The sequence below is a fragment of the Hylobates moloch genome, unplaced genomic scaffold, assembly GCF_009828535.3.
Source record: "Hylobates moloch isolate HMO894 unplaced genomic scaffold, HMol_V3 SCAFFOLD_16, whole genome shotgun sequence".
In the NCBI taxonomy this organism is placed as follows: Eukaryota; Metazoa; Chordata; class Mammalia; order Primates; family Hylobatidae; genus Hylobates; species Hylobates moloch.
The window spans coordinates 60282592-60421514 of record NW_026652291.1 but is presented as its reverse complement, the minus strand read 5'-3'; the positions used below and the strand labels follow the sequence as shown (position 1 = coordinate 60421514).

Sequence of the window (138923 nt, the reverse complement as noted above, 5' to 3'; positions counted from 1 at the left end):
TCCACGGATAAGTCCCCAGTGACGTCTCGGGCCAGACTTTTCTGTAGGGCTGGGGTGGGGTTTGGCGGGCTGGGGGCTAGTGGATCCCAAGGAGACGTGTCTGGGCTCCACTGTCCTCTCTGGCTGGCTGGGCCTAGGAGCCAGGTAGCCCCAGAGTCACTGCTGGTCCCCTGTGAGGATGGAGCCAGGTAGGGACCCACATCAGGATGGGTAGCTAGGGTGCGGAGGGCCCTCCTCTCCACAGAGCACAAGCACTCACCCTGGCTGGCCCCGGGTGCCATCTCAGTCCGGTAGATCTTGAAGGCATCATAGGCAAAGACGGAAACCAGGATGATGCCAAAAACCTGTGGGAGTGGGAGTGGGGATGGCAAAACAGAGGCTATCGGGCCATTGGGTTAAGGTATAGGGCGAGGTGCAAGCCAGAACCCCAAGCCCTGGCTGTGGCTTCTGACACAGAAAGTGTGCAAGCACCAGCCTGAGCTCCGGAGGGGCTGAGGAGTCCTGCAGGGCTGAACTCACAAAAGCAGCAATGGCAGCTCCATCCCGGGAGGTCACAGCTGCAAAGGAGACCACCAGGAAGATGATGATGGCACTGACACAGCGCAGGAAGTCCTGGGGGCCAGGGGTGCAGGGTTAACAGGACCTCAGAAGGCAGGGGGAGTTGCCCTGAGGTTTTCCAGGCTAGCCAGCAGCCCGACCCTGAGGGATTCTGAACCCCTCCATGGGATACCCCTCACACAATATAAAGCACGTTCAGGAGACAGAGCGCTCACACTGCTACCCAGGGAGTGGAAGCAGATGAACCAGAGCAACCAGGACCAGAAGCCAGGCGCTGGGGCTGGAGCCCAGGGGACAGCGGCTGGAGTGCTCCAGCCTGGGGGAATCAGGCCAGGCCAGGGCTGGGGCTGGACCTTTGCTGAGTGGGAGAGTAGATCTAGCGGATGTGGTCCTCCTGATTCCCTGTGGCCCTGCAGCTGTGAAATCAGTGTGAATCAAAGCACACCTTTGAATGCAGGGCATAGCATGGGACAAAGCCCAGCTGAGGCGTGGAAATGGAAAGAAGCTCGGGCAGGAAAGGAAAATGCAGCATTTAGAGGAGAAGGAAGGGCCCCAAACTGGGCTAGGGGTCAGGGTTCCTCACCAGACAGGGCCAGTTAAGCCGGTTGAGGCGCTGGTAGTACTGGGTGGCATAGAGGAAGAGGAAGGCAAGTGTGATGAAGAACTCCAGTAGCGCCGCGGCCATGTAGGCAGACACGGAGGCCGTGAAGCAGATGAAGATGATGAGGGTCAGGGCCTGCAGGACCGAGCATGTGGAACATGCCAGGAAGGGGGCACAGGCAGGGGCCAGGGCTTTGCCTTCCCCTCCTTGGAATCTCCCCTAGGCTGGCACCTACTACCTATCCTTGGAGGGAAGGAAGGACTCTGGCACGTCTGCCTATCCCCTGGTGTCAGGAGCCACCGTTGCAGGGCATTTGCCCATCGAGGGCAGTCTCCAGCCTCCCACTCTGCTCACCCAGCAACCTCAGCAGTCTGGCCAAGCCATATGGCTCCCAGGAGCACTATCCCACAGTAATTCACGGGTACAGTGTGAACGCCAGCCCCCGGAGTTGTGCCCACAGAGACCCAACTCCACAAGGACCAAGAGGCGCCCCCTGCCCCATAATACTTTCCCCACCCCCAGATGCCTAAAAGCCCTCTGACAAGGACCAGAGCCTTTGATTCCATGCCAAGAGAGAAGGCAGATGCTGCCCAGTGGATTCTGGGAACTGCTTTAGCTCTGATGACCTAGGGTGGCATACATGCAGAGGCCTTAAGTCTACACTGTGGTCTTGCTAAGTAACCAGGGGAAGATCCTTTCCTGAGAAGAGATGTTTCTGGGCAACCGACCACAGATAAAGTGCAGTTGCAGGAAGTCTGCCCTTTTTGATAGTTAGAGTTCTTGGACATGCTGAGAAGTGGCCATGTTAGAGGCTGTCATTGCCCCTGTCCCATCCCCATGTCTCACGCTCCCTCAATGTCCCAAAAAGTCATCCTGTCTAACTGCAGTCCTTCCTGCTGCAACTGAAACCTGCTGTAAATGCCTCCGGGTGGAGAGGCAGCAAGAAGGCAGAGTAGGAGATGAAGAAGGGGCAGCTGGGGGCAGGAGAGGTGTCCAGAGGGCCTGGAGAGGGAGGCTACTGAAGGGCGAGCTGGGGGCTGGCATAAGGCTGGCCAGGAGCCAGGGGTCAGGGAGATGGAGGCACCAGGTTGGGAGGCAGCTGTTACCAGCTCGGTTTCCAGCAGGATGCCCTTGTGGGAGGTGAGGAAGGCCTTGTCCACCGCGAAGCCCTGGAGTTCTGCAACTACCCCCTCCTCAGGGGTCCGGTCCCGGCGATCTCGAGCACTGAGCATCTTCGTGGGGCCCACCAACACAGCTCCCTACTGCCAAAAGCCCAGCAAGAGAAACAGAAATCTGGCAGGATGGGGAAACAGACAGGAGAAAGAAGGCACTTGGAGAAACCTGAAAGTGAAGCAGGAGGCTTGCCCACAGGGCCCCAGGAGAGAAGGCAGCCGCTGGGGGCCTTGCCCAGATGGGCCCTCATCCAGCAGCCCAGAGTGCCTCTGCTGCTGCCTGCACCAGCCCCCTAGAGACCCATGGGGCGGGGCAGAGAGGAAGGAGGCGCTAATCCCTCCCCTTGCTTAGAGCCCAACCCAGCCTGGAATAGAGAAGGAAGGGGAGAGGAGGAGGTCCGAAAAGAAACTGGGAGGAGCTGGGACGTGAGTAGAGGAACAGGAGCAGGACTGGGAGCCCCCAGGGACCTAAGCCTGAAGACATTTGTGTCCCCCTTCTCTAACCTTAACCCTCTTGTTTGGCCAGTCCTTTCTCCCATCTCCTTTTAGGGAGGCTGTGAGCTGGAGCCCAGCCCAGGCAGCACCCCCAGGACCAAGCTGCAGCAGCCAGGACTGGAGGACAAAGGCGGATTGTTGGGGGACAAGGGGGCGCTGTGTGCCTGCTGCAATGCCTCAATGGGCCTCTGTCTCTCCAGCATGCCGGGAGCCCGGCCTAGCCCCCACCCTGGTGTTCGGGATGGGCCAGGGAGACAGAGATGGGAGAGGACGGGAGGGTGCAGCGGAAACTCTGGAGGGCAGAGAGAGCTGGCAGGGTGGACAGAGGTGAGGGCTGATGGTGGAAAGGAGAAGGGACAGGCTGGGAGACCGCGAGATGTTCAGGCACCATGGATGCCAAAAACAGATTAGGCCATTTTTAAATAAAGATATTTATTTGGATAAATCTCTATACATTCGATAACAGCTTCCTCTTCAGAATCATCCATGTCAAAAGACTAGTAACTACACTAGAATGCACCCAAAGTAGATGCTCACTGAGTGATGAGTAAACAAACAAACAAAACGAGGGGCTCTTTCTTCTCCGGCAAGGGGGAAATATCTAGAAAGTGCCTGTGCTGGGCCAGGGTAGCAGGGGATGGGAAGAGAGGAAGAGACAGGAGTGATGGCCTCCAGAAATGGGCAGAACTTTGAAAACCTTTCCTGAGGGAAAATGACAGGGCACCAGCTTCCAGCGGCAGTAAGCAGCAGCTGCTCTTTTCAAAATGTGCAGAAGTGCAGGTTTTCCCCAAAGCTCCCCATCCTGTCCCGGGATCCTGCTGCTCCAGACGGCACTTCACAGGGGCCAAGCATCTGGGCATCCTGGCCCTTCATGGCAAGTGGTTGTACACCTGGCTCCAGGTTTCCCAAAAAGGGACCAGCCTCCGGCAGGTCCGGCTAGCCCATCACACGGGGCCGCACACACACACAAGCCAAGGAAACACGGTACAGCCTGCGCTCCAGGCAGTAGCCCTTGTGGGTGCCCTTCTTGCCATGGCATGGCCGCCGGTAGAAGACAGTCTGGTTGTGGTAGAGCAGCTCCGAGTTGCCTCGGGGGTCCATGTGGGAGCCTGTCTGTAGGCTGACGCAGTGTGGGCACAGGCAACGGGCGTGGTACAGGTCCTGGGGGAGCCGGTTCAAGTCTCTGTCCAACCTGTGGGGGCGGCACTTGTCAGGCCCTGGAAAGATGGGCCAGAAACAGAGAGGGTGGGGTGGCATGGGAGTGCCAGAGGAAGGAAATGGTCCGTCTGGGGCCTTGGCCTCTTGTCTCAGTTCTGCACCCACTTGCTGTGTAATTTTGAACAAGTCACCTCCCTCCTTTATTAATTTTTCCCCACTGTAAATGAGGGTAGCAGGTGACAGAGTGCTTTCCAACTGGTCCTGGGACCCTTAGGGAGGCAGGGGAGGGTGAGCAGGCTCCCGCCTTAGCCTCCATTGATTAGCACTGCTTCTATCTGGCTCAGCATGAGGTTTCTTATTGTAATGATTATACTTTAGGTGTTTTTTATTTATTTGTTTGTTTGTTTTGTTTTTGTTTTTTTGAGACAGAGTACCCAGGCTGGAGCGCAGTGGCACGATCTTGGCTCAACTGCAACCTCCACCTCCTAAGTTCAAGCAATTCCCTTGATGCCTGACACCATACCCAGCTAATTTTCATATTTTTAGTAGAGATGGGGTTTCACGATGTTGGCCATGGTTGGCCAGGCTGGTCTTGAACTCCTGACCTTAGGTAATCCACCCACCTCGACCTCCCAAAGTGCTGGGATTACAGGCATGAGCTACCGGGCCGGATGTTAGGCGGTGTTTCTATTATTATTATAGCATTATTGCAAAAGTAAAAACCACTCTGACATCCAAGTATTAAACAGTATAAACAGTGAAAGCTAATAGTCTCTCCCTACCAGCCCCACTCCCCAGAAGAAGCTATCCTCAACTATTTCCTGCACATTCTTCCAGATGCTGTGCAAGTTTATATTACAAGCATACTTGAGAATGCATGGGAAGACTTATTTACTTATTCTGAAAGGATTTCATGGCAAGCAAGCAAGAAAGAAAGAAAGAGAGAGAGAGAAAGAAAGATGAAAAACACTGAAAAGTAGATGCCCCACAGGTCTGCGACTCCATTAGTCTGGCAGGCGACAGTCCCCAGCTTGTAGGACCATTCCCCACACAGACAAGCCCTGGCAAATGGGTTTAGCTAGCACATCGCTTCCCAAAGTGGGTTCCCTAATAAATCACCTGCACCGGTTGGGTGCTTAAATGAATTTGGGAAACACTAGTTTAATGGTTTACTTTCTGTAGACTTCTTGCAGACTTTAATGTACAATGACAGTATGAATCTCCAAGGGGTAGGAGATACAGCAGTCTTTCCCAAGTTTACCTGGCATCACTTTTTTCCGAGAAGCAGCTCATGGGATGAGCATTGCACAGAACACACTTTGGGGAAAGTCACCTGAGTGGTCCTCGGGTTCACAGACTCCCAGCAAGGGGTCTGGAAGACAGCTGAGTTAACCTCTGGCACCCAGCCTCCCCTAAGAAGCTCCCATGCCATCTGATTTGGCCCAGGACCCAGCCAGCTTCTGAGACCACTCCAAAGCATCATGACCTGTAGTGTCCACACTAGATCCAATCTCAGTTAAATCTGACCCCCTCCCCACCACTGAACTTCTCCATCCACCCCCAAAGCCAATGCTAAGATAGAACTAGAAGGAAGAAGTGAAATCATATGTCTGGAATCCCTAGGACCCTAGTTTTTAATATTTTGCTTCATCGTTCATATTTCAGCACTTCCTAATGTTTTTCATTTCATGGCACAAATAGAGAGCTATAATATTTATGTGGCACACTGAGTGAAAGAATACAGTATCCATGATCATGATCAAAGATACCCAGTCCACAGCTCCAGCCATCCAGGTTCCCCCAAAAGTTAAGGGTTTCACTCCCTTAGTATGCTTATAACTAACCCATTCATGGCCAGGGCAGTATCATTTGGTATTGGGATGCTTCATGCCTGTATCATGCCATTATTCCCTGATATTTTACCCAGAAAAAGCATGGGCCATTATAGGGATTTTTTAAAAGAAAAGGACAGAACCAACATAAATACAGACTTTTACATACATTATATTTCATTTGATCTGCACATTAGCCTATGGGGCATTATACCATTTTGCAGGTGAAAAAAAAACACCCTGAGTTTTGAAAACTTGAATTGACTCAAGATCATCCAATGAGAGTCAGAGCTAGGACTCAAATACAGACCTTGTCTAACTCCCAAACCTTTACAGCCCCTCTGAGATCAAAATGGGAAAGTAAGCTGGAACTGCCCTGGTCCCTCATGCATACCCTGACCAGCACACACAGGGGAGCATGTGCAGGCATTCGGGAGGGGCAGCAGACTCACTCATATCTCCAGGGGGAGATGGACCTGCTGTTGAGGGGTCCATCTTCACTGGCCCTACAGGATTCTTGGTGGTGGTCGAGGCTAGCAGGCTCTAGGGGAGGCACAGGCACAGTGTTCCACCTCAGCAACTCCTCAGAGGGGTCCTGGCCTTTGCTGGGGCAGCAGCTGGGCCAGTGGCTGTAGGTGTGGGTTCCCATGACCATTGCCAAGAATGCAACCACCTGTAGGAAAAGGCTAATGAGAGAACTGTTCTCACCTAATCTGGGTCACCCCCTCATCTGCACCCTCCCCCTGGGATCCTAGTTTCTCACTCCACTTGGCCCCCAGCCCCAAACCTGGCAGCTTGGCCTCCCTCCCCCCTCAGCAGCATCTCTGCTCCTCTCCCTCTCAGCACAGCCCTCAGGCAGCCCTCTGCACTGACCTGGTACATGCTGGGCACCGCGCACTCAGTCACAAGTGGAGCACTGACTGACAGGCCTCGTGGAAGCAAGCAAGCTGACTGGAGCAGGTTAGGAGTCCTGATTTTATTTTCAGCAAGCCTGTTTTGTTTATTCAAATTTATTTCCACTATCTTTTTAGGGAGTGACTTGAGATTAAAAAACAAAACAAAACAAACTCTGAAAGTATTTCCAAAGGCTGCTTAAAATGCGATACTCATGGAAGTTGTGATGACCATCATTATATGCCTGGTAGCTGATTGGGTAAACGTTGCTCTTTGAACTTTTCTGGCCATGGGGTCAAAGCAATAGCAGTCTGCTGTTCTGTGTTCTTGTGAACTGGCGTTAGCGGGATTTCCCTGATTGGTTTGGTAGCCAAAATTAGGAAATGTCTTGTGGCCTCCCTTCAAGAGGCCTCGTTTCCATGATCCCTGCTGCCCCCATCCAGGGTCTGGTTTCATCATTCCCCTCTTCCCAGGTGTCCCCCTGATCATCCATCTTCGTGATTATTTCCTTTCCCTTAGATAGCCTTTGACTCCCATCCCCTTTGTTCTCTGACCTCTTCCACATTTTCGATGACCCCAAAATTCTTTGACCCCCATCATCTATGACTTCTCCCCCATTGTCCATGACCCACTCCCTAACTCCCCCTTGCCCTCGCCAGTCACTGCCCCCCACCGGGGATACAAGCCTACCTTCACAGGGCTGCCGGAAGGCCCTGACTTCCTGTTTGTTGGCTGGATGGGCAAGGTCTGATGGAAGAAGCTGTGGGTGAGTGTTCCCATTGCACAAATGAGAAGGTGAAGCAAGGAAGAGGAGGGAAACTGAAACAGCCTCACCTAAGACCCAACAGGAAGGAGGTCTCAGTTCCAGGGACCAACCTGCTCTCATTCACAGAGCCTTGGGGACCAAGCCCATGACAGGGTCAGCTACTGCTTTCAGGCCATGAAGTGAGCCCACTCAGCCTCAGCAGGCCCAGAAACATGGGCCACTGTCAGCCAGGAGGGAGTATGTGTGCCCTAGAAAGGCTTAGAGTTGGGCTTGACCCCAAAGACACAGGTCAACCGGGTCCAGCCTGCTTGGGAGACACTGTGCTGAGAGTGGGCCAGTGTGTCCTTCCCCCCAGGTCCTTCTCTTCATGCTTGCCTATTGGCCTGCCTCATCCCCCACACCCACCCAACATACCCATACACAGACATTGCCCCTAGAATGATGCGGCCTGATTTGCATGTGCTTTCCCTTAGAAAATATTCCTTTAGTAACCAAGGACTCAGGAAATAAACAAAGGGAACCAGGAATAACTTAAACTGCAAAGTGAGAGGAATCTTTCCAGTGCATTAGGGCAAAGCAGCCCCAAAAGAGAGAAGTGATGAGGTCAGAGGGCGACCTGGAAAATTGGGAGAACATGCTCTGCTCTGGTGAATCTTGGGGCACCTGGAACTGTGGGATGGGGGGCACTTAGAAGAAGCAGGTGGTGGCTGGGAGAGCAGGGGCACTCGGGAACAGTGATGAGGCCAGTATCACGGCCCCACTCTCACTGCCTCACCGTCTGCCCCCAGTACTCGCAGACGTCCTCTCCCTTCCATATCCTGCTGGCCTCAGCTCCTGTCCACTTACATGTGCCAGGCATGCTGCTAAGCCGTGGGCATGCATCATCTCATTTTATCCTGACAATGAAACCATGACATGGAAACTATTATCCCCATATTACAGATGAGGAAACTGAGGCCCAAGGAAATTTAGTAACTTACCCAAGATCACAAAGAAAGAGGCTGAGCTGGTTTCCCATTTCAGCTGTGACCAATTCCACATCTAACCTCCTGGCATGGAAGTGCTACACTGTGCCTACCCCTAGTTGGCTGTGAACAGAAGGGGAGCCCCACAGTGAATGCTTTCCTACTCACCTGGGCTTGGGTTGGGACAAGTGTCAACTGCACCTGCTGAGGGCCACAGGGTGTGTCTGCCCGCTTAGGCATCCAGCCCTGCTGTTCAGATTCACTGCACTAGCTCCCTTTCCTAGCCTTTTGTCTGGCAGACATGGCCTCAAGGTGGCTTCTGGTGCTCCTGGGAAAACCTCAATCCCAGAACAGGCTCTTAGGGGGCAGTGCCATTTCAGAAGAGCTGGATACCTATGGGTCTCACTCTCACCAATCAGAACGTCAGGGCTAAGAAGGTAGTAGAACTGGAGTTGGCTCAGATCTCCTATCTTGACCCTTGCCCAGGAGGGGGTATTCAAAGGAGCCAGAAGTGATCCCAGCTACCTGTTTCACTTGCTGACACTGCAGGGAGGACCCAGCCTAGGTCACCAGGAACGTTGCCCTTCAGAAGAGTCCTTTGGGGTGTCCCTCTAAGACAGAGAGAGAACCCCTCCAGGAAGGGTTGGCTTTTCCCAACCCTTCCCATCAGTTCCCTGGCCCATGATGGCCAGGACTGACCTGACAACCTGTGCTCGGAGCCACATGCCCCCACCCCACCCCACTTGCTCACCCTCTGTCCTTATCTCAGTAGCAGCTTTGTGGGACTCCTTAGGGTGACTCCCTGTCATGAGAAACATTTTCCAGTGGGGTTTCCTCCTGAGGTGACTAGTTTTGGAATCCCTGAGTCACTTCAGCTTCCAGGGAACCCTTGGAGGTGTGAGGATAGGGGGGTGGCAATGGGGAGAAGGCTGGAGGCGGGAACAAAGGCAAGTCTGCATGGCACATGACATCAAGGTCCCCTCCCAGCATGTCTTCACCTGCCTAGGCCTGACCTGGCAGCTGAAGAGAGCTTCCTGGGATTCTTGTCCCTGTGGCCCTGAGGAAAGAGAGAAGCATCTGCCAGGAAAGGGCAGGGAAGATGTGGTGGGATACACTTCCCAGTCTTGGCTTGGAAAGGCTCTTGGGGCTTGCAGAAAGTGAGAATATGTCTTCCCTGCACCTTCTCAGGAAGATATGCAAGTCTCCACCTGTTGCCTTGAATTCTTGGCCCTGCCAATGACCAGTTCTGGATCTTGAGCCCTCTCTCTGATCCTCCCTCTTCAATTGTGGAAGTGGGTGGGTTTGGGTGGGCGGGGATTGGGGGCAACATTAACCTGGATGGTCACAAAGGTGCCAACCAGCTTAGCTGCTCCAGACCTCAGCTCCTGAAATAGTGCTGAATCCACAGGACTCAGCAGAGTCTATTGAAGCTCATCGGCACTCACTGCACGTGAAGCTAAGGCACCGAACATCAAAATGTTGAAATACTTCTGCTCCTGCTGGTAGGTAGATGCTCCCCTCAGCCTTGGGACACCACCTTGCCATACCTCCCTATGATCCAGCAACTAAAGGTTGAACACCTGGCACAGATGGAGGCCCCCAGGACAGTGCTCCCACTTTCTGATTGGTAGGTGATAATGGTTTAGCTACAAAAATGCCTAGGCTCAGGAACAGCCTTCAAGGAGAACCCAGTCTAGACGCTGGGAGACACATGGAGAATCAGAGTTAGCAGAACAAAGAACCCAACAAACCCATGTCTTTAGCCCAGGGCTGTAGCCTTCCCCAGGAGGCCCCTCGGCTTACTCGGCTTTGTCCTATAGTCATGGCTGCCTTCGTTCACTTATCCACTCACCAAATATTTATTGTGCACCTACTGTGTTCCAAGCACCATTCTAACTGCTAGAAATGCAGAGGAGGACAAGCCAGACAAGGTCCCTGCCTCATGAAGCTTACGTTTTAGGAGGAGACAGATGATAAACAAGGAAACAAGATAATTTCTGATAATAATAAGTGCTATGAAGAAAATGAAACAGCATTATGAGATAGGGAGTTACTGGGGGTGGGGGAGAGGAAGGCGGGGCAACTTTAAGTTGGAAAGCCGGGAAAGGCCTTTCTGAGGATGCAGGATTTGACCTGATGACGGAAAGCGTCTGGGGGAAGTAGTTTAGGCAGAGGGGGCAGGACATGCAGAGTCCTAGAGGTGGAAAAGAGCATGGCATATTTGAGAAACAGAAAGGACAGTGTAGATGTTGAACAAGAGATAAGGAAGAGAGGGAGACGAGATGAGGTGAAAGAGGTGGGCAGGGAGCAGATCACATAGGGTCCTCCAGGCTACCATGGAGCATTTGGATTTTATTCCAGAGTCAGCGGGAAGGTATTAACTGGATTCAAGCATGGGCTACATGATATGTTTCTTAAGGGCAGGTACCATGTCCTTGACATTCTAGTGCCACCACAGGGCCATCACCAAGTAACAATAATAGTAGTTGCCTTTGTCCAAAATTTGCACCTCATGGGCCAGATACTGTTCTTGGGATTCCCTTAATCCTCATAAGAAGTAAATGCTAAAAGTTCAATTAACATTCCCGCTCTACAGACAAGGAACCAGAGGCTCCAGGAAGTCACAGGACTTGGCCAAGGTAACTAGCCAGTGTTGGAACCAGGATTAGAACCCAGGCAATCTGGGTGCTATGGGTCCAAAGAGAGGAGAACTGAAGAATTGGTGAGCACTCGAGAAGTTTTGGGTAGCAGGAGAAACAAGGAGAGGTCCAGGAAGTCTTGGGGTCAGGTGAGGAAAAAACCAGCTCATTGGACCTGCAGGGAAGGGGAAAGAATGGGAGAAAAGACTGGGACCCAGGAAGCCAGATGGAGGGGTTCCTTCCCTTCTTCTCCCTGAATATGGCAAGGGCAAACCTTGAAGACCCGCTGCTTGAGGCTGCCACCCACCCAGGGTCTCAGCTACCTGCCAAGCCTGGGTTTTCTCCAACCTCACCTGCCCTCAACGATGAACACATTCAGATTTCTGGAAAGCACAAGTCAGAGGGGAAGCCAAGGTAAAGAGGAAAAGCCATGGAAGAAGAGCACTGTGCCTGGCAATCTACATAAGCTTACTCCTCACCAAAGTCACTGCCACAGAGGAGGACCTGAGACTCGGATGCCCTATAACTGGACCAAGGTCACACAGCTAGTTAAGCAGGATTCACTTATGACTCTGACTGGCTCCATTCCACACCTGGATATTCCAGAAGCAGCCTTATTTCCCACTGGTCTGCCCTCTGCTGTCCCTCTTCTACCCTTCCCTGGGCAGGGAAACTGCCTGCCCATCTCCCAAGCCACCACCTTGCCTGGTCCTAGCAGCTTCCTTCCTGCTTAGCCTTTTCTGGCCTCCATCTATTTCCCCTCGTGCCAGTCAAAGCATTCATCTTTGAAGACAGGGTTTCCTGCCCACCTCCACCTTGGACTCCAATTTGCCTTGGCAGTCTCCTGGGCAGAGATCACACCAAGTCACTCGCCAGCAGCCGGATATCTGTGTGCCTGGCAGCCAGGTCCCCTGGGGCTGGGGTCTGGAAGAGGTTGGAAAATCTTCCCTAGTGGCCACCTCCAACCTAACTGGAGCTGGGAAGCAGGAGCTCTCCCTGGAAATTTAAAAGTTCCTCTACCATCCTAGTGGAGCTGAAATCTATTCAGGAGTCTTCCATCAGGGAGAGCCAGCCTAGAGCCAACACAGTTCATCCCCATCCCCATGTTTATCCCAGAATCTCTCCCTATTCCACTCCATAGGCTCCATCACACCCTTCCAGCAGAGGTTTCTTCACAGGTGCCCAGGTAATACAGTGGGGAAGGAGCTGGGGCAGGTGTCCTGACCACACTGTCCTAGGAAATGCCTAGATGTGTGGGCCTGTGGAATATTGAGGCCGGGTTATCTGTCCAGGGCCTCAAGTTCACCAAGGGCCTTATATTACATTTCTGATCTTATCTCCAAATAAGGTTATGCACAGAGTCATTCTCTATTGTATGTGTTTGAAGCGTTAATTTGTTCAATGTAAACATGTAAAATATACCACAGCTTTCCATCCTGTTTGTCATCTTGCTTTTTAAATACCAGGAACCTCAAAAATGGAAGAAGGCAGGCTTCACTCAAGCCTGAGAGGCCCTGATGTGTGTGTCCCAGAGGGAAGGTCCAGGGAAGCAGCACACACTAAAGAGTTATCCCAGGGCAGAGGAGCTGTAGGGGGCTAGGAGCACCGTCCTTTCGGTGGAAACTCCTGGCGGGGCTAGATCCCAGCTCCTCTGGAAGAGTTCTAGCAACTTTTGTGCCAGCGGTCCCCAGTGCTCTCCTCATAGCAGTAAGAGTGAGCCAGGCTGAGGAGGCGACAGGCCCAGACTGGCAGAGGAGTGTAAGAGGCCGCACAACCTGCCCGCCTGCAGCTCTGGGGCCAGGCGCCCTGCTTCATGTTCTGTCACCAGAGCCAGAATCCACGTCCAGCGCCAGACTCCCCACCTGTGCCCCGCAAGAACGGCCCAGCGAACCCTGTGTAGGAGAGGCGCCGAGGATTGCAGAGGCTCTGCTAAGGGCCCCGCTGGGCGGAATGCGCGCGCTCCCTCCCATGGGAAAGACAGATGTGGGGCTAATGAAAGGGAGGCCGAGAGGCGCGGGGACGGCCGGGGAGACGGGGGCGTGGCGGGGAGAGGAAAGCTCCCGGAGAAAGCCGACCGGACCACCGCGGGCGAGGCCTGCAGCGGAGTCCGGAGGAGGAAGGCGCTAGGGACTGGGGCAGGGCCAGGGCGGGACGGGGGTGGGGGGTGTGGGGGATACCACAGGCCGTTGGACCCGAGGGTCCTGAGCTGAAACTCAACACCCGCCTTCGGAAGGATCGTCCCTCTTTCTCCTCCGCCCCTTGCCTTCCCCTCCCCTTTCCCCTCCCTCCTTTCTCTTAATCCCCAGGACTGAGCCCCGCGCGGGAGAGGAGAGGGCCTGAGGGGAGGAGAAAGGAACAGCACTGAGAGGGGCCAGGAGCCCAGGAAGGGGAGGGAAGGGCAGCCGCCGGCCAGGGGTGAGCCTGCGGGCCACGCGCGACCCCCGGAGCCCTCGCAGCCCTCTCAGTGTCCCCACCCCCAGCCCAGGCGAGTCCACAGGACCCGGGCCCCTGCTCCTCCTTCGCCTTCTCTTTGCTCCTTCTTTTGCTTTGTGGCCTTTCTTTCCCTTCCCAGAGACACCTGGGAGCTGCCCCCAAGCTCTGGGGCGCCCCGCGGGGCCCTGCCAAGGGTGCGTGTGAGAAGGGGCGGCGAAGCCGGCGCCGGGTGCCAGGGGCCGAGGGTGGGAGCGGGAGCTCGTGGCCCTGCGCCGTGGAGCCGAGGACTGGAAGGGGGCTGGGCCCCTCCGCCGCCTGGGCGCAGGCCGCGCGTCGGGAAGGCCGTCCTGCCTGTTCCAGGGGTGCCTGCGTGCTGGTTGCTGCTGCCCGGGGCGAGGCGCCGTGGCGGCGACCTCAGATCCCCGGGCGCGCTGAGTGAATGCGCGCGTGAAAACCGCCGCGCCGCCGGGGGTGCGAGTGTCTGGGCAGAGGCGGCCACTCCAGCGACCCAGCCCCACGGCCACGCTCTCGGGGGCCTTTGGCTCCAGGCAACTTGGGACAAGCGTCTCAGTTCTCGCTCTCCCTCCCTCCCAGCGGGGTCGCCGCAGACCCCAGCCCTGGGAGCACCGCTCTGCAGCGCGGCCGGCGGGTGGAGAGGGTTGGCCCCTAAACTCGCTCGTCCAGCCCAACCGCCCCGGCGGCTTCTCCCAGCCCTCGAGGCTCTCCTGAGCGGCCTGGAGAAGCGTCGAGCGCAGCCCAGCGCCCGCCTGCTCACCCGCCCCGCTCCCGGAAGGGAATTTTCGGCTCCTGCGAGCCCGGGGCGCCCCCGCGGCCTAGGGCGCGCAGCTCCCGGGGCCTGGCCGAGCCGGTGGCGCCCGGGAGGCCGCGGGGACAGCACGCAGCGCGCGCCCTTGGATGCCGTCCCGCAGCGACGCCCCGGCCCACCCCGCTCCTCCTCCTGCCTGGCTAGCCTGCCTCTCATTTGGGAAGTTTTGTGGGTTTTCTTTCTCCTCCTCCAACCTTGGCGGAGGCCACGACTCAGGCGCCACAGCTGGGGGCTAGAGGCCGCGGACCATGGTGCGGGGCAGCCACCGCTGAAGTCAGCAAAACCGAGCCTGGCCTGAGGCAGGCTGCGCGTGAGGCCAAAGCCATGGCCATTGCCACGTCGGTGAGTCCACCAGGGAATGGAGGCTGCCGGGGAGAGACCTCCACGGCCTGCCCTGCGCTCCTATCACTTTATTTCTGCCCTCTCTTTGTCTCTCTCCTTCGTCCCTTTCTTCTCCAGGAGGCTGTGTCCCCCTCCTCTCACTTTTGTTTCCCTTCTCCCTCTCACTCCTCATCCCCTGCTCCTCTTGGCTCTGGGCTTGCCCCTCTTCCCCGCCCCCTCCCCATTCTCCTTTTTCTTCCTAGAGGCTGGGCCTGAATGGAGGGGAGGGGGCAAGCGTAGCCCGAGTCCTATCTGCTCCTTTTGGGCGGGAACAGATGGCCACTGGTGGTTGGCAGGGGCTTATGATTGGGAGGCAAGTAAAAGGTTTGGAGGGGACTGAAAGGACCTAGTGGCTCACGGAAAACGAGAGGCTGAAGGACCCAAGAAGGCCCATCTCGAGACAAGGGATAGAGAAAAGAGGGAGATAGAGCAAAGAAGGGAGATCAGGCAAGGAGAAAGAGAAGACAGAGAGAGGGAGGAGGGGAGGTGATGTCAGCCAGCCTCAGGCCACTTTCCAGGGATCGGGACAAAGGGAGGAGACAGCTGGCATGATGGGACAGTGGGAGGAGGCCTCCCAGAGAGCACAGAGGCTCTCTGCCACCCACATTAGGCTGGCCATTCCCTCACCAGTCAGCTAGGCCGCTGGGGGATAAAGCAGGAGTGGTCACACCCATCATCAATCAGTCCATCAACAACTCTGTCCCATAACGGCAGGGCCCAGAGGCTTAGCTCCATTGGACGGAACTCAGTCCTAACACCGGGAGGAGCGCTCTACAGCCCCACCTCTGCTTTCTGTTCTACAGTCTATGCAGTCTGAATCCAGGCAGCTTTGTTCCCCTTCCACCCTCTTCTAGGTCCTACCTAAGATTCCCAGGGAAGCGAGGCCATCACCTGCTTTCTGTTCCCTTCTCAGTGGGGACTCTTGGAGAGAGACTGGAAAGAGAAGCACAGAGCCACCCAATGTCCTCCCATGCCCTTTGAGGACAGGTTCAAGTTTGGTTCTTTCTCAGACCAAACTCCATTTTTTTTTTTTTTTTTTTTTTTTTTTGAGACAAGGTCTCACCCTGTCACCCAGGCTGGAGTGCAGTGGCACAATCACGGCTCACTGCAGCCTCGACCTCCTGGGCTCAGGTGATCCACCTACCTCAGCCTCTTGAGTAGCTGGGACTACAAGCACGCACCACCACATCGGCCTTTTGTATTTTTTGTAGAGGCGGGGTTTTGCCATGTTGCCCAGGCTGGTCTCAAACTCCTGGGCTCAAACAATCCATCTGCCTCAGCCTTCTAAAGTGCTGAGATTACAGGCATGAGCCACCGCACCTGGCCCCAAATTCCTTTTAGTTCCTCAATCTGTAACGATGGCCAGGAAACCCCAGCTCAGAGTGCGGAAGGAGGCCCTCTGGAGATAGAGTACCTCTGGGAGTACTCTGGCATAGAGATACTAGTTCAGAAGCCAGCTGGTCAGCTTTGTAGTCCCAAGAAGGTAGATTTTTCTTTTTGGGGTCAGGGGCATTTATGCTAATCAAACTCACAGGATTCTAATAACAGCTATTATTTATTGAGCATTTACTGCACCTGGCCCTGTGCTACGCTTTATCATAGTTTATGCATTATCTCATGCAACTCTCACAACTACCTTGTGAAGGTAGTATCATTATTATCTGAAAATGGATATGCGCATATGGAATTCTACAAAGGAGGAAATTGAGACTCAGAAAAGTTAAACAATCTGCCCAAAGGAACCTGGCTAGAAAGGGACAGACCGCCAAGCAGTGGGTCGCAACGGTAATCCCAGCTATTTAGGAGGCTGAACGCAGGCATTCGAGGTTACAGTGAGTTATGATTGTGCCACTGCACTCCAGTCTGGACCACAGATCAAGAGCTGGTCTCTAAAGAAATACTTTAAATAAAATTTTAAAAGAAAGAGACACAGCCAAGACTCAACCCCAGGTCTGCCTCTAGAACTGTGCTTTTAATGCCCTGGCTAGATCCAAAAGACTGATTTATAGTTTACAACTAAAAAGAAAAGTGCAGCACTAACCGGGAATTTGTGTCATCTGGTTAGCACGTTTCTTTGTGTGGGACAATATCCTTTAGAAACCAAAATATAATCAGAAACTCGTTTGATGAGTTGGGAATCAGGCAAGAAGAGGGGTCAATTTGTTGTTAAAATCACCCAGCCATGAGGGGCCAGACAACCTCACCACCAGAGGGAAACATCAGCCAAGAGGAACATGCACTCCTGCTGACTCTAGCAAGGCATCCTTCTCCCTAGAATCTGGTGGCAGCCTGCCTGAGATCTTTAACTTGAGATTGTTTTTGCTGAATTGGTCAGTCCATCTGGCTACCTGGCTAGTAATGCCTAACTAGCTGCTCTCCAACACTACATGTAAGTCACCACTGCCTGGGATCCTACCAGCAAGCATCATCATTTAGCAGTCAAAACTGAAGCTGAATGTAATTGTATGTTTTGAGTGGTTTTAGCTTGATTCTACCAAAAGACATCATGGAGCAAGAGCACTGCGAAGGGTTATAGCAAAGGGAAATTGGGTATAAGAAGGCTTTCCTGTGCGCTCGACTTGCTTTTGAGTTAGGGACCCTCTCAGCCACTGTTACTACTCTTTCTTTTAAGTAGATTCCTACATTTGTAATTGTGGAGAAGCAGTAGCGCCAGTGATTGAGAGCACAGGCTCTGGGATCAAGCAGCTTAGGTTTCAGATTATGCTCCACCAGCTGAGCCAGCGATATGGCATCAGACAAAGTACTAACCTCCCTCTTCCAGTTTTCTTTCCAAAATGGGGTAATGAAGGTTCCTCCCTCGTGAGGTTGTTGTGAGAATTAAATGAGATGAGTTGATTAATGCAAAGATTTGCACAGTGTCCGGAAATGTTGTTTGCACTTGGTACCTGTGACTTATTACCTGAGCCTGTGGCCCTTGATGGAAAAAGCTTCTAAGCCCCCACCAGACAGGACTGGAAACAGGATGATACATGTTTCCTTTTGGTTGGCCTGCCAACCCCCTTCACACACACACAAAGACACACTCTGTCCTGCAATGGAAGGGCCCATTGCTAAATGGTGATGCCTGCTGGTAGGATCCCAGGCCGTGGTGACACACACACAAGAATACACACTTTTCTCCATGGTAACCTCAGCCTCTTCTGGTAGATCCTTATTTGCTAAGACTGAGAGCAAAACAATTGCTTTGTTTCTGTTTTCCTTCTTATTATGCCTGGGCACACTGTCTGGACTAGGCCTCTCCCAGTCTCTCAGAATGAGAGGTCTCTGCGGCTGCTTAATCTAACCTTTTGCTAGTGAGGGATAATGACTTGGGAACAGAGAGAAGGTAAAGGAGATTCTATGAGAGACTGTAGCAGGGCTTCATATGTTTTGGAAGAAATTCATTCAACATGTGTAATGACCAATTCCAGGTCAGGCCTTATTGCAAGGACTAGAAATATAGCAGTTCCTATGTTCATAGGGTTCACAGTATAAGGGAAGAAATTGATACAAAAAAAGCAAATAGACAAATAGTATAAAGTATGAGGACGGAAACAATAGGTGGAGACAAACAGAGAATGGGGCGGGGAGAAGAGTAAAGAATCGGCCTCTCTGAGGAGAGTTGGTCTAGTTGAAGGAAATGAAAGGAAGAAGGAGAATGCAAGTGGTGAAGCTGGAGAGAAGCTAGGGCCCAGGCAGAAAGCTGCATCCAGAGTTCAGGTTTTTAGCTTGAGGGAAATGCGGAGCTCCGAAGGGTTTTCAGCAGGGGTGACATGACCTGAAAGGGGTCTGAAGACCCTTCTCCCCACTCCCACCTCCCCCACCAGGCCCAGCTGGCCCGGGCACTGTATGACAACACCGCTGAGTCCCCCCAGGAGCTGTCCTTCCGCCGAGGGGATGTCCTACGGGTCCTGCAGAGAGAGGGCGCTGGTGGACTGGACGGCTGGTGCCTCTGCTCCCTACACGGCCAGCAGGGCATTGTGCCCGCCAACAGGGTGAAGCTCTTGCCTGCTGGCCCAGCACCCAAACCCAGCCTCTCTCCTGCGTCCCCAGCCCAGCCTGACTCACCATATCCAGCCCCAGATCACAGCAATGAGGACCAGGAGGTGAGAGTGGGAGCCTCCCCAACCCCAAGCCAGAAGAGCCCCATTCCTCCCTGACTAGCCCCACCCAGGGCCTGCAGCAGGTGGGCAGGAAGAGCCCTGAGGCCACAGCTCTTCACTGCTCTGCGCTGGACGAAACCTGTCTACCAACCTTTCTGAGCTGTGGGCCTCTCGGTACAGGGAGAGTTAGAAGGTCTCTAAGCTCCTCGCACTCAGACATTGTCTGATCACTGCCCCCTCCGTTCCTCCTGACCCCCCATCTATTTGATCCCTCAGGTGTATGTGGTGCCGCCCCCAGCTCGGCCCTGTCCAACCTCAGGACCTCCAGCTGGACCTTGCCCACCCTCTCCTGACCCCATCTACAAGATCCCCAGAGCTAGTGGGACCCAGCTGGCTGCTCCCAGAGATGTCTTGGAGGTGAGGGCTAGAGGTCCCTGTGTATGTTGGGTGGGAGACAAATGGTCCCAAGGGAGGGTTCATTGCTGAGCTGACAGATGACTGACCACTCCTCTCTGCAGGTCTACGATGTGCCCCCCACCGCCCTCCGGGTGCCCTCCAGTAGCCCCTATGACTGCCCTGCCTCCTTTTCCCACCCTCTGACCCGGGTTGCCCCGCAGACCCCTGGAGAGGATAATGCTCCCTATGATGTGCCCCTGACCCCAAAGCCACCTGCAGAGCTGGAACCAGATCTGGAGTGGGAAGGAGGCCGGGAGCCGGGGCCCCCCATCTATGCTGCCCCCTCCAACCTGAAACGAGCATCAGCCTTACTCAATTTGTATGAAGCACCGGAGGAACTGCTGGCAGATGGGGAGGGCGGGGGCACTGATGAGGGGATCTACGATGTGCCTCTGCTGGGGCCAGAGGCTCCCCCTTCTCCAGAGCCCCCTGGAGCCTTGGCCTCCCAAGACCAGGACACCCTGGCCCAGCTTCTGGCCAGAAGCCCCCCACCCCCACACAGGCCCCGGCTCCCCTCAGCTGAGAGCCTGTCCCGCCGCCCTCTGCCTGCCCTGCCTGTCCCTGAGGCCCCCAGCCCCTCCCCAGTGCCCTCTCCTGCCCCAGGCCGGAAGGGCAGCATCCAGGACCGGCCTCTGCCCCCACCCCCACCCCGCCTGCCTGGCTATGGAGGCCCCAAGGTCGAGGGGGATCCAGAGGGCAGGGAGAGGGAGGATGACCCAGCAGGACACCACAATGAGTACGAGGGCATTCCGATGGCTGAGGAGTATGACTATGTCCACCTGAAGGTGAGCGCCCCTTGGCAGCCCCACCAGGAGGGACCCCAGGGGGACCAAGGGGAGGAGTGTGGAGACCTAGGGCACAGAGGCAGAGCCTCCCTGCCTCCCTTCTGTCCCCCCTCCCTCTCCCCTGGCCCTCTACCCTGCAGCCTGGGACCCCAGTACTTGGCCACAACACTTGTACCAGTGCCACACTGTTCCTCCTAGACCCAGCCTGGGGCCACCAGAGCTCTCTGGAGTCAAGGGACTACACCTCTGATAACAGGAGTGTCCTTGGGAAGGAAGGGGGTCCGGGAAGGGAGAGAAAGTCCACAGAGGCCACCCTGTCCTGCTCCCCCACCCCAGCACTGAGACCTGATCCCCTCCTGCAGGGCATGGACAAAGCTCAGGGATCTAGGCCCCCGGATCAGGCCTGCACAGGGGATCCTGAACTGCCCGAGAGGGGGATGCCGGCGCCGCAGGTGACCTTGGCGGGAATGGTGCTAGAGAAGGGGGCCGGGGAGGGAGGAACGGGGACTTGGGAGAAGAACTGAGCCATCAACCGTGGAAGGAAATAGGTTAGGATGGAGTGAGAGTTCACAGGAACCAGGGACAGAGCGGAGGCAAGTTAGAAATCTACAGGAAGGAACTGGACCTTGGAAGAGGATGTTAGGAATTCAGAAAGAGGGGAAAGAATGTGTTGGAGAGGAGTCAGAAAATCAAGCAGCCAAGAGAGCAGAAAGTTTCTGAGTTGTGGGGTCAGAGCTGGGCCTGGGGACTTCGGAGCCTCCTTCCAACTGTGAATTCCTGGGCTCCTAAGAGACCTGGCTTCTAATCCCAGCTCCACTACTGAGAGGCCAGGAGCTTTGAAGCCGTCAGTTAATCTCTCCAGGCCTCAGAAAGTGAGGTGGTTTCCTCAACCCTGCGTAGAATGGTCGCAACACAATAGCTACCATTTATCAGGTATTTACCAAGTGCCAGACCCTGTGCTAGGCACACTGCATGTGTTAGTATTAATCATAGCCACAGTTAATACGCATCTGGTGCTCACAGTGTGAAATGCACTGTGCTAAGCCCTTTCTCTGTATTATCTCAATTGATCTTCACTGCAGCCTCATGAGGTACATACCAGAACTGCACTATCTAGTACAGTAGCCACGAGCTACATATGGCTATTGAGCACTCAAGATATGGCTAGTTCAAATTGAAATATGCTGCAAATATAAAATGGACCCTGGATTTTGCAGACTCAGTATGGGAAAAGTCTCAATAATTTTCATGTTGATTATATGTTGAAATTATAACATTTTTATATTTGGAGTTAGATAAAATATATTAGGGTTTTTTTTTTTTTACCACTTTTAATGTGGCTACTAACACATCTAAAATTTCACATGTGGTTCACATTATGTTTGTATTGGACAGTGCAGTCCTAGACTCCCTGTTTTAGAGTTAAGGAAACCAAGTTCAAAGCCTTGTCTGAAATCAAGTTTGAGGTTGTTTGAATCCAGATCTATCCGATATCAAGTGTGGGCACTTCACTGCTGCTCTCTGTAGAATCTAAACTTTCCAATGGGTAGAGGTAAGAGCTAAAAGGATTGCCCTTGGGAAGAAAGGGAGGAAGGAGAAAAGAAGTGAGGGAGGAAATGGCACTGATGAGAATGTTCTCTCTGACCACTCCTCTTGCCCTTCAGGAGGCCCTGTCCCCAGGGGAGCCACTGGTTCTGTCCACCGGAGATCTACAGCTCCTGCACTTCTACGCTGGGCAATGCCAGAGCCACTACTCAGCCCTGCAGGCAGCTGTGGCAGCCCTGATGTCCAGTACCCAGGCTAATCAGCCCCCGCGCCTTTTCGTGCCCCACAGCAAGAGGGTGGTGGTGGCTGCTCATCGCCTGGTGTTTGTTGGGGACACCCTGGGCCGGCTGGCAGCCTCTGCCCCTCTGAGAGCACAGGTCAGGGCTGCAGGTACAGCACTGGGCCAGGCATTGCGAGCCACTGTGCTGGCTGTCAAGGGAGCTGCCCTGGGCTACCCATCCAGCCCTGCCATCCAAGAGATGGTGCAGTGTGTAACAGAACTGGCAGGGCAGGCCCTGCGATTCACTACCCTGCTCACTAGCCTGGCTCCCTGAAGGTCCTTTGGCACAGCTCTGCTCCTCCCCTGCCTGCCAAAGCCCCCCTTTAGGCCTTGGGTGGCTGGAGGGCTTTGTTAAGGGACTAGGAGAAGTGGGGGTATCTTTCCCCTTTCCTGCCCTTTCTGCTCATCTCAACCTCTCACAGAGGTGTCTTCTCCCCCAACCTACTTTTTGTACAAGCCATTTTGTATAAATTATTTATATTTAATATTATTCCCTGCTTTGTCAGGAGCAGGTACTAGGCTCTGGGGCAGTGAGGAACTGGACCCTTCTCTCCTCGGCCTAGGGTGGAGGTCACTGCACTGCCACCGACCTCGGAAGGCTGGCCGTGAAAAGTCAGGTGGCAGAAACCTGGGGCCACATAGAGCTTCTCTCTTTTCCTGTTTCTTGGCTCTAGAAGATCAGTGCTGCACTGTTAGCTGAGAGTGCGGGCAAGACATAAACTGTCCAGAGTTTGAAGGTTCTCAGAAAGACCAGTGGGCTTCTCCCCACAGAAGGCGGAGAGAGCTGGGGCTCAGACATGGGTGTGCACCTCAATAAACTCTGCTGTCTGCCTCCCTGACTCTGCTTCTTGGGAGCATGGTGAGCAGCCCTGGTGCTCAGCAGCCATACCTATGGGACACACACTATGAAAAGGATGCCTTTAGGGGTTTGGGGGAGATTTTACTCCTTTCTTCAGCAACTATTCACTGGACAAGTTCTCTGCTCCCATGATGCGCCAGGCACAGTTCTGCAAGTGTATTGTGAATGTATTGTTCTAGTGGGATACACAAATAAGTCAGTTAAAATACATAAATAAAAACATAAACCTGCCATAGATTTGACATTTGCTGGTGATGGAAGTCGGCAGGATGATGTGAAGAAACTAAGTAGATGAGGGGAGAGGCCAGTGAAGGAGACTTTAGACAGGGTGGTTGGGAGGTGAGATCTGAAACGAAACCCAGAGGAGGAGAGTCTGAGGACTAGTGTTCCCAGAGGGCAGATGCCGATGACTAACCTGAGGGCCTTCCTCCAAGACTTCATTGTCATATGATGTCATTAGAGAGGTGTCAATGTGGAGAGAAGCTGACCACATAAGGGCCTTGAAATGTGCCATCCTGGAGAGGCCACCCCAACTAAAGGCCCAGCCTCAGCTTTGCACCACAGGATAGCTCTGGCCAACTGGAGACTGCTGCTGGCCAGTCTAGGCACCCTCTTCCTTAGCTGACACCAAGAGGGTATAGGCCCTTTCACTCAGCTTCCAGGTAGATCATCTCAGTATGACCTGCTCATCATCCTTCTGGACAAACCATGTTCTGGAGGATCCGCGGTGGCAGATGAATGCAATGTGTTGAAAGGTCAGTCTTCAGGACTTTGGTGAAATTGATGAGACTATGGCTTAGATAGATCACGCTAGCCATTTACCACAAGGGAAAACATCCAAGCTACAAATCAATTGCTTCAGTTCTGCTTTCCCAAGATACTACCATGGCATGATGACTGGATTGGGGGCATAATCATAGTCTGTTGACACCCCTGCACATTTGCCTCCTCCCCTTTAGGTTCCTTTCTCATCTCACTCTCAAAGAAAAATGCACTGTCAGATTCTGGGGCTAACAAAATTCACCCCTATGTGTTGAAGTCCATCGTCCATCATCTTCCAAACAGAATTTCAAGAGATTAGCCTGGAGTTAGAGGTTTCAATTCAAGTCTCTGATCTGCCATGTACTTGTGTATCCATGGGTAAATCATGCCAGTCCCTCTGAAGTCCTGGTTTTATCTTCAATATTAGCATGATCATAATGGTCTTACTGGGTTATTATGAGGACCTAACAAGAAAATGCATGTGAACAGCCCCACAAGGTATAAATTAAGTGATTGTTATTCCAGGAGAGACACAAGGATGCAGACAATAAATCCCCAAGGAATATTGGCTATTCAGCACCATAGTAAAACCTGAAGAGATGCTGAAATGAGTTGAGAGAGGGGAAGTGGTAGGAGGCTGCTTGATGCATTAGCAAAGAAAGGTTTCGGAGGGATGCAGTGACTCGCACCTGTAATCCCAGCACTTTGGGAAGCTGAGGCCAGAGTACGGCTTGAACTCAGGAGTATGAGGCCAGCCTGGGCCACACAGTGAGACCCTGTCTCAACAAAACATCAAAAAATTAGCCAAGTGTGGTGGCACATGCATGTAGTCCCAGCTATTCAGGAGGCTGAGGTAGGAGGATTGCTTGAGCTGGGGAGGTGGAGACCACAGTGAGCTATGATCAAGCCACTGCACTCCAGCCTGGGTAAGACAGTGAGTGAGACCCTGTCTGAAGAAAAGAGTTTCCCATATGTGGAAAATTTCTGAACAGAGACAAGTTAAAGGTGTGGTTCAGTGGAGAGAAGGGGAACAATTTCCCAGCTTACAATGATAGAACACTGCTTTCTAGCCCTTACCTAGGATTACAGGATAAAGTACCTATCAGGTAACAAACCTCTTAGACATGTGTGTCTCTACCTTTAATGTATAATACCTATGCCTGGAGATCTGGTTAAAATACAGATTATGATTTAAGGGTCTGGGTGAGGCTTGGATTCTGCATTTCTAACAAGCTCCCAGGTATGCTGCTGGTCCATGAACCACACTTTGAGTAGCAATAATAGAGGTTAGGGAAGACTCCTGTGTAGCAAAGATGTTTGAGCTGAGAGCTGAAGGATGAGAAAAATGTGACTAAGAAGCTTTTTAGGTGCAGGAACCAGCTTGTTCAAAGGCCTCGTGGCACTGGGAAAACAAGAAGAAGGTCTGTGGCTGGAATGCAGAGAGTTTGGGGAAAGAAGTGAGACGGAACTACAGACAGCATGTGACCAGGCATATAGAACCATGTATGAGGTATCTAGATTTTTAATATTCACCTTGACAGTGAGGAGACACCACTGAAGGCTGGTTAGCAGGAAAGATACATGATCAGATCTGTATTTTGAAAAGATCATTCTATCTGACTATAAATGACATATGGGTGGCAAGGAGGTGTAAACGAAGCGGATGCAGAACACCAGTTAGGAATTAGGGGACTAAAGTGGTCTTTGCAACAGGTAGCTTGACTAATAGGGGTAGAGATGGAGAGATGTGGGATATCTGAGAATATATAGGAAGTAAAATGGGCAGAATTTTGTAAAGGATTCAAAATGGATAAGGAAGAGAAAGCTCTAAGGGCTGTTGCCTGAGCATTTGGCCTCAATGCGATGTTGAGGGTGCCATTCGCTGCAGAAAAAAAGCAGTGGAAGACAACCAAGTTATGGGGGAAAAGCAAAAATTTGGTCTTGAACATATTGAGTTTGAGGTCCCTGTGAGTCATCCAAGGTGAAGGTCAAATAAGAGGTGGCTTCATGGGTCTGGAGCTCAGAACAGAGGTGGAAGCTGGAGATGTCAGTCTGGGCATCAGGTTTGTATTGTTTGTATGGGTGGTGATTGAAGCTGTGGGCAGAGGTAAGATCCCAAGATGGAGACAGTGTGAGGTGAGAGGAGGGCCTAGGACTAAGTCTGTGAGGATTCCAGACACTGAACGATGGTGTCTAAATGATACAGACAGGAATGGCCCTAGAAGCCAGCACCACCAGCCTCATCACTACCAATACAGACCCCTCCTGCAGTTGCGTCACCCCGCTGGACTTCAATCATTGCCTCAAGAACCGGGACGATAATGGCCTGCCCATGCTCAGCACCAATGCCATGAGCTGGAAGACGATTTCTGCAATGGAGAAAAGGGGAGCAGGAGAGACTCGGCAGCAAAGGAAGAGAGTGTTTAGAGGAAGAGAGGGTCAACAGTGCCAAATGCTGTTGAGAAATGGAGATTTAAACAGGATGGGAGTGATGAAACCCAAGAAAGTGGTCTCCTTGTAGAGGACTGAAGCTAGGGCTGATACAGAGCTAAGCCAGGCTTCCATATGCATAAATTGTACTGCAATAGCCAGTTTACATGTCTGTCTCCCTGGAGTAAAGGTCTCCAAAGTGGAACTTGTCCACCCTATTATCCTTAAAGTCTAGTGCAAGTCCTGGAACGTAGTGGACACTTAAATTTTACTGATTAGTGAATGGGTGAATGAATGAATGAGTGATGGCAAATGATTGGAAGCAGAGGAAGAATCTCTGGCATCTACCTGGACTAGCTACTATCCTTCAGCTTTTTTTCCTTTTTACCGCAATGGCCCGCAGATCCAGGAAAGAGACGGCAGAGCCCCCTTCCTCTCCCTCCCCTGGGCCCTGGCCCCCCTTCCTCTCTCTGACGAAGAGTCTGGACCGAAGGTTCTGCTGACGTGGGAAGGGGAGGAGAGTCTAGAGGAAGGGGAGGGGAAAGCAGCGCAGAGATCGCAGAGACCAAGGAGGCGCCCGCGGCTGCAGAGCTGCAGAGCGGGATCTCTTCGGGCTCTCTGTGTCCGGGCAGCCGGCGCGCAACTGGGCCAGAGGACAGCGCATCCTTTCGGCGCGGGCCGGCAGGGCCCCTGCGGTCGGCAAGCTGGCTCCCCGGGTGGCCACCGGGACCCCCGAGCCCAATGGCGGGGGCGGCGGCAAAATCGACAACACTGTAGAGATCACCCCCACCTCCAACGGAGTAAGTGCCCGAGCCCCAGGTGGCGACGCCATCCTCTCCCCGCACCCCCGCCCCCGCGGAGCGCCTGGCATTTTCCTCCTGCGCATCCCCCGCCCCTGACTGCCTTCCTAGCCCTCGCTCCCACCCGCCCCCTGCCCTTGCTCTGCGGTTTCCTCCGCTTCACCCTTCTCCTGCCACCCCCTGCCCCCCAACAGCAGGTCGGGACCCTCGGAGATGCGGTGCCCACGGAGCAGCTGCAGGGTGAGCGGGAGCGCGAGCGGGAGGGGGAGGGAGACGCGGGCGGCGACGGACTGGGCAGCAGCCTGTCGCTGGCCGTGCCCCCAGGCCCCCTCAGCTTTGAGGCGCTGCTCGCCCAGGTGGGGGCGCTGGGCGGCGGCCAGCAGCTGCAGCTCGGCCTCTGCTGCCTGCCGGTGCTCTTCGTGGCTCTGGGCATGGCCTCGGACCCCATCTTCACGCTGGCGCCCCCGCTGCATTGCCACTACGGGGCCTTCCCCCCTAATGCCTCTGGCTGGGAACAGCCTCCCAATGCCAGCGGCGTCAGCGTCGCCAGCGCTGCCCTAGCAGCCAGCGCCGCCAGCCGTGTCGCCACCAGTACCGACCCCTCGTGCAGCGGCTTCGCCCCGCCGGACTTCAACCATTGCCTCAAGGATTGGGACTATAATGGCCTTCCTGTGCTCACCACCAACGCCATCGGCCAGGTGAGGCGGCCAGGCGGGCCGCGGGTCTGGGGGCGGGCAGAGAGGGGCGAGGGCGGGGCCTCACGCCCGCTGCACCCTTCTCACATCCCCAGTGGGATCTGGTGTGTGACCTGGGCTGGCAGGTGATCCTGGAGCAGATCCTCTTCATCTTGGGCTTTGCCTCCGGCTACCTGTTCCTGGGTTACCCCGCAGACAGGTGAGGGCTGTCGTGGGGGCAGGGCTGGTAGAAAGGAGGGGGTGCTAGGGAAGCTAGCCCAAGCAGCGGGCGTTTACAAGAGGTCGAAGACGATTCGCTGGACTCTGCAGTCTTCTCTGGACTTCTATTCAATGGTCTATCCATGTCTCAACTTCACTCCCCATCAAGAAATACACCTTCCCTACCTCTTCCGTGCAAGAGAATGACTCGACCTCTATGGACTATTAGTCCCATTCCCACTAATTAGTGGCCCCCTATCCTTGAATCAATGGCCTCATCTCCAAAGAGAATAGTCTCATCCCCACTAACAGACCACATGGACTGTTAGCTCCATCTCAGTGACCTCATTCCTGAAGATCAATATGTTAATTCCTAAACACCAACAGCTCCATTCCCACTGATCAGTTGTTCAACTTCACAAATTACTCCATTTCTGACCAGTGGCCCCTCCCCTACAAGTCAATAACTATCTCCAAAGAAAATATCCTCAGACCCAATAACCCACAGTCCCATGCCTGCCACCAAATGACCCAACCCTCTGTAGGTGAATAGCCCATAGATTAAAAGTCACATCCTCATGGATCCTCAGGGCTTTGAGATCCTCTCACCAAAATCCCCGTTTCCATGAGTCAGTAGCTTCACCTCCAGAGATCAACAGCCCAATCCCAGCAACCAATAACTCTTCCCACAGATCAAAAATCTCATCTCTGATTCTGGTCACCATCACCACTGACCAGATACTCTCACTGCACTAAACTTCCGATTAGACTCAGCCTCGTTGATCCACAGTTCCATCTAAGTGGATTAATAACTCAACTTCTATGGATCAAAGCCATCCCAACATTCAATATTCCAGTTCCTTAAAATCAATACCCATCCTCACTGCCCAATAGTCACACACCTCTGTGGGCCAATGATCCGAAACCCACAGGTCAATAGCCCATCCCTATGCATCAGTGGCCTCATTACCACAGACCAGTAGCCTCGTTCCTATGGAACAATGGTTTCATCCCCAAAGATCAATAATTTGGTCTCCTAAAATCTGCAGCCTTCAGCACATTAACCAATAAGCCCATCCTCATGGAAAAATGCCCCACCCCATTAGATCAATAGCCTAACTCCCAGGGATTGGTGCCCCCTTTCCAATGACCAGAGGCTCCCTATCTTCATCTCCATAGATCAATGGTCTTATCTGAAAAGATCAATAGCCCAGCCTCCAAGAATCAGTAACCATGTCTTCACTAACTCATAGTTAGTGACCATCATCACTTACCAATAGTCTCATCTCCCCTGGTCTGTGACCTTATCCTTACTGATTATTCCCATGGATTAATAGATTTATCCCACTGATCAATAGTCCTACCCTATGGATTAATAGACCCATGTCCATGTCCCCACTGACCTTTCTTTTTTCTTTCTTTTTTCTTCTTTTTTCTTTCTTTTTGAGATGGAATCTCGCTCTGTTGCCCAGGCTGGAGTGTAGTGGCACAATCTCAGCTCACTGCAACCTCTGCCTCCCAGGTTCAAGCGATTCTCCTGCCTCAGCCTCCCGAGTAGCTGAGACTACAGGCATGCACCATCACACCCGGCTAATTTTTGTATTTTTAGTAGGGATGGAGTTTCACCATATTTGTCAGGCTGGTCTTGAACTCCTGACCTTTTGATCTGCCCACCTTGGCCTCCCAAAGTGCGGGGATTATAGGCGTGAGCCACCGCGCCTAGCCTGACCATTCTTAATGTGTTAATAGACCAATGTTCCACCTCCATGGAACAATGGTCTCATCTCCAAAAATCAATTACTCAGTCCCCTAATATTATTAGCTTTACCTTCACTGACCAGTAGTATCCCCATGAACAAGTGGCCAATGGCCTCCCCTCCACAGGTTAATAGTTCCAACTCTGTATATCAATGAACCCCCCTCTCACATCTCCTCTGAACAGTCTGAGCAAGACAAGATCCAGGCCCACTGACCATTAGCTCTATTCCTAAGGATGAATGGTTCCAAATCCCCTAAGCAATATCCCATCCCCTCTGTTGAGTGATCTCACATCCATTGACAAGTGCCCTAATCTCTGACCAACAGCCCAAGAGTCAATGTTCCCACCTCTTACAGAACCACAACCACACCCCAGTGCCCAGTAGCCAGGCATCACCCATCCATGGTCCCCATCTCTTCCCATCTTCTCAAGCCTCTGTCCAACTCTTGCTCCCAGAACTTCATTCTCATACCTCTAGCTCTGAAGTGTGCAGCTGGGTCTTACCCAGCAACTTCCCCACCACCAGAGAGTCTGGGTGACCAGAGGCCCTTCCCACTTTCTAGGTTTGGCCGTCGTGGGATTGTGTTGCTGACCTTGGGGCTGGTGGGCCCCTGTGGAGTGGGAGGGGCTGCTGCAGGCTCCTCCACAGGCGTCATGGCCCTCCGATTCCTCCTGGGCTTTCTGCTTGCCGGTGTTGACCTGGGTGTCTACCTGATGCGTAAGTGGCACCCTCCCAGAATTCCCTCCCTTGGGTCTCATGCCTACCTGCCTGCATCCCCAGGCCATCCTCACTGCCCCCTAGGCCACATTTCAGCTGCCTAGAATCTCAGCTATCTTCCTGCCCAGGCCCTTGAAGAATCCAGGGCTCTTGCTTCTCTCTACACCTATCTCCCCCTCCCGACAATCTTTAAAGTCTTTGCCCTGGACTTACTGCTGCCAGGGAATAAGGTGCTATTCCCCTGACAGCAGTAAGTCCAGGGACAAGGATTGTCCCTAGCTGTGCGACCTTGGACAAGGGTTGATGTGAAGGTCAAATAAGAGGCCTGATGGGAAAGGGCCTATAAATTGGAAATATTGAACACTCACCCGGGACTCTGGCCCTAGAGCCCTCCTAGGTTTGAGCAGGAGAGGAGAGAGGGCTGAACAATCTCCCCAATCCTTGCCACCCAGAGGTTAGCAAGGGAGGCAATGGTTGCAGCCTCCACTCTGCATCTGACCTCGCTCTCTGTCCTCCTCCCTCCCTCTCTCCTCTTCTCTCTTATGCCTTCTTCCTCCCTGGCCTCCCTCTCCTCTCTCCACCCCTGCTGTATCTCCAGGCCTGGAGCTGTGCGACCCAACCCAGAGGCTTCGGGTGGCCCTGGCAGGGGAGTTGGTGGGGGTGGGAGGGCACTTCCTGTTCCTGGGCCTGGCCCTTGTCTCTAAGGATTGGCGATTCCTGCAGCGAATGATCACCGCTCCCTGCATCCTCTTCCTGTTTTATGGGTCAGTATTACCCTTCACCTGTCATCTGGCAATTCCCGTCTCTGCCTCCAAATTAGCCCTAGCCCGGAGACCCCTCCTCTTTTCCAACTACCCCTGGTCCAGGCCTACCCCAGCCCCAGTCCCTCAGTGGTGAGCATTTCCCACCCCTAGATCAGGAGAAGGGAGGCCTCACAGTATACCCCTTCCACCCTGCCCCCAGCTGGCCTGGTTTGTTCCTGGAGTCCGCACGGTGGCTGATAGTGAAGCGGCAGATCGAGGAGGCTCAGTCTGTGCTGAGGATCCTGGCTGAGCGAAACCGGCCCCATGGGCAGATGCTGGGGGAGGAGGCCCAGGAGGCCCTGCAGGGTAAGAGATAGGGGTCCCTGTGAGTGTTGCCTCACTTGCACACATGATGGTGCCCTCTGCATGGTTGTAGCTGTGCCACCTTCTCCCAGGGTCCCCACCACCCATGTGGGAGGATCCTGGGTCTCAGAGTTTTCTTCTGACAGCTCCTCTCTCTCTCCCAAAGACCTGGAGAATACCTGCCCTCTCCCTGCAACGTCCTCCTTTTCCTTCGCTTCCCTCCTCAACTACCGCAACATCTGGAAAAATCTGCTTATCCTGGGCTTCACCAAGTGAGCCTGGGTGTCTGGGCTGAGGGCCAGGCCAGTAGCTGGAATGGGGGCTGGCTGGGTGGGAAGGCCCGAGGACCCCTGCAGAGGACCATCAGCACTGTGGAAGGCTGCGGGCGGGGATTCAGACTCTGTTCTTTGCTTCCCCACCCCTTCTCACAGCTTCATTGCCCACGCCATTCGCCACTGCTACCAGCCTGTGGGAGGAGGAGGGAGCCCATCGGACTTCTACCTGTGCTCTCTGCTGGCCAGCGGCACTGCAGCCCTGGCCTGTGTCTTCCTGGGGGTCACCGTGGACCGATTTGGCCGCCGGGGCATCCTTCTTCTCTCCATGACCCTTACCGGCATTGCTTCCCTGGTCCTGCTGGGCCTATGGGATTGTGAGCATCCTACCTTCCCCACAGTGTGGGCTCAACAAGGGAACCCCAACAGAGGTGCTTCAGACAGGCTCAGCCATTTCTTCTGGCACAGGCCTCCCAAGACAAGCCCCAGACCCTGCCCAGCTCTTCCACCAGCCTCCACCTGGCCCCACAGCCCCATCTGCTCTCCCAGTCAATTACTGAATGCCCAGAGCCTGCCCAGCTAGAGCCATGGGAACAGAGAGCCAAGGGGATGACACCCGGGACTAGGCCAGCCTTGGCCTCCCCACCTCCATTCATATCATCCCTCTTGCTTCTGCAGATCTGAACGAGGCTGCCATCACCACTTTCTCTGTCCTTGGGCTCTTCTCCTCCCAAGCTGCTGCCATCCTCAGCACCCTCCTTGCTGCTGAGGTCATCCCCACCACTGTCCGGTGAGAGCAGGGGTGCCCCCAGGGGCAGAGCCAGGCTCCTCCGCCTCCCACTCCCCCACTCCACCCCTGAGGACAGGGCCTGCGGGCTGGAGGAGGGGGGCTGCGGGAGAAGGGCCGGGCAAGGCCACGGCTGTGGGCTGAGCTCCTCCTCCGTCTCCCCCAGGGGCCGTGGCCTGGGCCTGATCATGGCTCTAGGGGCGCTTGGAGGGCTGAGCGGCCCGGCCCAGCGCCTCCACATGGGCCATGGAGCCTTCCTGCAGCACGTGGTGCTGGCGGCCTGCGCCCTCCTCTGCATTCTCAGCATTATGCTGCTGCCAGAGACCAAGCGCAAGCTCCTGCCCGAGGTGCTCCGGGACGGGGAGCTGTGTCGCCGGCCTTCCCTGCTGCGGCAGCCACCCCCTACCCGCTGTGACCACGTCCCGCTGCTTGCCACCCCCAACCCTGCCCTCTGAGCGGCCTCTGAGTACCCTGGCGGGAGGCTGGCCCACACAGAAAGGTGGCAAGAAGATCGAGAAGACTGAGTAGGGAAGGCAGGGCTGCCCAGAAGGCTCAGAGGCACCTCACGCCAGCCATCGCGGAGAGCTCAGAGGGCCGTCCCCACCCTGCCTCCTCCCTGCTGCTTTGCATTCACCTCTTTGGCCAGAGTCAGGGGACAGGGAGAGAGCTCCACACTGTAACCACTGGGTCTGGGCTCCATCCTGCGCCCAAAGACATCTACCCAGACCTCATTATTTCTTGCTCTATCATTCTGTTTCAATAAAGACATTTGGAATAAACGAACATATCATAGCCTGGACTTCCCTCCCTTCTGTTTGTCCTTCTATCTCTTGGGGGAAGGTTTTTCTCAGTGGAATGCACACCAATAACAATCTCCCCTCTCTCTGCCTGTGCCCTGCCCCGAGTGGTGACTTACAGACAACTGTCACCACTTACTGACTGCTTGCACTGCTGCCAGAACTGGGCTAAGCACTTGACACACTTCGTATCATTTAATTTTTACAGCATTGCAAGGTAGGTGTTTGGATCAATTAGGGGTTTTTATTGTTGTTGTTGTTGTAAGCAATAAAAACTGGCTCTAATGAACTTAAACAAAAAGAGAATTATTAGATTTGGTGGGGCAGGTTGTGGTGGGAGCTCACAGAATGAAGGGGAAGCAGAACTAGTTATAAAATAACTAGTCAGGAGCAGAGAAGACTCCTTGTCTGAGGAGGAAAAACCAGCACCATTTTTGTCAGGGCTTCTTCTAGATGAATGAGCTCCAGTGGAATTTAATCTTTGGGTTATCCCACTGAAGATTAATTTCCAGAGAGCATGTCACTGGCTAGCTAGAGTAACATGCCTCCCACACCCCTATTTCTCCCAACTGGGAATAGGGAAAGCAAAATTTGGGCACTGTTAGCAGAAGTGGGACTGGGTGTCTCTCAGAAAAAAACAATGGAAGCTCAATACAGCGTTATTATTCTCTTAAACCAGATGAGAATACTTATGGTCAGACAGACTCAGTAACTGGCCCAAGGTTACAAAGCTAATGAGTGACAAAGCTGAGACATGATTAGATCCCAGAGAGCTCTTCATGGATGCATACTGTAGTCACCTTCCCAACTCTTCTAACTTTTGGGCACATTCCTTGGAAGGCAAGAGTGGGTTCTCTTGGTCTCTGGAAGGTGGCAGCTGAAAACTGAGACTTCTACCTCAGTGCCAGGGCCTCCCTCTTAAACCACACCTGGTTTGGCCTTACCACTTTGGACAAATCTCTTAGCTTCCAACTTCCTTTAAGAGTTGCTATGAGGATTAAACAAGATAATATATCCTAAGTGTCTCTTAAGCTACCCCCACTAGGTGTAAGCTATGTAAACCAAAAATTATCTGAGACAAGTCTCAATCAATTTAGAAAGTTTATTTTGCCAAGGTTAAGGATCCACCCATGATACAGCCTCAGGAGGTCCTGAGGACATGTGCCCAAGGTGGTCGAAGTCCAGCTTGCTTTATACATTTTAGGGAGATGTAATACTTCAATCAGTACATGCAGGATTTGCAATGGTTGGGTCTGGAAGAGCGAGACAACTCAAAGGCAGGGCCAGGGGCTTCCAGGCCGTAGTTAGATTTAAACATACTCTGATTGGCAATTGGTTGAAAGAGTAATTATCAGTAGAAAGGAATGTTTGGGTTAAGATAATGGGTTTTGGAGACCTAGGTTTTATCATGAAGATGAAGGCTTCAGAGAAAAGATTGTAAATGTTTCTTATCAGACTTAGGTTTGTGTTGATGTTAACACTGGAGAGATACAATGAGGCATGTTGGACCCCCACTTCCCGTCATGACCCGCACCAGCCTTTCAGGTTAAATTTGAGAGTGCTCTGGCTGAGGGGGGAGTCCATTCAGATGGTTGCAGGGTGGGTGGCGATGCGTTTGAGTTTTATTTTTAGTTTACATTCTCTCCCTTCTGGCCAAGATTTGCCAGAGACAACATCAATGGCCACCAATTGTAATTTTGTTCCATAGCATTGCCTGGGTGACATGGCTGCCTGCCCCAGGTCCATCTTGTCCCTCAGTGGGACTCGCTATGGCCGAGGGACTTACAGTCAACAAGACTTACAGCCAATTAATTGCTCTAGGCTAGATAGGAATGGACATGGACAGGCATTCACCCCTTAAAATTGTTTTTTCTTTTAAGTAGAAAGTGAACAAACAAAAGCCAAAGGAGAGGTTACAAAATTGACTTATTTTTAAACTTCTATGCATTAAGCTACTGTAATCTTGGTTCTAGTTACAGACTTATAGCAATTAGCTATATAAAACATAAGCGTTGTTCAAAAAAAGATTTAATATATATCTATCGGCACAACTTATAACTGGGAGTATTATATCCAGGAGGCTGGGTGAGTCGCAAGGTATCTTTATCCTATCAGTAATTATTTTATTTTAATTCTACAGGAAGTAGGAAATTTTTTTTTTTTTTTTTTTTTTTTTTTTTTTTGAGATGGAGTCTCACTCTGTTTCCCAGGCGGGAGTGTAGTGGCACAATCTCGGCTCACTACAATCTTTGCCTCCCGGGTTCAAGCAATTCTCCTGTCTCAGCCTCCTGAGTAGCTGGGATTACAGGTGTACGCCACCACGCCTGGCTAATTTTTTGTATTTTTAGTAGAGACAGGGTTTCACCATGTTGGCCAGACTGGTCTTGAACTCCTGGCCTCTCAAAGTGCTGGGATTACAGGCGTGAGCCACCATGCCCAGCCAGGAAATTCTTCATGGTTGGGATGGATGCAAAGGTGACACATAATAGCTTAGAAGACAAAGTCCTTTATTTTACCATCTGTTTATGTGTCTTTGTACCCATCCTTGATTTGGAGGGCCTGACCTTGACCTAATTCTATCCCTTAAAACCAACCCTTAACAATCTCACGCATCCACCTCATCCACAACAGTCCCTGGGCTTAGAGAGAGGGTGCTTATATAGTCTTAGCAGCAGGGCATTTTCAATGAGTAACAGATCTGGCCCAGTGGGATGCCAAATGAGGTAGAGTCACATCCCTGGTCTTCAGAGTACCATGATTTTGGTTTCCTAGGAAATATAACAAGGAGAGATAGACAACATAAATATTTTGACAATCAAAAGAATATTTGTGTGTCAGAACAGAAAAAGGGAGCTATTCTATTAGAGTACCAACTAAAAATATGAAGAAAAATTATAATCTGATACTCTTTAGAGGATTATTGTAGCCAAGAAATAATTCATTATTCAATCTGCACTCAAAAACAAAAGTCAGGGATGAAATTTGTGTGCAAAATAAGTTTTAAGCTTATTATACTTTGCCTGATTATTCATATAAAGTGCAGCAAGAATTGTTTGGCCATATAGGCTCCTATTAAGTTGGCTTTGCTGGAACTTTACCTACAAATATGTTATTCTAGTCAAAGCCTTGGCAAAATAACCAGTGTCTCCAATTGCTCTGTTCTAAAAGACTCTTACTAAGCTTATGCAAATGACTATATTGTCGTGAACTCACAATCCAAATTTTGGAGAACTCAGATAGATAGAAAGGCAAATTTGCTTACAAACACATACTTCACCCAGTTGCTTTAAACTATAAATAACTCAAAAGAAAAAGATTTGTTTGACTCTTCTATAACCAGAACGGGGCTTTCAAACAGGACGCTTGTTCCCCTTGGAACTGCCATTCACAAGCCAAATAGCTAATGAGAGTTGTCTATCAGGCACTGTAGAATCTAGTAGCTCCTCACATAGTTAGAATCAGTCCTAGGGAAAAAAATTTAAAAAAAAAAGAGGCTTCCTGCTCATGAGTATCTCCTCCTTGTATCCTCAGGTAGCAAGATCTTATGTAAACCATTTTTATTTTGTCATGGAACTCCTTTGGGCACCATTATTTCCATTGGCATAAGATAACTTCAGTCAACATTCCATAGCAAGGCAGTAAATGCCCCTCAAGTGGAAATTCTCTAGCCCAGTCATTGTCGTTGGGAAGTGCCCACAGCCTTTTGCCATCAGCATGAATAAATGCTCCACAAAGGGCTATAAAGTGGCGGATTTGTTTGACTAGCACTCCAGCTTCTACCCTACACTTTGTGGGCTCAGGCAATCTTACTAGCTCCCATTTGGCATGTCCGATCAACATTTCTGAAAGAGCAGATTTACATGCCTTCTGTTTTATGGCACTAGATAGGGAAAACACCCCCCAGTTAGATAAAATCGATACCCATTTTCTTTCTTTTTTTTTAGACGGAGTTTAGTTCGTTGCCCAGGCTGGAGTGCAATGGCACCATCTTGGCTCACTGCAACCTCAACCTGCCGGACAATAACCATTTTCATAAGACATTTAGGTAAAGGAGTTACAACTACCTTATATAAAGCCTATTTATGTAAACATCTCAAATTTCATAATCCCATCAACCTGTACTTTTCTTTTTGAGACGGAGTCTTGCTCTGTCGCCAGGCTGGAGTGCAGTGGTGCAATCTCGGCTCATGACAACCTCCAACTCCCATGTTCACACGATTCTCCTGCCTCAGCCTCTCTAGTAGCTGGGCCACCAAGCCCAGCTAATTTTTGTATTTTTAGGAGAGACAGAGTTTCACCATGTTGGCCAGGATGGTCTCCATCTCTTGACCTCGTAATCCACCCGCCTTGGCCTCCCAAAGTGCTGGGATTACAGGTGTGAGCCACCACATCTGGCCCAATCTGTACATTTTTATGTTCTGGTCACAGGAACTTTTCTTTTCTATCCACAGACCATTTTACCTTTTCTGGTGAAAAAAGGCTTGGGTCCCCAGAGAGTTGAGCCAAGGGACTCAGGCTCTTTTGCCAATTTTTTTGTCTTAATTTGCCCCAGCATTGCCCTAGGCAATGTCAGCTTTCTCCTGATAACTTTGCCTTTTGATTTTTTTTTTAATTTTCCAATCTGAGGCAAATAGTGAATAACCATCCAAAAAGGGTGATATTTCCATCACCCCTTCTGAGAGAGTCCTTCGACTCTGTTTTTCCTTTCTCTTTTATTTTTTTATTAATTACTTCAATGTGTTATGCCCCACGAGGGACAGCAAATTTGATAAGGCTTCTCAAACAGTTGCATGATTCTGTGGGAGGGGCACCCATGTAAAAGTGGGTCCCCTTAACCTCCAGGTTTACCATGACGTGGGTAATAGGCATATTCAGTGGGAGAATATCTTGGTCGTCATAAAGCCAGTCCCACATGGCTCACATATGAAGCATATTAAGTGCTTCATCTGGGGTGCTCCACTTGGTATTTTATAGGGCAGTCAGACAGTCCCCTTTTCAGGGAAAACAGATCTTACCATGGCCACTAGGCTGGTTGTTTTCTCAGGAATAACCTCCTGTACATTTGGATCACATGTAGTTATCAGTGATTGTTTAATAGTGAGATGTGGGTCTTACATCAACCCGAACAAGCTCTTTCCTTCTGTAGCATTTAAAATTAAGGAATTGTCCTAAAAGTAATTATATAATATTTTTACTATCCATTATAGTAAAGGTTTCTCAAGAAGCTGATGACACCAACCTACAAAATGGGACAATTCCTTTACATTATACCCTATTGTTTAATAGTTACTTGGTTTTGCCCTTCCCTCACATTGACTATCTTCTCTGTAACCACAGGTCTCAGAGGTAACTTTTGTTGCCCTGGCTTAATTTTTTTCTTTTTATCCATTTAGTTTTATCTCTGTAATTTTTCCTTTATCTTAAAGTGACTCTTAAATGGTTTCTCAACTAGAAAAAAATTACATTTTTTTAGCAAGAACCACATCCTTGTGTTTTATAAACTTCACCAAAAACACCTTTTATACTCCTACTATTTTAAATCTTAGTAACCCAAACTCCTAGTGGGAAAAAAAACCTAAGGTTACTTAATTTAACATAACATGACTTTAAGATTTTAAACTATTGCAGAGAATTTTGAGATTAAATTTACCAAATTAATCTTACCAAAGACTGCCAAAGTCATGAATTAAAGGGGATCTGAGCTAGGTTCTATCAGTCTGATAAGTTGTTAGTTTTCTTTCAGTCAAATGATTAGAATGCTTTCATACAGTTTAGTTTAATAGTGAAATATCACTTCCTCATGACACATGTAAACATATAGATATAACAGACATGCAGGCAAAAGCAGACCCAAAAGATTTTTCATTCGCCCATTTTCAAAAATTTTCTCCCTTACATTAGACTATTAATTTTTAAAGTTACAACAAAAGTTGAAGGAGAGAGTTACCATCCCAGGCCTTCTCAAAAGAGAGAAGATGCTGAAATAGCAGGGTACAGCGTCTGAGATATCAATCTGAATAATTTCAAAAAGAAATAGATTCTAGAATTTAAAAATTAAAAAATTCTTGCATTGTGTATTAGTCCATTTTCACACTGCTATAAAGAATTGCCCAAGAGTGGCAGAAAAGAGGTTTAATTGACTCAGAGTTCTGCATGGCTGGAGACGCCTCAGGAAACTTACAATCATGGTGGAAGGGAAAGCAGGCACGTCTTAAATGGCAGCTGGCGAGAGAGAGCATGAAAAGCCCAGGGGAAACTGCCATTTATAAAATCATCAGATCTCGTGAGAACTCCCTCACTATCACAAGATAGCATGGGGGAAACCACCCCCATGATCCAATCACCTACCACCAGGTCTCTCTCTCAGCACCTGGGAGGGATGTTAAATTAAAATTCAAGATGAAATGGGACACAAAGCCTAACCATATTACATTAAGTAACTCTATTTTAAATGAAATCTTGTTTTAACCAATTCTTTAGGTTTTTGTGAGTATATTTTTAATATAAAATTTCAATTTTTAGAAAAACTATTTACTATAATTTCATTTAATTATAGCCAATTAATTGCATTTTATAAATTCCTTTTTTACTAACCTTATTACAACGTAGACCATTTACAACATGCTTGGACTTTTGGCTTGTCCTAAATATTCCTCTTTCTTGAACAACCCATTCATTTTATTTTAGAACAAAAATTCACCATACAAGACTCTTTCTCATATAAAATTCTTTTAAGCTTTCTTACCAAAAATACCTCTTTATTTCTATAACTTTCTTTGCATCTCTCTTATTTCCTGGTTCCTTTTACCTTGTTTTACACATAACATTTAAATAAGCTTTGAATAGACAAAAATTATTCACCTTTTAATAAGAACATATATTTTAGGGCCGGGCGCGGTGGCTCACGCTTGTAATCCCAGCACTTTGGGAGGCCGAGGCGGGCGGATCACGAGGTCAAGAGATCGAGACCACGGTGAAACCCTGTCTCTACTAAAAAATACAAAAAATTAGCCGGGCGTGGTGGCGGGCGCCTGTAGTCCCAGCTACTCGGAGAGGCTGAGGCAGGAGAATGGCGTGAACCCGGGAGGCGGAGCTTGCAGTGAGCCGAGATTGCGCCACTGCGCTCCAGCCTGGGCGAAAAAAAAAAAAAAAAAAAAGAACATATATTTTAGAAAGAATGTTCTCCTACACTATAATTTTTTTAATTGGAAAATACCTAGACATTTAAAGAAATATTTAATTTAACTTTAGATTCTAATTTATGACAAGTTTGTTTACAAGTTTCTATTACATTTACCTAATTATTTTAATAGTTTACCTAGTGATATGGTTAGGCTTGTGTCCCCACCCAAATCTCATCTTGAATTATAATCCCTATAATCCCCATGTGTCAAAAGACCAGGTGAGGTAATGTTCATGCAATATTTACCCCATTGAGTTCTCATGAGATCTGATGGTTTTATGTGTTTGGTAGTTCCTCCTGCATTCATTCTCCTTCCTGCTGCCTTATGAAGAAGATGCCTTGCTTCCTCTTTGCCTTCTGCCATGATTGTAAATTTCCTGAGGCCTCCCCATCCATGCTAAACTGTGAGTCAATTGGACCTCTCTCCTTTATAGATTACCTAGTCTTGGATAGTTCTTTATAGCAATGTGAAAATACACCTCCAGAGAGAGAAACTAGATTATTTATGAAAATTGTGATAATCATTATTTAAAGTTATTTCCCTGTCAACCATTTTTACAGCCTGTGAATTTCAGGTGATTACCTTAAGTAAGTACCTTAAGATTAGATATATAATTATTTTACCAATAATTCAAGATTTAGCCGTTTTCATTAAATCAACAATATTAATGTCCTTTTATTAAAAATGACACAAACAAAAATCATTATGTTTTTTGCTGGGTTTATAGTTTTATAACCCTTATGCCAAATTTTGACCCCTTATAGTATTTAGCAGAGATAAGTATGAAATCACTTGATCAATAAATGCAAACAAAAACGTAGGCTGACAATTCTTAAGACATTTCAAATATTACTTTACCAATAATCTTAAAGCTAGCTTATTAAAGATTTTACTTAAGTCATGTCAACTTGAAATGCATTTGGGCTTATTATTTAATTTATAGATAATCTATAATTGGTAGCCAATTTATTACCTTGTGACCCAAAACACAACAGAATCCATGTATGTACACATAAACACACATATGCACTCATACAACCAAAGATCCTACAGCTTTTACTTCAGAACGTTAGCCATGAGATATTAATACAAACTCATTGGTTTGCAAAAACAATAACAAAAGAAATGGTTGGATACAAACAGTGGATTTTATCTCAGTAGAAAAGTAACAGCAGACTTAAAGCAGACAGAAAAGAAAGCAAAGAAATAGAGAACTTCGGAACTTTATAGTTGCAGATTGACCTTCAGACTCTGAATTCTCCTTGAGGTGATTTGCCCATCAGTTTAAAATGTGCACAAGAGCGGACTCGACATGTAACCAGCTGGAGTATTAGAAAACCTGGCGTGCCATTCCATTTACACAACCACTTGCAAGTAGAGGGTCGTAAAACCAGAGTGCCTGAGAGGGGTCATTCTCCTTGTCTGTCCTCGTTCCTAGATAATTCATTTCACACATTTTTTCTTAAAAGGAGGAACTAAGCTGTGGCCTAGAGTTTGGTGGAGTGGGGCAAACTGTGCTGGTTGTGGGTGGGACTCCACAGTGTGTCACACACAGTGTGTCTCAGTTTCTTACTCTGGAGGTCTAGCATCTCTGGGAGGACTGATAGCATGGGGTGACCAGCTCCTATATGTGCTTCCTGGATGAGCCTTTTTAAACTAATTTTGTTTGGAGTTCCCTGTAGGGCCACTGCATATCATGGGGGCTCAACCCCCCAACATTCCCACTCAGCCCCCTGGGACTCAGGGGGCACCTTTTGACTGGGAAGAGCAAAATGCCCTTTCTCTTTGGAGCTGTGGAAACTCGGTCTCTCATTTATCTATGAAAAGGACAGTTCACTTCCTCCCACAAATGCACAGAGCAGCCAATCAAGACTAATTTCAGGAGGAAAGGCAATGAAAAAGACACTTTTTTGGGGGGGTGGGACAGAGTGTCACTCTGTCACCAGGCTGGAGTGCAATGGCACAATCTCGGCTCACTGCAACCTCCGCCTTCTGGGTTCAAGCAATTCTCCTGCCTCAGGCTCCTGAGTAACTGGGACTACAGGTGCACTCTACCATGCCCAGCTAATTTTTGTATTTTTAGTAGAGACGGGGTTTCACCATGTTGGCCAGGATGGTCTCGATCTCTTGACCTCGTGATCCACCCACCTTGGCCTCCCAAAGTGTTGGGATTACAGGCATGAGTCACCGCACCCAGCCAGAGAAGACACTTTTTAAAATGTACCTCCAAACTAGAATCAGGATCCTAAATATCTTCCCAGGAGGAAAAAAAAAATCTAAGACCACTCTCTGTAAACTGTTCTTAGCCACCCCTAACTTTGTAGCACTTGTCCGCCATTACACACACCAAAGTAAAATCCTCACACAGTGCAAAGTAATCTGGTATCCCCCAAAGCCAAAGAGGTCAGGTAATGCAATACAGGAGAGCAGAACTTTAGACTGAAGAAGAATCTGCCTATGACTCTTGAAACTTCAAAAAGAAAACAGAACACTCCAAAAGGGATGAGTGGCACCTTTGTTTTGAATTATTTGAGGAATTCAAGTCATTAGAAGCCTTCTCTAGATTTTTTCTTGGTACTGAAGATGGCAAAGGGGAAGGAGGAATAGGATAGATGAAAATTAAGACAGCGAACACAGAAACTAAGCCCATGGTTTCTTTTTTCTTTTTACAGCTGTGAGAAATTTTAGCTTATTCAGAGGCCTTGCTCCCCATAATTTGGAATTCTCATTAGGATTTGACCAAGACAGGTAGAGTTACTCAAATCCAATGGGAGAAAGGGACATCAACAAAAAAAACACAACAATATGATCACTTAGCGCTCTAATGATAAGGAGAAATTAAGACCAGCTGGTTGTCAACTTTAACCTTTAGTCATTATGGAGAATTTTCAAGACAAAAAAAAAAAAGCAAGCAAGCAAGCAAGAAAACCAAATCAGCTTCTTACCTAAAAATGGGTCTCAGGTTGAAGACTACTCTCTACCATCCTAGAAGCAGGAAGAAACTCAAACTTGCCTTCCCTGTTAGATATTAGCTAAAACTCCAAAAAGGAGTTACCTGTTACCTGCCTTCCAACATCATGGAAGCAGGAAAACTTGCCTTCCTTGTTGGAAGCAAGTATAACTCCAGAAAAGGAGTTGTAAACTTTAGATCTCAACCAAATTTTGAGAGATCAGGGATTCTCTGGAGAAAGGGGAGTCCCAAGCCTCAGCAAATTGTCCTATTGATTTGAGCCATAAGGATAGCTCAAGCTGGTGCCAAGCACCGATAGGAGATTTGTCAAAGGTCAGGGCTACATCCACTCAGAGTCCCTTCATGGTCACCAATTGGTAAACCAAAAATTATCTGAGACAAGTCTCAATCAATTCAGAAAGCTTATTTTGCCAAGGTTAAGGATGTACCCGTGATACAGTCTCAGGAGGTCCTGAGGACACGTGCCCAAAGTGGTCGAAGTCCAGCTTGCTTTATACATTTTAAGGAGACATAATACGTCAATCAGTACGTATAAGACTTAGAATGGTTAGATCTGGAAGGGTGGGATAACTCAAAGGCAGGGCCAGGGGCTTCCAGGCCATAGTTAGATTTAAACATATTCATTCTGATTGGCAATTGGTTGAAAGAGTAATTATCAGAAAGGAATTTTTGGAGTAAGATAAGGGGTTTTGGAGACCTAGCTTTTATCATGAAGATGAAGGCTTCAGAGAAAATAGATTGTAAATGTTTTTTGTTTTTTTTTTTTTTTTTTTTTTGAGACGGAGTCTCGCCCTATTAGCAGGCTGGAGTGCAGTGGTGCAATCTCGGCTCACTGCAACCTCTGCCTCCCAGATTCAAGCAATTCTCCTGCCTCAGGCTCCCGAGTAGCTGGGACTACAGGTGTGTGCCACCATGCCCAGCTGATTTTTGTATTTTTCGTAGAGACGGGGTTTCACTATGTTGGCCAGGATGGTCTCGATCTCTTGACCTCATGATCCTCCCACCTTGGCCTCCCAAAGTGCTGGGATTACAGGCGTGAGCCACCACGCCCGGCCTGTAAATGTTTCTTATCAGACTTAAGGTTTGTATTGATGTTAGTGCCAGAGGGATATAATGAGGCATGTCAGACCCCCACTTCCCATCATAGCCTGAAACAGTCTTTCAGGTTAAATTTTAGAGTGCCCTAGCCAAGAAAGAAGTCCATTCAGACGTACATGGGAGGCCTTCAAATTTTATTTTTGGTTTGCAACTCCTTGAGGACAGGAACTTTGTCTTATTCAACTTAGAAACACCAGTGTGTGACACATGGTAGATATTCCAAAAGTTGAGTAATATTTGTTTATTCTTTCAGCAAATGTTGTAAAGCCTAGAGGTATGACATGATATGGTGTGCTTGGAGAACAGGAAACAGGATGTTTATTTCAAACATCCATGGATAAAGGACATCTATGAAAAACCCACAGCTAACATCACATTCAGCAAAAGGCTGAAAGCTTTTCCCTTAAGATCAACAAGATAGGGATGCCTGCTCTTGCCACTTTTATTCAACATTGTACTGGAGGTTCTAGCCCGGGTAATAAAGAAAGAAAATGAAATAAAAGCCACACAGAATGGAAAGGAAGAAATAAAACCCTTTATATTTGCAGATGACATGATCTTATTTAGAGAGAATGCCAAGGAATCCATAAAAAACTATTAAAAATAAATATGTTCAGCAAGGTTACTGAACTTGCAAGATACAAATCAATACAGCTGGGCAAAGTGGCTGATGCCTGTAATCGCAGCACTTTGGGAAACCAGGTGGGAGGAGCACTTGAGACCAGGAGTTTGAGCCCAACCTAGGCAAGATGGCAAGACCGCATCTCTACAAAAAAAATTTTTTTAATTAGCCAGGTGTGGGGATGTACACCTGTAGTCCCAGCTACTCAGGAGACTGAGGTAGCAGGATCACCTGAGCCCAGGAGTTAAAAGCTGCGGTGAGCTATGAATGCACCACCACGCTCCAGCCTCAGTGACAGAAAGACACTGTGTCTAAAAACAAATTAAGAAAAAATAAATCATACAAAAATTCAATTGTACTTCCATACAATAGCAATTTTAGAAATCTGAGAATGAAATTAAGAAAACAATTCCATTTACAATAGAAAAAAAATCCCAAAATACTTAGGAATAAATTTAATGAAAGAAGTGCAAGACTTGTACACTGAAAACTATGGGACACCAATGAAAGAAATTAAGGACCAGAATACATGAACAGACATTCACGGATTGGAAGACTTAATAGTGTTAAGATGAGCCAGGTGTGGTGGCTCATGCCTGTAATCCCAGCACTTCGGGATGCCAAGGCAGGCCACTTGAGGTCAGGAGTTCAAGACCAGCCTGACCAACATGGTGAAACCCCTTCTCTACCGAAAATACAAAAATTAGCCAGGCGTGGTGGCGGGTGCCCATAATCCCAGCTACTCTGGAGGCTGAGGCAGGAGAATCGCTTGAACCCAGGAGGTAGAGGTTGCAGTGAGTCAAGATTGCAGCACTGCACTCCAGCCTAAGTGACAAGAGTGAGACTCCGTCTCAAAAAAATTAAATAAATAAATAAATTATATACATACATATTATTAAGATAGCAATACTCCCTAAATTGATCTACAGATTCAGTGTACTCACTATTAAACGTCGGGCAAATCCTACCTTAAAAACCACTGGGTTGCCTCGGTTTATTTTGCATCATCCAAAGACTCTCTAAGGATCTCTGACTCACAGACCCTCACCCCAGACGGATTTTATACACAGGCTCTCCCAGTCTCTTTCTTCCCATAGAATTCCAGTGAGATTGCACTCATTTCTATGCCTCAGTTAACAGAGAGCCGATCAGGAGTGACTGACAGAAATCATCTACCAAAAATAACCAAGCTTGCCCAAGGAAAGTAACTTTCTTTCCGTGCTTCTTCCTCTAAACCTGGTCTTTTTTAAGTAAAATAGTTAGTCTAACTCTTATAAGAATAAAACTAAAGACCGGGCGTGGTGGCTCACGCTTGTAATCCCAGCACTTTGGGAGGCCGAGGTGGGTGGACCACGTGATCAGGAGATCGAGACCAGCCTGACCAACATGTTGAAACCCCGTTTCTACTAAAAGTACAAAAAATTAGCTGGGCATATGGCGCATGCCTGTAATCCTAGCTACTCAGGAGGCTGAGGCAGGAGAATTGCTTGAACCTGGGAGGTGGAGGTTGCAGTGAGCTGAGATGGCGCCACTGCACTCCAGCCTGGGCGACAGAGTGAAACTCCGTCTCAGAAAAAAAAAAAAAAAAAAAAAAGAGGAAGAAGAAAACTACCAGGTCCAGGTTAAAGGCAACACTATTGTTGTTACTGCCTTCTCCAGGACAGGAAAGGCAAGCCCAGGGTGAATAAACAACTTTTGGGCACCTACTAAGTGGCAGGCCCTGTGAGGTAGACACAAAGTCACAATTGATGCCCTCAAGAAGCTTGCATTCTAGTGGGAAAACAGAAATGTAGTTAGTTTCATTATAAAACCACAAAGTAAATATTAAACAGGGATAGGAACAGTTTGTCCTGACTGCAGGAGTGATTACTTCTGACTTGGAAATCAGGAAAGGCTTCATGTCTGTTGTATCTGGCTTACACTTGGAAGGATATGCATGATTTTGATAGAAGAGCTGGAATGAGCATAGCAGGCTAGAGGGAACAGCATGAGCGATACATGAAAATAAATAACAACTAGAATGCATAGTACATCAGATGTAGGGCAGGATCTGGAAGGGAAATGTAATCAGGATCAGACTGAAAAAGGTATAAGTTCCATGCTTGTGTTTGTACTTTGTACTTATTGGTGGCATCATAGAGGGCTTTTTTGGCAATAAGAAGTTTGGAGGCTGAGCATGGTGGCTTACACCTATAAACCTAGCACTTTGGGAGGCCGAGGCAGGAGGATTGCTTGAGGCCAAGAGTTCAAGACCAACTTGGCCAACATAGCAAGACCCCATCTTTTAAAGTACATTTTTTAGAAATTTTTATCTTTCGAAAAAAAAGTTTGGAACCAATACATCTGCCAGGACCCCTGCAATGATGATGGGGAGTTACTCAAGCAGTGAAAGTAAGAATAGAGAGAACAGACAAGATACAGTAGAATTGACTGAACATGGAAAACTAAACCAGAGAAGGGTCAAAACATGATTCACCCTCCAAGACCCAACAATTTTTAGGGATCTTTTAGAGCCAGCCATTTAGTGCCCCCTGGTGGACAGATGAGACCATCACAGCATTAATAGCAACAAGTCACTTAGGCTGTTTCATTCTTCCAGTAAAAAGTTTATATATTGAACACTATCCAGACCCTCACTAATCAGCCTCTGCATAAGCCACAGAGATCACCAGGCACTATTTTAGGTGAATCTAGTTAGGAGAAAAGATATACCTCAAATGCCTAACTAACCCATAACAGAAAGTAGAATAAATGACCAAATGCTAAAATATGTGGTGGATAACACTGACATGAGATTTTAGAAAATACTGCAATTTGAGAGGTGGGTTAAGGCTTCAGATATAAAAGAGTTTTTTGTTTTGTTTGTTTTGAGACAGAATCTCGCTCTGTCACCCAGGCTGGAAGTGCAGTGGCTCAATCTCAGCTCACCTCAATCTCCACCTCCTAGGTTCAAATGATTCTCCTGCCTCAGCCTCCACAGTAGCTGGGACTACAGGTGCATGCCACCACACCTGGCTAGTTTTTGTATTTTTAGTAGAGACGGGGTTTCACCATGTTGGCCAGGCTGGTCTCAAACTCCTGACCTCAAGTGATCCACCCACCTCTGCTTCCCAAAGTGCTGAGATTGCAGGCATGAGCCACCATGCCCAGCCACAGAGCCATTTCTTTAACATATTTTTGAAGAGCATCCAGGTCAGAGGCAATTGTGAACAAAACATCCTGAGAAGTAAATGAAAAAATAGTAAGGTTGAAATACTAAGAAATTCTATAAGTAACGAAGTCTGAAGGCTCAAGCTGGCTAGTGTAGTGTTCAAGACCAATTTGACACTGGAATAAAAAAATGGAGAAATTAGGATGCCCAAGACAAAATTTAGATATGAAAACAGTGAAAGCCAGCTGTGAAGTCCTAATAAACTAATCCTGGCCAGGTGCTCTGGCTCGCGCCTATAGGAAGGCCAAGCCAGGAGGATTGCTTGAGCTCAGGAGTTCAGGACAGCCTGGGCAACATAGCAAAACTGTCTCTACAAAAAATTAGACAAGTACGGTGGCAGGCACCTATAGTCATAGCTATGTAGGAGACTGAGGTGGGAGGATCACTTGAGCCCCAGAGGCTGAGGCTGCAGTGAGCCACTGCATTCCAGCCTGGGTGACGAAGCAAGACCATCTCAAAAAATTAAAATGATCCAATTAAGTTAGCTGGACACATTAAATGGTTACTGATGGTTGGAAAAACAAGCTTTCCAATTGTCTCAGCTAAGTGTATTTTGTCTTTTGCATTTCTTGGGCCCACCTTGACGTAGAAAAAGTAGCTGGGCGCAGTGGTTCACACCTGTAATCCCAATACTTTGGGAGGCTAAGATGGGAGGATTGCTTGGTCAACATAGCAAGACCCCAAAGACAAGGTTACCCAGATCCCAATCCAAAGCTCTAGGGCTGCTGGCATGGATAGTTCATTTGCATGTTAAGCTGTATCAGGAGCACACAAAAGCGCCATTAGGTCAGTAATTGGGCTATTCCTTTTTTTTTTTTTTTTTGAGACAGTTTCACTATGTCGCCCAGGCTGGAGTGCAGTGGCGTGAACTTGGCTTACTGCAAGCTCCGCCTCCTGGGTTCACGCCATTCTCCTGGCTCAGCCTCCCAAGTAGCTGGGACCACAAGTGCCCGCCACCTTGTCAGGCTAATTTTTTGTATTTTTATTACAGACGGGGTTTCACCGTGTTAGCCAAGATGGTCTCGATCTCCTGACCTTGTGATCTGCCCGCCTCAGCCTCCCAAAGTCCGGGGATTACAGCGGTGAGCCACCGCGCCCGGCCCAATTCAGCTATTCTTTTACTTTCCCAGGCTTATTTCTCTCTCAAATGCCAATCAGGGTTACATGTTATCCAGAAAACCTATCATTCTCAACTAAACACATAATGTTCCTGCTAGTTGTAATTTAACTCCTACTCCTTAATTCACAAGTGGCAACCTCCCTTCCACACCAGTACTTCTACCGCAAAGCAGAATAGCTATCTGCGATCTAAGAGAGAATAGGAAGATAAATAATCCTTACACCCAAAAGGCCAAACAATTTTTATTTTCAAAAACAACTTTATTCATGACACATATTAAAAAAAAATTCCCACCCCTGGAAATGAGCTAAAAAAATAAACAAAATCCACCTCCCACCTCCCTGTTCCCACTTCCTCCCATTCCCTCCAAATAAAAGGGAAAAAAGGCAAAGGAAAAAAAAAAAACAAAAAAAACAAAACAACTGAAAAACAAAAATACCCCTAAACCCCCCAAAACAAGGTAGTGCATTTCCCCAGGGGGAAGGGGAATTTACACTGGAGCCGCTGGGAGCGGAACGGAGATCTTCCGGCTACAGAAACCTGCAAAGAAAGACACTCAAAACAGAAAAAGAAACACAAAAGGGAACAAAATAGATCACCAGGCAATCTGGAGGGGCAGGGAGCCGGAGAAGAGGGGTGGGGGTGGGTGGTAGACCTGGCTGGACAGGAGCAGGCAGGAGGGGACTGTGAAAGGCGAGAAGACGGAGGGAAGGTAACAAGCAGAACAGTTTGGTGTCCTTCCAGAGCCCTGGGTAAAAAAAAAACCTCCTACCACCCACGCCCACCTACCCTTGAGCAGCCCCCAAGGGGGTGAAGTGGGGCAGGGAAACATGGGGAGCAGCTTGCGCAGTTGAGACGTGTCCATGGCGAATCCCCAGAGTGAATAAGCAGCCCCCTGCCCCACTCCCTGGGCCTTCCCCTACTCCCCAAAGCAGGTCCCTCCTCAGCAGTTAGTTATGGGATTCTCCCCCCTTCCACAGTATATCTTTTTTTTAAAAAATATTTTTTTTCCATCAAGGTCATCTTCTGTTTTTCTTTTTTTTTTTTTTAATTCTTTTTTTTTTCCTTCTTTCCTCTTTTTTTCCTCTCTCTCCTCCTAATACACACTTTTTTTAGTAAGGGGAATACCATGATGTCGCTCTAGCCCGGCCCCTGGAAGAAAGAAGGAGAGTTAGGTGTTAACGTGATCACTAGATAGTTCAGTACAAGCCCCTCCCCGTGGGCCCTTGCCCCAGTTACTGTGAAGGGAAGGGGGGAAAAGAAGTTTTCAAGTGTCCTAAAACTGACCCCATGATCCCAGAAATAGTAACACACCTGGAGAACTGGGGCAGGGGGAGGGGGGCTTAACAGAAAGCTTTGCCAAACAGTGGCGAAAAAGAAGCATATCTGAGTGAGAGACAGGGGCAAGAAAAAGGACCCCCTTTTTATCCAGTTTTCAGTCCTCCACAGCTCTTAAACCCTAGGCGATCACAAATAGATCCTCCCTAACTCCTGGGGATAGGCAGGTAGAGCTTATGAAAAGCCAAGGTTTCTATGCCTAACTTGTCTATTTAAATGTAAAGAGACAGAAGTGAAGCAAGGCAAAAACCTGGGCACCACACTAGGCCCAGTGAGAAGTTAATCTTGCAAGACTGGCTCAAATAAAGAGTAAATATCTCAAAATCCTCCCACAAGGCTGTTGGGGAGGATCAACTAGCTAGCCTCTGGTATTCTTCCAAGGGAGGTTCAGTCTTCAATCTCTCCCTAACTCCGAAAAAAGTAACAAATGTCCAAGCAGTGCTTTCACTGCCTGGAGGCCCTGTTCCTCCCAGTTTTGTCTGTAAACACCTTCAAATGCCACCAACTCCCAAGAAAAAAAGAGGCTAGGGGTGGAAGCCTCTTTGAACCAAGGGAGGGATGCAGCCCTTATCACCAATTCCTACTGCAGAAAAGATGATGAGGCTGGCCTTCTGGCCTGGCCTGCAACTACCTTCCTCAACCTGCGCAGGCAGGAGACAAAGTTCCTGAAGACCACGGGGAGGGGTGGGGGGAGGGAGGCTCCTCAGACCAGAGAGAAGGAAGCATACAGGGCTCATGGGAGGCGGGGGAAAGAGGAGCAGCCCATCTATCCTGACCTGTAGACGCGACCCCGGGGCCTGCTGTTAAAACCACTGTAGAATCGAGAGCGGGAACTGTTGTAGTTGGTGGTCCGGGCGCGGTAGCGGGCTCGTGGAAAACCCCGGTCTGTTGTGCTGATGCCTGGTCTGTTGGTTCGTTTTGGGATCACCTGAGTCAGAGATGAACAAATGATAGCCTTAAAGTCAACCCAGAGAGTTTATACAGAACCAGAACAGCAATGGACATAGGCTTACCTTGATTTGCCTTCCTCTAAATAGGGACTCATCTAAGGCCAAGGAAGTCCTCACTGACTCTTTGTCTGAGAACTCTATATATGCAAACCTGAAAAGAATTATCATTGTATCTCTCTGAGTTTACAAATACCTCACAGGTCAAATTCAACTTGCAGGCATGCTTCGTTTTGGGCTACAATGCGGTTACGTTTTTTATTTGTCAAAATTCTTCTAAATAGAAAATTTCAATCATTCAAAAATCATTTAAATTTTAAAATTTCCAGCTACTCTTTGAAATTTGTAAAAATAAGACACACAGGGCCTGAATTTCCATATGGCCATAATAGGCCAAGTAGAAGCTGCCCCTCCCCTTCTAGTTCGTGATCCCACCCACAACTAGCCTTCATTTTTGTTATCTGGCCTCTGAAGACATGTAGGTGCAACTCCTGATATATATCAACATTAATGCCATGATCTTAAATGACACAGATCACCTGTGTTAACAGCAAATAACTTACTGCTCAATATAAAACATAATTTATCTATTTGTACACTGTAATTTAAATTATCTCAACTTACTCCCCTTTACTTACCCTTTGGGATGGCCACTAAATTTGTCACAGAGTATGGTAACACGGTTGACTGAACCACAGCCATGAAAGTGAGCTTCCAGCTCTTCTGCTGTTGCACCATAGTCCACCTGATGAGGGGAGAAAAATTTCACAGGCACCAGGCAAATTCCTGTCTCAACAGGAACCCTCCCTAGCCTTTGGTCTGGGCCATCTATACACCAAAGCACATGAAATCTGGTAATTTGAGGAATAAATCTCTTTTCCTTCCAAACCCAGAGCCTTTGCCGATTACTGATCATTCCATTACCTTTAACCTCCTTCCCACACTCCCTCCACACCCAAAACCACACCTATCCCGGAGATGTTCCTTTCAGGACTATTAAATAATTCCCCAAAAGAAGAGCTTGCCCCCAACCCCAATCAGAGCCCCAGTACATACATTGCCAACATAGATGGAACGGGCATCAGCCTCCATCTTCTCCTCAATGGACATGATCACTGGGCCAGCTATCAGGAAAAAATAATTTTTTTACAAAAACCACACACTTGTTTTCTACTTGACCAATATATTGCACTTCCACCACCAGGGCTATCCCATAAGCTCAGTGAAGGCAAAGATTTTGGTCTGTGCTGTTCCCTGCTGTACCCATAACCTAGAATAGTGCCTAGTGCATAGCAGGTACTCACTAAATATTCGATAAATTGAAAGAATAAATTAATACACACTTAAAACAGTATAGGAATCCCTCCTGCCTCCAAATCAAATCCCTAATGAATGGTTTTGGTTGAAATGCTTTTAAGAGTGAGCAAAATTAAGTGGGCTGAGACTCCACATTTCTAGATTAAAGGGGAAACCCCCTGCAGCTTGCTTTCTCTTAGAATCCTAAAGCGTCTCTAATTGGAGGAAAAACTACTAGATTTGAAGGTCAAATGCGAGCAGGCAACCTCTACAAAGAAGGATAGACGTAGACTAAGAACAAAGAGCAACATAATTATAACAGGGACAAAGGGAGGCACAAGGCTACCACCACCAAAATATAGGTTCTGCCTTACAAAGGTCACAGAAACACACAACGGACTACGACCGCGGCACAGTCAAGCAGCTCCAGGGTGCCGAGTGTCTAACCCCACATTCCCCATCCTCCCCACAACCCTTCCAACCTGAGAACCCGGGCTCCGCGTGCAACCGTCAGTTACTCACCATTGCCTGGAGGTGGACTCATATTCATCTGCTTCTCTACCTCGTTCTGTAGCTCCTTTAGCTTCTCAGCTTCTTCCTCCATCTCCCTGACTCGAGCTTTGATAGCTTCCAGCTCCTAATATAAGTGGGGAGGGTATGGACGAGAGCTTAAGAGGAACCAACGCAGGGGCTGTGCCCTGCTCTCGGCCAGAGCGCGGCCTCAGCCATGCTCGGCCATCTCCCTCGCCCCATGCGAGGGTCGTGATAAAAGAAAAGCTACCCTCTCTAGAACAACACTAGGCACCCGTGACGCCCGAATCAAGCCAGTCGGGCCCCTTGTAGTGATCGCTGACCCATCCCCGGCCCGACCCGGCCCCAGCCACGTTATTCCCCGCCCAACCCCACCCCCCCGCCTGCCACCCGCTCGCCCGAGCTCTGGGCCTCCAGTGACCCGGCCGGCCAGCCGCCGGCCTGCTCGCTCGCCCTCCTTCCCTCACCGGGTCCTCAATGGCGCCGTCCCCCGGGTCACCCTCGACCAGTCCCGGCTCCTCCTCCTCCTCTTGGCTGCCGGGGGCTCCCGAACCAGGCCCAGGGCCCGGAGCTCCCGGGGGGGCGCGGGGCCGGGGCGGCTCCTCTTCGGGCTCGGGCTCCGGCTCGGGCTCCAGCAGCAGCTCCTCAGGCTCCAGTTCCTCAGACTCCAGGCCGTTCCCGTAGTCCCCTGCGCCCCCCGGGGCCCCCTCCCCGGCCTCCCCACCGGCCCCGGGCACAAGATGGCGCCGCCGCCCCGGCCCGGAGCCCCGACCGCCCGCAGCCCCCGCTGCTGCTGCCGCCGCCGCCGCCGCCGCCATCGCCGCTCAGACTGGGGCCCGCCGCCCGGCGATTGGAGAGCTGCGCCGGCCACGCCGAGGACTCATTAGTCAAGCTGCCTGCCCGTCACAACGAGCTAGTACTCCATTGGGGAATATTACTTGGCAATCAAATAAGACCCCACCTCTAAGGCGGGGGTACTGCGCCAAATTCTCAAATCCCGGTAGGGGAAATCTGCCCGTCAATCAACACGTGTCCCACCTCCTATCGAGTCCTTAGGTAATAATACCGCCACGCTGTGACGCTATTCCTGCTTCTCCCCGGCCTACGGGCGGGCCCGCGAAGTATAGGACGCTCCGTGATTGGCCCTAGCTAGGCGACTGGAAAGGACCAATCTTCCGATCGCCTCACCGCAGTGGCCCAGTCTCAGATGCCGATTGGCTCGCGAGATTAGAAGGGGTGACACTCGTTTCGTGACAGGTGAACCTTGCCCCCGAAAGGACTGCCGGGCTTCAAACTTGGGAAACCTGAGGTCACATGACTAGCGAGTCCTTAGGGGGCCGCCATCTTGATACTACTGCTTGCCAGCTAGTGAGCTGTTGGCCGGGTGAGGCCCAAAACAGAGCAGCAGTTTCAGGAAACTTGTATCCTGACCAGGAAGCACCAGTAGATGGGATGTTGCTGAAAATGGAGGTTGTGAATGAAGCATTCCAGGAGGGAGCTTACTTTCCCCATCCAGGTTATTGGCATCATCATCCACTAGCTCTCCCACACCAGAAAGCAGGGAGGATTCCTCACTCCAGAGCTACTAGTCACAAGTCCTGTCTGTCCCGCCCTCTTGCGTAGGCCTTCTGCTCCCTAGTTCCATTTTCTTCTCTTCCCTGGACAGCTTCCAATGTCACCCCTCCAATCTGCACCGCTAACAGACTGGCCCCCCTTTGCTGGCGAGGTAAAGTCTCAAAACCGTAAATCACGGCCTTCGACATCCCAGCATGTGGTTACTTTGTGGATGTTGTTTCCTTCCACCCTTCTCGTTCCATTGGGTGTACCTGCACCCTGTCTGTGCCTCTAACATGTAGTCCCCCTTCAACCAAACCACTGCAAACCCCAGCTTCCCCTCATTTCCCAGGACAAGTGGGCCTATCTCCACGGCACGCTTAATTGCTTTGTGCTGTTTCCTAACTAGGTTGTGAGCGCCTGCAGATGAGGGGCCAGATCCTATTTATATTCGCATCTCCACGGCCTGGCAATATGCCTACCACATAATGTCCTGTTAGATGTTTGTTGATTGAACATGCATTGATTGGGGATCTGGATGCCACCCTTCATTTCAGCCCTCAAGCCCCCAAGATCCCAGAAGAATTTCTCCTGGCAGGTTCCCATTACACCGCTGCACCTGAAGTACCAATGAGACCTAGCCCTAGAAGGCAGGATTGCCACATTTTGGTAGCAGTCCTACACATTTGTTAAAAAGGAAGGAATGGCAGTGTAAGTTTGCAACAGAAATTTTTGTGGGCACACTAACCTACAGTTCGAAAGATACATATAGCCCAACCAAAAAGTTAAACAAACATGGTTGGCCGAGGGATTTGGACAAGAGAAGATCCTCATTAGCAAACCAAAAAATCAAAAGTGAATCATTATACCCCACTATTCCCCTCACCCCCACTTTTTCTCACAATTCCTTACCTCGAGATCTGGGGGACTTGGAGCAGAGTCACAGTCGCTTAAAATTTCACTGCAAATTACTTCATCAGCCATCTCAGCTTCAGTGATCTGGGATAACTAAAGTTGAGCACCGAAGACAAGCTCTAAATGATTGAATACCCTGGAAGAAAGGTCTTTTATACTAATCTTAACCTAATCAAGATTTGTTTATCTTATTGGTACCCAATTTAATCAAGCCAACAAAAGGAAATGTGATTTTTAAAAATGGCTTTGAATCCTATTTTTGTTGAGCGTTTGATTTTGTAATAAGCACCACTCCTTATTATCTCATTGGACTCTCACAACAACCCCATGGGGAAAGTATTTCCAAAACCATAACCTTTTTTAGGGAAAAAGAAAAAGGCTTAATGAAATGAAGAAACTTGCCTAAGTCATTGGACTAATTAGAAGTGTGCAGGGCTGGCTGGGTGCGGTGGCTCACGCCTGTTATCCCAGCTCTTTGGGAGGCTGTGGCGGGAGGATCACCTGAGCCCAGGAGTTTCAAACCAGCCTGGCCAACATGGCGAAACCCCATCTCTACTAAAAATACAAAAATTAGCTGGGCATGGTGGTACATGCCTGTAAACCCAGCTGCTCGGGAGGCTGAGGCAGGAGAATCGCCTGGGCAACAGCAAGACTCTGTCTCAAAGGAAAAAATAAAAATTATATATATACTATACATAATATATATTATGTAATATATATAATAATGTGCAGGGAATTCAAAGCCAGCTTTCAAAGCTCAGATCAAAACTACTATAAGTCCTGCTTTAATACATAAAAATTATGTGTGAAAAATGGAAAGACTAAATTCCAACAATAAAAGTTTAAGCAAACTATAATTATATCCAAAAAAATTATTATGCATCTCTTAAAAGGGTTACATAGTATGACAAACATGCGAAAATAATTTTGCTAAGCCAAAGAAGAATGTAAAATTGTACATAATATATAATTACAACTATATCTGATTTTTTTTAAAAACTTAGGCATGGGAGGAAAAAAGGAGCAAGAACCAGTACAATCTTTCTATTCTTTGGCAATATATACCAAAAGCTTTTAAAATGGTGAGATTCTTAAGACCAGGCGGAGTGGCTCACAACACTTTGGGAGCCAGATTGCTTGAGTCCAGGAGTTCAAAACCAGCCTGGGCAATATGGCAAAACCCATTCTCCACTAAAAATACAAAAATCAGCTGGGCATAGTGGCGTGCGCCTGTAGTCCCTGCCCAGCTACTTGGGAGGCTGAGGCTACAGTGAACCATAATGGTGCTACGTGCACTCCAGGCTGGCAACAGAGTGAGACCCTGTCTCAAAAAAAAAAAAAAAAAAAAAAAAGGCCAGGCAAGGTGGCTCATGGCCTGTAATCCCAGCACTTTGGGAGGCCAAGGCGGGTGGATCACCTAAGGTCAGCAGGAGTTCGAGACCAGCCTGGCCAAAATGGTGAAACCCTGTCTCTACTGAAAGTACAAAAATTAACTGGGTGTGGTGGTGGGCACCTGTAATCGCAGCTAGTCAGGAGGCTGAGACAGGAGAAACGCTTGAACCTGGGAGGTGGAGGTTGCAGTGAGCCAAGATTGCGACACTATATTCCAGCCTGGGTGACAGAGAGAGACTCTGTCTCCAAAAAAAAAAAAAAGTTGAGATGCTTAACCCAGTAATCCTATTTCTTATCTCTTCTAAAAATGTAATCCAATTTGTGAATAAATATTTTTTGTTTGTTTTTGTTTTGCTTTTTTGAGACAGAGTCTCACTCCATAGCCCAAGCTGGAGTGCAGTGGTGTAATCTCAGCTCACTGCAACCTCCACCTCCAGGGCTCAAGCAATCCTTGTGCCTCAGCCTCCTGAGTAGCTGGGACTACAGGCGCACCACTACCATGCACAGCTAATTTTTTGTATTTTAGTAGAGATGGGGTTTTACCATATTGCCCACGGTGGTCTTGAACTCCTGAACTCAGGCGATCAGCCCACCTCAGCCTCCCAAAGTGCTGGGATTACAGGCGTGAGCCACAATGCCCGCCAGAATAAATATTTTTATCACAGTGAAAAAATACAGATAAATGACCAAGTGGGCATTAAAATTATTGTACACAAGTAGATGTAATTGTATATAGTCATTATGACTTTGAAACGTTTTAACATCAAGGAAAAATGCTTGCAATATAATGGTAAGCAGAATTGCGTATACAAAATTGTATGATCATAAAAGCAGACAAAAAAATACTGGAAAGAAGTATGCCAAAATAGTAGTTGTCTCTGGGTGACAGCATTATGATTCATATTCTTTATAATTTTCTATGTTCTACAAATTTTCCACAATCATTATTTATTTATTTACTTGTTTATTTTGCTGCCTTTGTTGTTTGAGACTGGGTCTCTGTCGCCCAGGCTGGCATACAGTGGCATGATCACAGCCGACCACACCCTCAAACTCCTGGCTCAAGCAATCCTCCCCCCTCAGCCTGTGAAGTGGCTGGGACTACAGGCGTGCACCACCATGCCCAGCTAATTTTTTCTATTTTTGTAGAGACAAGGTCTCACTATGTTGCTTAGGCTTATCTCAAACTCCTGGGGCTCAAGCCATCTGCCCAACTCAGCCTCCCACAGTGTTGGGATTACAGGCATGAGACACCACGTCCCGCCCATTACATATTTATTTTTAAAAAATCACTCCAACTTTCAAACTTCTAATAGGCATAATTACCTTATGAAGGAAACAAATACATTTGGCTGAGTGTGGTGGCATAGTCCCAGCTAATCCAGAGGCTGAGACAGAAGGATCACTTGAACCCAGGAGTTCCAGGCTGCAGTGAGCTATGATCATGCCACAATACTCCAGCCTCAGCAACCCAGTAGGACCCTGTCTCAAAAAAAGAAAAAAGCAAACATATTTAAAAGGCTATTTGAGGGACAGGTGCGATGACTCATGCCTGTAATCCCAGCACTTTGGGAGGCCGAGGAGGGTGAATCACCTGAGGTCAGGAGTTGAAGACCAGCCTGGCCAACATGACAAAACCCCGTCTCTATTAAAAATACAAAAATTAGCTGGACATGGTGGCGTGCATCTGTAATCCCAGCTACTCAGCAGGCTGAGGCACGAGAATCACTTGAACCCGTGAGGCGGAGGTTGCAGTGAGCCGAGATCGCGCCACTGCACTCCAGTCTGGGCAACAGAGTGGGACTGTCTCAAAAAACAAACAAACAAACAAAAAGGCTTTTTGAATGGTGACTTGTAAAGTAAGATCCTTCCCTACTAGTCTATAAACTGTAAAAGACGGGGAACCATCTTATATTTGTGTTCCCTTTGCCTATCACTCTGTGCTCAATAAATGATAACTGAATGAGTCATCTTCAGTAATGAATAATCTTATTTTTTTAAAAGAAAGTAAAAAAAATAAATGAATGAATACCCTATTTATTATCTTGCCTGTTGTTGATGCATAGAGAATATCAAAGAGATAAGTTTTCCTCTGAGAATGAATTTTTTAATATTTGGTATGTAATGGTGTGAGATTCACCCATTATAATTCTCTCTAGGTAATAACCTACAAACAAAGGACCATGGAGTTTTGGAAAAAGTGAAACTCCAATGATACTGTGCCCCAGAAGACGGGAAAATGTATTAATAAAAGGGAATTGGCCGGGTGCAGGGGCTCACGCCTGTAATCCCAACACTTTGGGAGACCGAGCTGGGTGGATCATGAGGTCAGGAGATCAAGACCATCCTGGCCAACATGGTGAAACCCTGTCTCAACTAAAAATACAAAACTTAGCTGGGTGTGGTGACCTGTGCCTGTAGTCCCAGCTACTCAGGAGGCTGAGGCAGGAGAATCGATTGAACCCGGGATGCAGAGGTTGCAGTAAGCTGAGATTGCGCCACTGCATTCCAGCCTGGTGACAGAGCGAGACTCTATCTCATTTAAAAAAAAAAAAAAAAAAAGGCCACGCGCGGTGGCTCACACCCGTAATCCCAGCACTTTGGGAGGCCGAGGCAGGCAGGTCATGAGGTCAGGAGATCGAGACCATCTTGACTAACATGGTGAAACCGCCTCTCTTCTAAAAATACAAAAAAATTAGCAGGGCGTGGTGGCGGAGCCTGTAGTCCCAGCTACTCGGAAGGCTGAGGCAGGAGAATGGAGTGAACCCGGGAGGTGGAGATTGCAGTGAGCCGAGATCGCGCCATTGCACTCCAGCCTGGGCGATCTCAAAAAAAAAAAAAAAAAAAAAGAAGAAGAAGAAGGGAATGGCTCAGTGGAGTTAAGAAAAGGAGAATTAAGTAGTAAAAATGGGTGAGGGCATTCATAGTTCTTCCCAGAAGAGAAAAGTTTTCTCACCAAACAACATAAATATTTGACGTCTTGGTAGTTTCATCCCTATTTTTATCTCCTTTCTTGAAATTTTTACAGACTACAATAATGCTCTATGATCTGGAACTACTTTGAAATTTTTACAGACAACAATAATGATCTATGATCTAGAGCTACACTTTAATATGATAGCCACTAGTCACACATGGCTACTGACCACTTGAAACATGAGTAGTCCAATTTGAGATGTGCTGAAGTGTTGAACACACACTGAATTTTGAAGACTTAGTATGAAAAACAGAACGTGACATAATTCATTAATAACTGTTTAATATTAATTCCATGTTGAAATGATAATATTTTTATATACTGGGTGAAATAAAATATTAAAATTAGTTTAATAATTTCTTTTTGCATTTTAAATGAGGTTACTAGAAAATGTAAAACTACATGTGGCTTGCATTATATTTCTATTGGACAGTGCTGATGTAGAACCTTGGAGCCTTTCTCCTTTACTGACCTCTATCTTGGAGCAGACCTCAATAATCTTCTAATGTGGTCTGGTCCTGCTTACCTTGGCTCCCTAAGTTTGCCTTTGCATGGAAGTGGGGTAGCCATTTAAATGTGAAGGACCCTCTGTTGGGCTGCTTAATTTCCACTATGCTTCATTAACTTTTTAAAAATTTTGTACCTAAAGAACTTGTTTTCATATACTGTACTGGGAATATCTGGAAATATATGTTCATTGTCAAAAGAATCAGAAAATACTGAGAGCAAAAAGAACAAAATAAAAGCACTCATAAAGCCCACTATCCAGAGACAATCACTAATGATATTTTGGCATATATACTTCCTGAAAGTTTCAATATGCAAATATATCTCAAGGCACACAGATATAAATATTTTAGCAAAATGGGATCATACTGTATATATTATTTTCTAATCTATTTTCTTTTTTTACCCAATTAAAAAAAAGGACAAATATCTTCCGATGTCAATAAATATATTTTTCCAATTTTGTTTATCATAGTTTTACCCAAAAGTCACCTGAGAAATGAGGCCTTCTCTGACCACTCAATTTAAAATTGAACTCTTATGTGTGTATATATACACACACATTCCCCTCAATGAATTATTTTTCTTTATGGTATTCATCGCCTTCTCACATATTATATAATTTTAAAGTTTTCTGTTTCTTTTACTAGAACATAAGCAACATGAGAACAGAGATTCGCATCTGTCTGTTCACTCCACCTCAGAGCCTGTAACTGTGCTTAGCACACAGATGATGCTTGAATATTTGCTGCATAAATGACTGACTGAATAAACTACACAGCATTTCATTATGGTGTGTTTTCTGCTGAGTTTCAAAATAGTCGATTTATTTCTGTATTTCTCCTGTATCTACATTTAAGGCAGCTTTTTTTTTTTTTTTTTTTTTTTTGAGACGGAGTCTCACTCTGTCGCCAGGCTGGAGTGCAGTGGCGCCATCTTGGCTCCCTGCAACCTCCATCTCCCGAGTTCAATCGATTCTCCTGCCTCAGCCTCCCAAGTAGCTGGGACTACAGGGACTGCGCCACCACACCCAACTAATTTTTGTATTTTTAGTAGAGACGGGGTTGCACTGTGTTAGCCAGGATGGTCACGATCTCCTGACCTCGTGATCCGCCCGCCTCGGCCTTCCAAAGTGCTGGGATTACAGGCATGAGCCACCGCGCCCAGCCTTAAGGCAGCTTTTAAAGTCTTCAAAGGATCTGCTATTAAGTAACAACACAGAGGGCCGGGCGCGGTGGCTCACGCCTGTAATCCCAGCACATTGGGAGGCCGACGCGGGCGGATCACGAGGTCAGGAGATCGTGACCATCCTGGCTAACACGGTGAAACCCCGTCTCTACTAAAAATACAAAAAATTAGCCGGGCGTGGTGGCGGGCGCCTGTAGTCCCAGCTACTTGGGAGGCTGAGGCATGAGAATGGAGTGAACTCGGGAGGTGGAGGTTGTAGTGAGCCGAGATCGCGCCACTGCACTCCAGCCTGGGCGACAGAGCGAGATTCTGTCTCAAAATAAATAAATAAATAAAAATTTTAAAAAGTAACAACACGGAATATCTACAATCTATCCATTTACTAATAATTGTAACTAAGTGTTGCCCAACTTTATTGAAGGTGTCATTTGTCCTAACACACTTAGATTCTGAATCTATTAGAAGGTCCTAAGTGTGTTCTATTAGGCTTATCACAATTTAGCCCAAATATGCTGCTCTATGATGATTTGGTTTAATATAGAATTAAATTTTGGGCTATCTAAAGCGATAGATGGATTGTATTTCCTTCATATAGTTCTCCACCAGTGTTATTTCTCCCTTAGGACCTTCTGAATCTCCATTTGGTGTTTTTAGAAGAAACAGTGGTCAAAACTCAACATCATATTTGCTTTTAGATGTCACAGAAGGTGGTGTCCACTATATCACTGTCTTCTTAGAAAAGCCACAAAATTTTTTTTGCCCCTCTTGAGTAACTGATAGGCTTTTATAAATCCTAAGAGGAATGTGAATTTCATTCTGTATTTTAATTTGCTTTAGCCACCAAGAAGCTCACAGCTGAATTCACAGCCTAGCTTTAGTATTTGGAAATGCTACTTATAGAATGTTTTTCTGTGCATCAATTTTCCTTGTGCTGCCATCTTATTTCAATTTTCCCTTTACCCCTACTTATTTTTTTATTTAACCTTGACTTGAAATTCAACCCTGACTTAAAAAATTTATGTTTTCCTATTATTTTGTTTATTATAGTAAGATGTTGCAAATATTTTTTGGAACTAGGCAAATGTAAATCAATCATTAAATCAATCACACAGCAGTGGAGATAAATGCACCAGCTATCATACTTGATGATATTAACTATTAAGAACATCTAATTTCCGGCCGGGCGCGGTGGCTCACGCTTGTAATCCCAGCACTTTGGGAGGCCGAGGCGGGCAGATCACGAGGTCAGGAGATCGAGACCACGGTGAAACCCCGTCTCTACTAAAAATACAAAAAATTAGCCAGGCGTGGTGGCGGGCGCCTGTAGTCCCAGCTACTCGGAGAGGCTGAGGCTGAGGAAGGAGAATGGCGTGAAGGCGGGTCGGCCATGCATTCAGCCTGGGTGACAGAGGAGATCCGTCTCATCTAATTTCCTTTCCCATAGTGCATATTCACTCTCTGATTTTAATATGGCTTCCCCTGTAGACTTTTGTATACAGAATAGAAAGAGAATGCTGGATTCCTCTAAACAATTATATTTCTTGCAATTTAACACATAAACCCAAGTACCAGTCTATTGCACTGGATTACAGAAAGGCTAGAAATTCCCACCTGAAATTTAAAATTAGGATCACTGTTTCTGTTAGACATGATTTTGATGTGGTCCAAGACTAGAGGTAGAGAAGGATGGGCTGAATATTCCTAGAAATTCCATCCAGTTTATCAATTTGCATTAAAATGGCTGAAACCAAATGTCTCACAGGACCAGCAAAGGAAGCAGGGACTCCATTTTTGCCAGACTCCACCCTGCTTTTTTTGTTTGTTTCTTTGTTTGAGATAGAGTCTCCCTCTGTCACCCAGGCTGGAGTACAGTGGCTTGATCTCGGCTCACTGCAAACTCCACCTTCTAGGTTCAAGCCTCAGCCTCCTGAGTAGCTGGGATTACAGGCACGCACCACCATGCCCGGCTAATTTTTGTATTTTTAGTAGAGACAGGGTTTCCCCATATTGGCCAGGCTGGTCTCGAACTCCTGACCTCAAGTAATCTGCCCGCCTCAGCCCCCCAAAGTGCTGGGATTAGAGGCGTAAGCCACCGCACTTGGCCCAGACCTATTTTTAAGTCTGAGGTAGGCAGCAAGGCACCATGGAGAAATGTTCATTATTATCACACACTTCTGATTAGAGCCTGAACCACAACTGGAGACTTGATTACTACCACACAAAGATTTTTGGTAGGTTTTCTTTGTTTTTCATTTGGTTATTGTTAGTGGCAGTCCCAGAGTACCGTATACACACACCCTCCCGAGGCTCAGGTTGAAATAGATGGAATTCTTGGCTTTGACCATTTGGCTGGTATAGGAGTGGGGTGAGGATGGGGGAAAGACTTTTTTTTTTTAATGATCCCAACACTTTCTCAAATCCCTGTTATTCTAATTCTTGCCTTTAACAAGGTCATGAAGAGATGATTAGATCAAGGAAATGTCCTGACCCCAGGCTATGCAGTGTAGAAGTCACAAACCCTGTTCAGTCCTTCTCATTAAACTTCTGGGCTTTATTTATTTTTTTTAATACGACCATTACATATTACACAAAAATAAAAGTCAAATGAACTTGGTATTTATAAATTATTAAATAAAAATACAGGAATATAGATTTATATTTATAGAGCTTTCTTTTCTTCTAAACTAACCAAATCTGTTCTGCTGTTTTATGATTTTAAAAAAGTAAAATAGTGTTTGTGTGCCCTAGAATAAGTGGGGAGTGGGATTAATAATCGCAGGACCAAGTTGCCCTACTTCCGCTCCTTCCTTGGCCTAAGCAAAGTCCCTATTTGTCCCTTTGGGCTCTGGAGAGCAAGAAACCCCTCTCCTCCTACTTAATCTTTGAAAAATGGCAATTATATTTATTTCCCTTATTTTTTAAAAAATGAAATGGATTTAAAAATTGGGAGCCATACTCAGCCTTCTTGGCCAAGAGCTAATCCCAAGGAACTATATGGCTCTAGAAGAGAGTCCCTAGTTTTCCCTGACAGAAGAGTCTCTGGGGTTTCCCTTCAAGCTAAGAAGGGCAGGACAGGTCAAAATTGCCCACTGTGGTCCCATCTAAGCTATGCTTCTGGGAATCCAGACCAAGCCCTTTACCCTTTCAGAAAACAGCCTCTCTTTCCACCCAGGTGTGAAGGCTTCAGAGCAGGGCATTTTGGTAACCTGGCCATGGTCCCTGCAGCTCCTCTTGGCTAAAGGTCCCGGGGAATGCTAACAGGGATATGCGTCCCGTGGTAGAGGGTAGGGTGAAGAGTGTGCTCCAAACCTGGGGAAGGAAGCACAGACTCCAATTTGGAGCCGATGGTCTAGTCAGTGGTTTTCCAACTTTTTTTCAGCAGTAAACCCCTTAATGCAAATAAAAGCTTACCCTGAACCCCGATATTTAAGACAGCTACAAGGGGAGCTGTTGTGTTTGAGGGCAAATTGCCCAGCCTGCTCAGCTCCCCACCCCCTTCATCTCCCCAAGGACTCCTGAGGCAACCCCTAGGAAACTTCAGGGCTCTGCCAAGCAGTTTGAAAACCACTGGCCTAGTCTGTCCTGAGCAAGTCAGAGACCCCCCACCCCAACTGCTTGCCACAAGCTGGCTCTGAGTTTTTGGTGTCAGCATACTCACAACAAGACCAAGTGGCACATGCAGCTTACCACCTCCCCTAGAAATACCATTAAAAAGTGCAGCCCTCTCACAAAAGCAGAAGTCTGGACTCAACACCTGAGGCCAATTTGGTCCCACGTTCTGGCGATCACAACTACTTTGCCACATTCTAGGACCAAGTGAAAATCTCCAAGAAGAGTCAACCATGGTCTAGCTAAGCTGATCAGTGCTCAGGACCACAGGCAGGGTTCTAGAGCACTGTGTCAGAAAGTTAGCATTGGAGAGCAGCAATCTTAGCACCTTGGAAAGTGCAGCAGTGAGGTCTGGCTCAGGGCATGCATCTGGAGAGAATAATTTCTTCCTCAAAAGAAAAAGCCATAATCTGAAGCTGTTCTAGAGGACTGCGAGTTCCAAAGTTAACATCCTCAGACTCTGAGGTACAGATAAGTAACACTCATGCAAACAGTGTGGCTTCAAATAAATCATAAATGCTTCTAGGTCATGGTAGGTACTCTAGAACCCATATGCCTGGCCCCTGATAAAGCCGAACCAAAACCCACAACACAGCATAGGCCAGTCCTGGAGTACCCATCACCCTCACACCCATGGGATTCAGAGCTGAAATGGTCCTCTCAAGGCATCAGCAGTCTCACTGAGACACAGTGTGGGACCCAGACTGCATTCTGGATCAGCACTTATGTCCACAACCTCAAAAGGAAAATTAGTTAGGGCCCCAATTTAGAGTTTCAATTTGGGTACAGAGGTCCCAGAGATGGGAAACACTTTAGGCACCATTGTGCCTGAGTGGGAGAGGAGGGTGGCAGGCAGGTCCAGCTACCTAAGCCTCCATCCATCCAGGCTCAACAGCCCTGCCCTTCTATCAGAGCCCGGGAGGCAGCAGCAAGTGCATAATGCACAAGGAAGAGGGATCATGAAGGAACAAGGCCAGCTGCAGAACTGCTCTTCTCTCCAAAGCCTTGCCAATTACTTTCTGGAGAGAAGCAGCAGAGCCCTCGGTCTGGATACAATGTTTCTCTCTAAGCCTTTAGGCATCAGGACAAGGGCAGGGGAAAGGAGGGGTTGGGAGGAGGGACAGAGAACTGCCCCTAGTTCTTGCCATTGCAAGAGGGAATGTTTTCTCCTTGAGGAATCCCACCACCACCAGATTTGCCAGGCAGCCCAGCATGCACACCAGCATGCGTGCACATGCACACGCGTGTCCAAGCAGCCCACTGTTACAGCCACCTCTCCCTATCACCTGAGAACCCCTAAGCTTCCATTCCAAAGGGATGTGCCTTCTGCGTTCCCTAAATCCCACTCATCTAATGGAATACAGCTGCTTATGTAAGTCCACCTTCCTCAGGGCTGCGAACCAAGTTCCAGGTCGTTTCATGTGCCCACACCTATAGGCATGATCCCTCCCACCTCCCCCAGCCCTGGAACGACTCCATCTCCTGCGCCCCTAAACTTGCTAAAACATTCTCCTCCCCTACGTGTCCTGCTCACTTTTCCAATCGCCTGCCTGGCCTACTCAGCTCCCTCACACACTACCCTTCCCCTGCCCATCCTGTTCCATGCCCACCCATCCACCAACTCCATTTCTTCCAAGGGCATTTCTCTGTTCTATTCCTGCTCTCCTGGCCCCCAGCCACACCTAGCCCCACCTGGCCCTGGACTTTCACTTGCTAGCAAAAAAGGCCCCTACAGTTACCAGGGCCCCCAGTGCCACGGCCCCCGTCAGCACTGTCCTCACTGATGCCCAGTTCCCCTCCCGCAGACGCCGCGCCTCCTCCAGGGCCCCGTCCCCGTATAGAGCTGTGAACTCCGCCTGTGGGAGAGAAGGGAAGTAGGAGAGAAAGAAGGAGAAAGGGATATCAGGAGAGGAAAGAGTGGAGAGAAGAGGAGAGGAAGAGTTCCAGTTCCATCCACTGCGAGCACTACCCCATACCCAGCTCCTCTCTGGCCAAAGCTCTTCTGGCTGCAAGCCCATCTGATCCCCCCAGGTGCACCCCCACCCTGAGAGACTGGTTCATTTGCCCACTCTGCCTCCAGTGAATTCCATCCTTTCCTTGGCGAAAAATTCTGCTCAGAACTAGCATCCTTTGCCAAGGCTTGCCTGACCACGACCCATCCCTGGTCCTCCCCACCTCCCACACCATGACTCAGGTGTAAAAAGTCCCTGACAACATTCCCCTGCAGGCACTCCTTGGGTGTGTATTCTGTCCTCTGCTTGGGACCATGAGCCCATCCAGTGTTGACTGCATGGCAGCCCTGGAGTGCAGAGTCTAGGCATCTCTCAATCTAATTCCACCCAGACGGGGAGACTCAGCCCCGTACCTCATTCCCAACATAGCTGCCTCAGCCTCCAATCAGAGCCCCCATCTTCCCCCTGGAGACCAGCTTTGCGGAGGGATGTGCAGAGCGGCAATTGAGAAGCTTCTTACCCAGCCCCCACTGCTGTGGATCCAGTCAGCCAGCCGCGTCTCCAAGTAGGCCACCATCCACTCCTGCACTTGTCCCACCAGTGGTTCCATCTCCTTGTTGACACTCTCAGCACACAGTGCAGCCCCAAAGACAAAGAAGGCTACAAGGCGGCCCCAGTTGGGGCCCCCTTGAAAAAGTTCATCGGAGACCTGGGTGAAGCGTTGTTGGGCTGAGCCTGGGGTCACATGCAGCTGAGCCGCCAGATCAGAGAAGGTGCGCCGGAAGCGGGTCTCGAACTCATCTCCAGCTGCCCGCATGGCTTGGTGCAGCGGGTCAGCTGCTGGGCCCTCCCCAGGGCCAGCTCCACAGACATAACCCTTCTGCCTCAGCTTATAACCTACAAAGTCTGCCACCAGAGCCCGTGTGTCTGGGGCCGAGGCTGGGGTCGCCATCCGGGCGGCTATAAGAGGCAAGGATGAAAGACTAGCATGAATATATGGAGAGAGAATCAGAAGGAGCATTTCTGGTTTGACCAACCCAGTAAGATGACGAGGAGAGAGGAAATGCTCAGGACTCACTGGACAGGGAGAGGCAAGAACAAGGGAATTAAGTCATGATATGAGACTAGGCTGTGAGAGGCTGGCCATTACATTCCTAATATGCCAAATTAAATGTAAAACAAGTAAATTTTCTGTTTAGAATACTTAAGATTCTTTTCATAATAAGACGTCAGCTCTATGACACCCCTACAACACCCCTGCCTCCGGATCTCCTTAGTCCACATCTTCTTGGCTAGAGGAAGGGGCTTAGGACCTCCCCAAATGCAAGAAGTAAAGATGTTGGCAGAGACACAAGATGAGGGGGAGCAGATGGGCTGAAGAGAAAGGTGGGAGATGCAATGGGTTACTCCAGACAGAGAAAGGAAGGAGACACTCACCCAGCCGGGATGGCAGCTCTTAAGACACAGCACTGGTGGCAAGGAGCCCCCAACTGGGGCCTTTCATCCTCCCGGCCAGCGTGGAGCCCTGGAAAGGGGAGGGGGAGATCAGAACCAGGAGAGGAAGGCCAGGGATCAGATTCTGGCCTGGGAAGGGCTGGGGTTGCAGCTCTGGGCCTAGGCCCCTGCCCCCAACGCTCTACCAGCTGTGTGGCCGAATCCATGTTTAATGACTGTCCTCCCGGGAAACCCAAGGCCAAGGGCTTCCTGCCGACACCATCTCTATTCCCAGTTCCCCCTAGTGCAGCCCAAAGGCCCAGCTCCTCCCTTACCCCCACCTCAGCCAGTCTCCAACCCCGCCCGCCTGCCAGGTTAGGGATCTCACGGGTCAGGCCGCTGCCGGGATCCGGGCCGTTTCCTGGTGCAGGAGCTGGGAGGGAGGGAGAGAGGGAGGAAGGGAGGGAAGGAAGGAGGGAGGAGAAAGGGGGGGCAGAGGGAGGGACCGGCGCCGGGTGATGATGGGGCCCAGAGATGCGTCCAGAGAGAGGGGCGGGGCTGGGACGCAGTCCTGCAAAGGGCCACTACTCAGGAAGAGGGAGGGCTGCTGAAGGCAAGGAAGGGCTGGCTGAGAGGGCACGGTGGGCTGGGCTGGGCTGGGCTCCTGAGCCTCTAGGCTGCCCAGAGAAATATGCCGGACTTCGGGACATCTCAGGGCAAATTTGGCATTTCCAGGAGGTTTCCGATGTTCCATGCACTTGTTGAACTCTTCCAGCCCTGAATTGTGTGCCTGGAAAACAGGAGCAGTTCTCATTAAGCTGGGAACTGTCTACCAGGTGCCTTACCCTTATGGGGCTAGCAGACACCACACAGACACCAAACCTTTCCCATCTTTTCTCCAGGACCTTTAACCCAGTGTTCTCTTTGTGGGCTGGGCTTCAGCCAGGCATCAAGGAGCCACGACTTGGATCACAAGCAGTTTCTTTCGGTACTTCAATTCATCTTCTTTTGTAATCAGATTGATTTTAGTGGGTTTTTTTTTCTTTTTCTTTTTTTTACCCAACACACAAACTAATTCTCATTATGAAAAAAATCAAACAATAAAGAGGTGCGGAGTAATAAAATACAGGTTCTCAAACACACACACACATACATACCCAATTCCACTTCCCTCCCTGCAGGTTGCCAGTGTTAAGCTTGATGTTTATCCTTCCAGATTACATATATATGGGTCCATTATTTATATATGGCAGTATATTTATACAGGGCAGGTCACAAGCGTGAAGCAGTCTGACCACAGCTGATCCACATGAGGGCACTCACGGCCAGCCCCCTGGGCTCTTGGATCTGGCACTTTCTTCAGCTCCATTTAAAGAGCACCCCAACCAAAGGCCAGAAAGAGGCAACCCAATTCTCCTATTCTGCTAGCTCCCTTTGCCTCTACCTCCAATCCAAGCCTCTCTATTACCACCTGCCCTCATGGTCACTGGAGAAGCAAGGTCTTTTCTGCAGCAATAACAGTAACAACTAGCTGGGTTTGGTGGCTCACACCTGTAATCCCAACACTTTGGGAGGCCAAGGTGGGTGGATCACTTGAGGCCAGGAGTTCGAGACCAGCCTGACCAACATGGCAAAACCCCATCTCTACTAAAAATACAAAAATTAGCCAGCCTGTAATCCCAGCTGCTCAGGGGGCTGAGGCATGAGAATCACTTGAACCCAGGAGGCTGAGATCATGCCACTGCACTCCAGACTGGGTGATAGAATGAGACTCTATCTCAAAAAAAAAAAAAAAAAGGTAAAAACTAACATATTTTGAGGAGTTATTAGATGCTGTGCTTTTTTTACATGTATATTTTTTCCTCTCACCAATCCTTATGCTGTTTTATCCTCATTCAATGAATGAGGAAATTGAGGTTTGGAGAGGTTAAGTGATTTGCCCAAAGCCATATACTGATATGTAAGAAGCTAGGACACCCACCTCATGCTGTAACTTTGACACTATTTGCTTCAAGATCACCTCTTGCCTTCACATAGTCAATACGGTTCTCATAGTCTGAATCCACACCATTTACAAGTCCATACTCAATTCTCTCCTCTATTCTAAACGCACAGCCTATTACACTCCTTTATGGCTGTACCTTTCAACCATCATCATTTATTTTTTGCTCTTAGCCTGATCATTCTGGCTGCCACCAGCAAGGTTGCCCCCTTCTTTAGAGAATAACCTAGTCCAAGTCTTCATTTGCACTCCTGGTTTGTTTGTTTGTGAGACAGGGGTCTCACTCCATGGCCTAAACTGGAGTGCAGTGGTACAATCACAGTTCACTTCAGCTTCCACCGTCTAGGCTCAAGCAATCTTCCCACCTCAGCCTCCCCGGTAGCTGGGACTAGAGGTGTGCTGCACCATGCTTGGTTAAATTCATTTTTTATAGAGATAGGGATCTCATTATGTTGCCCAGACTGATCTCAAACTCCTGGGCCAGCTTCATTGTAACATAAATTAATGTATGATTTATTAGACATTAATTTATATGTATAATACATATATTATATTGTATATGTATATACAATATATACATTGTATATATTGTATCACATATAATGATATGAGGAGAATACATTCATGCATTCTATATATGTGTAAAATTTTAAAAGTCAATATTGCTTTAAAAATGAGTCCTAGCTAAGTAGTATTGCTACAGTCAATACTAGTGTGAATGCATGTAAACAGGAATGAATTGTATAATAATAAGATAACATGTGTCTCATGGTTTATTTTCAACTTAGTCACTTGTGGTTTTATAGTTAAACTATCCTGCTGCTTTAAAGACTTCATTTCTACTCTAAGATTCCTTCTTTTAACACTCTGAGGATGTTAACTATTATTATTAAATGTTTTAATCTTATATAACCAAGTGGATAAGAGCGTGGACTCTAGAGCTAAACTGTTTAGGTCCTAATCCCACCTCCCCAATTATGCACTATGTGACCCTGGGTAAGAGTCCTCTCCCCTCTCTCCCTCAATTGTCTCATTCCTCTGATGGTTGTATTACATGGGTTAGTATTTGTAAAACCCTTACAACAGTACCTAGCACATTGTAAGTGCTGTATTAGATCAGTAGGAAAGTTAGAAAAAAACTAAAAACACTTCACTTTTTTTTTCACTAATGTAAAAAAAAATGAAAGGGGAAAAAGCCAGCTCTGCCCTTCTTGGAAGCTCCCACTGGACCTAGAATTCCACAGTCCCAACTCCAAGAGAGTTGTTGAGTGCTTGTTCATTCAATAATTTGAGTGCCTACCACACACTAAAACTCGCCATGAATCAGACAAAGCCCCTGCCCTCAAAGGACTTACACTTGGATTAGAAATCAGAACTCCACCACTTTTTTACAGATAAGAACAGTGAGTTCAGAGTATGGCTCTGAGTTCAGAGGTGGCTCACGCCTGTAATCCCAGCACTTTGGGAGGCCAAAGCAGGCAGATCACCTGAGGTCAGGAGTTCAAGACCAGCCTGGCCAAGATGGTGAATCCCCGTGTCTACTAAAAATACAAAAATTAGCCAGGCGTGGTGGCAGACGCCTGTAATCCCAGCTACTCAGGAGGCTGAAGCAGGAGAATCGCTTGAACCGCGGAGGCGGAAGTTGCAGTGAGCCAAGATCATGCCACTGCACTCCAGCCTGGGCGACAGAGCGAGACTCCATCACACACACACGAGAACACTGAGTCCAGAGAAGTTATGCCTTGCTTGCTCAAGGTCACTAGAAGCTAGGTCTTCCCGCAGTTCTCAGTTCGGGTGCCATATTCTCACCTTCTATTTGAAAGACTCTACCTAGCTTTCATGACCTTTCCTTCTTTGCACCCACCGCCACCCCCTGCCTAAACCAGGAGCCTAGGTTTCAGAAAACAGTGAACCCCAAAGATAAAGTCACATGCTGGGCGTTTTGAACCTTCCCCTGCAAGAAAATGAAAGGTTATTTTTTCTTCCCGGCGTTAACCTTTCCTGTGCTGTGCCGGAAAAGTTGAGGACTTTTTACATTTTATTATTATTACTATTATAGAGATTAGGGGTCTCACTATGACACCCAGGCTGGTATTGAACTCCAGGCTTCAAGCGATCCTCCCACCTCGGCCTCCCAAAGTGTTGGGATTAGAGGCGTGAGCCATCGCGTCTGGTCCATGGATTTTTTTTAAAAAGGTTGAGTAGCCTCACTCGGGACCGAAAAGGTGGAGTCCCCGCCCCGTGGTGCAGTAGGGAAGACAAGCGGAGCCACCTGTCAGAGGGCTGTGGGCGGGGGCGCCCGGGCTGTGAGGGCCTTGGAACAGGAGGGTGAGTGCCGTTGAGCGCACGCTCAGAGCAGACCGCTAGCAGGAGGCAGGATGTGACAGTCTAAGACCCTGGAAGCTGACGGCCAGAGGGAGGGAAGGTTGGTCACAGAGGAGAGGCAAAGCAACGGGAGGTGGAGGATCCTGGAGGTGACTGCAAGGAGAATACGCAGCAGCGAAGAGCTGCAGAAGCGGACCCAGCGACTTCTGCGCCGACGCGGGGCGAGCGGGAGAGAGGAAGAGAGGGGAGCGCGGTGGCGCTGCGAGCTGGCCTCGCCGGGGAAGGGGCTGCTATGTCCCGTGAGCGGCCCCCGGGCACCGACATTCCCCGCAACCTGAGCTTTATCGCCGCGCTAACGGAGCGCGCCTACTACCGTAGCCAGAGGCCCAGCCTCGAGGAGGAGCCGGAGGAGGAGCCAGGCGAGGGCGGGACGCGGTTCGGGGCCCGATCCCGCGCTCACGCACCGAGTCGGGGCCGCCGAGCCCGCTCTGCACCAGCTGGAGGCGGCGGGGCCCGGGCGCCCCGCAGCCGTAGCCCAGACACCCGCAAGAGAGTGCGTTTCGCCGACGCACTGGGGTTGGAGCTGGCTGCCGTGCGCCGCTTCCGTCCCGGTGAGCTGCCCCGGGTGCCCCGTCACGTGCAGATCCAATTGCAGAGGGACGCCCTCCGACACTTCGCGCCCTGCCAGCCCCGCGCCCGCGGCCTCCAGGTAGGCGGCGGGGGCACCTCCCCTCCTGGGGACCTCCTCCAGTCGGCCGCAGCGGGCGTGTGGGAGTGGATTTGCCAAACAGCACCCATCTCCATCCCATCCCTGGGCTTGCGCCTGCCCATCCTTTTTGGGGACCCCATCTGCAAGTGGCTCTAGGCCACCCTGGCAGCTGGGCCGCACTCTGTCGGCCTGGACGCCGGGGTCGGCCTCTGATTGGTCCAGTGCCTTGCTCTGACACCGCCCCCTGTCTCTCCCCTCTCCGCCCTGGGCTCTCTCCGCCCTGGGCTCCCTCCTCCCGCTTCTTCTTTCCCCCAGGAGGCGCGCGCCGCCCTGGAGCCGGCCAGCGAGCCCGGCTTCGCCGTCCGCTTGCAGGCGCAGCGCATCTGCCTGGAACGCGCCGAGGCGGGCCCGCTGGGCGTGGCCGGGAGCGCGCGCGTGCTGGACCTGGCCTACGAGAAGCGCGTGAGCGTGCGCTGGAGCGCCGACGGCTGGCGGAGCCAACGCGAGGCGCCAGCCGCCTACGCCGGTCCGGCCCCGCCCCCGCCGCGCGCCGACCGCTTCGCCTTCCGCCTGCCCGCGCCGCCGATTGGGGGCGCCCTGCTCTTCGCCTTGCGCTACCGTGTGACAGGTCACGAGTTCTGGGACAACAACGGCGGCCGTGACTATGCTCTGCGTGGGCCTGAGCACCCGGGCAGTGGCGGAGCCCCGGAGCCCCAGGGCTGGATCCACTTTATCTGAGACGAGGCGCCTGCGGCCGGCGGCGGAAGACACCAAAGGCACCCGGGGGCGGGGCGACCCGATGTGGCGGGGAGGAATAGGAGAGACCAGGATTGGCGGGAGCGGTCCAAGGGAGTCAAGCCGGGGAGGGCGAAAAGGGTGGGAAAATCAGGGGCGTGGGGGCGGGGGGACTGAGCGGAACCAGAGAAGCTCCGGGAGATCCGGGTGTTAAAAGTTGGTTGGATGTGAGTGGAAGGAACCCAGAATATAGGAGGAAGGAGACCCGAAACGGCCCCGGAGGGATTAGAAAAAAAGGAAAAGAATGGGGATGATGGTGGCCTTCCCTTCAGTGAGTGGGCACTGGGAGGAAGGGAGGAGGTCCATCAGGCCTAGACGGTTGAAGAAGGTTAAGAACGTTTTGGAGATGGAGGAGGTATGATGTGAAGTAGCTGGCGCATTCCCTCTTCTTACCGGCCTTTTCCACCTCAGATCCCCCTGTCCTATCCATCCTAGCTTTAACTCAGCCATAATTGCCTTGTTAATCCCAGGAACCTGGCCACTGCTCCTTGGTCCTTGGCATTATGACGGTATTCCCTTGTCACCTCTGACAGTTCCTGGCTGCGGTGTCCGCGGACTGGCTGGGGAGTGATGACAGGTAGCCATCAGAGCTTCAGCCTCCAGGCAGCTTTAGGGATTAAAACGGAGGCCAAAGCAATTCCAGACCTGTTTTTATAGCCAAATACTGAGCCTCAGGGGTTGTACACTCAGGGACTTCCAGGAAAATGCCAGCCTTACTTTTCTGGGGTGCCTTTTAATAACCTCCAAGCACTTCATGGACTGTTTGTCGAGGGACGGTGAATCAGGAGAATCACTATTCTGATTTCCTTTGTCTCCGAAGAGGAAGTCCCTGACTAGCTATATAACTTTGGGCAAGTTACTTCTCACCTCTTTGTGCCCCAGTGTTTTCCTTGGGAAACCGGATTTAGGTTACATGATCTTTTAAGGCTCCTTGTATGATATTTTGTGATCTGTACATGGCAGAGTATAGATTAGAAGCCACATTTTCCAACCCAGTGCTGTGGTTCAGAATACATAGCACCCCAAGCGTCTGGCTGGGGCCGAGGATGGGTCCTCCAGTTTTTGGCACGGATGTTCCAGAGCCCAGGAAGCATCCCATAACCAACCTTCAGCCCCACCCCCACCCCAGCGTATTCCAGAGCCGCTTCCAAACCACAGCCTATCCTCTGCTCCATTTCGCTCTTGCCCTCACAGACTTTCAGCCTCCATGCTCTGAGACAGCTGTGGATAGGTACATCTCTGTTGGTGAAAATGATGCTTAAGAACCCCAAAGATTGAAGGAAACAATGTTAAGAGCTTTTGTGAGGATAAAAGATAATGGGTGTATGGAATAGAAATATTTCAAATGAAGGATCAAAGCATTTCAATCAATCCACTTGGTTGTAAAAAAAAAAAAACAAAAACAAAAACAAAAAAAACACCAAAGCAACTTGAATAGTAAATGGCACCAGAAGATGGCAGTCTGCTCCATAAGCAGAGCAAGTGCAGTGGGAAAGCTGGACTCTCATATCCACTCACATTCATGCCATATATAAGCCTCTCCTCCTGGTTTACCTTAACAGGGAAGTGATTCCTCTGCTGGTTGCTGTTTTTCCTTTTCTCTTACCCTATTCCTAACCTCTTTGCTTCTCTCTTTCTTTCCTTGTGTCTCCCTTCTCATCACTTTTTTCTTTTAACATATAGGGTATTTGCCTTCATTTTGTTTATTTCCATTTGTTTCCTTCTTCATTCTTGTTCATCTCTGCTATTCCTTCTCCCTCCAGAAGGGATGGAAACCCTATTTTCTTTTCTCCAAGACCATGGTTGGTCTACTTCCCTCACTCGGGCTCCTTGACAGTCTTCTAGAAGAGAGAAGGAGGAAAAGAAGCAGTTCCTGATGTTACAAATGAACAAGGATCTCCCAGGTAACCAGCTCCCCACACCCATTTCTGTTACTAATTTCTCAAATTTCTGGTTCCCCTTCTTCCTTATCACTGAGTGAAAGGGGACAGGCATGCACATGTGCCCATACATGTATTCAGAATACAGTATGGGGGCAGGGGCAGTAGTTCATGCCTGTAATCCCAGCACTTTGGGAGGCTGAGGCAGGTGGATCATTTGAGGTCAGGAGTTCAAGACCAGCCTGGCCAACATACTGAAACCCTGTCTCTACTAAAAATTAAAAAATTAGCCGGGCATGGTGATTCATGCCTGTAGTCCCAGCTACTCGGGAGGCTGAGGCAGGAGAATCACTTTAACGGGGAGACAGAGGTTGCAGTGAGCTGAGATTACACCACTGCACTCCAGCCTGGGTGACAGAGTGAGACTCCGTCTCAAAAAAAAAAAAAAAAAAAAAGAATAGAGTATGGGGCTTGTTGGCTTGTTACCATGCCCCTCCTGTCCACAGCCTTAGTCTTTGAGAAAAGATGGCTGAAAGAGAGGAACTCTCCAAGTCATTCCACAAACAAATGCCCATTTAAACATCATCCTTGTGAAGAAAACAGGAAGAATGTCATGCACCATGTGGATCACCTTCAGTTCAAAGTTGCAGCAAAGTGAAGAAAGAAACTACTGGAAGCCACCCAGCAATGCACTGTTTAGTCATCAATTAGGAGCCCACGGGAGGATAATAGGGAGACTGGGTGGAGGCTCAGTGTGTAATAATCTCTTGTCTGATGTATGTGTGTCACTGCCATGTCGTATTAACAATAGTGAGGGCTCACATTTACTTAACACTTGTGTCCTCAAATCTGATTTTTTTTCTTTCCAGAACTATGACTCGATCATAAAATCTGTTTTGTTTGCATGCATGCCCAAAACAATCCTATGAGTAGAACATTATCATTATCTCTGTTTTAGAGATGAGGAAACAGGCTCAGAGAAGCTCAATAATTTGTTCAAGATTGCACAGCCAGTAAATGGCAGAAGTAGGATTGTGAACCCAGGGAATCTCCAGAGCCTCTGTGTAACCATAGTGTTATATTTTTTTCCTCTTTAAAAACAAAATTAAAAACCTTGCTATAATCTCTTATTAGGAAAAGATCATAGTTTCTGATTGTGCTCTGCCTTCCCATCCTGCCAATCTCCTGGACTGGCTTGGAGAAGACAGGGGGCCCCCAAGCTTCATCTTTGACTCAAAGGAATTTGCTGCTGTCTCCTGTGTCAGTGTCCCATCTATGCAGGATCAGCACGGGACCCCTGCTCACCTGCCTACTTACACTCTAGCCTTTCCATGCATTGGAGTTCTCTCCTGACCCTAGCCAACGCTCCACACCTGTTCGTGTGCCACCTCCCTCCCTCTTCCCCCACTGGCCTTGAATAGACAAACCCCCTAGGGATGTTGCCACTAGGTTGGGTCCATGACTAGGACACCTGCTAGAGGGTCTGTGCTTGGGCCTTTTCTAGGAATCTTGATGTTACTGGGTAAGTGCCAACTCTGTGGGAAGAATGCTAATGATAATCCTGTTCCCTAACCTCTTTCTCTCAGAAGTACCCTGGCTCACTCTCCCCAATCTCAGCTTTATAGAACAGCATTTTGGTCTTGATTATTCCCATATCGAGATGCCCCAGGGCTTGGGTAAGCTGTTAGTTTCCCCACTGCCTCAAGACTGGGTCTGGCTGAGCTACTTTCTTATGCACACAAATAATGGGTGTCTCCTTGGAACCTGACGCATAACTATCAGTGCTACCAAGGCTTGTAAAATAGGGAAGAAACTAATATTTCTTGAGTGGCTTCTGAGTGCCTGGTTCTTTCGCGGCTCTCTGGAGAGATTCCTTGCCCCGATGCCTTTGGTGTGTACTCCTCTCCCAGGACTTCAGCAGAGATTTTCCCAGCGCCCTGGCTTTTCCTCACTTTGGGTTGGGCTGATCTGGCACTACCACAAACCCCACCATCTGGAAATCAACCAAGGTTAGGCAGTATGCCCTTTCTGTCTTGCACTGCTCTTCCAAAACTTCCATCTGTATTTCTCACACCCCCAGTAAGCAAAGCTGAGTGTGCCTGGACAGAGCTGCATCCACTGCTTTCTCCCAGCAGGTGCAGTCTAATCTGACACGGGGAGCGCTAGGAGTTTAGCGGAATCTTCAGCCACCCTATTAATGTGTTACGCATTAGGCATTGTGGTGGAAACTCCTCTGACGGCTCATGACTGTATGAAGAGGAACAATTTGGAATATAACATGTCAGCCGTGGACTGGGAAGTGCCGTAAGAGAAAACACTACCAGGGTCATAGGCTTGGGTCCTTGAGGCAGCCCAACAGGAACACTGTTGCCCATTCCTCTCATCCAGACTGCAGGTATCTTCCTACACCTACTGTCCCATAGCCTCTTTCCTGTTTTTTGTTTGTTTGTTTGTTTTTCTTTGTGAATGTAGAAAAACATTTCATTATGAGCCCTAGCTCCGCAGTTTTCCATCTAACACCCACATTCCCTTGTTTCTAACTGCTATGTTTTTTCTGGAGCCTGCTGGGATCTTTGCAGTTTGCAGGTCATAGAAACAGACCTGAAAAGGCTTCTCTTCAGATGTCATTGGCTCCTGGCTCCTTTACAGATGAGAACACAGGTCCAGAGGTGAGAAATGACTCTAGCAGGGTCATAGAATTTGTTAGTGCAGCTCAAGATGGGACTTAAACTCAGGCCTCCTGATCACATCCCATTCCCAGGCTAGGAAACAGGTCTCTGCTGGGTGTGGTGGTTCATACCTGTAATCGCAACACTTTGGGAGGCTGAGGCAGGAGTGTTGCTTGAGCCCAGGAGTTCGAGACCAGCCTGAGCGACATAGTGGGACCCTATCTCTACAAAAATTTTAAAAATTAGCTGGGCATGGTGGCACACGTCTGTAGTCCCAGCTACTCGGGAAGCTGAGACGGGAGGATCGCTTGAGCCCAGGAGTTGGAGGATACTGAGCTATGATCGCACCACTACACTCCAGCTTGGTGACAGTGAAACCCTCAAAAAAAAAAAGAGGTCTCCACACAAACCCGTGATTTTTCATGGCAAGGGATAACATCAGAAATGTTTCATTTTCTGTTATTAGTTTCCATTCCTTTCCCCATCCAGGCGTAAAGAGAAACAAAAGACAATGATAGTATTCTCTGTGTCCTCAGCTTTGGCACTTTTGTTGATGTTGCTAAGGAGCAGTGACCTTGCTAAAAAGACTGAATAATCCACCCACTGAATAGCTAACCTGGGGAGGAAATGAAAATTTCCTATGTGAATCTCCCCAAATCCATTGTTGTCACCAGGCCCTCCCAGAGCCTCCTCAGTTCCTTCACAGTGCAACCCTGTGTACTTGGCCCTCAACTCAATAGTATTGTGCCTCACTTCGCCTTCCATGGGCAACTGCCCTCCCTTCTGGACATAAAACCTCATATTTAAATAAAGTTGAAATATGAAAAGAAAGTATGTTGTAAGATATTCAGAAGTATTGTGTGTTTGGGGCTAAGGGCAGCAAGAGACTCAGAGGCAGGATTCCCTCCTTGACTCAATTTCTTGGTCACCTTGTTTTTTTGTGTGTGTGTGTCCAGAAAAATTTAATAAGTTTGCTTAAATTATTGTAAAGTTGAACCACTGAAATGTTCACTGAAACATTTTGACTTGCATTAATGCTTTACTTCCCCACTCACATTTACATTAAAAATTCACACACAAATGAAAATTGAAAAACTGACAACACCTGACTTCTGTCTCCTATTTTTCTGCTCACAGTCATATACTTAGGTACCTTTTGACCCCATGGGGAAAAAATACCTAACATTCAGAACTACCAATGAGAGGAAGCGGAGACTTTTTTTTTTTTAAGAATGAAGTTTCCCCCATCATAATGGATTCTTCAGCACATTCTTCACGCATGCGGCGTGCTAGCTGGATGTCTTTTGACATAGGTGTTACATGTTTGGCATGGATAACACATAGGTTGGTGTCTTCAAAAGGCCAACCAGATAGGCTTTGCTTGCCTCCTGCAAAGCACCACTAAGCTGCACTCTGGAACGGCAGATCTGTTTTAAAGTCCTGAGCAATTTCTCACACCAGATGCTGGAAGGGAAGTTTGCGAATCAGTTCAGTAGATGTCTGATAATGTCTAATTTCACGGAGTGCCACAGTACCAGGCCTGTAATGACGAGGTTTCTTCACCCTCCAGTAGAGGGCGCACTCTTGTGAGCAGTTTTTTTGTTGGGGGAGGGGGTGTGTGTGTGTTTTGTTTTTTGTTTTTTGTTTTTTGTTTTTTGTTTTTTTTTTTTTGAGACGGAGTCTCGCTCTGTCGCCCAGGCTGGAGTGCAGTGGCGCGATCTCGGCTCACTGCAAGCTCCGCCTCCCGGGTTCACGCCATTCTCCTGCCTCAGCCTCTCCAAGTAGCTGGGACTACAGGCGCCCGTCACCACGCCCGGCTAATTTTTTGTATTTTTAGTAGAGACGGGGTTTCACCGTGGTCTCGATCTCCTGACCTCGTGATCCGCCCTCCTCGGCCTCCCAAAGTGCTGGGATTACAAGCGTGAGCCACCGCGCCCGGCCTGTTTTTTGTTTTTTCTTGAGAGTCTTGCTGTCGCCCAGGCTGGAGTGCAATGGCGAGATCTTGTCTCGCTGCAACCTCCGCCTCCCGGGTTCAAGTGATTCTCCTGCCTCAGCCTCCGGAGTAGTGGGATTACAGGTGCGTGCCACCACGCCTGGCTAATTTTTATATTTTTAGTGGAGACGGGGTTTCACCATGTTGGCTAGGCTGGTTTCGAACTCCTGACCTCAGATGATCCACCCGTCTCGGCCTCCCAAAGTGCTGAGATTACAGGCGTGAGCCATGCGCCTGGCCCCGAGTTTTTGTATTTTTTTTAGTAGAGTCGGGGTTTTGCCATGTTGGGCAGGCTGGTGTCGGACTCCAGGCCGCAAGTGATCCACCCGCCTCGGCCTCCTGAAGTGCTGGAATTACACGCGTGAGCCACCTTGCCCAACCGGAGCAGCTTTTGTAGCCAGTTGCTTCCTGGGTGCTTTACCTTCAGTCAATTTGTGAGCAATCTGCTTTGTGTGAGACTGTGAGAGAGACCTCCTTACTTACTCCCCTTCTTCAGCTAGAGCTCAGGGAGCTAGAGATGGTCCTGGTTAGAGAGCTACCTTATTTCCTAAAAGTCCTATTCTCATTCTGCTGGAGTCCCCTCTGGCTATGCAAATGCTGAGGGGAAGGAGTTTTGGAGGATTCAGGCAGTCCTGATGTAACACACTCCTAACAGGATCCTATCATCATTTTGGGTAGTGGGAAATTTACCAGGGCCCAGCTCTTCTCTGGAACCCAGCACCAACTGCTTTAACTAACAGTTAAAGGGAAGAGCTTGGGAAAAGCCCTGCGTTTGTCCTTGGGTGGGGGAATCCTTCCTTAAGAAGACCATCTGAGTTACATTCTGCTGCTGCTTCTTTCTTTTCTTTTCATTTTTCTTTCTTTTTTTTTTTTTTTTTTTTTTTTGAGACAGAGTCTCACTCTGTTGCTAGGCCAGAGTGCAGTGACGCAGTCTCGGCTCACTGCAACCTCCGTCTCCCGGCTTCAAGCGATTCCCCGGCCTCAGCCTCCGGAGTAGCTGGGACTACAGGCATGTGCCACCACGCCCAGCTAATTTTTGTATTTTTAGTAGAGACGGGGTTTCACCATGTTGGCCAGGATGGTCTCTATCTCTTGACCTCGTGATCCGCCCACCTCGGCCTCCCAAAGTGTTGGGATTACAGGCGTGAGCCACTGCACCCGGCCTACATTCTGCTTCTTAAGTGCTGGATGGAAGAGCAAAGCCCTTATCAAGTGCAACCCCCTAAGGCAAAGGAGGAGAAATATGGAAAGGAAAAGCAAAGACATCTGCCTAATTCAGAATGGAGTGATACATTATAAAAGGAGGGAGTCCTTGAAAAAGATTAAGTTCTAACAGGATTGACTTCTACATCACCTGAATAATGAAAGAATCCAATTACCCTCAAAGTAATTAGAATGTTCCTAATAGGGAAGCCCTACCCTGAGAATAACAGATGCCTCCTCATTACATCATAATGGCCAAGTTGTGATGTTGGCACAGAGCACATACTCTTCACTAAGTGTTGTAAGTGAAACAAGATATGCTGAAGAGCAGAATCAGCATGAGGAGCAGACACCCCAGAAGAGGTAAGTGGGTTCTCTCCATGGCTTATTGTCCAGGGTCTCTGTGGCCCCAACCTCATTGCAGACTTCTCACATTTTAATTTGGGGTTAGGTGTGTCTAAACTCTTTTCTCCACTAATCTTCAATGCAGCTTTTGCTATCCCAAGTCTATCCAAAGTCCTCAATCACTGCAGTTCTTACTAATCAGCTCTCCAGCTCTGATATTTCTTAGGAGACACAGCACAGGGTATTGGAGTATGATTTCCCCAGATGGCACAGAAACTCCCCATATCCGTTTGGTTAGTCCCAGGGGTAGATCCAGGTTTTTGGGTGCCTGAAGTGTGCAACTTTTGGAGCCCCCTTTAAGAAAAATAAATACAAGATTGGGGGGAAAAGTGAATATTTGTTTTAGAATGAGAAAAGCTGTCAACAAATAATTTTTTTAAAAGCTGTCAAAAATTGTCTGCCCAACAAACCTATATATTGATCTACATTTTTTAAGCTGCCTGCTCTTTGATAGCCTTTTCATGTGATGATTATGTTTTCCTAAAGAGAAAAGTAATTGTCTTCCAGAAAGATTGATCATATTTCAAAAATTCCGCCCCCTTCCTTTTTTAATTTTTTAGTTATTTTATTTTATTTTATTTTTTTGAGCCAAGGTCTCACTGTGTCACCCAGGCTGGAGTGCAGTGACGAAATCACAGCTCACTATATTCTCAGCCTCCTGGGCCCAAGTGAGTCTCCCACCTCAGCCTCCCAAGTAGCTGGGACCGCAGTCATGCGCTACCACGGCTAATTTTTTTTTTTTTTGAGGAAATGAGATTTTGCCATGTTGCCCGGGCTGGTCTCAAACTCCTGAACTCAATCAATCTGCCTGCCTCGGCCTCCCAAAGTGCTGGGATTACAGGAATGAGCCACTGCCCTTGGCCTTTTTTTTTTTTTTTTTTTTTGAGACAGAGTCTCGCACTGTTGCCCGGGCTGGAGTGCAGTGGTGCAGTCTCGTTTCACTGCAAGCTTCACTTCTCGGGTTCACGCCATTCTCCTGCCTCAGCCTCCTGAGTAGCTGGAACTACAGGCACCCACCACCATGCCCGGCTAATTTTTTGGTATTTTTAATAGAGACAGGGTTTCACTGTGTTAGCCAGGGTGGTCTCGATCTCCTGACCTCGTGATCTGCCTGCCTTGGCCTCCCAATTTTTTTTTTTTTTTGACAGAGAGAGAGAGACAGGATCTCGCTGTGTTGCCCAGGTGATCCTCCTGCCTCAGTCTCCCAAGTGCTGGAATTACAGACATGAGCCATGCACCAGGCCACATTTTTTAAATTCTTGATAGTTTACAAAAATTTTATCTTCACATCTTGTAAGTGATAATGTCACAAATTTTTAGGATTTTTGTCAAACTTGTAGTGTTTCAAATTTGTAATAATGTCATATACTATTTGAATTGGTGACATTATTTCTGGAAGCTATGCGTATTAGTTTACTAGGGCTGCCATGGCAAAATAGCACAGGTTGGGTGACTTGAACAACAAATTTATTTTCTCAGTTCTGAAAGCTAGATGCTCAAGATCAAGGTGTTGGGGGAGTTGCTTTTTTCTGAGGTCTCTCCTTGGCTTCTAAATGGCTATCTTCTCCCTGTGCCTTCATATGCTCTTTCTTCTGTGTACACATACACACCTGTGTCCAAATTTCCTCTCATAAGGACACCAGTGACACTGTATTAGAATCCACCCTATAGACCTCAGTTTATTATTTTATTTTGAGATGGGGTCTCGCTCTGTCACTCAGACTGGAGAACAGTGGTGCGATCATGTTTCACTGAAGCCTCAGTCTCCTGGGCTCAAGCAATCCTCCCACCTCAGTCTCCCAAGTAGCTGGGACTACAGGCACACATCATCACACTGGGCTAATTTTTTATTTTCTGTAGAGACGGGACGGGGTCTCGCTGTGTTGCTCAGGCTGGTCTCAAACTCCTGGGCTCAAGTGATCCTCCCGCCTTGGCCTCCCATAGTGCTGGGATTACGGGTGTGAGCCACTGCGCCCGGATCCTAAAGACCTCATTTTAACACAGTTACCTCTTTAAAGATCTTATCTCCAAACACGGTTACATTTTAAAGTACTAGGGGTTAAGACTTTAACATGAATTTTTGGGGGGATATAGTTCAGTTCATAACATTATAACTACATGGGGATAATTTATTCACAGAAGTAACTGCAAAGCACTTAAGTATACCTACTAAACCCACACTAAATGTATTCCTGCCCGGCACAGTGGCTCATGCCTCTAATCCCAACACTTTGGGAGGCCAAGGTGGGCAGATTGCTTGAGCTCAGGAGTTTGAGACCAATCTGAGCCACAAAAAAGTATAAAAATTAGCCAGGTGTGGCGGTGTGCTTGTAGTCCCAGCTACTTGGGAGGCTGAAGTGGGAGGATCACCTGAGCCTGGGGAGGTCAAGGCTGCAGTGTGCCATGGTCGAACCAATGCACTTCGGCCTGGGGGACAGAGTGAGACCCTGTCTCAAGAAAAAAATATATATATATATTACCAACTCCCATAGCCAATTCCAAAATGTCCATGGCTTTTCCACTGCCACCTGACCAAAGGAGACATGTGATAGAGGGGAAATCATAAAGGAAAAAGACCTCAATCTTTTTTTTTTTTTTTTTTTTTTTTTTGCCTTTTAATGGGGAACAGGTGGTGTTTGGTTACATGGATAAGTTCTTTAGTGGTGATTTCTGAGATTCTGGTGCACCCATCACCTGAGCAGTGTACACTGCAACCAATGTGTAGTTAGACAGAGTTTCACTCTTGTTGCCCAGGCTGTAGTGCAATAGCTCGATCTCAACTCACTGCAACCTCCGCCTCCTGGGTTCAAGCGATTCTCCTGCCTCAGCCTCCTGAGTATCTGGGATTACAGGCATGCGCCACTACGCCCAGCTAATTTTGTATTTTTAGTAGAGACAGGGTTTCACCATGTTGGCCAGGCTTGTCTTGAACTCCTGACCTCAGATGATCCGCCCATGTCGGCCTCCCAAAGTGCTGGGATTACAGGCGTGAGCCACTGCGCCCGGCCCAATGTGTAGTCTTTTATCCCTCACTCCCCTCCTACTCTCTTTCCCCCGACCCCAGTCCCCAAATTCCATTGTATCATTCTTACACCTTTATGTACTCAAATAACTTCTAGGCTTAATTGTTTGTTAAACAATCCAATAGTAAAGATATCCATCTTACCAGAAATGTCTCAGAAGAACAATTTTGTTACTATCTTTAAAAGTGTGAATGCAACTAGAGGAGGAAAAAATACAGTAAACTTTAGCTCAATTAAGTTTGAGGTTGCAGTCAAGAAATATGAAATTATTAATATACTGGGTTTTTCCACTGACTTCTACATCCATAATTGCAGAATAAAAATTAAGATTCAAAAATTTCTCTCTTTTTTTAAATTTTACTTTAAGTTCTGGGCTACATGTGGAGAACGTCCAGGTTTGTTACATAGGTATACATGGGCCATGGTGGTTTGCTGCCCCCGTCAACTCATCATCCAGGAGACCTCAATCTTAACCAATTACCATTTAAATATATTTTTTCAAACTTTACAAAAACCTACGATCATGTTAACACATTGCTGGGGCTCCTCCCATGCTTTGGGTGAGGTCTGTGCAGGGAAGGACTCTGAAACTTTAGATTCCTTAGCTATAGAATAGGGGTGTCCAATTTTTTTGATTCCCTGGGGCCACGGTGGAAGAGAATTGTCTTGGACCTCACATAAAATACACTAATGCTAATGATAGCTGATGAACAACAATAACAACAAAATCACAAGAACTCAAAATGTTTTAAGAAAGTTTATGAATTTGTGTTGGGCTGCATTCAAAGCAGAGCTGTCTTAGGCCACATGTTGAACAAGCTTGCTATAGAGTAAAATGTGCCTCCAGTCAGCTCTGCTAATGTCTCACTCATGTGAAGGGAAAGAAAGCTTTCACTAGAGATGGAGTATTAACATCTCTACAGTGAGGATGACATGAGTCCCCATTCTTTAGCAGTGGTCCCTGGAAGAGCTGGGGGAGATTATTGTCTCGCTAAAGGTGGGACCCTTGTCAGCCTGGACATCTCCCTTCCCTTCACTTCCCCACCCCAGTTCATTCCATCCAAAGCTATAGGGAGAACCACATAGAAGGAGGAGGCTTCAGCCTGCACTCTAGAACTGAGGCAGGACAATTCTTTTCCCTTCCTTGGATTCCCCTTATTCCTAAATCTGTCTTCGATTCTGCCCCCCCACTCCTGATTCTTGGCAGTGTCTTTCTGAGACAAGAAAGGTGACTGGACCATCCACCTTTTGTAATTCCAAGCCCATGATTAGTGACATCCAGAGTGACTCATGACATCCAGAGTGACCCCTCCAGGGTCAGGTGTTTGGTTCCCACTGACAGTTCTTACCTGGCTTTCTAGTCAAACACGCATGAATTCCTCTCAGTCATTGCAGTCTCATTGTTTGAATTATGAGGGAATAACCTCTCCAAGGTAACAGAGTTGTTGCTGCTGCCTAAAATGTTTCACTTTTCCCTTCATTACATACAAACCAATGAAGCATTGTGGATAATCATAATTTATCAAAAGGTTTGTATATATCACCAGCCTTGGTTCAAACCCTAAAGGATCAAAAGTGTCTAACCTTAAAGCTGATTTATATATGTCTTTCCATTGTTTACCCCATGATGTTTTTTGCCAGATATTAGTTTGAAGGATGTGGGACTGGCTATTAGGAGTTGAGATTGTTACTAAGTGAAATGAGGGAGGAGAGGAGGCAGGGGTAAATACAGGGATAGCAACAGAAAATAGAGTTCAGTTCTGCAGGACAGATATGATGCCTGGCCACCTTAAAATAGTTCTGTACCTTAGAATGCAGCAATTCTGTACCTTAGAATGCAACATTATGATGGCTTCTTGAGGTATGTTAGGAGGGGGAGTGGTGAGGTCTGGGAATACAGGACAAAGTCTGAAAATGTTTTATATTATATATACGGTATTATATTACCTAAGTAGGCAAGAAGAGACTTTTTCAAAGACCAAAGAACAGAAGAGTCACTTTAGACAAGATTGTTTCCAAGTTTTAGGCATGTTTACTAAAGAAAAGTTGTGGGCCGGGCGCAGTGGCTCACACCTGTAATCCCAGCACTTTGGGAGGCCGAGGCGGGCGGATCACGAGGTCAGGAGATCAAGACCATCCTGGCTAACATGGTGAAATCCCGTCTCTACTAAAAATACAAAAAATTAGCAGGGCATGGTGGCGGGTGCCTATAGTCCCAGCTACTTGGGAGGCTGAGGCAGGAGAATGGCATGAACCCGGGAGGTGGAGCTTGCAGTGAGCCGAGGTTGCGCCACTGCACTCCTGCCTGGGCGGCAGAGAGAGACTCTGTCTCAAAAAAAAAAAAAAAAAAATTGTAATCAGAAAACTTACTGAGGAGTGTAGACTCAGGTCTATAGACCAAAAGCAGCCCTTTAGAAAGATTCAGTCGGGCGTGGTGGCTCATGCCTGTAATCTCAGCACTTTGGAGGCGAAGGTAGGTGGATAGCTTGAGCCCAGGAGTTTGAGGCCAGCCTGGCCAACATGACAAAACCCCATCTCTACAAAAAAATACAAAAATTAGTCATGGCAGTGCATGCCTGTAGTCTCAGCTACTCGGGAGGCTGAGGCAGGAGGATTGCTTCAGCCTGGGAGGTCAAGGCTGCCATGAGCCAAGATCGCACCACTGCATTCCAGCCTCGATGACAGAGTGAGACCCAGTCTCAAAAAATAAAAATAAAAATTTTTTGAAAGGTTCGGACTGCTCTGACGTTATTTTAATTTACAGCTTACATACAGGTAGTGGGGGTTCAGTATGTGCTCAGAAGTTACCTCAAATTCGCTCACAAGTTACATTAAAGCAGAATCACATAAAAGTTTGGGTGTAAGAGTACATTTGGTTATAGATTACAAAGGCAACACCCCTAACCCCATTAGACATCATCTTATGTGCAGGAAAAGGCAAGGACTAGGGTCATTTATCTTTTATTATTATTATTAATAATTTTTAGAGACAGGGTGTCACTCTGTTGCCTAGGCTGCAGTGCAGTGGTGCAATCATAGCTCACTACAGCCTACAACTCCTGGGCTCAAATGATCCCCCTGCTTCAGCCTCCTGAGTAGCTACAAGTGCACGCCACCAAGTCCAGCTAATTTTTAAATTTTTCTGTAGAGACAGGGACTCGCTATGTTGCCCTCGCTGGTCTTGGATCCTAGCCTCAAGCAATCCTCCCTCTTTGGCCTCCCAAAGCATTGGGATTAGGTTTATGAGCCACCGTGCCCAGCCCATTTATCTTCTAAGGAATATAGTGACTCAGGCAAGAGACATGGAGGACTGTGTGCCCTATCCTGTTTTGTCTTCAAAGGGTCTTTTCAGAGTCAGAGGGTTTGTGAAATTATGTTGCCAAGCAGAATTGAGCAAGCCTGTCTTCTTACATTTGTTACTTTGTCTCACAGAAGATGGGGAATCCTAAAATACAAATTTTGGCCCATAACTTCATACTGTGTGGGATACTGCTTTGTTGAAGTCCATTTTATTGTAATCCCTTTCTTTCTGTAAGTTAAAAAAAATTTTTTTTGAGACAAGGTCTCGCTATGTTGCCCAGACTGGCCTCGAACTCTTGGAATCAAGTCTTTCTCCCACCTCAGTCTTCATCCCTTTCTAGCTAGTGAAAAACAAATACTATGCAGAGCTCTGGGTCCTCTTTTCTAGGGCAGGGAGGGGAGCCTGAGGGTCTGGTAGGTCCCAATGAGGTGACTGCTCCAGCACTTCGTCTTTGGGAACATCTGTCTGGTGCCAGTTTGACCCGGGGAACGGCCTAAGTCACCCGCAGTCTCCTAAGGTCCTCCTCTTTCCAGGTGGCAAGACATCTGATCCATCTCGAGAACAAGTTCTCGGTTGCTTTAGGCGCTTTGTTACAGCTGACGCTGCTGGTGGCGGTTGGGCTCTCGGCTGGGAAAGGCGCAGCTCGTTTGTATGGCTCGGGAGGGGGCACGGAAAAGGTCTTCCTGGAGGGCTTCCTTCAGAAGGAAACAAATTGGGAGTTGTTGGCGGTCCAGACAGTTCAGCAAAGTGCAGTATCCCTCCTTGGGGAATTTCGGAAGGATCCCGTCCCGGTGTACTCCAAAGGTCCGGCGCCGATAGGTCGAGGGTAGGGGGAGGTACCATGCACTGCAGCTTGGCCCCAGGGGACATCTTCCTTGCCCCACGCATCCAATAGATGACCCCAGCTGAGGCCCACGCAGCCAATACCCGACTTCAGCCGAGACCCACGCAGCCAATGGCCAGCCCAGTGCGCTTCGCCCGTGCCCGCCCGCCCGCGCCCACCAATCAGGACTCGGGCCACCTTGGCACCGCCTCTGGACGCCCACCCCACCCATCCGCCCCGCCTCCAACTTGCTCGAGCAGGGCTGGGTAGACCGGCGCGCTCCCGGGGACTGTGGGGGGGGCAGTCCCGGTTTCGGCCATCGCTGGGGTGGGCTCGGAGCGGCCGCACCGGGCAGCAACCCCACTCCCACTCGGAGGCCCCCTGCCCTCTCCCCCACTTCCCCCCGGCCCATGGTGCGAGGCTGGGAGCCGCCGCCCGGGCTGGACCGCGGTGAGTGATCCCCAGCCCCTTGGACTTCCCCTCCCAGCTCGTGTACGGTCTCCCACCTCTGGAGCCCCATCCCCGCGCTGGTAGGGGGATAATTCTAGGTTCGAAGTGGCCCGGTTCTCTCTTTTTTCTCCTCTGGACTTTTCGGTTCCCTCCCCTGTTGTAACTAGGGGAGGGTGAGTGTCTGTGTAGGGGAGGGCAAGAAGGTTGGGTTGGGGCGCCCTTGGCGAGAGTAGGATTGAGATTCGCCTGCCTCATGGGGCTCATCGTCCCAAGTGCAATAACTTTTTGTTCCCTGACCCAGTTCGGAGCCTTCTGGACTGCCTATGAAATGGAGGATAGGAGAAACATTTCCTTCCCAGGCCCCCCCGCCACACAAACCCCCAACCCCCACGGCTACCTCCTGGCGACCTCGACACACGTGCAGAACCTGGCCTTGCTTCTGGGGATCAGTGGCCTTTGGGAATGAAAGGTTTAGAAGAAACTGCCCCTCTGACTCCCGTACCCAGCCATACTCAGAAAACCAACCAGGAAACTGAGAACCCGAGTCCTCTGAGGTTCCTAGTGTTGCGTCCTATTCTGAGACTCCTAAACTGAAAGAAGACTCAAGCTGAGACCTGTTTGGTAATGTGGGCCCAGATCAGGAGATTTTTTTTTTTTGTCATGTGAACCTCCTTCCCATCATACACTTGAAGCCCTTTTATATTATATGATTCGGTTAGATGGTAGTAATTGAAAAAGCCAGATTGGGAATTTTAAAGATAATGCATACATATCTTAAACATTATAATTAAAAGTATATCCATTTCACCAATCTTTTGATGTAGTGGTGAGACTGTTTTTGTGTCTAAGACTGCTGTTCAGAGTTCCCAATTCTCTTTCCAGTATTAACTACACAGGGAGTCTCAAACCTGGCTGTACCCTGAGAGCTTTTAAAAACTGTGGATGCCTGTACCCCAGTACAGACTATTGAATCTGAATGGGGAGGAGGGTGGCCTGGTTTTTAAGCTTCCCAGGTAATTCTAGTGTGCAGTCTGAGAGCCACTCAGGCACTTTCATCATCTTTGGTTTCTCGTTTTGCTTTATTTAAAGTGAAGTATGAATTTAGACACTTCTGAGTGCAGAGTACTTTTGAGATTAAGTCCCACCCCTCAATCTTTTACAGTTGTCTTGCTCACTCCCAACTCAACAATTTTTAAAATGCATACTCTTCTTTGCGTCATGTCTCTCCAAAACATTTGACTTAGTTTTCATAGGAGCAATTTTTTAAACATCAGTATTCCTGAAGGAACAATTTTTAATGCAGTGATTTTTCATAGGTTTACATGAGGTTTAATTACATTATTATATAGACACTGAAAAAGTATGGACATAAGCAGGTTTGTAATGACACAAAACTGGCCCCAGCACGCAGGACAACTGAATGAAGCAGATGATTTTGGCGCAGTAGTAGCAGCCTACTAGCCTTTAGTTTCCAGTGTACTGTGGGTATTGGTCATGTAATCCAGTGGCTCAGTTAAGCCAGGCTCCTGGCCCAGTTGAGCATCCCTCCCTTCCACTCTTTCCAACTAATATCACAAATACCTTGTCCCTTCTAGACGCACTTGAATTCTTGAGTATTCCATCAACTCTTTACGTTCATTCACATCAAACTGTTCATCTTTAAGTAATTACCACTATTGCCTCTGTTAAGTTGGAAGGATATGAGGCAGTAATCCTTAACCTGGCTTCTTGGCAGTAACTAAAGCCCCTGAGTTTATTGTGTAAGTGTGAATGTTTATTTTTGGAAGGTTAGTCATAACTTTCTGAGGGTCTGTAACTTTTGTCTGATTCTCAAAGAGGTTCATGAACTAAAAAGTTAAGAAGCATATAAGCTGAATATCACTATAGGTCTTTAAGGCCCTTAAAACTGTATCCCCAAACACATTTCAGGAGTACTTCAGATTGTCTCTAAATAAAGATTTAGGGAATTCTGCAGGATTATATCTCATCTCCCACTTTATTTATTTATTTATTTATTTATTTATTTATTTATTTAAGACAGAGTCTCACTCTGTCCCCGGGCTGGAGTACAGTGGCGTGATCTTGGCTCACTGCAACGTCCGCCTCCCAGGTTCAAGTGATTCTCCTGCCTCAGCCTTCCCAGTAGCTGGGACTACAGGCGCATGTCACCATGCCTGGCTAATTTTTGTATTTTTAGTAGAGACGGGGTTTCACCATGTTAGCCAGGCTGGTCTCGAACTCCTGACCTCAAGTGATCCTCCTGCCTCGGCCTCCCAAAGTGCTGAGATTACAGGCGTAAGCCATTACACCCAGCCTCGCTTCCCACTTTAACTGTCTCCTACTTTAACGATAAGCCTAGGTTCAAACCTAAAGTTCTAGAGTCCTCTTTCTCCTAGGACTGTGTAAACACAGAAACTGGAAGTTTAAGACAGTCCATTCTTGTCTTCCATCTGTCCAGGGATATGGAAAGCCCAAGGGGAAAGAAGGGTGTTACACTGTCTCAGAGAGTGATAAGAGAATTTTTTTTTAATTTTTAAAATTTATATATTTATTTGTAGAGGCGAGGTCTTGCTATGTTGCCCAGGGTGGTCTTGAATTCCTGAGCTCAAGTGATCCTCCTACCTCCCAAAGTGCTGGGAATACAGGCATGAGCCACTGCACCCGGCCATGACTCCATATATTTTTATTAGTGATTTTTAAGTAGCAGTGGGACATATCTGGCATATTTAATAAGGATACAAATTTAGAAGTTGTTCAGAATAGATATTCACCACCACCACCATCATTACCTCTTCTGCGCTAGGACTCCTCACTTCAGCTTTTGATTCCCTTCTTTTTCTACTTAATCCAAAATGGACACACAAGAACACAAGATACTATAGTGTTTTATTATGATTTTGATTACTATAGGGTCTACCCTACCTGTTATAATTCTCACGAGCCATTCTGGTTGTAGTTTTCTCTTAGTTCAAAGCCAGATTCTTCCAGGGAAGTACCAGCTATACAGCTGTGCCTTGATTTAAGCCACCATTCTGTTTCACGAAGTGTTCCATAACTGGTGTTTTGTAAGTGTAAGTGAAAACTGAATGCGTATAGTACACCAAATATATTGTTTGCAGTATGTTACACTGAAATATCAAGCTGATGCTGAAAATGTGAAGGACATCAAGCCACCTAAACGAAAGTAAAATGCTTCCTTACAGTTTTTAATACTTATAAATGTGCCTGCCTTATATTCCCATCTGGCAGTATTCATCCTCACACTGGACTGCTTTGTTCCTTATGCTTTATTTTCCTTATCTCTAAAGTGTTATTGTGTCTTTATATAATAGGACACAAATGAGGTTAAGTAGATGTCAAGCGTTGCCATCATAAAGTATTCTCCAGCTTGGATTCGGTGGTGTTCCCGGTGGGCCACAATTTCTAAATGGTAGTTTAGCACCTGGCCATGCAAGCAGTGCCTCCCAGGCCATTTCAATTGTGTCCTGGATGAACCTGGAAGACGAAAGGTGGAACTATCACATAGGCAACTGACATACCAATCACAAAGGATCCAAATTATGGATGCAGTTCTAAAGCACTGGTTTTCATACATTTTTTTAAGTGGCAAATACATTCTGAAATTGTATTTAAACTCCAAAATATAAAAAGTATAGAATCATAGATACACTGGTTTCCTCATCGCTAACTAGAATAGGGCTCTGCAAAAATAGATTGAAAACAGTGAATATTAAATGATTCAGTCTTTGTCCCAGTTACCCCATTGTCTAGAAGGAGCATTACTTTACATCAAAATCACCTCCATAAAGTTGAAGTCATGATAAAAGCTGCTATTTATTGAGCCCTTACTTTGTTCTAGTTATAATGTTAAGTGCACTTTTTCATTTAGTCATAAACTTGCTGGGTAGGTGCTTTTTTGCTTTTTTCTTTTCTTTTTGAGACAGGGTCTCTCTCTGTCACCCAGGCTGTGGTGCAGTTTACAATCTTGACTCACTGCAACCTCCACCTCCCGGGCTCAAGCAATCCTCCCACCTCAGCCTCCCGAGTAGCTAGGACTACAGTTGCGCCACCATGCCCCGCTAATATTTTGTATTATTATTATTATTATTTGTAGAGACAGTTTCACCATGTTGCCCAGTCTGGTCTCAAACTCCTGGGCTCAAACCATCTGCCCACCTTGGCCTCCCAAGGTGTTGGCATTACAGGCATGAGCCACTGCACTCAGCCCAAGGTGCTTTTTTTCTGATGAGAAACTAAGGCTTAGAGAAGTCAAATAACTGCCCAAGGACAAGCAGCATTCTAGAAAGTGGAGTTGCATTAATTTGTCTCACCCTGGACATCCATCCCCTAACATTTGCTCTATGCCCTGCCTATGCATAACACTTAGCACATAATACTATTACGTACTCTCTGCACCGTCTTCACTTTGTTACATAGGAGGAAACCAGGCTCATGTAAGTTAAGTAACTTGCCTGAGATCACATAGCTGATAAGTGGCAGAACCGGGATTCAAACTCAGAGGCTGGCCTTATCGAAGAATTCATATTTCTACCCGTCATGCCATGCTGCCTCCATTGACCCTCTTAAGGGGCTCTTCAAGCAGTATTGCTTTCAGGGTCTGCATGGCCTCAGTTAGTTAGATTTGCTTGTTAAAAGGAAATGGTGACACGTATTAAAATGCTTCTGAATTTTAAAAATCATGGTGTAAAATCCCTGCTATCACATTGCTCTAAATTAATGGACTTGAGGTTTATTTTTGCAATTCATCATGTAGCATTTACATGGGAATCCTGTCCTGTCCTTAGCAGATCAGGAGTAATACTTAAAAACACAAATGAAAGGCTGGGCCCGGTGTTTCACGCCTTAAATCCCAGCACTTTGGGAGGCTGAGGCAGGCAGATGACGAGGTCAGGATGTCAAGACCATCCTGGCCAACATGGTGAAACCCTGTCTCTACTAAAATACAAAAAATTAGCCAGGTGTGGTGATGCGCGCCTGTAGTCCTAGCTACTCAGGAGGCTGAGGCAGGGGAATCACTTGAACCTGGGAGGCGGAGGTTGCAGTGAGCCAAGATCGTGCCACTGCACTCCAGCCTAGCGACAGAGCAAGACTCCGTCTCCAAATAATAAAATAAAATAAAATAAAATAATAAAATAAAATAAAATAAAAACAGATGGGATTCCCCTAAGAGTAAAGGGTGATGGATGTGTTAAAGGGTCTCTAGTGCCCACACAGGGAGCTGAGTTAAAAATTGTCAACAGAATATTCTGGGAAATAACTTGAGCAGTTATTTCAGGAAAGCAGCACAGTCAAGGGCTATTCCTGCAGTCCCCATACCCATAACCCTGGGAGCAGTGGTGCTACTGGGTAGCTTGCAGGAGCTGGTTACAATTTATAATGAGCCTGTCCACCTGGTCTTGAGGAGAAAGCTGGGCTGAAAAGATAAGCTCAGGAGACCTTCTGCCCTGTGTGGAAGGGGCTGTTAGTGACTGAGGGAGCTTTCTGGGCTCCCTGGGGAGAAGCTGAGCTGTTGGAAGAGACAAAGGCTGAGGGAGGGGATAACCTTTGTTCCAAGGCTGACTTGGAGGAGGAAACATTCCCCTCTCTGTTTTCACATGACCTAAAGGGTTAGGGGAGTGAGCCTCATTTATCCCAGATCTCTGACCCATATCTCTCATCCAACCAAGAGATGGAAAAAATAAAGCTATCAGGTTTGGGCTTAGGGCTTAAAGGTACTGTCAATTGCCATCCCCCAACACTCCACCACCAAGAAGGAAAAGAAAAAAGGGGGGCTGGGCAGAGGACAGTGCTGTCCTACCTTCCAGATATTCATCAGTTGTATTCCCAATCTATTGATCCACATTCTAAATATAATTATAAATTGTTAGCAGCCAAAGAGTTAGTAACGAGCCAGGAACAATGGTGTGCACCTGTAGTTCCAATTACTCAGGAGGTTGAAGCAGGAGGGTCACTTGATCCCAGGAATTCGAGGCTGTAGTGCATTATGATTGCACCTATGCATAGCATGCCAGCCTGGGCAACATAACAAGACCTTGTCTCTAAAAAAAAATAGTGGCTGGGCGCGGTGGCTCATGCCTATAATCCCGGCACTTCGGGAGGCCAAGGCAGGTGGATCACCTGAGGTCAGGAGTTCGAGACCAGCCTGGCCAACATAGCATTAGATATGAGTTCTAAATTTCTCTTCAAAGAATCAATATGTCAGTATGTTCAATTCTTTGCCTTCTACTTTTAAACTTAACTTCCTTGTAAAGCAACCTTTTTCGATCACCTGCTCCACTCTGACTCATTCCGATTACCTGCTCTGCCCTGACTCATTCTCCACCCTGACTCATTCCGATTTCCTGCTCTGCCATAACCATTTTCCCCACCAAACCACTCACCCAGTCACTCTCTTTAAATTAGCCAATCGGAATTAGTTTAGCCTGTGCAGTCTAACCCTAGCCAATAGGGGAATGACAGCGGCAGGGGCCACCTGTGTCAGGAATAAGAACCCCTTCCCCTCCCTTGTCCAGATGTGCGCTCACCACTGCTCCATCTATGAGGGCGCATCCTTCTATAGAAGTAAATTGCCCTACTGAGAAGAAAAAAGAAAGAAAATTTTATATTCGATTGCTATTTCTTTTGTGGCACTGAAACTTTATTTATAACAATAGTGAAACTTCGTCTCTACTAAAAATACAAAAATTAGCTGGGCATCATGGTGCAAGCTTGTAATCCCAGCTACTCGGGAGGCTGAGGCAGGAGAATCACTTGAACCCGGGAGGCGGAGGTTGCAGTGAGCCAAGATCACGCCACTGCACTCCAGCCTGGGTAACAGAAAGACTCTGTCTCAAAAAAAAAAAATAAATAAATAAATAACAGTTCTGGCCAGGCGCTGTGGCTCACGCCTGTAATCCCAGCACTTTGGGAGGCCGAGGCCGGTGGATCACTTGAGGTCAGGAGTTCGAGACCAACCTGGTTAACATGGTAAAACCTCGTCTCTACTAAAAATACAAAGTGTAGCAGGGCATGGTGACACACGCCTGTAGTCCCAGCTACTCAGGAGGTTGAGGCACAAGAATCGCTTGAACCCAGGAGGCGGAGGCTGCAGTGAGCTGAGATCATGCCACTGCATTCCAGTCTAAGCAACAAAGCGAGATCCTGCTCAGAAACAAACAAACAATTCTGACGGCCGGGTACAGTGGCTCACTCCAGTAATCTCAGCACTTTGGGAGGCTGAGGTGGGACGATCACTTGAGGCTAGGAGTTTGAGACCAGCCTAGGCAACATAGTGAGACCCTGTCTACAAAAAATTTTAAAATTAGCCAGATATGGCTGCATGCACCTGTAGTCCTAGCTACTTGGGAGGCTGAGGTGGGAGGATTGCTTGAGCCTAAGAGTTCAAAGCTGCAATGAGCCATGATCATGCCACTGCACTCCAGCCTAGGCAACAGAGTGAAACCCTGTCTCTTGAAAAAAACAAAAACAAAAATGCACACACACACACAAACCAGTTGAAATTATTGCTTCTCTTGTTTTTGTGGTTGAGTCTTCACTATGTGATTCTTGTTCCATGAATTTAGAAGGTGAGAGTTGGTGGATAGCTTCTAGAAGTGGGTTTGAATAGGAAAGATAAAGGCTGTATCAGAGCTATGATGGTGCCACTGCACTCCAGCCTGGGTGGCCTGGGTGACAGAGCAATATTCTCTCTAAAAAAAAAAAAAAAAAAACCCACCAGCTGGGTGTGGTGACTCATGCCTGTAATTCCAGCACTTTGGGAGGCCAGAGGCAGGTGGATCACGAGGTCAGGAGTTCAAAGCCATCCTGGCCAAGACGGTGAAACCCCATCTCTACTAAAAATACAAAAAGTAGCCGGGCATGGTGGCGGGCACCTGTAATCCCAGCTACTCGGGAGGCTGAGGCAGAGAATTACTTGAACCCGGGAGGTGGAGGTTGCAGTGAGCCAAGATCATGCCACTGCACTCCAGCCTGGGCGACACAGCGAGACTCCATCTCAAAACACACACACACACACACACACACACATACACACACACACACACACACACAAAAGCTATATCAGGATCAGTTTTCCTTCTTAACTTCTGAAGACAGATTTTTTTTTTGATAGGGTCTCACTCTATCACCCAGGCTGGAGTGCAGTGGCGCAATCATAGCTCACTGCAGCCTCAACCTCTCAGGCTCAAGCAGTCCTCCTGCCTCAGCCTCCCAAGTAGTTGGGACTACAGGCATGAACCACCATGCCCAGCTGGTTTTTAAATTTTTTTGTAGTCTCGCTGTGTTGCCCAGGCTGGTATCAAACCCCTGGGCTCAAGCAATCCTCCCACCTCAGCCTCCTGAAGTGCTGGGATTACAGGCATGAGCCACCATGGCTGGCTTTAAAGTCAGATTTTTTTCTTGGAACAACACTCACCAGTCATGTGGCTTGGGGTAATTTAACATCTATGGACTTTAGTCCACAGAAAATGGGAATTAAAGCAGGGTGTGATGACTTAAGTTTATGAAAATTAAATAAGAGATTGTTGAAGCACTTAAAAAGCAATACAACATGATACAAATAGAAATTTAATTGTTTTGGTGTCCAGCAGTTAGTTTGGTAGAAATTGAGCAATGCGTCAGAAGAGGAGACCCAGTGATTGAGCTGTTTCTCTTCTTATTACAGCTATCTCTGAAGGGCACAAATCAGAAAGCACCATGCCTCCTAATAAAGAGGCCAGCGGTCTCAGTAGTTCACCAGCGGGGCTCATCTGCCTCCCTCCAATCTCTGAGGAGCTACAGCTTGTGTGGACCCAAGCAACCCAGACCAGTGAGCTAGACAGCAATGAACACCTGCTAAAAACCTTCAGCTATTTTCCCTATCCCAGCCTAGCAGACATTGCCCTTCTCTGCCTACGTTATGGGTTGCAGATGGAGAAAGTCAAGACTTGGTTTATGGCCCAGCGCCTCCGCTGTGGTATTAGCTGGTCGTCTGAAGAAATAGAAGAGACTCGAGCCCGAGTAGTCTACCGTCGGGACCAACTCCATTTCAAATCCCTTCTCTCTTTTACTCATCATGCAGGACGGCCCCCAGAGGAGGTGCCTCCTCCTCCAATGCCAGCTCCAGCACAAGTTGGTATTGGAATAGGTCCTCCGACTCTTAGCAAGCCCACCCAGACGAAAGGATTGAAGGTAGAGCCTGAGGAGTCCTCTCAGATGCCACCACTGCCACAGAGTCACCAAAAATTAAAGGAGTCCCTGATGACACCTGGCAGTGGAGCATTCCCCCACCAATCAGATTTTTGGCAACATCTTCAAAGCAGTGGCCTCTCAAAGGAGCAGGCAGGCAGGGGTCCCAACCAGTCACATGGCATAGGTACTGCTTCCTGGAACCACTCCACAACCATCCCCCAGCCACAAGCTCGGGATAAACCCCCACCAATTGCATTAATTGCCAGTAGTTGTAAGGAGGAGTCAGCATCTAGTGTTACTCCCTCTTCTTCCTCTACCTCTTCTTTCCAGGTACTGGCTAATGGAGCTACTGCCGCCTCTAAATCCCTCCAGCCACTAGGCTGTGTCCCACAGTCAGTGTCACCCAGTGAACAGGCATTACCCCCACATCTGGAACCAGCCTGGCCCCAAGGGCTACGGCATAACTCAGTACCAGGTAGAGTTGGCCCCACAGAGTACCTTTCCCCAGATATGCAACGCCAGCGAAAGACCAAGCGCAAAACCAAAGAGCAGCTGGCTATCCTTAAATCCTTTTTTTTACAGTGCCAATGGGCACGGCGTGAGGATTACCAAAAGTTAGAACAGATCACTGGTTTACCTCGGCCTGAGATCATTCAGTGGTTTGGTGACACACGCTATGCCTTGAAGCATGGGCAACTAAAATGGTTTCGGGACAATGCAGTACCTGGTGCCCCTAGTTTCCAAGACCCAGCAATTCCTACACCACCACCATCAACCCGCTCCTTGAATGAAAGGGCTGAGACACCACCTCTGCCAATCCCTCCACCCCCACCGGATATACAACCCTTGGAGAGGTACTGGGCAGCCCACCAACAGCTATGGGAAACTGATATCCCTCAATTGAGTCAGGCATCAAGGCTTAGCACCCAGCAGGTACTGGATTGGTTTGACTCTCGATTACCTCAGCCAGCTGAGGTGGTAGTTTGTCTAGATGAAGAAGAGGAAGAGGAGGAGGAAGAACTGCCAGAAGATGGTGAGGAAGAAGAGGAGGAGGAGGAAGAGGAAGATGATGATGATGATGATGATGTGATCATACAAGACTGAGTGGGGAGCTGGGGGAGGGGAGGTCTGTTACTAAAAGATGAACCAACTTAGTAACTGTTTAAACAAAGAAACCACATTTTTAAAATTACCTTGTGGCAGAGAACTAAAAAGCTTTGTGTTCTTCAGGGTGGGTGGCAGGGGGATATAGTGAGGGTGGACCAGGGAGAATGACCATAGGGCACTAAGTAAGGCTGGAATTGGATCAGCAGAAATCCAGACCTCTAACCTTAGGGTAGGGAGTGCTAAGGATCTAGGGAAACCATGGGCTGGGAAGCTGCTCTTGCTCTCCTCGTGTCTGCTGTTCTTTTCCCTTCGTGTACTATAGAGAGGCCAGACATTGGCCCCACCTCTCCAGGAGGATTGGAAAGGAGGAGTAAAGGATTCTGATTTGATTGATGATTCCAGTGCATCCCCAATCCCACCATCTTACCTGGAATATAAGGCTGCCTGTACCCCTTTTCTGAGCACAAGTCTGTGTGTAATGCAACTGACTCTCTTACTTTTTTTCTTAATAACTGATCACTTCCTAGACAACCAAGATTCTCAATAAGTCCCAGTCTCATCACAAATATTAATATTTCCTTTTCCTCATACCAACTTGACTATGTTTCACCTGCTTCGTGACTAAATCACAGGTGGCAGAATGTTTCAGTTCTTTTTTTTTTTTTTTGAGATGGAGTCTTGCTCTGTCGCCCAGGCTGGAGTGCAGTGACGCAATCTTGGCTCACTGCAAACTCCGCCTCCCGGGTTCACGCCATTCTCCTGCCTCAGCCTCCCGAGTAGCTGGGACTACAGGCGCCCGCCACCACACCCGGCTAATTTTTTATATTTTTAGTAGAGACGGGTTTCATCGTGTTAGCCAGGATGGTCTCAATCTGACCTCGTGATCCGCCCACCTCGGCCTCCCAAAGTGCTGGGATTACAGGCATGAGCCACCGTGCCCAGCTATTTTCAGTTCTTATGCTGTGACCACTTTGCCTTGTAGCTTTTTCTATCTTTCCAAAATCCTCACTCTGTTCATTGTTTGTCTCAGGGAAAATCTTCCCCCACCGAGCTTGTAAAAAACTTTAATAATTGGGTGGAGAATAATTTACAATGGATATTTATTGGAGGTGGTAATTAGGGAAGGTGTCCTTTTAAAAAGTAGAATTGTGTTACAAAGGAGTGAAAGAGAGGGAATAGTTTCTCCTTGTTGAAGGGCAGTGAAGGTAGGTTTCAGGTTTGGTTTTACAAACCTGATAACTACCTCCTGTCCAGCTTGACAGAGACTAATTTTTCATCTTTTTGCTGTCAATTTGTTTCCAGAAAAGAGACTTTTCCCTCTCTTGATAGGATCTGCCTTAGGGACACAGGGACCATCGTCTTTAAGTGAATTAATTATTGATGTTTTAGAATGGTTTCCATCAGTTGGGATCAGCTATATGGCAAATAGGTATCATCAATGAGTTAACCATCTAAAAATAAAAGAGTGGAAGCCCTAAAATGCTAGAATAATAATAAAAAGGCCAAAAATAAAATTGTTTCTCTCTCATCCACTTTGCCACTCCTATGGTTTAGGGATTAATGGAAACAAATCCATTAACATTCTAACTCAGCATACTTTTAACTTATTGTTTGGTGGGGCAGGACTTATTGAGGTAAATTTAAAAGAAGAACAACAACTTTAAAAAGGAAGTAGTTCAGCATCTATCACCGGCCAGGTTGTTTCTCAGCCATCAAATGATAATGACTAAAATTTCTGAGGCTTCAGGAGTAACCGAGATACAAGTCTTGGAAGTAACTCCATTTGCTACAGGACAGGCCCTTGCCTAAAAGAGAAGGTATCTAGAAATGCCTTTAAAATAAATTCAGAGTACCAGAAAGGGTATGGGGATCCTAGTTCTGATACAAGATCATTCCCAAGACCTAATTTATTTCTGGCAGATGCCTGCTATTTTCTGTTTTTCCAGTATTTTTGCTTAAGGCCAGCTTGTGAGTGGCTAACCTATTTAATTCCTCATTTCTGCCTTATAGTACCCAAAGTAGAATACATGTTTGATCTCAGTTATAGTGTTGTTTGCCCATTCCACCATTCTAGAGCTTATAATAGTGATAGAATTGTAGCAATAAAAGGGCATCGTCTTAATTTTACTATCTATATACTAAGCTGAAAATCAGTGTCTCCAACAGTTGTTTTCAATAGAAAGGAAAATTAACATTTAATAGTAACTAGGCATAGAGGGAATAATAGACAAATAGAAAAAGTATAATAAGGAAAAGAACAGAGATGTTGCTCGTTAACATTGGCAATGGGACAGTATATCCAAAGCTAAAAATGAAATCCAGAAATGAAACAGTGATGAGTATATGATCCATCACAATCCCCATTCCCAACTCCGAACTCCCAACCAAGCATGGTGCCAAGAATTATTTTTATGACCTTTGTTTCAAATTGTAGGAAATGAGGGGAGCTACCAATGTCTTCTGGAAGAGATATAAACATCTTCCTGAAGCACTAGCCTTTTGTAAGACCTGACCACTGTCCTGGGAGGTGATAAGGGTGAATAGGGTAAAGATGGAGGGAGCATAAGGTACAGAGTGAAACTAGGAAACAATGCAGGGATACATTTTCCAGGGCCATCACCCCTAATGGGTACTGGAAGCTACAGTCCATCCTTCAGCAGCATGTATAGATCAGACCTTGAAGATGATCTATCTGGAAGTGGTCCATGCTTCTCTCCCACTGGGTAATCCCATCTGCCGCCGTTGTTGGTAGAGAGTCTGCAGCAGAGGACAAAAAGGTAGATGTGGGTGTTTATAGCAACAAAAAGGGCAAGCAAGTCTCTCTGAACCTGTTGTATGAAGCTTATCAAGACAGACACCACTGCTTTTGCTTCCCCATAGTTTTCTTCATTGCATGATAACTAACTTCTCCAAACTAGGATTTGCTACATCTAGTGTGACAATCTCTGGAACATTTCAGTAGCTTATGGTGATAATAATAAGGATGAATATTTGAAAATTAAACTATTTTGGAAAATCTGGGCCATATGACTACCACACCCAGAGATGACTACCAGGAAGGCAGAGTTCTTAGGCCTCTGAGGAGGTGGCATTTCCTTCAATAACTTTAAAATTTCTTCACATTTTTGGTTTTTTGTTTGTTTGTTTGTTTTTGAGATGGAGTCTTGCTCTGTCGCCCAGGCTGGAGTGCAGTGGTGCATCTCCGCTCACTGCAAGCTCCACCTCCCGGGTTCACGTCCTTCTCCTGCCTCAGCCTCCCGCATGGCTGGGACTACAGGCGCCCGCCACCATGCCCAGCTAATTTTTTGTATTTTTTTAGTATAGACGGGGTTTCACCATGTTAGCCAGGATGGTCTCGATCTCCTGACCTCATGATCTGCCCGCCTCGGCCTCCCAGAGTGTTGGGATTACAGGCGTGAGCCACCGCACCCGGCCCACATTTTCAAAAAATACATAGAATAGTATAATGAACTCATGTGCCCATTGTCCATCTTTAACAAATAATTAATAGCCAATCTTTTATTTCTACTCTCCCACTGTCCCTCCCTACTAAATTACACTGATGCAAATGCCAGACATCATTTGACTTTCCATCCATAAATACTTAATATGTACCTATAAAAGAGAAAGGCTATTTTTAAAAACATAACTACAATATTATCATACCAAAAAACTCTCCAATGTTAACAATTATTTAATATCAAATGTCCAATAGATAATTTTGTTCAACTGTCTCATGAATTGTTTTATTTATTTATTTATTTTATAGCTTGTTTCAGTCAAGATCCAATTAGGGGCCATATATTTGTAGACGGTTTATAGAGCTTTTAAGTCTTTTTTCATCTTAGGTTAATCCCTCCATTTGTGAGGATTTTAGGGAGGAATGTTATTTCCCCAGTGTTGCCTCTTAAGGCTTAGACCCTAATTTCTTACTGATGAAAATAAAGGGCATCTTGGAATATGGGAGCAAAATATATACCTATCTTAGTATGAAGGAACTGTCCCTGGGGACACCAGGAGCTTGGGGTGAAAAAGGAGCCTAAATATGCTCAAAACCCAAGCCATTAAAAAAAACAAACAAACAAAAAAAGGCAAGACTGGACTTTTCTTTTTTTCTTTTTCTTTTTTTTTTTTTTTTTGAGATGGAGTCTCACTCTGCCGCCCAGGCTGGAGTGCAGTGGCGCAATCTCGGCTCACTGCAAGCTCCACCTCCCGGGTTCAAGCAATTCTCCTGTCTCAGCCTCTCGTGTAGCTGAGATTACAGGCGCCCGCCACCACACCTGGCTAATTTTTGTATTTTCAGTAGAGAGAGATGGGGTTTTACCATATTGGTCAGGCTGGTCTCTAACTCCTGACCTCAGGTTATCTATCCACCTGCCTTGGCCTCCCAAAATGCTGGGATTACTGGCGTAAGCCACCGCCCCCGGTGACTTTTCATTTAATAGAACTCTTTACAAACCTCTCCTTGTTACCATGCCCTTTACCTTTTGTTGCTGGAATCAGAATCACAGCCCCATAAATTTATAAAATATTATTCTAGCTGTCTCTGGAGAAGTAAATGTGGTTTTTCCTAGTTCAAGTAGTACCTCTACCCAAAAGATACATTTCATAGAAAATACTTTCTTGTGGAACTACTGAAGATGTCAGTGTGTCCACACTTATTTCACCCTGGCCAAGACCTCTCAGTTTAAAGCCTTTCACTACCATGTGGCCTCATTTTAAAACCCCAAACCAGGAAGCTAATCTAACAGCAGGATAAAACCTGAAATTCAGACCATTCTGGAAGATTGTGAACATACAGTTACCAGGGTTGAAACCCATGTCGTTCTTCACTGGTTATATTACACTACCCTGAGGCATTTCGTGTGCAGGCCTAACCATGTGAGATTTTATGCACAGACAAGTTAGACTAGCCAGGTCTCACCTGCAGGACTGGTAGCTGGAAACTAGGAAGACTCTCTAGTGTAGTTCTGCTCTCCCTCTGAGCTGAAGGATAGAATGGAACAGTGAAAGACAACTTACTTGGGCAGTTTCTCGGCAGTGTTACTTGCGGGTCAGGGTAACGAGGTAGTTCTTAAAGGAACACTACTCAGAAGGGAAACACAATTAGCAATTTAAGAGATGGGATATAAAGTCTGTTCTTTTCCTGTGAGGACCAGGTACTGGCAGAGAGGTCTGAGATTTAACTATGAGTGGAAAAATAGGCAATATAAATATTTAGGTGAGCTATGGAAGATGGCAGCCTCTTAGCAAAAGGACTGGTGGTACCACCTTTACTGAAAAAGATGGGGAGAAGAATGGATATTGGCCTTATAATCCTCAGAACTGAGCACCCAGCATTTTCAATATAGGGACTTTTGAGAAGCCAGTTTAATCCTATAGGCCAACCTTCTGGCTAAACAGTAGGACTCGACTGGTGACAGGATGAGTGCTAACCAGGCAAAATCCAGAGTGTCCCTTCACTCTGAAGAAAATGGGATGGCTCTTAAAGAATATTAAGGAGCCAACTACAGACAGTGCTCTTTGGGGGGCAAACCTCAACATCTTGTCATCTTGAAAATCTTCATTTTAGTATATGTGTCTATAGTTGAAGCCCCATTCCTTTGGAAATGTTATTTAACTTACCAAAATTGTTGGGAGTGAGGACTCTTGTGTGGCCTGAATGCCCATTTGGGGATGGTCTGAAAGAAAAAATCCCCTGTCCAGAGGAGGCAGATGAAGGTCTAAGGAAAGCAAATAAAAGCATCAGCACAGAAAAAGACAGGTAAAGGTAAAAATAAAAAGCATATGTAATGGAAGAGCCTATACAGCTAGGCCAGAGAGGAAAAAATCCTCTGCTTGCAACTGATGATAATTTTTTCTTTTTTTTTTTGAGACAGGGTCTCACCCTGTTGCCCAGGTTGGAGTGCAGTAGTATGATCATGGCTCACTGCAGCCTTGACTTCCTAAACTCAAGTGATCCTCCCGTCTTAGCCTCCCAAGTAGCTGGGACCACAAGCATACACCCACCAAGCCTGGGTAATTAGGTCTCGCTTTGTTGCTCAGGCTGGTCTCCAACACCTGGGCTTAAGCAATCCTCCCACCTTGGCCTCCTGAAGTGCTAAGATTACAGGTGGGAGCCACTACCTGGCCAAAATACAGTAATTTGGATGTATATTAAACACAGTGCTATCCAGCTTTCTTTTTTGCTTATAACGCACATTATAAACTTCAGTGGTACAAGCCAGTGTAGAAGTAACCCCAGGACTGCTGGCAGAGTTTTGTTTTTTTGTTTGTTTTTTGAGATGGAGTCTCACTCTGTCACCCAGGCTGGAGAGCAGTGACACCATGTCAGCTCACTGCAACCTCCACCTCCCAGATTCAGCAATTCTCCTGCTTCAGCCTCCCGAGTAGCTGGGATTACAGGCACATGCCACCACTCCAGGCTAATTTTTGTATTTTTAGTAGAGACGGAGTTTCACCATGTTGGCCATGCTGGTCTCAAACACCTGACGTCAAGTGATCCACCCTCCTTGGCCTCCCAAAGTGCTGGGATTACAGGCGTGAGCCACCGCACCCAGCCTGCTGGCAGAGTTTAAGTATGAACACACCCCCCAAAAAAGGAAGCACAGTGTTACTCACCTATAAGATAGGCTGTGAGTTGAAGCTGGTGAAGGGGTTTCTGGAAAGCATAAAAATAAGCCTGTGAGATAATCCATGAACTAGAGAAGAGATTCAGGTATACTTGGGGCCAGGGCAAAGGAAATGGAGATAAAAGATTTTTAGTATATACGTTAGGGTTGGGGGCTACTGCCAAGTGAAAAAGCTCATAAATCACATAGCAGTATCTTTTATAGGTGCTTTCCTCTCCCTTTCATGAGTCTGTGGGCTGCGATCCCTCACTGCCTTCATGTGCTCTCATGTGCCTTGGCTTCCCCTCTAAGATGGAAATCACCAGAAAGAATGGGTAAAGACAAAAATTAGCTAGGAGTGACATCAACAAAAATGGCAGAGCAAAGACCTCCAAAAATTTCCTCCTCCATAAAAGCAATGAGAAAATTGGCATAATGGTCAGAATCAACTTTTTCAGAAATCTGGAAATTAACAAAGGGCTTGTAGTAATCTAGAGAATGTTTATTCAAGAAAAATAGCAAAATGTTAGTAAAAACAGCAAGGTTTTTGGCATTTTAACTTGCTCTATTGCCATTTCTCCTTCTCCAGCTCCATGGTAGCCTTGAAAACCAACAGGGCATGCTCATGGTGAAACCCAACAGTCTGGCAGTCACTAGAGGGGATGGAACAGGGTTGGAGCTTTTTGAAGGATTCATTCCCAGAGAATTGTCATTATTTGACCTGTCTAGTGGTTCCCTGGCAGACCCCACTTTCAAGGTTGTCTTTATTTGACAGCACCAGGACTTGGAGCTCAGAGCTTACCAAGTGCAGAAAAACCTTTCTCCAGTCTGTTGAAAACAATTAGAAGCACTTGTTTGGCTGCCTAAGGAGATAGATATCAGCTGGGACAAACAAAAGGCTAACCAAAAAGCATGACATATAGAAAACAAATAACAAAATGCAGAAGTCAGTCCTTCCTTATCTGTAATTACATTAAATGTAAATGAATTAAAAGGCAGAAACTGGCAGAACAGATGAAAGAAAAAACAAGTCCAACTATTCACAGTCTACAAGAGATTCACTTTGGATTCAAAGATGCATATAAGTTGAAAGGAGAAGGATGAAAAAATATATTCCATGCAAAAAACAGTGAACAAAAGAGTGGCTATACTAATATCAGACAAAATAGACTTTAAGACAAAATTGTTGGGCCAGGCACAGTGGCTCATGCCTGTAATCCCAGCACTTTGGGAGGCCGAGGCGGGCGAATCACTTGAGGCCAGGAGTTCGAGACCAGCCTAGCCAACATGGTGAAACCTCGTCTCTACTAAAAATACAAAAATTAGCCAGGCGTGGTGGCACATGCCTAGAATCCCAGCTACTAAAGAGGCTGAGGCACAAGAATCGCTTGAAGCCAGGAGGAGGAGGTTGCAGTGAGCCGAGATTTTGCCACTGCACTCTAGCCAAGAAGAGAGTGAGACTCTGTCTCAAAAAAAAAAAATTGTTACAAGAGACAAAGGCATTAAATAATGACAAAGGGGTCCATTTATCAAGAAGAGAAACATTTATATATGCACCTAACAATAGAGTCCTAAAATACCTGAAGCAAAAACTGATAGAATTGAAGAGAAAATAAGACAATTTGACAATAATAGGGACTGGGCATGGTTGCTCACGCCTATAATCCCAGCACTTTGGGAGCTGAGGCAGGAGGATCGCTTGAGCCCAGGAGTTCGAGACCAGCCAGGGCAGAACAGGGAGACCTCATCTCTACAAAGACATGAAAATTGAAATAAAAAAACTAGCCAGGCGTGGTGGTGCATGCCTTTTGTTCTAGCTACTCAGGAGGCTGAAGTGGGACTATCGCTTGAGCCTGGGAGGTGGAGGCTGCAGTGAGCCATAATTGTGCCACTATACTCCAGCATCAACAACAGCACGAGACTCTGTCTCAAAAAAACAAGAAAACAAAAAACAAAAAACCACAATAATAGTTGGTGACTTTAATACCCCACTTTCAATAACGGAAAGAACAACTGGACAGAAGATCAGCAAGGAAAGGAAACAGAAGCATACTAATTGAACAACATGATATACTAACTAAACCTAGCAGACTCTATAGAATACACCACCCAAAAATAGTAGAATATATATTCTTCCCATATACACATGGAGCATTCTCTCCAGGATAGACCACATATTAGGTCATACATTTAAAAGGATTTAAATCAGGCCTGGTGCGGTGGCTCACGCCTGTAATCTCAGCACTTTGGGAGGATGAGGCAGGCGGATCACCTGAGGTCAGGAGTTTGAGACCAGCCTCAACATGGAGAAACCCTGTCTCTACTAAAAATACAAAATTAGCCGGGTGAGGTGGTGCATGCCTGTAATCCCAGCTACTCGGGAGGCTGAGGCAGGAGAATTGCTTGAACCTGGGAGGCGGAGGTTGCGGTGAGCCAAGAGTGCACCACTGCACTCCAGCCTGGGCAACAAGAACGAAACACCATCTCAAAAAAAAAAAAAAATTAAAAGGATTTAAATCACTGAAAGTCAAAATCAATAACAGGAGGAAATTTGGGAACTTCACATATATGTAGATATTAAACAACACATTGATAAACAACCAATGGGTCTAAAAAACAAAAATCACAAGGGACATTAGAAAATACTTTGGAATGAGATCGGGCATGGTGGCTCACACCTGTAATCCCAGCACTTTGGGAGGCTGAGGCGGGCAGATCACCTGAGGTGAGGAGTTGGAGACCAGCCTGGCCAACATGGTGAAACTCCGTCTCTACTAAAAATACAAAAATTTGCCAAGCGCAGTGGCACGTGCCTGTAGTCCCAGCTACTTGGGAGGCTGAACCTGGGAGGCGGACGTGGAAGTGAGCTGAGATGGCGCCACTGCACTCCAGTCCGGGCGACAGAGTGAGACTCCATCTCAAAAAACAAACAAATGAACAAACAACCTTTGGAATGAATTAAAACAAAACACAGCATGCCAAATGTTACAGGATGCTGTGAAAGCAGTGCTACAGTGAAATTTATGACTGGAAACATCAATAGTAAAAAAGATCCCAAATCAATAATCGAACCTTCCACCTTAGGAAACTAGAAAAAGAACTAAATCCAAAATAATGAGAAGGAAGGAAATAGACTAAACCAGAAGTACATGAAACAGATAATAGAAAAAATAATACAGACTCTCAACAAAATGAATTATTTGAAATGATTGACAAAGAAATAAAGGGGAAAAGACTCAAATTACTAAAACTAAGAATGAAAAAGAGAACACTGTTGTTACCAACCTGACAGAAATAAATTGGCTAGAACATCTATGTTTTTCAAAGGAGTGGGAGATTTAGAGGGAGACTATTTGGAGAATTAAAAGAAGAGATTTGGGAGTTTCAAATTCTTTCTTGTGAAAGTCTTCTCTGTTAGGTATTCTCTAGGTACTGGCTAATGCCCTTGAAAATGGTAACAACAGTAATAATTTTAAGGGGCTTTAGGTAAGAAATTAAGTAAGCAGGCCCAAAATATTCCTTCACTGGAATATTTTTATGTTTAAAACACAGCAAAGAAGCCAGATACCCTTCAGGCCAACAATCGGCATCTTGTGAACCTTCTTTTTACACTTAGCTTGTAATGCCATCTTGTGGCAATTCAAAAAAATCCAAGTCAATTTTACTGAAAAGTTATCCTCCATCTCCTAACCAGAGGTTTTCAATGACTTCCTATCACTCAAATCTTTATTTTCCCCTTATTAGTTGGAAAACAAAAATATCATTATTTGAAAAACTTGTAGGCCGGGCACAGTGGCTCACGCCTGTAATCCCAACATTTTGGGAGGCCAAGGCAGGCGGATCACCTGAGGTCAGGAGTTCGAGATCAGCCTGGGCAACACGATGAAACCCTGTCTCTACTAAAAATACAGAATTAGCCATGTGTGGTGGCACATGCCTGTAATCCCAGCTACTTGGGAGGCTGAGGCAGGAGAATCGCTTGAACCTGGGAGGCGGAGGATGCAGTGAGCCGAGATCATGCCATTGCACTCCAGCCTGGGCAACAAGAGTAAATCTCCATCTCACCAAAACAAACAAACAAACAAATAAACAAAAAAAAACCTTGTAATATATGTATGGATACATGGAATCACTGTCTGGAAAAAACAAATGAAATGGCATTATATTATGCATAGAAAACCAGAAATCCGCAGATCTCTACATAGAGTAGGTTGATTTCTGACACCCTTTTCCCCCCACCTCACCATTATAAGAGTCTCTGGGAGTTCTCCTTCCCTGCAGACCTCTGCCTCCCTGATAGACAAATAATAAGCATCAATTAATAAATATATCTCAGTTATCTGGCTTCCCTATTCCCTATTTATCTATAGCTACACATTCAAGCATATATTGTTCTACTACAGTGGGCATACTAGTCAAAGAAAGATCCATACTTTACTCCTTCCAAAATGAACACCATGGACACTGTTGATTCAGTCCTTAAGCACTTTCACTATTTCCACCCCTATTTATTCTCTGTCGGTTTCTAATATCAGGTCTCCATTGCCAAAAGAAAATAGGGTCCAGTATGACATCAGATAATTTATGCCAAAACCAATATAAATTTAAGTTCTCGATAAACCTTTGCTTTCATTTAGCATTAGAAACTTCAATCTGGAAAGATAAGGTGAACATTACTTACTTGTCCCAAGCTACCAAAGCCAGCCTCTCTATAAGGAATGGATTCTGCTGAGGAGGATCGACTGTATAAGGTGAAACAAAAAGAAGAAAAAAAAAGGCAAAAAACCTAGTTTTACTTTTTATTGTTTTTTTTTGTTTTTGTTTTTTTTCAGACAGAGTCTCGCTCTGTTGCCCAGGCTAGAGCACAATGGCACAAGCTCAGCTCACTGCAACCTCTGCATCCTGGGTTCAAGTGATTCTCATGCCTCAGCCTCCCAAGTAGCTAGGACTACAGGCGTGCACCACCATGCCCAGCTAAGTTTTGTATTTTTAGTAGAGACGGTTTCACCATGTTGGCCAGGCTGGTCTCGAACTCTTGACCTCAAATGATCCACTCGCCTCGGCCTCCCAAAGTGCTGGGATTACAGGCATGAGCTACCATGCCCAGCCTCAAAAAACCTAGCTTTATATGTTGTTAGCACACAGAACACTCGTTGTTTTAGGGGGAAGGAGCATATGTCACTAATAGAAAGTCTCTGAAGCTGGATTGATGTGAAGAAAACACCTTTCCCTTCTAGTTTTGAGAGACTTCCTCTTGGCTCCCAAGAGGAGGGATTCCCTGACTGACACACATGGCCACCTTGGCACAAAAGCCTTGTGGTATGGAAAAACAAGTTTGTTTTTATGTCTTCTTCTCCCTTTCCATCTTTCAGCATAGACTTAACTCCCTTAAGCCGAGACATCTGTGGGGACCTGACCCCTAGTCATTGGTTACCAGTGTGTCAGGCAATCTGGACTTTCCAGTGATGCCACTGAGATGGCACCTGTCAAAAGAGCAGTGGTTCCATTTCTAGATTGTGGATCTTCAGATAAATTCTGCCATTTTCATTTCACTCCCTGAAAGTCAGGGTTGGCTTGTGAAAAGTTGTTAAACAACATGCTAAATGTGAAATGTCAACCCTCACTCTAAACTTTCCCTGTTCAGAGCATCAGATGAAGACTTCATTGGGTTTTATAGTGGCTTTCTGATTTTTGGTAGTCCATTGAAGAAGGGAGTTTGAGATTTCTTGTATACTGTTAATGATTGTCTGCCCATGTCCTGCCTGAATGGACAGTATCTTTAATAAAGCTAGATACAGTTTGGCTTAGGAAAAAAAAACAAACCCTAGCTTTAAACTTCTACGTAGACCTAAAATTTCATCAGTCCCAATCTGAGCTACAACTAGATATTTCTTTTATCTTCCAACTTTTGCCAACAGTTGTAATGTTGCTGTGTAGGTTTACCTGACCACTTGACTGCTATGCTGGAAACTGGGTCGTGGGGTAACTGAAAGAGAATAAAGTACAGAATAAAAAGTTGCCATCAATGGTGCGCCTGCCTTGCCTGGCCAATTTGTTGTGCGTGGTTATCTGGTTATATAATGTTATCATATTATGCATAAAGTTAGGAAGATCACATTATTGTCTCTGAGAGGAAACCATCTTCTACATAAGGAAAGGATATTCATCTCACACAGATATTTAGGGGAAAAATGTTCTCCACCTGATTGTGATGGGGAAGTAATACCCACTGGTCGAGGTGTGTTTGACCTGCAAGGGAAAAAAAAAAGAGGCGGCTCTAATCTCTCTAGGCAGAGGGTAAGTGCCACTTTAGAGGATCAATCAGATCAGTGTTTATAGAATAATAGCTTCCTCTCTGAGCACAAACTGCTTACTCTCATGTATTATAGGTAGCATCCTAAATATGGAAGCAAAGTTTCCATATAAAACCCATTGCTCTCCAACTCCCTACGTGGAGCTTTCTCCACCTCTGTATTGCCCATAACAGAAGTTTTAAAGTACACCTTTCTTCTCTCCTCAGTGCCTTACCAAGTACTCTCAACCATACATCTGTCCATCCATTCATACATCCCTCCATCCTCTCATCCACCTTAAGAAACTAGAAAAATAACTAAACCCAAAGTAACCAGAAAGAAGGATGCCATCCAACAAGCATATATTTGGGTCTATATTTCCTAGATCCTGAGATTACAAAGATAACTGGAATAACTGAGAGGCTTACAGGCTAGTGGGAGAGGTGAAAAAAAAAAATCAGAGCAGTGTTTAAGTGTTGTAATGGGCTTATCAGAAGTACAGAAGGACAAAAGAACATTAGACTGTAACTTCTATGAATGTAGGGGCTGTGTCTTTTTAATCCATAATGCAGGACTGATATTTAAAAAAAAGTGTGTGTGTGTGTATATATATATCTATATATCTATATATATAGTTTTGTTTTGTTTTTTGGGTTTTTTTTGTTTGTTTGTTTTGAGACGGAGTCCCGCTCTGTTGCCCAGGCTGGAGTGCAGTGGGGCGATCTCGGCTCACCACTGCAAGCTATGCCTCCTGGGTTCACGCCATTCTCCTGCCTCAGCCTCCCGAGCAGCTGGGACTACAGGTGTCCTCCACCACGCCCAGCTAATTTTGTTTTTGTATTTTTAGTAGAGATGGGGTTTCACCGTGTTAGCCAGAACGGTCTCAATCTCCTGACCTCATGATCCGCCCACCTCGGCCTCCCAAAGTGCTGGGATTACAGGTGTGAGCCACCACGCCCAGCCGATACTAAAAATATATTTAAGAATTAGTAGAGCATAGATATCACTAATTAGAAAGGACTGGTGGTATATATCCAGCCCGTAACATGGTACCTGATAAACAGTAGGCACTTAATATTTATTGAATGAATGAACAGACCATCTAACTCCACCTAATGCAGTCTTCACAGAGGAAATGATTGAGTTCAATTTTGAAGGATGAGTAGTGTAAGAAGTAAGGTAGAGTTTCCTCTTTAAAGACTTTCCTCTTCATCTAATTAGGAATAAATAGTAACTTCTCTTAAAAGCAAAATTTATTTAAAAACCTGTACTAACATTCTTAAATATCTGCTAGCCGTAATAAAGAAATCAATGTACTTTATGTTCTTAGCTCCCACAATTTAGCCTAAATATTTGCCCTGGCATGCTTATATTGGTCCAAGCAAGCATTAGGTTATAGCCTGTTCCTCTTCCTTATTTGAAGGTGTTTTTACCTTTCTCAGCATTCCACAAGTTACTTCCTCCTTCCTTTGTTCTCCTCTACCTTTGCCTCTTTTAAAAAATTCTAAGTTGCTAGCCAATCAGAACAAATACAGAATGTGAGGTCCCGTTCCAGCCAATGGAAACCGGACACAGCAATAAGGTAGACATGTCAGGTTATAAAAGACCCTGTCTCCTTTGTTCAGTGTACTCTTGTGGCAAAACTGCTGGCGAGTGTACCCTTTCTGCAGGAAGTAAAAATGACCTTGCTAAGTAAATTAAATTTATGTTCAAATGCTATTTCTTTATGGCACCGGGGAACAAGCATTTCAAACAGCAGGATTTCATAAGATGACAGTCCAGGGTGAGCATTACAATTAAGATTTTACTTCGGCACTTTCAGTAACTCTTTCTCGGAGAAGTGAAAGCTAAATTCATTAACCATTTTCTCTCTCTCAGAGTTCACACAGCCAGGAGTCAAGAAAGAACAGGAATTTTCAGGGGGTTGGGCTAGTATGGGAGCTGATAAAACTGACCTGCTTCCTTGGTACCGACTTGGAGATTCCTATAGGTAAAAAAACCAGGAGTGAAGAAAGCTGCAACTGAGGATCCTAATCAACAGATCTTCAGTCTTACTTGCTAGATAACTAAGCTCAATGCCCCTTAGTCATGGTTGCTAAGATTCCCAGTAGGAGGAAAAGTAGCAGCAGTATTTCCTTAGGATATTATTAGCTTTGAGGGGATAAAATTTTAGTTCTTCATAAGAGTGCATACGGAATCCCATAGACTAACATATGTGGGGAAATACGGAGTCTCTGGTGAGAGAAAGGAAAATGACACACTACAATGTGCTAGAATAATTACAGGAGTAGGATCAATAGGAAAATTATATAAATACACAGAACATTCTTAGGAAGAAAAACTATCTAGGAAGTAAAGTGTGATGCAAAGGAAGGGTCCTGAGGTGTCTTTGAGTTCCTTGAAGAGAAATTTTTAAGTTGCAACAGCTGTCTCTTCTATAAGAGAGCTTTCCGACTGGTAGGTCATGACTCACTGATGTTCAGGAATGGGTTACAAGTGTGCTATATATTGATCCTTTCATCCCCCAAGGTCTGCTGAGACCTCATCCATTTACTATAGTGTGCTGATTATACAAATACCAATTTCTGTGTGTGCCGTGATGAGAAAAAGATTAGGAAACATTATTCGATGCAGTCAGCTAGATAGATGAGAAAAGTAAGAGAGAAAATAATAATAAGGAAAATCTATTTCATTCACCTTTAGAATGGCTAGAAATTTCTTTAGTTCTCCATTCTCCTTCCTTAAGACTGACAATTCTCTAGGCAAAAGATGGAAACAATCAGCTCCAGCAAATCAGGGATTAAAAATCTGATTTATTATTATTATAACTATTAACATCTAGTTAATACTTATTGAGAAATGCTTGCAGCTATACAAGCTATTTCTATCAGGGATTTGATGATTCAATGGCAGGGTTTTGATAATGAGAACAATTAGGTGCACAAAATAAGCAATTACTTGGTATGATTTCAGGAGAATTTGCAGAGAATTCCATTTCCTCTCTCCACACACACACACCCCTGGCCTGCTGATATCTAAAAATTTTTATCAAGGACTCCATCTTGTGATTGCTTTGGCAGCACATACACTAAAATTGGAACAATACAGAGGAGATTAACATAGTCCCCAAAGAAAGTTAACATGTAAATGCTTGAAGCACTCCATAAAAAAAAAAAAAAAAAAACTTTAAAAGAAGTAAAAAAAGGATTCTAGACCAGCCTAGGCAATATGTAGAGACTCCTCTCTACAAAAAAAAAAAAAAAAAAAAAAAAAAAAAAAAAAAAAAATACAAAAATTAGCCAGGCATGGTGGTGTGCACTTGTAGTCCCAGCTACTTGGGAGGCTGAAGTGGGAGGATCTCTTGAGCCCAGGAGATTGAGGCTACAATGAGTGTTATCAGTGTGAATCAGCTATATCTGATTTCTCAAGGAAGCAGAGGTTTTCTTTGTTTTTGTTTTTGAGACAGTGTCTCACTTTTTCACCCAGGCTGGAGTGTAGTGGTGTGATCATAGCTCACTGTAACTCAGACTCCTGGGCTCAAACGATCCTCTGGCCTCAGCCTCCTAAGTAGCTGGGACTACAGGTGTGAACCACTATGTCTGGCTAATTTTTTATTTTAAAACTTTTTTTTTTTTTTTTAGAAACAGAGTCTCGCTATGTTGCCCAGGCTGATCTTCTCCTGGCCTCAAGTGATCCTCTGCTTCAGTCACCCAAAGTGCTGGGATTACAGGTGTGAGCCAGTGCACCTGGCCTGGGAAGCAGTTTTTGATACCGGGAAATAGAAGAGGAAAACTATAAAGTGAGGAGGGCTTCTGGAGGGAAGAAAGAGACAAAATGGAGATTCAAGGGATCAAAAATTCTGTACCCGATTTTCCCAAACAAACAAATAGTATGGAGCAATTTCCAGGCTTTGCAAACACAATAAGGACTGTCACTTCTTAGAAAGAAGGAAAAAAAGCTGTCTTGGGATTTGATTTGTTACTTACTTGTCCTGGCTGACCAGTGCTTGCTGTGCCTCCTGCATGGCTGTTTCTAACTTTGTAATTCTATGCTTATAAAAGGCGATGAGGAGATCTGTTTGTTTCTTCTGGAAATTCCACACCTACTAGGGAAAAACAAGCCTTTGACATACTCTCCTATAACTCCTTTCCCTTCACTTCTGGCAACAAACGGAAAGCCATCAAATCACACTTTATTATACTGCTCATTTTCTTTAGAACATCTGGCCTAATTCACAACTTCCCAGAACTAGAGAGCTCAGCACTCATTTCCAGGACACTAGCCTTCTACTGTCTTTTTTTTTTTTTTTTTTTTTTGAGACAGAGTTTCGCTATCGTTGCCCAGGCGAGAGTGCAATGGTGCGATCTCGGCTCACCGTAACCTCTGCCTCCCGGGTTCAAGCTATTCTCCTGCCTCAGCCTACTGAATAGCTGGATTTACAGGCATGTGCTACCACGCCCAGCTAATTTTGTATTTTTAGTACAGACGGGGGTTTCTCCATGTTGGTCAGGCTAGTCTTGAACTCCTGACCTCAGGTGATCTGCCCACCTCAGCCTCCCAAAGTGTTGGGATTACAGGCATGAGCCACCGCACCTGGCCCTTTCTACTATCTTAATGAGAATATTCTACCATAGTAGAATGACCCTTTAAAAATATAATTTTTCATCCCGTGCAAGAAGAGAGATTTTTTTTAAAACTTTTTCAAGCTTAGAATTGGTTCTAACTGGTCAACTATTAGTTTGGATCAGCTTCCACATTCATAGCTATTATACAACCTTGGTGACCAATTTATTTTCCCTAAAGACACCTACACAGAGTCACCAGCAGGCTGCTTATGCTGCTATAGGAAAGGGTGGAGAGGCACAGAAGGAGATTACCTATGCTTGAATTTTTTTTCTGGGCATACACACATAATTTTTTCTTTTGCCTCACTTTACCATTTGCTATACTAATGTGTCTATCATGGGATTGCTGAATCGGATCAAAAGTTAATATTTAGAAAGTGTTTTAGCTTTGTCAGGCTCTGCTTTTGAGTACACAGCAGTATTTACGTCTCATCTGCTTCCTCCCTGTTCAGACTATAAACCCTCTTTTGTCTAGGGTCCTTTCCTAGGTCTTGGTACTCTTCTCATAAACTTTTTGTTCTCACTTAATTTTCAAATTGCTCTTGCCACCTTACTAAAGAATTATACTTAAGAGTTTCCTTTCTACTTGAAAGTAAACTAAACTAGTTTTAGATAGATAAGAATTTACTCTAGTCTATTTTTTTAACCCTCATTTTTAATAAAACTAAAATGTTTATTTTAAGCTGTGAAAAGAAAATGTTTATTTTAAGTCAGGCATGGTGATCATGCCTATAATCTCAGAGACTCAGGAAGCCAAGGCTGAGGCAGGAGGATTGCTTGAAGCCAGGAATTTGAGACCAGCCTAAGCAACATAGCAAGACCCTGTCTCTACGAAAAATAATTTTATTGATTTATTTTATTTTATTTTATTTTATTTTTGAGACTGAGTCTCGCTCTGTCACCCAGGCTGGAGTGCAGTGGCACGATCTCAGCTCACTGCAACCTCCACCACCCATGTTCAAGCAATTCTCTTGCCTCAGCCTCCTGAGTAGCTGGGATTACAGGCGCCCACCACCACACCTGGCTAATATTTGTATTTTTAATAGAGACGGGGTTTCACCATGTTGATCAGACTGGTCTCGAACTCCTGACCTCGTGATCCACCCGCCTTGGCCTCCCAAAGTGCTGGGATTACAGGTGTGAGCCACCGTGCCCCGCCAAAAAATAATTTAAAAAATTTAGCCAGGCGTGATGGTATATTCCTGTAATCTCAACTACTTGAGAGGCTGAAGTGGATGGATTGCTTGAACCCAGGAGTTTGAGGCTGCAGGGACCCATGATCGTGCCTCTGCACTGCAGTCTGGGCAACAGAGCAAGAGCCCAACTTAAAAAAATTAGTTTACAAAATTTGAATAGTGGAGGCCAGGCATGGTGGCTCATGCCTGTAATCCCAGCACTTTGGGAGACCAAGGTGGGCAGATCACTTGAGGTCAGGAGTTCGAGACCAGCCTGGCCAATATGGCAAAACCCCGTCCTATTAAAAATGCAAAAATTAGCCGGGCATGGGGGCGTGCACCTATAATTCCAGCTAATGGAGAGGCTGAGGCAGGAGAATCACTTGAACTCAGAAGGCGGAGGTTGCGGTGAGCCAAGATTGCACCACTGCACTCCAGCCTGAGCAACAGAGTGAGACTCCATCTCAAAAAAAATAAAAAAATAAAAAAATTGAACAGTGGAGAAGCAGAATAAAAGTCACTCTGAATCCTGGGAATTACCTAAAATGGCAGGGGGTAGGGGTGAGGAGCAACAGAGATAAAGCTATATAATAGACAGCCAAATCACAATGTTAGTATTCCAAATATCCTAATCCTACCCTTGGGATTAGTCAGAAGTAAAATTAAGTCAAAATCAGGCTAGCATCAAGAAAAGCCAAATCCTACCCTAGATTAGTTAGCCCTCCCTTTGACATTAACAAGGGTCATAAGTGCACAAACAGACCCCACTGTGGAACTCCAGGGAGCCAGACTGGACTATGGGAGGGTCTTTTGCCAGGCCTAAGCAGACCTACTTTGTCTACTTGTCCCAAAAAACTGATCATTCCAAGAAGAAGAAAGACCAGTCCAGAAAACAACCAGCAAGGAGTATGAAAGAAGTGATTTTGCCTGATGTCAGGGTACAAATGTTTAGCCTATATCAAACACATTCACCGAAGAAGATTCTAAAATCTAACTCAGTAATGTACCTCAGTATAGTACTTTAAAAAATTACCAATAGTTAGCCATCTTTTAAATCCCTCAGCCTCATGAAAAGGTTGGTCTCTTTCCTTTTTCCAAAGAAGATTAACTTTTGCTTGCTCACTTGCTTTTTTAAAAATTAAAAAAAATTTTTTTAGAAATGATATCTTGCTATATTGCCCAGGCTGGTCTTGAACTCCTGGTCTCAAACAATCCTCCTGCCTTGGCCTCCCAATAACTTACTTTTTCTTAAAGGTGTGATTATTTTGTTAATACAGTAACACAGAGCTGATAATAATAAAAGTAGTTCTATTGATGATAACACTTAACATTGTCTGGATAATGCAAGTGTTAAATATTGTTTGTTTTATTGGAACATTGATACTAACATTTTATTGGTATGAAACTATCTACTTCTATACCCTGATTCCTTTCCTTTATCTCCATACTAGGACCAGGTAAGGATATCATGGTCTTCATGCTCTGGATTCCTACCATTTTACTATTGATAACATGTCAAAATATAAAATTACAACAAATTTAGTTTAAAGATCTTAACTGGCTTTGATTTGCAATTCTAGACTTGAGGAACACATTATTCTAAAAAACAGAATGAGTGTTCTGATTAACTGAGAAGGCAAGTTGGCTTTTTAGGCAGAAAAGGGCTGAAGAAAGCAGAAACAGAGAACAAAAAGTGCATGGGTTGGTTCAAAGTTACTTTCCTTGTAAAGGTTAAAGCAGAGGGGACTTCTTTATTATGCCAGCTAAAATTGGCCTGTTTGGAGATTTAGCTATTACCTCTCTCTCTCCTGATTTCTTGGAAGATCAGATGAACTGTCGCATGAGTAATTCCATTTTGGTTTGGTCTGTTGGACCTAGTACAGAAACTCAATCCAAACCAACAGCCTTGTATAAACTTTATTTTATATATGAAACATAATTTTTATTTTATATGCTTGAGAAAGCATATAAAAACTTCAGTTCTGAATTAGGTCCAACAAAAGGTTGGAAAGAGCAGAGGAGAAATACTGACAGAGGCACAGTAATGTAAGCAAAGGGGGAGCTTAGTAGGTTTACTATGATAAGACAAGACGTTTTGGTCCAATGTGGGTTATTATAAACAAAACATTCTTGTTTGTTTATAAAAGTAGGCCAGGTGCAGTGGCTCATGCCTGTAATCTTGGCACTTTGGGAAGCCAAGGTGGGCAGATAGCTTGAACTCAGGAGTTTGAGAACAGCCTGGGCAACGTGGCAAAATGCTATCTCTCTACCAAAAGCACACGCATACAGAAAAGTAATATATGCTTTGGAAGTGAATATTAGTTTGATTATCATTTTTGTACTAAAGAATGACCTTCCCAGTTCTTATTTTTATTTATTTTTATGTTGATAGAGATAGGGTCCTGCTATGTTGCCCAAGCTGGTCTCAAATTTCTGGCCTCATGTCATCCTCCAAGTGCTGGGATTATAGGAGTGGGCCACAATGCCCAGTTTTAGTTCTTTTTTTTTTTTTTTTTTTTTGAGATAGAGTTTTGCTCTGTCACCTAGGCTGGAGTGCAGGGGTTTGTTCACAGTTCACTGCAGGCTCAACCTCCTGGACTCAAGTGATCCTCCCACTTCAGCCTCCCGAGTAGCTGGGACAACAGGTGCATGCCACCATACCCCTCTAATTTTTTAATTTTTTTTTTCTTAAGAGAAAGGGTCTCACTATGTTGCCCAGGCTGATCTCAAACTCCTGGGTTCTAGCAGTTCTCCCACTTCGGCCTCCCAAAGTGTTGGGATTACAGGCATGAGCCACTGTGCCTAGCCTTAGTTCTTATTTTTAAATGTCAGCATTTGTATTTAGTTGAAGATTTATTTTTGCATGCAATTTAATTTTTGAACATCTGTAAATAAGTCACTAAGTTTTAGAAATTCACTTTAAAGATATTGGTAAATTCATGATCTCTCTTTGACATTCAAAACCTATTAGTTTGCCTTATCAATCTTTTGTGAAACTCCCTCATTCCATAATATCTACAAGCAAGTCTTAGTATTTTTGAACTATATATCTGGATAATCATTTGCTTGATAAAAGGACATTTCTCTTTAGAAGTTCTCCAACTTCTAATGAATTAAGGATCTCTGCAAAGTTCATCATTGGCTACCCTCATACAAAATAAGAGACATAGACCATTAAGTACCTCTTGGTGGAATACAACACTGGAATAAAGTGGTCTTGCCTCACCTTTCCCCGCCCCCAAACCAATGACAGTGATTAACCCTAAACTTACCTATCAACTTACAGGAACTAGAGGACAGAGGAACATATGAAATGACTCCATAGGTACAATAAACAAAATCCACACTGTGAACAACTCTATAGACAAAAGACCATTTTCTTCAATAATAACTTAAAAAGAAACAAGAGAAAACTTATAGTGTAAAAGAAACTTAAGAGACATAATAACCAACTGAAATATATACCTTTATTGAAACTCAATTCAAAATGTGGGAACATTTTAAAACTGAGACAACTGGAGAAATGTGAATGGGGACTGATTATTTGATAATATTGTGGAATTTTAATTTTAGCATGATATGGTTATATTTAAGAAAAAAGTTCCTATCTTTTAGAGATACACACTGAAATATTTACAGATAGAAATGATGTAATATTTGGTTTTGGCTTTAAAATAATCTGGATGGGGGTGGCAAGAGGTACGGATGGAGGAAAATTAGCCATTTACTGATAATTGTTGAAGTAGAGTGATGGATGCATGAAAATAAACCGTCCTCATAGGGTTTAACAAGAATTACATTGCCTGGTTCTGGACAGAAATATAGTTATAATTAAGCATTAATCAGGCTGCACTTTGGCCCACTTCCTTTTAGCTGTGAAAATCACATCACACTAGATGCTGACCATTTGCATCCTCATTGTTATAATAAATAGAATATGACATTAGAATCATAAGGCTTTTGCTTAAAAGTTGCTTAAGATAGTTTTCAGATCCTGAATTCCAGTGGAACAGTGAGTCTGAAGACCCCCACATGAGAATCGAATCAGCATGAGAATGCAATTTCTTCATCCCCCCCCTTCTCATGACTTCAACCTGCATTCCTTAACCAATCAATGATCCCCACACCTTGGCTTACTACCTGTCCAACCCTTTAAAAACCTCTAGCCTCAAACTCCTCCCGGAGGCAAATTTGAGGTTTCCTATCTCCTTGTTCAGCTGTCTTATGATTAAACCCCTTTCTCTGCTACAACCCAGTGTCTTGGTGTACTAATTTGCCATGCGCTGGGCAATGAACCTGATATGGTTCAGAAATTAATTATATTAAACATATCATTATACTCTTTTAAACATTTGAAATTATATGTGATAAAATCATAATAAACTTTTTTTTAATGGGCTGATTTTGAGGGGGATCTTTTGAACAGGGTGTGGTGTAAGAAATATATATATGGTCTTTGTCCCTCGTTCCTCACAGAGTTACTAAAACCCTTGGCATTTCCTGAGTGATAGGAGCATCTTTTGTTATTCATAACAAGCCCCTTTCAACCATACCTGAGTTTGTGCTAATGAGGTGACTTTTGGTTGGTCCTAGATAGCATCAAAATTGGGGCTTGTTGCCAGAGGAACCCAATACTGTTTAGAGGGTTGGGGTCCCAACCCTTCTTCCCACCACTCCCACCCCCGACAATCAGAGAGGGAAAAGGGGCTAGAGATTGAGTTCAATCACCAACGACCAATTCTTTAATCAATCATGCCTATGTAATGGAACCTTCCTAACAACTCCTGAACAAGAGGGTTCAGAGAGTTACCAAGTTGGTGAACACTTGGAGGTGCTGGGAGGGTAGTGCATCTGGAGAGGGTATGGAAGCTCTGCACCCCTCCTCACATACTCTTTGCATCTTTTCCATTTGGCTATTTCCATGATGTATGGTTTTCTTTTTTTTTTTTGAGACAGAGTTTCGCTCTGTTGCCAGACTGGAGTGCGGTGGCACAATCTTGGCTCACTGCAACCTCTGCCTCCCAGGTTCAAGTGATTCTCCTGCTTCAGCCTCCAGAGTAGCTGGGATTACAGGCACCTGCCACCACACCCATCTACTTCTTGTATTTTTAGTAGAGGCAGGGTTTCACCATGTTGGCCAGGCTGGTCTCGAACTCCTGACCTCAGGTGATCCGCCCGCCTCAGCCTCCCAAAGTGCTCGGATTACAGGCGTGAGCCACTGCACCTGGCCCCCATGTTGTATCTTTTATAATAAACTGGTAATAATAAATAAAGTACTTTTCTGAGTTCTGTGAGTCATTCTAGCAAATTATTGAAGCTTGGGGGAGCAGGAGGAAGTTCATGGGAATCCTCAAGTTTGTGGTTGGCCAGTCTGAAGTATTTTAGCCTGGGTACCCCATTTGTGGCTGGTCCAGAATCGGGGCAGTCTTGTGAGGCTGAGCCCTAAACACGTGAAGTATGACACTAAAACTCTAGGAATTAGTGTTAGAATTGAATTGAATTGAATTGTTGCATACCTAGTTGGTGTCAGAGAACTGGTTGGTATCAGAAAACATCTCACACAGGGGCAGAAAATACATAGTGCAAATATTATTCATCCTTTCATTTAGCAAACCTTTACTGAACACTTTACGCCAGGCATAAGAACTGGAAATGCTAAGATGAATAGTATGGGTTCTTGTCTTTTAGTAGTGTCAAAGGAAAATATGTTGGACCCCCCAAATCACTAAGCTAAAGGGAAAAACCAAGCTGGGAAATGCTCAGGGCAAACCTGCCTCCCATTCTATTCAAAGTCACTCCTCTGCTCACTGAGATACATGCATATCTGATTGCCTCCTTTGGAGAGGCTAATCAGAAACTCAAAAGAAGGCAACCATTGGTCCTAGAAGCTCCTTCCCACTTTGAGCTGTCCCACCTTTCCAGATCGAACCAATGTTCATCTTACATATGTTGATTGATGTCTCATGTCTCCCTAAAATGTATAAAACCAAACTGCGCTCTGACCACCTTGGGCACATGTCGTCTGAACCTTCTGAGGCGCATGTCTTCAATCTTGGCAAAATAAACTTTCTAAATTAACTGAGACTTGTCTCAGATTTTCTGGGTTCACAGTAGCTTATCATAGTCTAGTAGAAGAGACATTCTGACACATGAACTAATAAGTAAAACACTAGGTTATATGCAGAACACAAGTATGTAAAAGATATAGAGATAATGATTAAGAGGTAACTATTAATTCAGTCTTTTTTTTTTTTTTTTTGAGACAGAGTCTCGCTCTGTCGCCCAGGCTGGAGTGCAGTGGCGCAATCTAGGCTCACTGCAACCTCTGCCTCCCAGGTTCAAGCGATTCTCATGCCTCAGCCTCCCAAGCAGCTGGGATTACAGGCACGTGCCACCATGACACCTGGCTAATTTTTTGTATTTTTAGTAGAGACAGGGTTTTACCATATTGGCCAGGCTGATCTTGAACCCCTGACTTCAGGTGATCCACCCCCTCAGCCTCCAAAATGCTGGGATTACAGGCGTGAGCCACCACGGCCGGCCTAACTTAGTTTTTAAAGTGTAGAAGTCAGGCATTTCAGGTATAAAGGTATGAAAGTATATGGTCTGTAAAAGAACTGCAAAGAACTAAATCTGCCTAACAGATTAGGTAATAAATAACCTTACCTAATAACTTGTGTTTGTACATGAGAGGTGAGATGGTAGTTGTGATTGAAATTGGAGAGGTTAGGAGGAACCAGAACATTAAGGTAACTATATATCACTCTGAGCAGTCTGAAACTTAGGTGATAGAAGCTACCAATGGATTTTGAAAACGCAGTTACTTGTTCAGATTTGTAATTGAAATAGATTCTCGTGATGGTTCAGAGGGAACAGATTTGAGCAAAAAAGAACCCTAAAAATGCTTTCTTAGCAAAAGCAATTGGAGGATTGTTAGTAAGATGTCTGAAGTACCCACTCTGAATGAGAGCCACAGCAGCCCACCAGACAGAGGGTTATGTTTTGGGTTGCACAGTTTGTATGATCAAAGGAATACTACCTCACACTGGCCTAAGATTCCTCAATCCCCTGCTCAGTAGTGATGAAGAATTCAACTACACTGTTTCAGAAGTCCTAAATACTGACAGCTTTTCCTTTTTAGGTAAAATAATATCAAACTAAATACAACTTTTCTTCAAAAGCACCATTGAGTATTTCTTTTTAATTTTTCTATTTTTACCCGAGCTGGAGTACGGTGGTGCAATCATGGCTCACTGCAGCCTCAACCTCTTGGGATCAAGAGATTCTCCCACCTCAGCCTCCTGAGTAGCTGGGACTACAGGTGCGTGCCACCATGCCCAGCTAATTTTTAAATTTTTTGTAGAGATGGGGTTTCACTATGTTGCCCAAGCTAGTCTCAAACTCCTGGCCTCAAGCAATCCTCCCACTTTGGCCTCCAAAATGGTGTGAACCACTGCGCCTGGCCCACTGAGTACCTCAGTTGTTAAAATTCTTAATTCAATTGAGGGATTCAGAAGCTCTGGTCTATTGATGAGATCAAGTCTTGACCTGATTTTATTCCAACAGTATATGTAACAATTATGTATGTATACATTAGTAAAAACATGTGACTTCAAAAATCTTTTAAAAACCATAAAATAGACCAAGGGTCAGCAAACAACTGACCATAACCAGCTGTCTGTTTTTGTAAATAAGTTTTATTGGAACATAATTATACACATTTGCTTACAGGCTGTCTATGGCCGCTTCCATGCTACAACAGCAGAGTTGAGTAGTTGCATCGAAAATTGTATGGCCTGCAAAGCTTAAAATATTTACTGGCCTGCTGTGGTCTGAATATTTGTGTCCCACAAAAATTCATTTGTTGACACTCAACTCCCAATGCAATAGTATTAAGAGATGGAGGCTTTAGGAGGTGATTATGTCATGAAGGCTTTGCTCTTGTGAATGGGATTAGTGTCCTTATAAAAAGAGGCTTGGGGGCCGGGCACGGTGGCTCATGCCCATAATCTCAACACTCTGGGAGGCTGAGGTGGGCGGATCACGAGGTCAGGAATTCGAGACTAGCCTTTCAACACGGTGAAACCCCATCTCTGTTTAAAAATACAAAAATTAGCCAGGTGTGGTGGCGCACGCCTGTAATCCCAGCTATTCAGGAGGTGGAGGCAGGATAATTGCTTGAACCCAGGAGGCAGAGGTTGCAGTGAGCCAAGATAGTGCCACTGCACTCCAGCCTGGGTGACAGAGTGAGACTCCGTCTCAAAAAAAAAAAAAAAAGAGGCTTGGGGTTGGGTGCAGTGGCTCATGCCTGTAATTGCAGTACTTTGGGAGGCTGAGGCGGGCAGATTGCATGAGCCCAGGGGTTCGAGACCAGCCTGGGCAACATGGTAAAACCCTGTATCTATTAAAAAAAAAAAATACAAAAACTAGCCAGGTGTGGTGACATGTGCTTGTAGTCCCAGCTACCTGGGAGGATGAGGTGAGAGGATCGCCTGAGCTCAAGAGGGCGAGGCTGCAGGGAGCCACGATTGCACCACTGGCCACGACCACACCACTGCACTCCAGCCTTTGTGACAAAGTGAGACCCTGTCTCAAAAAAATAAATAAAAAGAGGCTTGAAGGAGCCTGTTTGCCACTTTTGCCATGTGAGGATGCAGCAAGAAGGCACTATCTTGGAAGCAAAGAGTAAGCCCTCACCAGACACTGAATCTGTTGGCACCTTGATGTTGAACTTCCCAGCCTCCAGAACTGTGAGAATTAAATTTCCGTTATTTATAAATTGCCCAGTCTAAGATATTTTATTACAGCAGCCCAGACAGACTAAAACAGCTGCTAAGGATGTAAAATGGTACAGCCACTTGGGAAAACAGTCTGGCAGTTCCTAAAAAAGTTAAATATAGAGTTACCATTTGACCCAGAAATTCCACTCCTAGGTATATACCCAAGAGAAATAAAAATATATGTCCATGTAAAAACTTGTACATAAATGTTCCATAGCAATATTACTTATAATAGCCCCAAAGTAGGAACAACCCAAATGTCTATCGACTAATGAATGGATAAGTAAAATGTATATCCATTTATATAATAGATTGTTATTTGGCCATAAATTGGAATGAAATACTAATAAAGTCCTAATACAGATGCTACAACATGGATAAAACTTGAAAGCATCATACTTAGTGAATGCAGCAAGTCACAAAAGACCATACATTATACGATTCCATATTTATGAAATGTCCTGAACAGGAAAAACCATAGGAACAGAAAGTAAGTTAGTGATCGCCTGGGGATGGGGAGGGTGGGAAGGGTTTGGGAAGTGCCTGCCAGTAAGTACAGAGCTTCTTTCTGGGGTGATTAAAATGTTTGAAAATTAAGCAGTAGTGTTTGCACAATTCTGTGGATGTATTAAAAACCACTGAATTGCATACTTTAAAAAGGGTAAATTTTATGGTATGTAAATTACATCTCAATAAAGCTGTTATTAAAAAAGAAGGTGCTTGCATGAAAACTAGTGGACCTAAAAAAAAAGTAGATGGGGTGTTTATACTTCCCCTTGAAAACAAATTTTTTTTTTTTTTTTAGACGGAGTTTTGCTCTTGTTGCCCAGGCTGGAGTACAATGGTGTGATCTCGGCTCACCGCAATCTCCACCTCCCGGGTTCAAGTGATTCTCCTGCCTCAGCCTCCCGAGTAGCTTGGATTAAAGGCACGTGCCACCACATCTGGCTAATTTTTTATTTTTAGTAGAGACAGGGTTTCTCCCTGTTGGTCAGGCTGGTCTCGAACCCCCGACCTCAGGTGATCTGCCCACTTTGGCCTCCCAAAGTGCTGGGATTACAGGCGTGAGCCACTGCACCCGGCCAACAATATTTTAAAATACAAACTTCTTTTTACTTATATGATCTTCAACTATTTTTAAGTGGGTTTGTGATCACTCATAACCTTTCATGACTTTTCCACATTATTCTTTAAACTAATAAAGTACAGTTTTCAGGTTGGGCATGGTGGCTCACACCTGTAATCCTGGCACTTTGGGAGGGCAAAGTGGGAGGACTGCTTGAGGCCAGGAGTTTGAGAACAGCCTGGGCAATATAGCAAGACTGTCTCTGTTTTTTTTTTAAAGTACTTTACAGTTTTTAGAATATTTCCATAAACATTGTCTCATTGGATCTTTACAAAAAGTAGGATAAGTATTATTATTTCATATTACATGTGAGGAAGTATGACTGGTTCAAAGAAATAAAGCTATAAGTTAGCAGGCCGAGTTGGTCATTAGATTTCTACATCAACAGTTTTCCCAGTATTATCACTTTACTATATTTCATATACATTAAAGGAAAACTTCAATAGGGAATATTATTTCATTAATTCTTTCAAAAATTATTTATTGAATCCTTCTATGTTCCTGGTACTATGTTAGGAGCTAACATATAAGATGAGTAAGACTGAAATTGCCCTGCCCCCAGGAGAATCGCTTGAACCCTGGAGGTGGAGGTTGCAGTAAGCTGAGATCTCGCCACTGCACTCCAGCCTGGGCGACAGACAAAAGCAAGACTCCATCTCAAAAAAAAAAAAAAAAAAACTGAAAAGAAAAGAAAACTTACAGACTTACAGATCTACATGAGGTTCTCCAATCCCTCAGAAAGATGATCTTGAGGTGAGTAAAGAATTCAAAACAGTCAGCTTGATCAACTATTAGCACAAAGTACAGCAGAAAAATGGCCTTAAGTCATTGTAGAGATTGGAGAACGTAAAAACATAAATAGATATTTAGAACAACATTCCATTCATTCATTCAATGACAACATTTTGAGTGTCCACTACTTATTAAGGACTATTAAAAGAGAACAATAAACAAAACCAACCAAATCTGTTTTCATGGAGCTTATATTCCAGTGCAGGATTCAGACAACAAATATATAACATAATGTTAGAGAAAAGAGCTACAATGAAAAAAAAAGCATGGTAAGGAGTAGAAAATGTTGGGGCTACTATTTGAAATATGAGAGTCACTAAAGGACTGACCAAAGAAGAATGCTTTCAGCAGAAGCCTGAATGAAACAATCTAGGTATTGGATCAGTTACTCAGCTTCACAAATTAGGAAAACACATTTTCAGACTTTGCTGACTTCACCAAATTGGCCCTTCACTAAAGTGATGATTAACTGACCCTTTCCATTTCTTTTATCTTGATTACTTGACCATGTGTAATTGGTCCCATGATCAGGCAGGTTAGGATTCAGACTACATAGGATTTCTCTACTGATCATTAACTACGCCTAGGTTTATTTATTAACCAAAGGGTCTGCTCTTTCTCTTGTTCCTATGACCTTGTTTACATTTCTCCTTGAGTCTCAGCTGGATTTTAATATACTTACAATGTTAAATATAGTGTATGTCAAATATGATGGCTCAACCAAGCAGCTAAAGACAGCAAGCAGCAAGCCTTAATTCCCCTTACTCTATCTCTAGAGTGAGGATTGAGAGGCAGGACACTGAAGAAAAATTAAATCTTTAACCAGAAAATGACTAAGGATCATCTTGAGGTTTAGAAAAGGGGTACTTTCAAAAGAATAAGAAGTAAGAGGGAACAGTGATAAAAATCTCAAGAAATATGCCAAGACAGGAATTCCATGAGGCTACAGAATAATCTAAGAGAACTGGGGAGTAGAAAGAAAAAAACCAAAGTTTTTACAACTTGGGAACTCTCTCAAATGGTTGTCCTGCCTTCTCTCTACCTTCTTCTACATTCCTGTTGCTCCTGACCAAGTCAATTGTATGCCAACATATGACACATCAAGAAAATATATTTCCTAAAATTCAAGCAACCAGTTATGAACACTAAATGAAGAGGTAAGTATTACTAAAAAGGTTATTGAAAAGTGAGAATGGGAAACAAGAAATACTCTCGTAAACTTAGTGCTATAAACTACTGGTTGCGAGTTAAACCATCAAACCCATTGTTTGCAGGGCCAGGCCTATATACTCAAAGCAATTTTTAGAAGATGCATCTATCTGCTGAGAAAAATGATAAAGCTCCCTAGAACAACCTTTAGTCGTAGAAATTAATTAATACAACTAGGAAATACAAGGCAAGATGTTAGCTACATAGTGACTTTTACAGCCTATCACAGATTCTGGGTCAATAAAAAGTTAACTGATTGAAATTTGTATCATCAAGGAAGAAAGCAAAGAAAGCAGTCAATTTCCCTCCATTGTGTACAAATGCAGTTCAAAGAAAACCTTTGGTAAAGGAATAAGATGCAATTAGAATTTGCCTGGAGAGTCAGATTTTCTTCGCTTTTGTTTCTCATACCTGAGAGATGTGACTAAAATACTGCAAAGCTGTCTCCACAGGACTTTTGAAAAACATCTTCTCCTGAGGCTTCAGCTATGAAGAGAGCAATACACACTGTGAGAATATCCACAATTGAATAAAATAAAATACTGACTAATATGACAAAGGATGTACCACCTTTTCTAATGTACCTGGCATTATCTCCACTGTGTGTAAATGGGAGATCACCACTCTTCTCGATGTACATTATATGTCCAATTCTCCTTACCTTGTGCTTCTGTAACAGTGGTCACAAATAATGCTTCCATCTGTTGTTTATACTCTTTTTTTTTTTTTTCTTCGAGATAGAGTTTTGCTGTTGTCACCCAGGCTGGAGTACAGTGGTGTGATCTAGGCTCATTGCAACCCTCGCCTTTTGGGTTCAAGTGATTCTTCTGCCTCAGCCTCCTGAGTAGCTGGGATTACAGGTGCCCACCAACACGCCCAGCTAATTTTTGTATTTTTAGTAGAGACGGGGGTTACATCCTGTTGGCCAGGCTGGTCTCGAACTCCTGACCTTGGGTGATCCACCTGCCTCAGCCTCCCAAAGTGCTGGGATTACAGGTGTGAGCCTCCTCAGCTGGCCTGTTATTTATACTCTTTTTACAAACTGCTATCTGCAAGTTTGTTTCTTTGCTTGCTTTTTTTTTTTTTTTTTTTTTGAGACAGAGTCTTACTCTGAGCCCAAGCTGGAGTGCAGTGGTGCGAGCTCAGCTCACTGCAACTTCCGCCTCCCGGGCTCAAGTAATTCTCGTGCCTCAGCCTCCCAAGTTGCTGGGACTACAGGCCCGCGCCACCACACCTGGCTAATTTTTTGTATTTTAGTAGAGACAGGGTTTCACTATGTTGCCAGGGTGGTCTCAAATTCCTGAGCTCAGGCGATCCACCCGCCTTGACCTCCCAAGGTGCTGGGATTACAGGCGTGGGCCACCACACCCGGTCTTCTTTTCTTTCTTTTTGAAACAATTCATCATCTGTACTTTGTATATACTTCCTACAGGCCAGGAATGGGATGAGACAGTTTGAGACAGGGGGAGAAAAACTTACATTATCAGAAAGAGCCAGATGCTTGCAGGCAGTTCCACAAACAGCACATTTTTCTGGGAGGAAAAGGGAAAAAAAAGATTTGCCTCTCATGAGCATGAGGTAAGATTTAAAGACTTAAAGTACATGGCAACAATCTAGTATGCTAGCGAGAGAAAAAAGGGTTCTTACTGAATTTAGAATATCATTGTGCTATAAAAGGACATCAACTTAAGCTCTGTTCTCTAAACAAGTGTTTCCAAACTAGTATGTTGAGGTATAAGCAGAGCTTTCACACCATATGTCTACGCATCTCCCTATCTTTTTAAATTTTATTTTACTTTTTCTTTGAGACAGGGTCTCGCTCTGTCACCCAGGCTGGAATGCAGTGGCACAATTATGGCTCACTGCAGCCTCAACCTCCCGGGCTCAAGTGATCCTCCTGCTTCAGCCTTCCGACTAGCTGGGACCACAGGCACACACCACCACCTCAGCTCATTTTAATTTCATTATTATCTTTAGAGATGGAGTCTCCCTATGTTGCTCAAGCTGGTCTTGAACTCCTGGGCTCAAGTGATCCTCCCACCTTGGCCCCCGCAAAGTGGTGAGTTTATAAGCATGAGCCACCACCCCAGCACCTCCTGCCCCATCTTTTTATAAATTCCCAATTTTCTTCTGTGGGACAGAAGGGACAATTCTAAACTCCCAGCAGAAGTACTGGAGTACATTTACAAGAGTAAGGAAGAGTACAAGATACCAAAGACCTTAACTTTAAGTTACTCTTTTTTATTCTATTGACCTGACAGCAGGCACACATTGGGTACTGTAAGAAACTCCCCAGTTATGCCTACCTTGTCATCACTTTGCTAATATTTGTTAATCTTGCTTTGAAGCTCTGCTACTCTCATTCCCCAATTAACCCAATCTGAAAGAAGCAAAAATTAAGATTCCTAATCTTTCCCTGTAAAGTGAAATTTTAGTAGTGGGACTGGTCATTGATTAAGACAAATGCCATGTCAGGAGAAAACATCACATGGCATATGCTTCACGGAGACAAACCACTCCAAAATGAGCTGCTGTTACCATAGTAAACAGCTTTTTACATTAGCGACAACTTTAAAAGGTCATGAGATTTGTACAGAGAAAAAAGCTTCCCCTGAGGCTACTTGACTGTTCTTTCTCTGAGGACTAAAGGTTTTTCTTTTTCTTTTTCTTTTTTTTTTTTTGAGATGGAGTCTTGCTGTGTCGCCCAGGCTGGAGTGCAGTGGCACGATCTTGGCTCACTGCAAGCTCTGCCTCCGGGGTTCACACCATTCTCCTGCCTCAGCCTCCTGAGTAGCTGGGACCACAGGCGCCCGCCACCATGCCCGACTAATTTTTTGTAGTTTTAGTAGAGACGGGGATTCTGTGTTAGCCAGGATGGTCTCAATCTCCTGACCTTGTGATCCACCCGCCTCGGTCTCCCAAAGTGCTGGGATTACAGGCGTGAGCCACCGCGCCCGGCCAGGTTTTTCTTTTCCCCAGTCCATATCGTTGCCAGAGTGAGCTAGAAAGTACATAACATTCTTCTCTTAAAACAAAACAAAACAAAAAAATGGCTTACACCTGTAATCCCAGCACTTTGGGAGGCTGAGGCAGGCGGATCACTTGAGGCCGGGAGTTCAAAATCAGCCTGGCCAACATGGTGAAACCCCATCTCTACTAAAAATACAAAAGTTAGCCGAGCATGGTGGTGCATGCCTATAATCCCAGCTACTCAAGTGGCTGAGACATGAGAATCACTTGAACCTGGGAAGCAGAGGTTGCAGTGAGCCAAGATTGTGCCACTGCATTCCAGCCTGGGTGATGAAGTGAGACTGTGTCAAAAACAAAACAAAACAAAAACTTCCACAGGTCTCCATCACCCGCAGGATGAAGTTCAGGCTCTTTAGCCCAGTGTATAGAGCCTTCTATCATCCGACACTGCCTACTTCACTAGCCTCATCTCTCACCACTTCTTACCTTACTGTTTAACAATCTCAACTATGTGTAGTCCCCTGCACTATGGTTTTATGATGTAATATGTCTTTGTACATGCTGTTCTCTTAAAAAACTGGAATAAATCTTCCCTGCCTTATCCACTTGGCAAATTCCATTTTATCATTCAAAACGCTACTGAAGCATCACTCCTTCTGTGAAGTCCTCCGTGATCAAAACACCCTACCCCAAGTCCCTCTTCTAGGGATTTACACACCTTCTAAGTATTGCAGCATTTAAAAAAAAAAAAAACTAACTTAAATTTCAGTATCCTTTCTAAGACTTAATAGCAATAAGAACTTGGTCAAATCACGTATCCTCTCTGAGCCAGTCTCTTCATTTGTAAAATGGTTCTACTAATAATTACCACCTGGGCTTGTGGTGAGGCTTACATAAAATTGGTTGATATGAAACTGCTTTTTAAGCTGCAAAGGTATCATCATCATCATTTCTAATCAAATTGATGTCACAGACTAGACCACTTCCCCTTTAGAAATGGTTCTTCTATCCGCCAAACTTTCCTCTATTCCCATCCATTATATTTATTCTATCTCTTTTCCCTGAAGAGTCTGATGCCTTGTGGCTTTCCCTGCCAGACTTCAAAACACTAATGAGTACATTCTGGTCCTCAAGTAATAGATTTGCTAAATCATTTGCTAAATAATTTAGCACCATTCTTTATTAATGGATTCCTTCAATTTCTAAAATTGACAGTTTCCTATAGTATCTGTATCACCATTGACCTAATAAGTGATTTTTATCCTAAGTCACACATAGAAATGGCTACTCCTTACATCCTTACATGAAAACATTTTTCCCTGAATCTGAAAACAGTTGAGTCACTCACCCAGAGTCACACACTTTTTACAGAAAATATGGCCGCAGCTAGTGACAAAGAAATGGGCCCCATCTTTTCGGAAGCACTGGTTGCAGTGAAACCAATCCATTCTGGAGCAGATAAAGAGAAAGAGTAAGAATAACCTAGGGCATAACATAATTATAGCTGTTCCAAAATCTATGTAACCATTCTTGCTTAGCTTCTGATAGCTTTTTGGGATATGGCATATCATTGTGGGTATTCCAATTGGTTGTAAAGAAGTACATGTACATATAAAGTGAAAAAAAAGCAGACTGCTTTTTATAACAGCAGGCTGTTATAACATTTTATATATAAATGTGTGTGTGTGTTTATATGTATATATATATATTAGGAAAGTAATGGACAGACAGTGGTGAGATTTTTTTTTTTTGAGTGGCGCGTTTATGAGTGTGTGTGTGTGTGTGTGTGTGTGTGTGTGTGTGTGTGTGTTTTCCTTTACTTTTTTTTCCCCCAGGTTTTCTGGATTAATACATGTGCCAATTTGTAATTAGAAAATACAATCCTGGCCAAGCACAGTGGCTCATGCCTGTAATCCCAGCATTTTGGGAGGCCGCGGCAGGTGGATCACCTGAAGTCAAAAGTTTAAGACCAGCCTGGCCAACGTGGTGAAACCCCATCTCTACTAAAAATATAAAAATTAGCCGAGCATGGTGGCAGGCGCCTGTAATCCCAGCTAATCAGGAGGCTGAGGCAGGAGAATCACTTGAACCCGGGAGGCAGAGATTGCAGTGAGCCGAGATCGCACCATTGCACTCCAGCCTGGGCAACAGAGCCAGACTCCGTCTCAAAAAAAAAAAAAAAAAGAAAAAAGAAAATACAATCCTAAAAATATAAAAACAAAAAATGAATCATCCATTTCTTTTTTAACTATTTCCTATGATATGGTGAGAGTGGAACCAAGAGAAGGTAGTGAACCAGAAAGAGAAGATCACATATTAGCCACTTGGGACACATTTTATCTAAGGGAAGTAGGGCTGATGAATGATACTATGGTCTCAGCTTGTATACTTTCCTTCTACTCTACAGAAACTCAGAATCAGGCCAGGCACGGTGGCTCACGCCTGTAATCCCAGCACTTTGGGAGGCCGAGGTGGGTGGATCACCTGAGGTCAGGTGTTCAAGACCAGCCTGGACAACATGGCAAAACCCCATCTCCACTAAAAATAAAAAAATTAGCTGGGCATGGTGGTGCACGCCTGTAAACCTAGCTACTTGGGAGGCTGAGGCAGGATAACTGCTTGAACCTAGGAGGTTGCAGTGAGCCAAGATTGTGCCACTGCACTCCAGCCTGGGCGACAGAGTTAGACTCCATCTCAAAAAAAAGAAACTCAGAATCATAGATCCGAAACGGGCTTTGAAAATGACTTAATGTTTTGTTCAGTCCACCATTTTTCAAAAGAGGTACCTGATATTCAGTAAAATCAAATGACTTGTCGAAAGTTCCATCTTTAGTTATTGGTCTCCTGATTCCCTATGTAAAGTTCTTGCTCCCACATTAAATAGCTTTTGTGTTAGACATGGTAACCATATAGCCTGTATTTTCTGCCAATACCAATTTCATATATTTTGTTAAATACCTGAGTAAATGTGACTTTGTAAGTTTTTTGTGGGATTATTATTATTATTATTATTATTATTATTATTATTATTTTGAGACAGGGTCTGGCTCTGTCTCCAGGCTGGAGTGCAGTGGCAGATCAGGGCTCGCTGCAGCCTGGAACTCCTGGGTTCAAGCGATCTTCCCCTCTCAGCCTCTGGAGTAGCTGGGACTACAGGGGAGCACCACCACGCCTGGCTATTTTTTATTTTTATTTTTATTTTTTGTAGAAACAAGGCCTCTCTGTGTTACCCAGGCTGGTCTGGAACTCCTGGACTCAAACGATCCTCCTGCCTTGGCCTCCCAAAGTGATGGGATTACAGGCGGGAGTCACTGCGCCAGGACTTTTCGTAGGATGTGTCTGTGTGTGTGTGTGTGTGTGTGTGTGTGTGTGTGTAGCCGCTGAGGGATACAAACTTCGTAAGATTTACGATAAAAAATATACTGAATAAACAGCTCAACGCAAACGCATCCCACAGTGCCACGAGCTTCGTTGTCCTATTTGTTGGCTCGTGATACACTAATTTTCACCAGCAAGTGAGTCTAAAAAGCCACTGAAAAGGCCCGTTCTATATGCCCAGGTTTGTTTAAGGGCAGCAACAATGTCATCCCCTGAATTGACCAGATGAACCCAACATAAAAAAGGCAGTGAACAGGGTGATTAACGCGACCCCGAGGGCAAAACTCTCCTGCTTTCCAGAGGCGATGGGGCCTCAGCCGTCTCAAGCTTCCCAGTCCTTTTTCAGGCTACACTCCCTACCCGCTTGGCCGCTGTAATTCCAGAAGGCCTCAGATCTCAGGAAATCATCCAGTTCTCCTCACGAAGAGCTGGAAATGGCGGGAAAGTAAACAGCTGGCTTGGCACCAGGTGAGGCAAGAGGCTGGGCGCAGCCGAGGCGGTGTGTGAGATGTGGGCGGGGCCTAGCGGATGCTAAAAGAGTGGGCGTGGCTCCGTGGCGTGCGCCGGGCGTGCGCGGGGCCCGCGCGGGGCCCGCAGAGGCGTTCACGGGGCGAGGAGCGGCTCGCGGTGGCGGGAGAGGGGTGTAGGAGCCTTTTCCCAGCAGCCCAAAAAAATTCACCTCACTTAAAAGATTGGGGACAAATAAACACTGTAACCTAATCCCATACATGTTACTGTGGAAACAAAAAGGTGAAAATAAAACCTAATTAATGTTCCAATAAACGATGAGAACGCAGTATAAATTGTGGTTATAAAGTGGGCGAAAACTTTTGCTTAATATTCCGAAATGAAATGAAAATGATGCTTTGAAAGAATAGCGTAAAATCAGAAATAGGAAAATTTAAAAATGATGCGGACAGAGAACAGTGTGATATTAATTGAGAACCAACAAATTTCAATTAAAAGTTAAACTTCATTCAGAAATTTTTGGCCAGGGGCGGTGGCTCACGCCTGTAATCCCAGCACCTTGGGAGGCCGAGGCGGGCGGATCACTTGAAGTCAGGAGTTACAGACCAGACTGGCCAATATGGCGAAACCCCACTTCTACCAAAAATACAAAAATTAGCCGAGTGTGGCAGCACGTACCTGTAAATCTCAGCTGCTGAGGAGGC

At 46.4% G+C, this 138923-nt stretch overlaps 8 protein-coding genes and 1 non-coding gene across 28 annotated transcripts in view; 5 read left to right on the top strand and 4 right to left on the bottom strand.

The window, feature by feature from the left end:
- The window catches only part of CMTM5 (CKLF like MARVEL transmembrane domain containing 5), a 3026-nt gene extending 129 nt beyond the window's left edge, over positions 1–2897 (bottom strand). Inside the window, exons 1-6 of one of the 2 annotated variants that reach the window (XM_032180463.2) lie at positions 2836–2897; positions 2266–2452; positions 1142–1294; positions 520–612; positions 260–344; positions 1–170 (exon numbers count right to left, since the gene is read on the bottom strand). The exon at positions 1–170 is cut by the window's left edge and continues 129 nt beyond it. In XM_032180463.2, the coding sequence (XP_032036354.1) occupies positions 157–170; positions 260–344; positions 520–612; positions 1142–1294; positions 2266–2391 (471 nt within the window). In that variant the 5' untranslated portion in view covers positions 2392–2452; positions 2836–2897 and the 3' untranslated portion in view covers positions 1–156. Of the gene's footprint in view, positions 171–259; positions 345–519; positions 613–773; positions 975–1141; positions 1295–2265; positions 2777–2835 lie in introns of those variants that run through there. The other variant, XM_032180464.2, reaches the window with a different exon arrangement.
- Positions 2898–3239: 342 nt separating this feature from the next.
- IL25 (interleukin 25) lies at positions 3240–6985 on the bottom strand. Its single transcript, XM_032179987.2, has 3 exons — positions 6690–6985; positions 6269–6489; positions 3240–4018 (listed from the first exon to the last, which is right to left on the bottom strand). The coding sequence occupies exons 1-3, from the start codon at positions 6696–6698 to the stop codon at positions 3763–3765; spliced, it is 486 nt and encodes a 161-aa protein (XP_032035878.1). The 5' UTR covers positions 6699–6985; the 3' UTR covers positions 3240–3762.
- Positions 6986–13273: 6288 nt separating this feature from the next.
- EFS (embryonal Fyn-associated substrate) lies at positions 13274–26429 on the top strand. Of its 6 annotated transcripts, none has more exons than XM_032179983.2 (7): positions 13274–14681; positions 18548–18826; positions 19100–19240; positions 19342–20064; positions 20427–20516; positions 21729–21999; positions 22564–25391. In XM_032179983.2, exons 1-7 carry the CDS (start codon positions 14664–14666, stop codon positions 22587–22589), a joined length of 1548 nt encoding a protein of 515 aa, XP_032035874.1. In that variant the 5' UTR covers positions 13274–14663; the 3' UTR covers positions 22590–25391. The 6 variants fall into 6 exon arrangements, 5 of the variants coding, with proteins under 5 accessions (XP_032035874.1, XP_032035873.1, XP_058285204.1 ...); XR_009210168.1 differs by adding an exon at positions 26344–26429 and having other exon boundaries at positions 13646–14681; positions 21729–23503; XM_032179981.2 differs by having other exon boundaries at positions 13646–14681; positions 21729–25391.
- A 68-nt stretch (positions 26430–26497) lies between these two features.
- SLC22A17 (solute carrier family 22 member 17) lies at positions 26498–33067 on the top strand. 2 transcript variants are annotated; one of them, XM_032179986.2, is made up of 10 exons: positions 26498–26740; positions 26935–27438; positions 27531–27634; positions 29956–30110; positions 30709–30874; positions 31074–31219; positions 31383–31488; positions 31648–31865; positions 32167–32278; positions 32442–33067. In XM_032179986.2, the coding sequence occupies exons 2-10, from the start codon at positions 27172–27174 to the stop codon at positions 32728–32730; spliced, it is 1563 nt and encodes a 520-aa protein (XP_032035877.1). In that variant the 5' UTR covers positions 26498–26740; positions 26935–27171; the 3' UTR covers positions 32731–33067. The 2 variants fall into 2 exon arrangements, with proteins under 2 accessions (XP_032035877.1, XP_032035876.1); XM_032179985.2 differs by having other exon boundaries at positions 31648–31919.
- Positions 33068–50240: 17173 nt separating this feature from the next.
- LOC116484918 (bcl-2-like protein 2) lies at positions 50241–70048 on the bottom strand. 3 transcript variants are annotated; one of them, XM_032179976.2, is made up of 7 exons: positions 53858–55768; positions 53382–53496; positions 52620–52687; positions 52202–52308; positions 51630–51717; positions 51393–51544; positions 50241–50430 (listed from the first exon to the last, which is right to left on the bottom strand). In XM_032179976.2, the coding sequence occupies exons 1-7, from the start codon at positions 54206–54208 to the stop codon at positions 50391–50393; spliced, it is 921 nt and encodes a 306-aa protein (XP_032035867.1). In that variant the 5' UTR covers positions 54209–55768; the 3' UTR covers positions 50241–50390. The 3 variants fall into 3 exon arrangements, with proteins under 3 accessions (XP_032035867.1, XP_032035870.1, XP_032035868.1); XM_032179979.2 differs by lacking the exons at positions 50241–50430; positions 51393–51544; positions 51630–51717; ... (2 more) ...; positions 53382–53496; positions 53858–55768 and adding exons at positions 64451–67388; positions 68005–68444; positions 68922–69009; positions 69254–70048; XM_032179977.2 differs by lacking the exons at positions 50241–50430; positions 51393–51544; positions 51630–51717; ... (2 more) ...; positions 53382–53496; positions 53858–55768 and adding exons at positions 64451–67388; positions 68005–68444; positions 68922–69009; positions 69307–70047.
- Positions 70049–73339: 3291 nt separating this feature from the next.
- Positions 73340–82716, top strand: PPP1R3E (protein phosphatase 1 regulatory subunit 3E). 7 transcript variants are annotated; one of them, XM_058429236.1, is made up of 6 exons: positions 73340–73954; positions 74270–74830; positions 76516–76653; positions 78843–79024; positions 79190–79298; positions 82700–82716. In XM_058429236.1, the coding sequence occupies exons 1-2, from the start codon at positions 73538–73540 to the stop codon at positions 74690–74692; spliced, it is 840 nt and encodes a 279-aa protein (XP_058285219.1). In that variant the 5' UTR covers positions 73340–73537; the 3' UTR covers positions 74693–74830; positions 76516–76653; positions 78843–79024; positions 79190–79298; positions 82700–82716. The 7 variants fall into 7 exon arrangements, with proteins under 7 accessions (XP_058285219.1, XP_058285217.1, XP_058285216.1 ...); XM_058429234.1 differs by lacking the exon at positions 82700–82716 and having other exon boundaries at positions 79216–80953; XM_058429233.1 differs by lacking the exon at positions 82700–82716 and having other exon boundaries at positions 79190–80953.
- HOMEZ (homeobox and leucine zipper encoding) lies at positions 82703–102776 on the top strand. 3 transcript variants are annotated; one of them, XM_058429223.1, is made up of 3 exons: positions 82703–82857; positions 99180–99685; positions 100016–100884. In XM_058429223.1, the coding sequence occupies exons 1-3, from the start codon at positions 82812–82814 to the stop codon at positions 100787–100789; spliced, it is 1326 nt and encodes a 441-aa protein (XP_058285206.1). In that variant the 5' UTR covers positions 82703–82811; the 3' UTR covers positions 100790–100884. The 3 variants fall into 3 exon arrangements, with proteins under 3 accessions (XP_058285206.1, XP_058285205.1, XP_032035859.1); XM_058429222.1 differs by having other exon boundaries at positions 99180–100883; XM_032179968.2 differs by lacking the exon at positions 82703–82857 and adding an exon at positions 90277–90496 and having other exon boundaries at positions 99180–102776.
- RNF212B (ring finger protein 212B) lies at positions 93769–138235 on the bottom strand. Of its 3 annotated transcripts, XR_009210169.1 has the most exons (17): positions 138112–138235; positions 135722–135822; positions 132883–132935; positions 131815–131889; positions 117683–117798; positions 116394–116454; positions 115652–115680; positions 113606–113652; positions 113347–113389; positions 112085–112145; positions 111648–111696; positions 107414–107453; positions 106418–106515; positions 105717–105778; positions 103469–103549; positions 97042–97091; positions 93769–93991 (listed from the first exon to the last, which is right to left on the bottom strand). XR_009210169.1 is itself a non-coding variant. In XM_058429229.1 (16 exons), exons 2-15 carry the CDS (start codon positions 135819–135821, stop codon positions 103481–103483), a joined length of 903 nt encoding a protein of 300 aa, XP_058285212.1. In that variant the 5' UTR covers position 135822; positions 138112–138235; the 3' UTR covers positions 103004–103097; positions 103469–103480. The 3 variants fall into 3 exon arrangements, 2 of the variants coding, with proteins under 2 accessions (XP_058285212.1, XP_032035862.1); XM_058429229.1 differs by lacking the exons at positions 93769–93991; positions 97042–97091 and adding an exon at positions 103004–103097; XM_032179971.2 differs by lacking the exons at positions 93769–93991; positions 97042–97091 and having other exon boundaries at positions 103384–103549; positions 138112–138231.
- Positions 116761–116867, top strand: LOC116456399 (U6 spliceosomal RNA). Its single transcript, XR_004244633.1, has one exon. It is a non-coding gene; the product is annotated as a U6 spliceosomal RNA (small nuclear RNA).
- Positions 138236–138923: the final 688 nt, after the last annotated feature.

Excerpts from the sequence above, each read along its gene's own strand:
- RNF212B (XM_058429229.1), bottom strand. The coding sequence starts at position 135,821 with ATGGATTGGTTTCACTGCAACCAGTGCTTCCGAAAAGATGGGGCCCAT. Across the intron at positions 113,653-115,651 it reads AGTCGGTACCAAGGAAGCAG|GTCAAACACACCTCGACCAG; the intron begins GTCAGTTTTATC and ends TTTCCCTTGCAG. Across the intron at positions 103,550-105,716 it reads TCCAGCTACCAGTCCTGCAG|ACTCTCTACCAACAACGGCG; the intron begins GTGAGACCTGGC and ends CCTCTGCTGCAG.
- LOC116484918 (XM_032179976.2), bottom strand. The coding sequence starts at position 54,208 with ATGGCGGCGGCGGCGGCGGCGGCAGCAGCAGCGGGGGCTGCGGGCGGT. Across the intron at positions 53,497-53,857 it reads ACGGCGCCATTGAGGACCCG|GAGCTGGAAGCTATCAAAGC; the intron begins GTGAGGGAAGGA and ends CACTTATATTAG. Across the intron at positions 51,718-52,201 it reads TTTAGTGGCCATCCCAAAGG|GTTTGCATATATAGAGTTCT; the intron begins GTAAGTAAAGGG and ends AATTCTTTTCAG.
- PPP1R3E (XM_058429236.1), top strand. The coding sequence starts at position 73,538 with ATGTCCCGTGAGCGGCCCCCGGGCACCGACATTCCCCGCAACCTGAGC. Across the intron at positions 73,955-74,269 it reads CCCGCGCCCGCGGCCTCCAG|GAGGCGCGCGCCGCCCTGGA; the intron begins GTAGGCGGCGGG and ends TCTTTCCCCCAG.
- SLC22A17 (XM_032179985.2), top strand. The coding sequence starts at position 27,172 with ATGGCCTCGGACCCCATCTTCACGCTGGCGCCCCCGCTGCATTGCCAC. Across the intron at positions 27,635-29,955 it reads CTGGGTTACCCCGCAGACAG|GTTTGGCCGTCGTGGGATTG; the intron begins GTGAGGGCTGTC and ends CCCACTTTCTAG. Across the intron at positions 30,111-30,708 it reads CCTGGGTGTCTACCTGATGC|GCCTGGAGCTGTGCGACCCA; the intron begins GTAAGTGGCACC and ends CTGTATCTCCAG.
- IL25 (XM_032179987.2), bottom strand. Across the intron at positions 4,019-6,268 it reads ATCTCCCCCTGGAGATATGA|GTTGGACAGAGACTTGAACC; the intron begins GTGAGTCTGCTG and ends CCGCCCCCACAG.
- EFS (XM_032179981.2), top strand. Across the intron at positions 20,065-20,426 it reads ATGACTATGTCCACCTGAAG|GGCATGGACAAAGCTCAGGG; the intron begins GTGAGCGCCCCT and ends CCCCTCCTGCAG. Across the intron at positions 20,517-21,728 it reads GGGGGATGCCGGCGCCGCAG|GAGGCCCTGTCCCCAGGGGA; the intron begins GTGACCTTGGCG and ends CTTGCCCTTCAG.
- HOMEZ (XM_058429222.1), top strand. The coding sequence starts at position 82,812 with ATGCTGAAGAGCAGAATCAGCATGAGGAGCAGACACCCCAGAAGAG. Across the intron at positions 82,858-99,179 it reads GAGCAGACACCCCAGAAGAG|CTATCTCTGAAGGGCACAAA; the intron begins GTAAGTGGGTTC and ends TTCTTATTACAG.